This window comes from Xenopus tropicalis, chromosome 8 (assembly GCF_000004195.4).
Source record: "Xenopus tropicalis strain Nigerian chromosome 8, UCB_Xtro_10.0, whole genome shotgun sequence".
Classification (NCBI taxonomy): domain Eukaryota; kingdom Metazoa; phylum Chordata; class Amphibia; order Anura; family Pipidae; genus Xenopus; species Xenopus tropicalis.
In genome coordinates, this window is record NC_030684.2 from 117,763,756 (window position 1) to 117,886,887 (window position 123,132).

Consider the following 123,132-nt stretch of genomic DNA (forward strand, 5'->3'; position numbering starts at 1 on the left):
ATGGATTGCTCTCCATGATTTAGCAATGACTTGTGTACCCCCATACGAAACAACAGTCATTAGTTCTGCTGTATCAGCTGCAGAGGGAAGCACTTTAGATGGAATAAAATGAGCCGTTCTGAAGTCACACAATAACATAAACTCACACACATTTGTCCCCCCAAGAACCCATACCAGTTCTACCAGCAAAACTGGGTTCAGGTTTAATTTGATATTGCCTGCCAAAAAAGTCCAAACATGGCTGGCATTATGTACTCTGGGACGGGACAGGTCACAAAGTAGTGATGTTTCATCTGTATGGGACCGGTGGGATAATTTAAAATTGATGAATTTAATATCATCTTTTTATTATGTTCCCATTAGGAGTTATGGGCTTTGTATTATTGGTCCAGTCCATACACTCAGGAGGTCATCAACTCACACTGTGTCCTGCTAATAGTGACACCCTTGCATTCCTGAGGGAGAGTGGAGTGACCAGGTACTGATGCCCCTGCAGACTGTAATAAATAGTCATCTCTTCTGACTAAACATTGGATTTACTATGGAGGACCAATTTCGATTGGAGGTTCATCCCTTTGGCTTCCCCTTGCCTCCAGGACTAATTGCGTAAATTCATTCTTAGAAAGTTTCTGATCAATGGGGCAGTAACAAAAAAGGACGTGGAGGCAGCTTATCAAAACATCCTTAAAAGTCAAGATAGGGAGCTGGAAGCATATTAAGTATTAAAAACAGAAGCAGGAGAGAGCAAGTTATTACCTGTGTCAATAGAAACCTTAACCCAGTAATCCCCAACCAGTGGCTCGGGGATAACATGTAGCTCACCAACCCCTTGGATGTTGCTCTCAGTGCCCCCAAACCAGGGAGTTATTTTTGAATTCCTGACTTGGGGGCAAGTTTTGGTTGAATGAAAACAAGATTTACTACCAAATAAAGCCCCTGTAAGCTGATAGGGTGCATAGAGGCTGCCTAATAGCCAATCTCAGCCCTTATTTGGCTCCTCCATGAACTTTTATGGTGCTTGTGTTGCTCTCCAAGTCTTTTTACATTTGACTGTGGCTCACGTGTAAGAAAGGTTGGGGATCCCTGCCTTAAACCTAATAGAATTATTTTTCAATAAAAAAAAAAAAATGATAATATCATATAAGGCTAAAGAAGCAACAACTTTTTTTTTTTCCATTTTTTATTAAGGGCACATAAAAGTAAAAAATATTTATTGCTTCAGCACAAACGGCCACATTGGAAAGGGAAGCCATCAGTAAACTCAAGTGACAGAAAAAGGTTTAGTAGCAACAGAGAGTTTCAACCACTGCACCATATCAGGGCTGTTACCTCAACCTCATGATTTCCCTGCAATAAGGAGATAGCTGCAGTTAGATGAAAATAAGGTAAAGGAGAGGTTATAACTCTAAAACTGCAGAGACTGACCAGAGGAATTTTTTCCTTGGGAAACTCTGTATGTGATGCAGTTTTTGTGCTGCAAAGATAGGGCCCCTGGTAAATCCAAGCTGCATTGGTTAGTCTGCAGATGGAACCTGGGTAGTAAGGATATCACTTGTAAAGGCAGGTACATTTCTGCCACCCCCCACTTTCAGCTTTTTGGCTATGAAGGTGGTCAAAAAGACAAATTTATATTTAAAAAATGCAAATTCAGCTCTTAAAAGTTACCAGAAAAGGCTTTTTGCTTCCCCTGATACCTGGCTGCTCACTGCCAACTGAGGCAGGAAAGGCCAACTGCCTGGGATTACCTCCATGCTTCTGTCTTTACAATAAATGTAAATCAGTTTTGGTGCAGAGCTTGACAAACTCTTTCAAATTATCTGGGGGGGGATCAGATCTAACAAGTCCATTTTTTTATATTATCCACTAACCTCTTTCTGAAAATAGATTTTTGAACTGACCCTCAGCAGGGCAGCTTCAGCCGTGACACCCCTACTGGAATCATTAAACGAAGTGGACACATCACTTCAGTTTTCTGAGTTGCCTGCAGGAGTAAACTTTGTGCAACTTCGGAAAGCCAAAGGGACGCATAAGCCTTTCCCACCAGTGACTGCCTTCATTGCCAGTGGAAATGCTTTTGGGGGAGATTAGCACATTGGCATTACCCTTTAATTAACCCCACTCTCATTTTATCATCTGAATAGCAAGTGGGCTGTAATTTAAAAATGAAATTACACTGAAATGTAAACCCCAAGAGCATAGCTCTGTAACAATTGAAGTTATCTGGAAGGGTCATTTTAGGATTGCTTGCAGACTCTTGTGGGGGATCCATTGCTTTCAAGGCCTGAGCAAAATGTCAGAATATTAATTTCAGAGTTTGGAATTGAGATGTCAACAGATTACTAAAACTGCACTGGAAATAATACTAGTAATTCTAGATCCACCTCCAACAATGTGTCAAGCAGAAGGGACACAAGGTGAGACCGCCCCTTAGCTGAGAGATACAGTTCAGCAGCGGTAAATGGGTACAGAAACAGAGCGGCTGGGCTGATATGTGCCACAACCACTGACCGGGAACAAGAGAGCAGAAGTCAGACAGGTTGGCTTAAACACAATTCACAATGTGGTACTAGGAATTAAAAAAGAAGTGGGCCAGGTCATACACAAATAGTCAAACAAGGTACCAGGGATTAACAAGGACGTAGTTAGCAACAGGACAGGTCATCCATGATAATCAATGCAGGACCAAAGTAAATACAAGAGCAAGTTCAGACAAACCAAAATTCAAAAGGAGTAATTAAATTGCTGGAACACCCCGACTCCCTCAATTAAAGATTTTCCATGAACACCTAGCTCTACGTAGTAAACCTGTTTGCTTAGGCAATGAGCCTGAGTGGGCAGGATCTATAAAAAGCCTCCTCTGAATACGGATTGGAAGCAGCTCAGATGCTGTTTAACCCATACCTTTGCTGGACTGAATTTCCTGACAATAGCAAATAAGTTATTTTAAAACAGGCTGACTGGATCACTTGAAAATTCAGAGACAGATCTAGAAAATACAGCTTGGAGGGCTGACATGATTGCAGATTCATTTACTTGCAAACAGTGCAGCCCTGCAACAAACGATCAAATTAGCCTACACGCTCCCCGATATCGGCCACCCATAGGTGGGGATATCGGGTGAAGATTCGATCGCTTGGCGATCTCGCCAAGCGAGCGAGTCTTAACGTGTATGGGCACCTTTAGAGTGAGTGCTGGTGATGAGGCATATGGGGCCTCCTCAAAATTCTCCCCAGAAATCATGTAGCATCACCGAAGAACTGCCTAGTGAGCTATAAGTTAGCTGAAGTTTGTCAACTTGTCTGGAGTAGAACTGGAGTCATTAAATGCTGGGACCACTGTGTCATATACATTACATTGATTTTCGACATAAATGTATAAAATATAAAATGTAAACTATACTCTCTTACACACTGGGGTGTATTAGTAAATGAGTCCTACAGACTTCATGAAAAACATAGATTTCTAGTAGTGTGTGACATACTAGATAATTTTGCCATTTTATGTACCAAACTCTGCTCTGTGGGACATTGTACTTACATACAAACAAGGGCACACATACACATACATATTAGTTGTATTTCATTTTCTAATTGCATTTGTTGTAGGCTGCACTTTTCCATTTGCACCACAAGGTGGTGATATATATTTATTTGACATTTTTTCTGGATCGGTTTAAGTCTAATTTACTCACTTTTATATGGTGACTTATGAATGGTGACTTATGTTCTACCCCAGGGTGGTATATTGGATAGTATATATATATATTTAATAATGAATATATGTTTGTTTTATATTTTTGGAGAGAAGAGGGATTGAGCACTGTTTATGAATACATTTCATGTTTGTTTGTATTTTGTCTCATCAAAACCTGCTTGGTGCTTTAAAAATACATAATAGTAATATTAATAACAGTAATGTGTTTGTTAAAGAGAAAAAGAAACTGACTCCTGCAGATTCTTGCACAAGAAAAACAAAACAAAACAAACCATAATGTGGTTGATATATTTGGAACTTATTCTGTACTGCCATCTTGTGGACATTTCTCACATTTCTATTCATGACTTCAAATAGATAATACATACGATACATACAATACATATTATACATACAGATTGATTTTTATGCCATCACATGTAATTCTCAGCATATAAACATTTTTACACATTTGTTGTGTACCCTTTTTACTTCCATAGTACATTAACAAAGAACAAATTTGTTTTAATATCTGCATAAATGGTGCTGATGTCAGTGTCATTAATGTCTGGCAATTTTAAATTTGTCCCTGCTAATTGCATGAAGATAGGAGATGAAAGCAGTGATGGATAAAAGGAAAACACACTTTGTGTAAAATAAACACAGATAAAGATAAGCAACCAGTGTAAGTTTTGTATAAAAGGTAACTATCACCACAACAAACAATTGCTATATTTTGGAAAGCTAGGGATAAATGAACAAAACTACCTTTTTTATCTTGTAATCATGTTTTAGAAAGTTACACAGTTCCCTTACTTTCTCTTCCATCTTTTTGCTCTCCTGGCTTTGGGGGGTGTATTGGGAAATTGACTTGGCAATGTAGTATTGAATGCAAGGTACTGTAGATCTAGTATACTATAGCAACTAATTTATGTATGTATATCTTTATTTATAAAGTGCTACTTATGTACGCAGCGCTGTACAGTAGAATACATTAATACAAACAGGGGGTTTTTAAGATAATAATAGATAAATACAAAGTATAACGATAAATACAGATAGATACAAGATACAGTTGAGAGTCACAGAAACAAGAGGATGGAGGTCCCTGCCCCGTAGAGCTTACAATCTATATGGGAGGGTAACTAACAGACACAAATAGGCAAATATAAGTGCTGTAGGTCACAGTGGGTGACACTACAATATAAGTGCTATTTCCCAGATCAGGTGCTGGGTGAGTGCTCCAAAAGGGAGTCTTTAAGTTTAGTTTTAAAAAGACTGGGGGAGGATTCTCTCCGGAGGAAATCAGGGAGGGCATTCCCAATGTAAGGGGCAGCAAGGCAGAAAGGTTTAAGGTGGGAAACCGCAGTAGTAGTGGGGGGCGCAACTAAGCGATTGCTCTGCGAGGAACGAAGGAGTCGGCCAGGAACGAAGGAGACACAAGGGAAGAGATGTAGTGAGGAGCAGAGGAATGGAGGGCTTTGCAACTTTATTCCTGTGTTGCAGCATATTGCCCAGGCAAGCTTTTGTGGCATAAGGTTAAGCTGCCCTTTAGCCCAGCAGAAATTGTAATAAGGTGGAGTTTATAAAAAATAGAAGTTATCTTAAAGGCTGGACAGTGAGGTGAAATAGAACATGTTTTATTTTAGACTATTTTTTCTTGTAAAAGTTATCATCCAGTAGAAGTTGCTAGGGGTAATTTACCATAACCCTGGGCAGAAGTAAAAAAACATGACACCAGAAATAAAACCCTTTTCACATCATAACATTGACTTTGCATGCTATTTATCATTTTGCCATAAAAGTATTTGGCCTATGCTTTTACATTCCCTGTCTGATCCCCCATGTTACTCTATAAGGGGGCTGCCATATTTGTGCAGTAGGAGTCCGTTAGCATTAGAAGCTATAACTGACAGGCTGAGAAGGGACAGTCAGGTTGGCAAAACAGGTTTAGGAACTTCAAGTAACAATTACTTACAAAATCAGCCCTATCAGCAAAGAATGGTCAACATGACCTATAGGGAACTTTTCATGTAGATTCATAATTTCAAAAGTAGTTTTATTGTGTTAGTATCACTTTAAGTATAATATAATATGACCTTTGATCAGGAATCTCCATCTTTACCATATTCAGCCCTGTATCAAGTGCTGGATGTACATAAACAACAATCAATATCTTCTCAACATATTGATATTGTATTTTTGGTGGTATGTAAGTACTCATGGTGGGGAGGCTTATTTATCAATTGTAAGAGTGAATTTTAGATTTTTCTTTTCAATTCAAATAAACTTGATTTTTTTCCAAACTGATATGTCTCCTTATTTGTTTAAAAATTCTAATGTAAAAAAACTTGATTGAATTAAACCATGAAAAAAAAAGAAATGCTTACATGTTGCCTAGGAAAACTCCCATTGACTTCTACACTTGCAGGTTTTTAACTATCAAACAATTCTGTAAGCCCACATTCCTAAATTTATTTAGCTCAAAAAAAATCAAGTTGTGACAAAAATTCTAATTTACCATAACCCTGGGCAGAAGTAAAAAAACATTCCTTCACCTTAGTGTACTTCTGCCTGGAGTTTAGCTGTGCCCTGGAAGCTTGCAGGCCAGCCCTGTCCTCACTACCTGCCAAAGGGCCTGTTGCAGCTTGTGTCCACCTAGACATCCTTGTGTGTGTTGTGGGTATGGGGTCACTTATGAATACATTGCTGTCAGTATTCATGGGGGCAGCTAGAGGGCTCTGGTTTGATTCGATCTGCGACAATTTAAAAAAAGTAGAAGGCAATGTGCAAAGTGCAAAAAATAAAATCCTTTATTTCACTTTGCACACAGCTTTCACTTGAAAATTAGCCCTGCTTTCTTACTGAGCTACTATAAATCAATATTGATAGTATAACAATCCTATTCATTGGTTTTTATTTTTGAATTGCAGCCTTAAGGAACACCACAGTATGAAGTGATTGCTTATCCAGAAAACCTCAGGAGCCAGAAACTCCCAATCATAGAACCCACGCTGTATAAGTAAAAGGAGAGGAACATCTATACTGGGCCTCCTGCTAGTTTAAAAAGCTTGTTTCTGTACCTGCCACCTGCCCTGCTCTCTGGCTTGCCTCAGTGTAAGTAGCAGTAAGAGAAATGTCCTATTAAAACCGACCCATCATAACACCATGTTACCCATCATATGATCTCAAGCCTGACTGCTCAAAACCTGCACCTACTGACGTAGTCATATCCAATGAAAAATAGTTTGATTATAGGTGTAATTAACAAATTTAACTTCAAAAATCAATGGTTTAAACCAGGGATCCCCAATCTTTTAGCCACCTGTGAGCCACATTCAAATGTTAAGAGGTGGAAAAAAACACAAACACGAAAAATGGTGTGCCAAATAAGGGCCATGATTGGCTATTTGGTAGCTTCTATTTGGACTGGTAGCCGACAGAAGGTTTAGTTTGTCAGTACACCTGCAACCAAAACTTATCTCCAAGCCAACAATCTAAAAATAAGCACCTGCTTTGAGGCCACTGAGAGCAACATCCAAGGGGTTGGGGAGCAACATGTTGCACAAGAGCCACTGGTTGGGGATCACTGCTTTACACATTATGACTAAATAAAGACAACCCCTTGTTTTCTTCAAAATATGGCCTGATCAAAATTTTACGAAAAACATATACAGTCAATATGCAGTGGTTCAAGGAATGTTTTACGATCTTAACATAATTGTATTTTAGTTTAACAAATCCTTCCAGCACTGTTTTTAGCACCAACAGAATTCCTTAATTTAGGACTTTGTGATCTGTGGCTTTTTTTGTATTACTGCGCCCTACGGTCCCACCAAAGGATCATCATTTTCTGGAAACAATTCCAGAATTAGGCCTTTGTTATGCTTTGTCTCTTCTGTTCCAGGGCATACATTTTTCTGTACAGTTGGGGTAACAGCAAGAGAATCTTAAGGTCCCCATACACGAGCCGATTATAGCTGCCGATATCGGTCCCTTGGACAGATTCGGCATCTTATTGGCCCATGTAGGGGCAGAACCGAGGGGCCTGGCCGACCGATATCTGGCCTGAAATTGGGCAGATATCGATCGGCCAGGTTAGTAAATCTAGTCGGATCGGGGACCGCATCGGCTCGTTGATGCGGTCCCCGAACCGACTGCCCCATTGTCGCGTGTAGAATTTGATCGTTTGGCCCCATGGCCCCAGGGCCTCCATGCCTCCCCGATATCGCCCACCTGTAGGTGGGGATATCAGGTGAAGATCCGCTCGCTTGGCGACATCGCCAAGCGAGCGGATCTGCCCGTGTATGGTCAGCTTTACTCATTTAATACGATTTGCATTGTGGAAAACAAAAATGCAAAGTAAAACATATTTAGTAGAAAGTGATAACTACATACAACATGAGGACATTGAAATACTTTATTTTATGACATATTATAAGCTAAAAAAAATATATATAACAGTCAAAGGAAAATGAAAGCACATAAATAATCTCATTTGTACAGCCATAATACTTTTTCATACATTCTTGGTGAAATTTTCTTGCGCAAACCTTTTTGTATCATGTTTTATAGTTTTATGCTGAGAATTTTTATGGTAGCCAGCTAACCCCTCTCTCTTATTGAACTCAGTAGGATTTATACTGAAGTCCAAGATTTAAAAAAAATACTTTGTTACAATAAAGTCCAGAATTTCCCATTTTGTATTACCCTCTTCTTGAGTTCTGTTGGTATGTCTCCAACTATAACAGCAAACAGAGAAAGCTACAAGATTAATTGCAAGGCTCGCATACACTGTAGATTGGTTCAGCAGAGACAAATTCAATATTTAGAAAATTTAAAAAATGTTGTTAAATTGCATGTAGAAAAAGTTAGGTTTCAAGTGTCGGGATATAGGAAACGTGAAGCTGAGCTGCCATGCACCCTCAGCTACTACCTACACCACCAGTTAGTTTTTATCAATATATACCCATGGCCTGAACGTAAAATTGTCACACATAGAGCTGTTTATATTTCTAATACCAACAGTCATGCCATGAAGATGAGGAATTCAATGTAATACACTGGACAAAACTCGGACACGTCATTCATTCTTTACAATTTTATTCAACCGGTGGACTTCATTCATACACCTGCCTATCAATCATATACTGGCACGGAACCTGTCATCTACTTTATATTAAAATGATCAGATTATCGTTCAAAACCTAAAAAAAACATTATATATATGAAATAAATAGACTTTGACCAAAGATTCAGCCAAATACTGAACCACATCTGAAGTTCAATTTGCAAATTAAGGAACAGTTAAAGAAACTGCCTTATATCTCAATACCCAAACAATTGTCAGTTCAGTTGTCCAGCAATTTAAATCAAGTTACATGACATTAAAGTTCCAGATTTATTTTGGCAATTTTCCAATCCTATAGTCTCATTCTTCTCTTTATTCACTTGTCTGACCATCACATTTAATGATATTGTAGTCACTTCAAATAGTTTCTATGTTTACTACATACCTGTAGTAATATGTTAAAACTAGCTTGTTGGAAGCCCGTTATCCAGAAAGTGCCAGATTAGGGGAAGGCCATCTTCTATAGGGCCTAGTTTTAGCAGATAATTCTAAATATAAAAAATCATTTCCTTTTTCTCTGTAGTAATAAAACAGCACTGTGTACTTGAGCCCAACTAAACACCATGAATCCAATTGGATTCTATTGGGTTGATTAACAGTTAAATTATTTTTACCAGACTAAAATGAAAGATCCCTTTATATGGAAACCCCCAGGTCCCGAGCATTTTGGATAATAAAGCTTATGGCTTAATGCATTCCACCCCAACAATGTGGAGATTTACACAGGCTGTAGCTGATGGTTTACTCGATGGACTGGAATTTTATTCAGCTTAATGGCTAGTTGACGTTACCTTGCATGTTGTTACAATACATTGCCATATTCACAGATGAAATTTATGAAATAATTCTTCAGATTCCCATGCTAACAGCCTCTAAACCATTAATCCCTTGAGACACAATGGGCAACTTTACACCTGAGTAGTAACAAATAGCATACAAATCAGTATTTTGTTCTTCAGCCAGCTGCAGGTAGAAAAATGAAACTAAGGGGCAGATTTATCAAAACAGGAGTTTTAATACATGAAAATTCACCCGCATTCTATTCATTTCTATAGGATTTTTTAAAGCATATTTATCAATGGGTAAAAGTTAAAAAAAATTTGAATTGAGAAAAAAAATCAAATTCGACTGTTGATAAATCACCCCCTACGTGTTTTTTTTCCTTTAATGTAAAGGGTTATTTTCCTACAAAAAAGCAGTTTTGACTTGTATCATGGAGCTGCGCCGTCAAATCATAAATGTTAGCAATATTTGTCAACCAATAAAAAAGCTGTTACAGGTATCAGGACCCCTTATCCGGAAACCCGCTATCCAGAAAGCCCTGAATTATGGAAAGCCTATCTCCCACAGACTCCATTTTAATCAAATAATTCAGAATTTTAAAACTGATTTCCTTTTTCTCTGTAATAATAAAACAGTACTTTGTAATTGATCCCAAATTAAGATATAATTAATCCTTATTGGGGGCAGAACAATCTTATTGGGGTAAATTAATATTTTATAGATTTTTTAGAAGACTTAAGGTATGGAGATCCAAATTATGGAAAGACCCCTTTTCCGGAATACCCTTGGTCCCGAGCATTCTGGATAACGGGTCCTATACCTGTATTTAGAAAATGTAAAGAAAAGTTGCTTTAAAGAGATACTCACACCAGAAATGAAACCTTTTGCACATCATAACATTGTCTTTGCATGCCATTTATCATTTTCCCATAAAAGTATTTGGTCTATGCTCTAACTGTACCTATCTGATCCCCCATGTTCCTCTATGAGGGGGCGGCCATATTTGTGCAGCAGGAGGCCGTTAGCATTAGAAGCTATAACTGACAGGCTGAGAAGGGACAGTAAGGGTGGCAGAACAGTCAAGTTTAAGAATTCCTAGTAACAATTACTTACAACTTACAAAAGCAGCCCTATTTATTGTATCAGTATCATTTTAAGTATAGTATAATATATTCAGCCCTGTATCAAGTGGTGGATGTATATGAACAACAATCAATATCTCCTCAACATCTTGATATTGTATATTTGGTGGTATGTAAGTACTCATGGCGGGGAGGCTTATTTATCAATTGTAAGAGTGAATTTTAGATTCTTTTCAATAGAAATAAACTTGAATTTTTTCCAAACTGGAATTTCTCCTTATTTATTGAAAAATTCTAATGTAAAAAAAACTTGATTGAATGAAACCAAAAAGAATGATGATGAATGAATTAACTCATCATCTTCAATGGCTCTAAAAACTTTCGCAAAAAAAGAAAAAGGTTGCTTACATTTTGCCTAGGAAAACTCCTATTGACTTCTAAACTTGCAAGGTTTTAGATGGTGAAGTTGTGTGAGTTTTTCAGATTGTTTGTGCTTAGTAAACATCAAACAATTCTGAAAGCCCTGATTCCTAAATTTATTTAGTTCAAAAAAAGTTGTGACAAAAATTCTAATTTAAACTTTGATAAAAATCAGCCCCTTAGAGTGTGAATACAGAAATGCTTTTATGATTTTAGTTAATTAATATCCATCCCATTAACACTTTTCCAACCAAAGTATTAGGGTCATCATTATGGTCACTGCTGTTATATACTGTCATTCTTTTGCAAAAGACAGAGAAAACTTTATCTAGACATTTGGCTAAGATGCCTAACCATGTCCAACCATTTAAATAGATCAATCATTACACCTTTTTTGCATTGGCAGGTATGCTGAGACATGCTGGGGAGCATGGTGAACAATCTCAAACCAAAGTTAGCTCCATCTGCATGTCAGCAAATATACTTCTCCTGTTTGGAACATGAAGGATCCAGATCAAAGGATATATGTGTGTGGCATTAAGATGTTGAAGATTAACATTTTCAGAGCTATGTCCATTGCACACACTTTCACCCATGTGTTCCCACTGTACATTGAGGTTTAGTGCCGGATTCATGGGGGCATATTCACTGAAGTACAAATATTCACCACCAAAGCCAATATGTCAGGCATATTTTCACAGGAACATTACATATTTACTAGATGATAAGAATCACAGCTAAGCCTTTATGTGCCAAACTTTAGCTGATGTAATTGTGCCAGTGTATTTCCCCAATACAAAAGCAATTACATTTGTGGGATATTAGCATGGAGGAGATGGTGTATACAATAAGATGGGATGCTGTGTTTCTGCAGGAGTAGTTCAACAGCCTGGAATATATGCCGTATTTGACAGTAAAAATGCCCCACAGTATGAATCAGGGTTCTGAGCAGTTGTTATACAGGTGTCGGACCCCTTATCCGGAAACCCATTATCCAGAAAGTTCAGAATCACGATAAGACCATTGACTCGATTTTAATCAAATAATTCACATTTCTAAAAATTATTTCCTTTTTCTCTATAATAGTAAAACTGTACCTTGTACTTGATCCCAACTAAGATATAATTACCCCTTATTGGGGGCAGAACAGTCCTATTGGGTTTATTTAATGGTTAAATGATTCCCTTTTCTCTGTAATAATAAAACAGTACCTGTACTTGATCCCAACTAAGATATAATTACCCCTTATTGGGGGCAGAACAAGCCTATTGGGTTTATTTAATGGTTAAATGATTCCCTTTTCTCTGTAATAATAAAACAAAACCTGTACTTGATCCCAACTAAGATATAATTACCCCTTATTGGAGGCAGAACAGCCCTATTGGGTTTATTTAATGTTTATATTACTTTTTGGCAGACTTAAGGTATATAGATCCAAATTATGAAAATACCGCTTCTCCGGAAAACCCCAGGTCCTTAGCAAACTGGATAACAGGTTCCATACCTGTACTTCTCCCTAAAAAATAACACATTGAGACAAAAAAATATGTATTTTTAAATGTTGGGAAACTGGTCTTTAATTGATCCACTGACACATGCACATCTTTTATCAAAATAATTTCATTTCCCCCACTATTGCCTGGTTTGAGATAACGCTGATGCATTATCTACAATTCTTACTAGAAGTAATAAAACCCTGAGTGGCTGGCTGATGGGCCTTTGCTTTTATTTATGTTAGTATTCATATAGAATAAAAGAAAAATACATTCAAACATTTAATGGGCAATCACCATGCAAGTATTCTGAGTGGGAAATTCAGTTAGCAATATCAAGACAGGAAGACGTACAATAGTAGCAGCAACATGCACTGTTTGCATGCCTTTTTCCAGGTGATGTACGTATAAGGGAGTTTTTGGATATTATGCATGGTCTGCAAGTAACAGGACTATAATGACATTCCTCTGGGTGCCCCTAATTCAGAGGAAAAAACTCTTAACCCTGGCGCTGTATTTGTCTCTGTAACACTGGATGGCTAGATGTTTGATACAATGATTCCCGTTAACCTTCTTTGTCTTAAATTTATAGTGCCTGAGATGTTGGGATATCCATCTGTCCTTTTGGTGGGTGGGATCTCTGATCCAGGTCACATCTCCGGTGGATGCTGCACATTGTTTGGTAAGGATTTGGTTTTAGGCGTGTATATATACCCTGCTTTTAATGGAAGACGGTGTCCTAGATTTGGACCAAAACATTGGCTTGTTTTATTTGTAATAATGGATAATAAAAGTCAAAGGAGAACTAAAGCTTAACTAAAAGAAGTAGGCTAGAAATGTTGTTCATTATGTTTTAAGGTTCTATACCAGCCCAAGGCAACCACATTCCTTTAGCAGGGAAAATCTGTGCCTCCAAAGATGCCCCAGTAGGGTCACAATATAAGGATGATTAGTCATTAATACAGATATTTACTACATGGCATTAGATTTTAATAATCATTCCTATACCCTGATTATTGTAGCATCAAACTTTTTTCTGTTTCATAATCTGCGACGACCCCTAAGCTTAGCACCTCAGAGCCCACTGAGCATGTCAGTGCCGCAAACACTTCTGATAACATCCAAGGTGAGGAACTCTGGTGGCAACTGTAAAGGCCAGGATCATTACAACTATGGAAATGCTGAAATTTAGGCTGGTGCAGTACGTTCAAATATATACAATATGGTATTTCTAGCCATGTTCATGTTTAAGTTTTAGTTCTTCCTTAAGTTTTTTTTTTTTATTATGAGTGGCTCCCGGAGCAGATCCTTTTAATTATTTATAAATGGTCATCATATTCTACAGCACTGAAGGTTCGTATGTATTACAAGCAGTGTACATAGAACACCCATAACAGAAAACGATAATGTATTCCTTTTATATAAGCATCTATAGGTATAAAGGTATCTATTTGCTCCTTCAGCAAGAAGCTCACCAAAATTAACATCAAGCTTAAGCAGTAAGGCAAGAAATACCTAGTACATCTATTTCTTGTTAGGTTGCTTTTGCTATACATATATCATAGCACCTCATCTGGATTCCCTATAAAGACACTTTTGTGTAAGATTAAGAGATTTTATAAATATATTGCAAAGTTTTACGACACATTATTTGTGCACCGTTAATTGCTAGGGTAATATTTCTGCAGCTATTAATTCTAAACAGAAAAAATTCAACCTACCTCAAGGGTTAAAAAAGCACGACTGTAAACTGAGACACTTGCTCCGAAACTTCTCTAAACAATAGTTACCAGAAGGTTCTTCCAACCAAGATCTGACTTGCAAACAATGATATCACTGTTGGATATAACCGCTAGTTTAACCTGTTCATGTGCCATGATTTAATGGATTTTGTCCACCCCCACAGCCCCTTCCCCATAATCCCTCTGCTAAAATGTGCAGTGAATACAAAGAGCATAAATACCTTTCCTGATCAGAGTAGCATTTGTATTAAATATAACATAATGGAGATGAATTTACCCCATGTAACGACAGCCATAAAGTACTTTCTCACTTTGGAAAGTATTACTCTTTATTGCAAATGGGGCAATTCAGAAGGTTTGGTATGTAGATATTGACTTACCAAACAATAAAATGTATATATTTAACAAGACTTAATTGATAGCATTATGTTTTTTTTTTGCACCATAGGCTATATTTTGGTAATTAAAGAGAAGGCAGAAAATGTACTTATAAATCTTTCAGGTCCAAGCTGAAAAAATAAGCTACTGACACATTTCCACTTGCAGCCAAAACAAATTGATGGTAATAAAATAGACTTCCATGCGAGTTACAGTATATTTGTTGTGCGTAACGAGACCTTGAGACTTGGAAACAATGGTGACATTACTGTTGCATTTCTGATTCACAGTATTGATTATTAATTACATTTAACATGACCATTAGCCATAGAAACAGTGGACATAACTGGGGAACCGGGCTCTGCGTGTTCATCAAAACGTAAACGAAGGGTGTTCCGGATAACAAGTTGTTCCATGATGAAAGATGCACAGAACCACGGAATGGCATATTCCAGGGTAATCAAACCCATGAAGTCAAAATCAAACTGTGAGTAGTCCCAGGGGCAGGCATTGAACTGTCGTAAAATGAGACCTGTACTGAACTCCCAGATGTATGTCCACAGAGTATAAATAAGACATCTTATTAAAATGTTGCACTTGTCTTTTAAATATAAGTACATCTTCTCTACAATGAGGATAGAAGTACCATAAATAAATAGGGCCCACACACTGGTAACTCCAGGAAACTTCCAGTTGTAGTTGACCACAAAATCCCACGCAGCTGTAAACATTACCTCACAGAAATAACCATGAATTGCATAGAGGTACCAACGGGACAGAGCTGTAAGGGGCTCTGGAGGTGCCATGCTTCTAGTTCTTGCCATGCCTTGAAAGAATCTGCAAGAGAATGATAATAATTACTAGCTCATTCTTTATTCTTTGAAGAAACCTTTATTTAGCCATTAAACCCTCGCTTAGCTTTCGGTATTCTGTACAAATACAATGGGGCTGATTTACTAATCCACGAATCAGAATGAGAAAAATTCGGATGGAAAACGAACATTTTGCGACTTTTTCGTATTTTTTGCGATATTTTTCGTCGCCATTACGACTTTTTCGTAAATTGTCGTGACTTTTTCGTAACCGGTACGACGTGCGCGAATTGTCGCGTCCTTTTCATAGCCATTACAAATTTCGTGAATTGTCGCTACTTTTTCTTAGCCATTACGACTTTCGTGCATTGTCGCGACTTTTTTGTATTGCGCTCAAAAAATTCGCGACAATTCACGAAAAAGTCGCAAAATACCAATCGTTACGAAAAAAATGCATTCGGACGCTTTTCGGACGTTCGTGGATTAGTAAATCAGCCCCATAGTATATGTGCAAGACGTCTGATGCAGATAAACAAATAATGCTAATGCCATGCCAAAAACCTTATCTTAAATACTTTTAAGACTTTTTTGGAACATTTGCATTTACTTTTGACGGTGTTGACAGCAGTTTCTTTAAATAAACTAACTTGCATGATAAGTTTAGTGGTTCGAGAGAGCTCCATGAAAGACCTTGTTGGCCTTGACCACTTGTGTCCTATAATAAACTATAACTAAATAATCTCTAAAACTGCCAGCAGAGAAACTAATATCAAACAGACTTTTTTTAAATCATGATTTCAGTTTCCATTACACCAGGTTATTGTTGCTTTTCTAGTGTGGGAAAGTTTCCTGTAGCTATGTCTGTCCAATTTAATTTCAGCTATTTCCAAATAACCTCAACCCCTACAACTTCTTGGCCATTACCCTGTTCTGCCAGTTGGTTACCCGTAAGGAGATAATTGGCCAGAAGCAATTCAATAAGAAACATCTATCTTAAACATTATCACATAAATCTTAATAGAAGTCAGTGAGATAATTGGATCTTAACTAGGAGATAAGTTTTTCTCCTCAAATTGAATCTGACAATATGACATCAAATTTTGGCTATAAAAAGGCAATAAAATAAAGAAGGCTGTGGCTAGAAAGTCAGTAAAGGCTTAAGGTGGCCATACACACTAAGATCCGCTCGCTTGGCCAGGTCGCCAAGCCAGCAGATCTTCTCCCGATATCCCCACCATATCGGGCTAATTCGGTTGTTTGGACTACTAAATCAAACATAAACCTCAGTACACACACCTAAACAAAGTGAAAAATATGCATGTAATGTGCTGACATGGTTACATTAAAAAATGTATTAACGAGCCTATAACCAAAGGCCCAAGATTTACCTAAAGTAAATGCTGACCTGGGTGTATGTATACTATGTATATGTGTATTCCTATAACCGGCACATACACAATGGAAATCACATTGGTAAATAACAACTCACCGATACAAAGTTTGGTTCGGGTGCTTAGAGCCCTGAACCCGTAGCCCAAGCAAATTCAAATCTCAGAAGAAACGGCTCTCGGAACACCACGGACAGCCAGAAAATATGTAAAAAGTTCAGTCTTTATTCACATGCTTTAAAACCCAGAATACCTTACTTTTTACATATTTTCTGGCTGTCCGTGACGTTTCTAGAGATTTTAATTCGGTTGTTTGGCCCTGGGGCCAAATGATCGAATTAGGACGATGGGTATAGGTATTGGTTTGAGCCGATGCAGGCCCTGATCCATCTAAATTTCAAACTTGCCCGATCAAGATCTGCCTGATTTCAGGCCAGATATCGGTTGGGCAGGCCCATCGTTAGTCCCCATACACGGGCTGATAAGCTGCCGAATCGTTCTAAGGGACCGATATCGGCAGCTAGAATTGGCCGTGTATGGCCACCTTTACATAGGTAAAACTGCAAGCTGAGCTACTAGCACTTTTATAGAAGCTATGGAAACCACTACAATAAGTTCACAACCTCCAATAATATTGTTTACCTTTGTTATGCAGAAGATGTGGAGACACAATATTTTTTACTTTAAGTAAATCCTGTTTTAATTGCTTTGGTTAATTCTAATTTAGTATCAAACTTAAAGGCATACTGTTATTTTGTATGAAAAGGAACCAAAAATGTATAAACACTGGAATCAGTTTGTGAAAATGTTACAGTGGATAAGATTAATCTGCCGGCTCAGAAAAAACTATAACCCTGTAATAGTGAACATTCATGAGTGCACAGCTATCCCTGGGGTTCCATATCTTTTTCCCATATGCTTTCTCGGTAATTTATTTCACAGTGCCCAGGGGCTCTGGGCTGCTTAATGGAAATATGGAAAATTATCTTGCTACACACAAAGGGAGGTTATTGCTGTTAACAACAGTAAATAAATCATCAAGCACCATTTTTCAATAACACTTGCTAATCGGCTTTTTATCTAACAGGGCAAACATCTGCCTGATGGGTTTCCCACCTTATAATGAAAATCCTATACATCCAATATGCTGTAATTCTTATACATATTACAGTATGAAACTGTTTACTGTATATGCAGAAACAGTACAGGTATGGGATCCCTTATCAAGAAAGTTCCGAATTACGGAAAGGCCATCTCCCATAGACTCCATTATAAGCAAATAATTCTAATTCTTAAAAATGATTTCCTTTTTCCCTGTAATAATAAAACAGTACCTTGTACTTGATCCCAACTAAGATATAATTACCCCTTATTGGGGGCAGAACAGTCCTATTGGGTTTATTTAATGGTTAAATGATTCCCTTTTCTCTGTAATAATAAAACAGTACCTGTACTTGATCCCAACTAAGATATAATTACCCCTTATTGAGGGCAGAACAGCCCTATTGGGTTTATTTAATGGTTAAATGATTCCCTTTTCTCTGTAATAATAAAACAGTACCTGTACTTGATCCCAACTAAGATATAATTACCCCTTATTGGGGGCAGAACAGTCCTATTGGGTTTATTTAATGGTTAAATGATTCCCTTTTCTCTGTAATAATAAAACAGTACCTGTACTTGATCAAATAAGATATAATAACCCATTATTGGGGGCAGAACAGCCCTATTGGGTTTATTTAATGGTTAAATGATTCCCTTTTCTCTGTAATAATAAAACAGTACCTGTACTTGATCAAATAAGATATAATAACCCATTATTGGGGGCAGAACAGCCCTATTGGGTTTATTTAATGGTTAAATGATTCCCTTTTCTCTGTAATAATAAAACAGTACCTGTACTTGATCCCAACTAAGATATAATTACCCCTTATTGGGGCAGAACAGTCCTATTGGGTTTATTTAATGGTTAAATGATTCCCTTTTCTCTGTAATAATAAAACAGTACCTGTACTTGATCCCAACTAAGATATAATTACCCCTTATTGGGGGCAGAACAGTCCTATTGGGTTTATTTAATGGTTAAATGATTCCCTTTTCTCTGTAATAATAAAACAGTACCTGTACTTGATCCCAACTAAGATATAATTACCCCTTATTGGGGGCAGAACAGTCCTATTGGGTTTATTTAATGGTTAAATGATTCCCTTTTCTCTGTAATAATAAAACAGTACCTGTACTTGATCCCAACTAAGATATAATTAATCCTTATTGGAGGCAAAACAATTCTATTTGGTTTATTCAATATTTAAATGATTTTTAGTAGACTTAAGTTATGGAGATCCAAATTACGGAAAGATCTCTTTTCCAGAAAACCCCAGGTCCCGAGCATTCTGGATAACAGGTCCTATACCTGTACCAGCTAATTCACTGCTTTAAAACAAGACTCATATGCTTTATTCTACTGCATACCACAGTTGTTCATGGAAGACAACAGGCAATCGAGCATTTGATCACGTTTGTTTTGATCACATAAACAAACATAGGTCTAAGTTGGGTTGCTGAGACTTTCTATAGCCATCTACTTAGACATCTACAATACCTCTTTTATGCAGCCCTCTATAAGTGCCTTTAAAAAGTATTGCCATGATGTATTCATGTCATTGGAGCCCTGGAGGCTCTATTTTCAAGAATCCCCACATCTAGGAATGATCTAGTTATCTTATTGTTTAGAGCTCTCTGGTACAGTTAAACCTTTCTGATGTTACTTAGTGCTGCCAGAAGGCACACTGGCCTAAAAAAATAAATATATATTGCTGTAGGCATGCATTCAAATCGCTGGTGAACAAAATAATGCAGTTTTTATGTTTTGCTGGTTAAAAGGTTTGATATGGTCATCTCAAAATAAATATCTTTTAGATTTCCTAGGTACAAAGCAGTACAATTGGAAGAATTATGGACTACATATGATGCATACATACATTATAAAAGATTAATGGATGGATGTTTCGGTAGCTTTAAATCTATGAGAAAAGTAAAATGAAGCCCACTTTCTGTAGATTGATAATTATTTCAGATGCACAGTGCTGGGTCCTTCATTTTTATAGATTTTCTTTTACCATATTTATGTGTACTCTTGAACGTTCCTCTTCTTGAGCAATACCAGACCTATCTTTAATAGTATTTCCTCTTAGTTTAATTTCTCCATTCCCTTTACCAGTTTAATTACATCTCCGCATTCTTGCAGTCTGTTATATAGAACCAAATAAATACATGTCATCATCTTCGAACACATATGGGTGAAGACACACAGAGCTACTAGTAGCAGCTACTTTTTCATGGCTACTAAACACCAGAAAAAACCCTACCATAGACAATACTGAGAATTGCCTCTGCTAAAACACGCTTAGGGCTCTGGCACACGGGGGAGATTAGTCGCCCGCGATTAACTCCCTGTTCGCGGGCGACTAATCTCCCCGAGTTGCCTACCCCTGCCATCCCACCGGCGAACATGTAAGTCGCTGGCGGGATGGCAGACGCGGCGGGGCAATTTCAGGGAATCGCCGAAAAAAATCACGCCGCCGCGTCTGCCATCCCGCCGGCGACTTACATGTTCGCCGGTGGGATGGCAGGGGTAGGCAACTCGGGGAGATTAGTCGCCCACGAACAGGGAGTTAATCGCGGGCGACTAATCTCCCCCGTGTGCCAGAGCCCTTAGAGACAATTATCAGTAAATGATCAGCATTGTCTGTTTTAGTAGCCACAAGTAGCTGCTACTAGTAGCTCTGTGTGTCTTCACCCTAATTGTTGCATTCAATTGTCACAAGTATTCAGCAAAACTGAAACCAAACTCTAAAGGTTCAGCAACATAATTCTGGGATTTGGCAAATCCTGAACCATAACCTGGATCCAGTGCCACACTAAAATAAACAGAAAAGCAATGTACCAAGGGCATGAAAACCTATCCAATAAGACATTACATATTCTTTTACTCTAAATATTTTAGGACATAAAGGAGGGAACTCGATAAAAAAAATACTTAGAAGGGAGATGTTTTGGCTTTTTACATTCATTCTTTACATCTTATACTAGATTTTCTCTGGGTGTAAATTTAGACTTTTATGTCTCCTGTTGTTATTATTAATGTTTGTTTTGTGAATACAGATTTTTATGGTAACTGTTCCTATAAGGCCTTGTATGTGACTGGTAGGCTGTTCTTTAAGTAGCTGCCATATTTGTTAAGTAAATCAGCCTATGACAGCACAAAACATGTCACGTTTTTTAGGTTTATTTATTTTATCCATTGGCCTAAGTAGTTCCTCCGTTGTACCTACCCCCATTTTGATATAAGGGAAAAGGCACAACGGGAGATTTATCGCCTGCGGTTAAATCTAGACTACAGGGGAGATCTCTCCAGAGTGCTTTCCCACTGGCAATAAATTGCTGGAGGAAAGACATGGGCAGCGATTCATTTTTCAAAGTTGTCTGAAGTTTCCTTGGGAGGGAAAGCATTCTGGAGTAGCCCAGACTTAACCGCCGGTGACAAATTTCCCCAAGTGCCATCACCCAAACAGGAGATGCGTCTAAAACACATACATTGAGTCATTATATTGCTAGATAAAATATTAAATGTCAACAAAAAATGCCTTACCTTTTCTGGTCTAGATTTTTTCCCCTTCCCTACAGTGATTCTGAATTTTTGTCTTTTTAAAAAAGATATTAGATGTCCCTTATGGTCATCACTGAAAAGAAGAGTTTAAAGATTAACAAGTGTAATAAGTAATAAAAATAAACTAACATTAATGATCAACTCTTAATAAGTGCCTTGTGGATGAAAACAAGAGAGCTTACACCAAAACTTCTTGTCTGCATTTTTTCACTATCTTTTTGTATCATGGGGCCTTTTTTTTATCTTGTGTTCAACAAACCACAGGACAGAATCAGCAACAAAATTGCACTGAGCAACATACCGCAGTTAGTTACATACAGTGTGAGGGCTTGAGATACTTTGCTGATACTGACATTCCTCCTCTTTCCATAGTAGAATATGTAGTGCATATAGAGTCCTAAAGTAACACAACATGGGAATTCACTAGCAGAGTTTTCTGAATGTCTCATCAGCAAGTAAATAATACTTTGACATTTTATTAAATGAAGAAGTGGCAATACACCCCCAGATCCCAGATGTTTGCTGAACATAAAGTTCAGCAGAAAGAGGAAACAAAGAAGTTCTGCAAAAACTAATAGAACATTAACTGGCATAAATAAGGCCCCCGCAATGCAGAGGGGGGTGCGAGTCCGGAAAGGCCCCCACAATCGTCAGCTCTAAGCAGAGTGGGCGGAGGGACTGGAAGGGAGTGAACGAGCGGGCGGGACTAGGAGGGAGGAAGCAAACGGACAGAGGTAGGGAGGGAGCGAGCAAATGCGCGGCCGGGACTAGGACTCCCTGCTATTCCGGGACAGGACTAGGAGGAAGGGAACAAGTGGGCGGAGGGACTGAAAGGGAGGGAGTGTATGAACTAGCGGGTCTGGGAGGGAGGGAACCCACCAAGGGGTATTCCCGCTTCTTGTTCTGGCGCAGTTAGTAGCAGCAGCAATAGTGAGAGACAGTCCTCGGTTCTGGCTGTCTGACCTGTGCAACTTGAATTTTTTTTTTTGGTTAATGGTTTGTGTCAGGGGTACTGTGTGGTTACATTTATTAGGATTGCCAGGTTTAGGCCAATGCTCCAGTAGCACAATTAGCACAAGACTGGACATAGGTAGGGCTAGTTTTTGTGGTGGACCACGGTGCCTTCTTGATAACTTGTCCTGTTGCCTGTTTCTGCGGAGATTAGGACCATTGTTCTACCAGAAGTTTAGTCAGTCCATATATGTTATTCTTACTTCAAAAAGAAAAAAATGTATATTTAATATTGTTATTGCCATTGACTAATATAAATGGCGGGGGCACTGAAAGTTCCTCTTCCTGGGGGGCCCCACAAAACCTAGTTAACAGAGAAAATTTCCCCCTCTGGTGTATGTAGCAATTCAGCAGGTGGTTTGTTATTTCTTAAAGCACTATCAAAGCTTATGACTTTAGTGAATATATGTATATATTGCCCCTTGTTCCTTTTGTATTAATACAAATCTTATAAAAAGCAGACTTTTTCTTCATGGCCCTAATACTATAAACTTTTTTTCCCTAGAGAAGCCACAACTTAAATTATGGTTTTAGCCAAGATTAATAAATTCTTAAAATGTGTGCCAGCCACATTTATCAAAGTCCGAATGAGTACGATTGAGAAAAATTTGTATTTTTTCTAACTTTTAGAACTTTGCGTGATCTCTACAATATTTTCGTTAAATTACGCAATTTTTTTGTGCTTTATGTCAATTTGTGCAAAAAAATCATATTTATCGCAACGACTATGAAAGTTTCATAATTCATTTAAGCTTCGGTATTGTGACTTTCTTTTGGCCAGGTTGGAGCTGCAGAGTGCTATTGAATCCTATGGGAGACTTTCCTTGGGCCGGGTTGGAGCTGCAGAGTGCCATTGAGCCCTATGGGAGGACTTCCCTTGGGCCGGGCTGGAGCTGCAGAGTGCCATTGAGCCCTATGGGAGACTTTCCTTGGGCCGGGTTGGAGCTGCAGAGTGCCATTGAGCCCTATGGGAGACTTTCCTTGGGCCAGGTTGGAGCTGCAGAGTGCCATTGAGCCCTATGGGAGACTTTCCTTGGGCCAGGTTGGAGCTGCAGAGTGCCATTGAGCCCTATGGGAGACTTTCCTTGGGCCAGGTTGGAGCTGCAGAGTGCCATTGAGCCCTATGGGAGACTTTCCTTGGGCCAGGTTGGAGCTGCAGAGTGCCATTGAGCCCTATGGGAGACTTTCCTTGGGCCAGGTTGGAGCTGCAGAGTGCCATTGAGCCCTATGGGAGACTTTCCTTGGACCAGGTTGGAGCTGCAGAGTGCCATTGAGCCCTATGCAGCTCCAACCCGGCCCAAGGAAAGTCTCCCATAGGGCTCAATGGCACTCTGCAGCTCCAACCCGGCCCAAGGAAAGTCTCCCAGAGTGCCATTGAGCCCTATGGGAGACTTTCCTTGGGCCAGGTTGGAGCTGCAGAGTGCCATTGAGCCCTATGGGAGACTTTCCTTGGGCCAGGTTGGAGCTGCAGAGTGCCATTGAGCCCTATGGGAGACTTTCCTTGGGCCAGGTTGTAGCTGCAGAGTGCCATTGAGCCCTATGGGAGACTTTCCTTGGGCCAGGTTGGAGCTGCAGAGTGCCATTGAGTCCTATGGGAGACTTTCCTTTGGCCGGGTTAGAGCTGCAGAGTGCCATTGAGCCCTATGGGAGACTTTCCTTGGGCCGGGTTGGAGCTGCAGAGTGCCATTGAGCCCTATGGGAGACTTTCCTTGGGCCAGGTTGGAGCTGCAGAGTGCCATTGAGCCCTATGGGAGACTTTCCTTTGGCCGGGTTAGAGCTGCAGAGTGCCATTGAGCCCTATGGGAGACTTTCCTTGGGCCGGGTTAGAGCTGCAGAGTGCCATTGAGCCCTATGGGAGACTTTCCTTGGGCCGGGTTAGAGCTGCAGAGTGCCATTGAGCCCTATGGGAGGCTTTCCTTGGGCGAGGTTGGAGCTGTAGAGTGCCATTGAGCCCTATGGGAGACTTTCCTTGGGCCAGGTTGGAGCTGCAGAGTGCCATTGAGCCCTATGGGAGACTTTCCTTGGGCTGGGTTGGAGCTGCAGAGTGCCATTGAGCCCTATGGGAGACTTTCCTTGGGCCAGGTTGGAGCTGCAGAGTGCCATTGAGCCCTATGGGAGACTTTCCTTGGGTCGGGTTGGAGCTGCAGAGTGCCATTGAGCCCTATGGGAGACTTTCCTTGGGCCGGGTTGGAGCTGCAGAGTGCCATTGAGCCCTATGGGAGACTTTCCTTGGGCCAGGTTGGAGCTACAGAGTGCCATTGAGCCCTATGGAAGGCTTTCCTTGGGCCGGGTTGGAGCTGCAGAGTGCCATTGAGTCCTATGGGAGGCTTCCAAAATCATGCATTGACATTTCAAAGTCAGAAACGTGCTGCTTACATTCGTTCGGATACAAAAATTTTGTAACTTTCGGATTGCAACCACAAAATTTTCGTACAACCGCGATCTGAATTTCCGCGCAATTAACACACATCATAAATTATCGTAGTTGATCCTAATTTTTTCCCAATTATACTTTTAAAAATCCCAAAATCATACTTTGATAAATCTGCCCCTAAGTGTCACTTCAGGTCTAAAATATGCTTTCCATGTACTAGCAACAATTCAAGCAGCTTACCTGGTGACCCACACAATTTCTAAGGTTTCTTTCAACCAATCTGGCAAAAATAAAATGTAGGGCTATCAGGGTGCAGTGTTGATGATGGACCTCAATGGGCCCCCAGCATCCAAGATGATGTTCCTTTAAAGTAAAAACAGATTTTGTTGATAGCTGCAAAAATGTCTGTAAAGATTTGCAGAAAAAGAGGACTGTAAAAATAAAAAATGATCTTGTACTTGGTCTTAAATAACCTGAATCCATAGTATTGACAAAACAATCCTGTCGGGTTTATTCAATGTTTAAATGATTTAGCAGACTTAAGGTATGGAGATCCAAATTATGGAAAGATCACTTTTCTGGAAAACTCCAGGTCACAAGCATTCTGGATAATAGATCCTAACGCTTTATATAACATCGCTAAATGCAACCACATCGACTGAACAACAAGGCCTTAATGCACTAACTCAAACCTAATCTTTATTAGACACATCTAACACAATGGCTTAGATTTGGATAGTCCATAAGGTATGAGATTGTGTTTTCCACATTTAAATTACTCTGAAAGTACATATCTATTTATAAAAAAAAAAACAAAAAAACACATATACAGGTATGGGCCCTGTTATCCGGAATGCACAGGACCTGGGGTTTTCTGGATAAGGGATCTTTACGTAATTTGGATCTCTATAACTTAAGTCTGCTAAAAATAATTTAAATATTGAATAAACCCAGTAGCATTGCTTTGCCTCCAATAAGGATTCATTATATCTTAGTTGGGATCAAGTATGTATGTATGTATGTATGTATGTATATCTTTATTTATAAAGCACTACTTATGTACGCAGCGCTGTACAGTAGAATACATTAATACAAACAGGGGGCTATTAAGATAATAATAGATAAATACAAAGTATAACAATAAATACAAGATACAGTTGCAATAAGATAAGAGTCAAAGACACAAGAGGATGGAGGTCCCTGCCCCGTAGAGCTTACAATCTATATGGGAGGGGTAACTAACAGACACAAATAGGCAAATATAAGTGCTGTAGGTCACAGTGGGTGGTACAATTTGAATTCGGTTTCCGGATAAGGGATCCCATACCTGCCCCAATAAAGGTCTTTCTTTACAATCATGCCATTTCTAAACTATTCCTACACAGGTTAGCAAAATGCAGTATATAATTTATGTGGGACCTCATCAGTCTCCATTTCTACCTTCCCACTCATGCATATGGCCAAATTGTACTGATCCAATAATTGGCCCAGGGCATACAGAGATCTTGGTGCTTATGTGTTCAGTGCCCAATTGAATTTCAAACCTGCCAAATATTTTTCTGGCTAATTATTGACCAGGCATCAGTCAAATTACTTGCACTGTGCTTTTAGTAACAAGTCCTCCTTAACTATATCACATCCGGCTTCAAGCAATAGAAGAGATGAGTTTAGTTAAGTTGTAATTTTTGCCTACTGCCATAAACAACGGGGGCTTACAGAAGGTCACAAACATCCCTTAATATGCTCATAGAAGTTGAGATAACCATAAATAAGAGATGCAAAGGACAGAGCACTACTTAGACTGCATATAGGGTGCACCACTTACCGGTATATTAGGGTGCACCACATATATTAAAGTTAAAAAAGGCAAAGTAAAGGAATAGCAGACCTAACTTACAGTAAAAAGACTTGGCTAAATGAGGCTGTTCTCTCTAAAAGAAAGATGTTGTACATGGAATATGATCAACAGAAGCAAAAACATACAGATATACTAAATATATTTTTTACTGTAGGATATGCAAAAACAACTCAATGTGGAATTCAGATATCCTTTATTTTATATCATAAACACATATAATTCATTAGTGACTGGCCAGTTTACTTAAGAATCAATAAATTACAAATACAGGTATAGGACCCATTATCCAGAATGCTCGGGACCAAGGGTATTCCGGATAAGGGGTCTTTCCGTAATTTGGATCTCAATACCTTAAGTCTACTAAAAAATCAAAAAAACATTGATTAAACCCAATAGGATTGTTTTGCATCCAATAAGGATTAATTATATCTTAGTTGGAATCAATTACAAGGTTCTGTTTTATTTCTACATAGAAAAAGGAAATCAGTTTTAAAATTCTGAATTATTTGATTAAAATGGAGTCTATGGGAGACGGGCATTCCGTAATTCGGAGCTTTCTGGATAACAGGTTTCCGGATAAGGGGTCCGATACCTGTACAATAAACATACATGGACCATTTAATTCAAAGACAAATTCATAAAAAATACATCATAAAAAATTGAAAAAGCGCACTGTGACAAAAACCTGATATTATAGAGATCTCTCCATAAACAGTTGTAGTTCAACAACCTCCTTGTTATGCAATGCGATAATATGAAAGTACCATATGTTGGAGTGTATTACTCTCTCTCTCTTAGTGACAAAAATGCTGCAAAATAAAAAAAAATGATAGTTTGCCAGCTGTAGTTTTTGCAGCGTTTTTGTCAGAGAGAGACACTCCAACATATGGCACTTTCATATTATCACACTGCATAAGGAGGAGGCTGTTGAACTACAACTGTGTACTGAGAGATCTCTATAATATCAGTTTTTTTGTCACAGTGCACTTTATTCAATTTTTTTCTGATGAATGTGTCTTTAAATTAAGTAGTCCATTTGTTTTAATAGTTTTTTTTATGTACAGGTATGGGATCCCTTATCCGGAAACCTGTTATCCAGAAAGTTCCGAATTATGGAAAGGCCATCTCCCATAGACTCCATTATAATTCCAATTTTTAAAAATGATTTCCTTTTTCTCTGTAATTAGAAACCAGTACCTTGTACTTGATCCCAACTAAGATATATTTAATCCTTATTGGAAGCAAAACCATCCTATTGGGTTTATTCAACATTTAAATGATTTTTAGCAGACTTAAGTTACAGAGATCCAAATTACAAGATGATCCCTTTTCCGGAAAACCCCAGGTCCTGAGAATTCTGGATAATAGGTCCTATACCTGTATATTTTTTATTGTATTTGTAATTTATTGATTTTTAAGTAGACTGGCCAGTCACTAATGAATTATATGTGTGTATGATATGAGATGTTTTTGCATATACTGTTCCCTAGCAGAAACTTTTATTCTGGCTGGTTTGATCTATCTGTAAATAAGAAAGTTCACCAGTATGTGTGAAGAGTTTTTATTTTGTTTGGCTGCTCTGTAGCTGGGAATAAAGATATCTGAAACTGACTGGAGAAAATATTTATTAAATGTGTATGGTGTGTTTGGATAATCGATAAATAAAACCTGACATTAAAGGGCTATGGCAAACAGGACATTTTGTCATCTGTGCTTAATCCTGTCCAGCAACCAAACATTCCAACCAAACCATCAAGGATTAATGTAAATCATCAGTGGCAAAATATATGTATCATGTAGTAGTCTGAAGTTTCCTTGAAAGGCATATTCAGGCTACTGCATTATACATGTGTTTTACCACCAAAGATTTACAATAATTCCAGTAGTAAGGTAACTTCAGACGTTTTGTTGGACATTTTATATTACCTTCCCTCCTTGGACTATCAAGGGGGACAAGCTGAATCAGGAAATGGAAGATAAGATCTTGTGAAATGCATCTCGAACACCTGTCTGGTCTTCACTTTCCAACAGAGTAAAGTATTAACAAATGCCTTAAGCTATCATATTACGAGAAAGTGTAAACATCGTAAAGTATAGGATCACAGTCAAGTATATCAATTCTGCATCAGGTATAAGTGCAATAAGGTGTTCCAACAGCAAAAAAAAGTAAAGGATAAATAAAATACATTAAAATGCCCTATTCACATATACATAAGGCAAAGAGGATCAGCTTGACCAAGGTGTGCCTTTGTCCTTACATAACTGGTCATTCCTCTTTACCATTCTGACTCAAGTTTAAGTGATGGAATTGAAGACGGAAACCTACAGTATAACTCAGAATCCACATGCAGAAACACATTTTTTTCACTTAAACCATTATATATCAACATTTAGCACAACGTGGTTCCCTTAAGTACAGTTTGTGGAAAGGTAAGAACAGATCACCATCTTTGTTCGGGGGAAGCTTCCACAGTGACATACTCATGACTTTGCTCACTACATGTTTTATACATGAGATCACAGTGCAGGAGCTGTATGCCAATCTACAGAACACACAACAGCTCACAGGGGACAATGTGCCAACAAGGTCTGACCTCAAGCTGTGTCCTGGTTGTCTGATCCCCAAAAACGTGCATGTAGGTAGCACATGAAGAATTGTGCATGGATACCATACAGAAAGCTGCAACTTAGTACATTTATACATTTCCCAACAACTGAACAACTATGTATATGTATTCATTTTGCTAAAATTAAATATTAAGCTATTATATTGGTTAAAAAAAAACACTACAAAAGAAGGTCTGGATAATATAGCCCTATATACATACTATGGTGTAAAACACAGCACAACAGCAGGTGGAATGTGAAGCTTAAAGCTAGATTATTTTTCATTAAATATTGATGACAGATTCATAAATTCTCTAGCAAGCAAACATACATATAGAAGTTTCTTTACTAATGGTCCCCGTTTACGGATATATTACAAAAGACAAGCCACAGGAAGACTGTGCCTCAGATCATGCAGTAATCACAGATTTACTTTTGCTCACTAAAGCTGATGAGTACTTGCCTTGATCGTTGTATAAATGGCAAGGTTAAAGGGAAATATATTTCACACATTGAACATTTCCTGGTAACAAATTAAGAAAACTATACCAAAAATTATTTTTACCTACAATAATTCCACAAACAAGGTGCATTTTCATGCACTTTTAAACCATTGCATTTGGGTTCTACCCAATCACACTGACTGTAAATGTAATGTGTCCCTATGTACCCTAGAAAAATAGTTATATGCCTTGCTAAACTCACGTTAGAAAATAAAGGATATCAGTCAAATGAAGATACCACAGTTACTGTCAACATATGGCTCGCTATACGACAACAAACCTTATTGTAACCCCTATGTATAAATGTCATACAGAAAGCATGCCTCTGCAATGCAGGGAGGCCCATTTATCGACATTCGGATTTTGGTGGTTTTAGAGTTTTTTAAACCACAAATAAACTAATTTCCACTAAAACTACCAATGTCTAGTCATATATTAAAACAGGGATTCCCAACCTTTCTTACTTGTGAGCCAATCAAATGTAAAAAGTCTTGGAAAACAACACAAGCATCATAAAAGTTCATGGAGGAGCCAAATAAGGGCTAAGATTGGCTATTAGGGGCCTCTATGCACACTATCAGCTTACAGGGGCTTTATTTGGTAGTAAATCTGGTTTTTATTCAACCTAAACTTGCCCCCAAGTCAGGAATTCAAAAATAACTCCCTGGTTTGGGGGCACTGGGAGCAACATCCAAGGGTTTGGGGAGCAACATGTTTCCCCTCGAGCCACTTGAACATGTAAAGGTAAACAAAGGTCCAGGACCGGATGGGATTCATCCCAGGGTATTAAATGAGCTGAGCGCTGTGATTGCCAAACCTCTTCACTTAATTTGTCAGGATTCATTGAGGTCTGGCATGGTGCCGAGAGACTGGCGGATTGCTAATGTGGTGCCGTTATTTAAAAAGGGATCCCGTTCTCAGCCTGAAAACTATAGGCCTGTTAGTCTGACATCAGTAGTAGGAAAAATTTTGGAAGGGGTAATAAGGGATAGGGTACTTGAATACATTGCAGTTCACAATACTATTAGTTTGTGCCAGCATGGTTTTATGCGTAACAGATCTTGCCAGACTAATTTAGTCGCCTTTTATGAGGAGGTGAGTAGGAACCTCGATGCTGGAATGGCAGTTGATGTCATCTACTTAGATTTTGCTAAAGCGTTTGATACAGTACCGCACAGAAGGTTAATGATCAAATTAAGGAATATTGGCCTAGAACATAATATTTGTAATTGGATAGAGAACTGGCTGAAGGATAGAGTACAAAGAGTGGTGGTAAATGGAACATTTTCTAATTGGGCCAGTGTGGTTAGTGGAGTACCGCAGGGGTCAGTCCTTGGGCCTTTGCTTTTTAACTTGTTTATTAATGACCTGGAGGTGGGCATAGACAGTACTGTTTCTATTTTTGCTGATGACACAAAATTGTGCAAAACTATAAGTTCCATGCAGGATGCTGCCGCTTTGCAGAGCGATTTGACAAAATTGGAAAACTGGGCAGCAAACTGGAAAATGAGGTTCAATGTTGATAAGTGCAAAGTTATGCATTTTGGTAGGAATAATATAAACGCGAACTATCTACTGAATGGTAGTGTGTTGGGGGGATCCTTAATGGAGAAGGATCTAGGGGTTTTTGTTGATAACAAGTTGTCTAATGCCAGGCAGTGTCATTCTGTGGCTACTACAGCAAATAAAGTGCTGTCTTGTATAAAAAAGGGCATTGACTCAAGGGATGAGAACATAATTTTGCCCCTTTATAGGTCCCTGGTAAGGCCTCACCTTGAGTATGCGGTGCAGTTTTGGGCTCCAGTCCTTAAGAGGGATATTAATGAGCTGGAGAAAGTGCAGAGACTGCAACTAAACTGGTAAAGGGGATGGAAGATTTAAACTATGAGGTGAGACTGTCGAGGTTGAGGTTGTTTTCTCTGGAAAAGAGGCGCTTGCGAGGGGACATGATTACTCTGTACAAGTACATTAGAGGGGATTATAGGCAGTTGGGGGATGTTCTTTTTTCCCATAAAAACAATCAACGCACCAGAGGTCACCTCTTTAGATTAGAGGAACAGAGCTTCCATTTGAAGCAGCGTAGGTGGTTTTTCACGGTGAGGGCAGTGAGGTTGGGGAATGCCCTTCCTAGTGATGTGGTAATGGCAGATTCTGTTAATGCCTTTAAGAGGGGCCTGGATGAGTTCTTGATCAATCAGAATATCCAAGGCTATTGTGATACTAATATCTACAGTTAGTATTAGTGGTTGTATATATAGTTTATGTATGTGAGTGTATAGATTGGTAGGTGTGGGTTAGGTGTGCTGGGTTTACTTGGATGGGTTGAACTTGATGGACACTGGTCTTTTTTCAACCCTATGTAACTGGTTGGGGATCACTGTATTAAAAGATCTGAATACAAAAAGCACAAATTAAAATGCAAAAAAAAAACATGAAGTTTTCATTTTTGTAAGAATTTGTGCGCTTAAATGTAAAAAAAAAAACAAAAAAAAAAACCCTGAAAACCTGTCATGAATTAAATAAAGATTGTTACGATTTGCCTAGGACAGCTCCCACAGATTTCTACATGACCTCAACTACTTTTAGATGCCTTATTTTTACATTTGAGTTTTTCGTGGGTTTGAGACATAATGAATGGCTAAATATTAACGTTTTTTTATGCGAAAAAGTGTTCTTAGGATAAAAAAAAAACCACGACCATTAGTAAATCTGCCCCTTAGTACTGATGTTGTGCAAGTAAACCTTAACCAATGTTCCTTTGCTTCAGCCAAATAGCACATTAATAATGTAAGGTGTGTGTAAGAGAATGCCCATGTCGCGCCTATGTGCTGCCCATACTGAAGCGGTTGTATATAGTACGAAATACAAAAGGACGCAAACTTGTCCCCAACAGTAACATATTGCAAACATTTTTGAGGATCGTGATAACAAATTCATGGTGTACTTTGTTGATTTTTATGCTTATCACTTTGCCAACTGGTACAACTGGTGGTAGTATATCATGCCCAATTTCTCGGTTATTATTATTACAAACTGTATTCATAAAGTGTTACTAGATTCCACTGTGCTGTACAATACATGGTTAAATATGAGTTACAGATGGCCCTGTCCAACACATTGTCATGTGTTTCATTAAAGCAAAAGGTATGAGAACCGTGGACAAAAGTGGACAACCTTTATGGTATCTTTATGGTATAGTACTTACAGCTTCAACACAGAGGCTTGAACCCAGCAGATTCCTGCAAATAGAAAGATGACTAGTATTAGAAAAAAAACATTAGCACAATACCACAAAATATTCACTAGCTAGTATTTTAAATCTGTCATAAAATGTTGGCTAAAAATGATTTTTTTATTCTGGTAACACTTATTAAGGCGGAACAGTGGCCAGTTGGTCCGCAGTCAGATATTTCTACAAGTCTGGAAAATCCCATGAAGCAAGGAATGCATTAGACAATAGATGTGTCCTCTCTTGGCTAGTCTGCAAAGTCTTCCATTTGACATCAATGTTGGCACAGGGCCTGAATCAGGCAAAGATGTGCTTGCTTTGCAACTTCACCTTGGATCTTCCTGTGTATGACCAGTTTTAAGTGATATCAATTTCCTGCTGTCCCTTTGCATAGATTATTATTGTTATGTTTTATTTATAAAGCACAGACAAATTCCGCAACCATTTGCAAAGTGTACACATCACATTTTGGCCCTACCCCAATTGGGCTTACAATATAATGTCCAATCATATACACACACTATGGCTAATTATTAGGATCCAGTTAACTTGTAAGTTTTTAGATTTTGGTGAGTACCTAACGCAAACCCAAGCAAGAAAGGGGAAAGCATAGAAACTCAATGCAGACAGTGCTCTGTTTGGAATCAAACTTAATACTCTAGCACTGCAATGCAGCAATGCCAACCACTGTAGATACTGCAATATTTGGATTTGAATAAGCAAAGTTCCAGGTCAACAAATGATTTTTAACCAGAACAGTGTTATCTGAGGTATATATTACCAGACATGATTTAAATATAAAGTATTAATTAGAAGCTCATGGATTGTAAAAGTGAGGTACAATACTGGTGTGACCTACAATTTGAGTGATTGTATGCAATATTACTTAGCTGAATTCCTTCCCCCGTATTCATTATCCCCGATAAGTTATTTCAGCAATAGGTTTAAGTTTAACTATGGTCAGATTATACCTATCCTATCAGTATATGGGTCCCTGTCATGCCATACATTTTTCTTTTGTTCTGAATTCATTCGAAGCAAATGCTTTTTTTGAATCGAATAAGATTGTTTAGATGGAATAACATTTAGTACAGCATCTCAACAACAATTTAGGGAAGACACCCCCCGAGCAGAAGTGTTGTTTAGTCTATTCTGTAAAATGATTACAGTGCTTGTGAGAAGAGGGAGTTAAAAACAGTGCATTACCATGCATTTTTGTGACTGAGCAGGTTGCAGTCTATTTATGGTATCATTCAATACATGAATGTGGTTTTCATAATGCTAAAAATAATCTTTAGTATGTCTCAATGCTTTTTCTGCATAAATCAATTCTATCCTGGTATGATCTTTTTTCTTGCAGCTTGTTTGAAGAGACAACCTCGTGTTCTTGTGATTAGTGGCCTTAAGTAATGCGTGGGGAGGAGATAAAGAAATATCAATAAATAACGCTGGATACATTCTGTATCTGTAAACAACCCCATTTGTTTACAGAGACAGAATGTCATATTTAAAAAAAGTCTGCAGAAGGGATTAACACTGCTAATCTGCTGTTTCCAATATATGCACTGCTATTTCATTTGTCCCATTCCAATACATTACACCCTGACGCATACAAATGAATTACTAAAGAAACCCTGTGTACTCACAAATGAAAGCAGTGCCTCAGTAACATACATACAGAGCTTCCCTTGATCACAACACATAAGGGATCATTTACAAGCGCAAGTGCAGTGTGTGTAGTAACACGTGTTTACCCACAATGCAGTGTGTTTTCCATAATCCTAGCATAATTGCGGCAGCACAATTGAGCTGAATACCTTCATCAGATGTCATAATTTCTGCCATTAAAATGGTTTCTGCATCTGAGCAGACTTAGATGCAAGTACCTTTAAAGAATGTTGCTTATTTGTGCGTTGTCTGCACCTAAAGTTGTGCCACTGAAACTGCACTTGAGGTCATAAAACCCCCAATAGCCTCTCTTTCACGCCTCATATAATCTTGGGAATTCATGGTTTTCAAAGTACATCACAGGGACCACTGTGTCACCAAAATTGCACAGTGTTATATCATTTTTTCCTTTGGTTTTTTTTTTCATCCCCCTGTACACTGCACAACTGTGTAGATAACAATCCTAGAGCAATCTCTGATATTACAAGGTAGGTTCACAAGAGACATGATAATATACAGTACAAATAAAATATGAAACAAAACCCAATAATGTAATTAGGTGTTTAGTGGGGACAGCAAGCCAGAATTCTGATGAATGGTCATAACTACAAGAAATTAATCATGATCAAGACTGTTCTCTCGAACAATAACAGCAAATGAACAGTACAAAGACAGAAAAGGCAGATTCGGTACTAGGCTGCCAATTTATAGATCACTTGCGACACCATAGTATTTATAGTACACTGTCTACAGAGAGATATTCATTGAAGAAAAAATGTTTTACATGAGGACCATAAAGAATATTAAGAATGGCTCCAAGATGGTACAGTGGGCAAGTAAGAACAGAGACTGAAGTTGATCGAAAAGAAACAGCCACATTTATAATTTAATTTAGGAGGGGGGCATTTTGCAGAACCAAATGACAGAGTAGTTCCAGATGCTATTACATGACATTGATAAATTCATGGTACAGCCTTCTGGCCGATGTGGTAGAACTACAAAGTAAAGTTACTATGTACTACATGGATATTTTAAAATCAGAAGTAAGCATATCATGGGTAAGTATGGTATCAGCTAGTTATTTCTTCCATCAATTTCATGTCTCTATCAAGCAACTAAAGAGCTACTACATTTAACAACAAAAGTTAATTTTGTGTAAGTCTTAGGGTGCTGTAGGGTCCTGCCATTTCAACATCTCCATTACACTGCTTCCTAAACAAATTCCCTTTACCTCCATGATAACTGTCTATTTGCTGCAATCTGTGAATGACTGGTCTTTGATTTGAGCACATGCTGACTTGACCTTGGCTTGGTAGTTGGAGGAAGCCAACTACACATTGTGCCAGTGTTGGGGCACTCTGCATATGCTGCAGTGGTTATGAATAGTATTAGATCAGCGTGGCGCCTTGCAGAACTGGGTTTAATTATATTCAAAACACAGTTGCGTAAAATTTGTTCTGCTTTGTTTGCAGGAACTATACCTTGATGTTCTGGGGATCCTAATAAAATATAACAATAGGGAATGTCAGGCTGGAACACAAGCTTATTACAATTACTAATGGTGTAGAGGGCGGTCACTGTGGACATAAAAAAATGGAAAAGTCAATAGCAGAGATAACTTCTTAAGCCTTCAAAAAGCCTGTCCAGAGAAATACAACAGAACATCTTTCAGCCTAAACAATAACCATACCTTTTATAAATGTATTTAAAAATCTGAGCCATCAATAATATATTGCCTGCCCCAGCTTTATGCCTCAGAGGCAGGCAGGCAGTTACTTGCACTTTCCATTCTTGAAACAAGATTTATATAGCTTTAATCAAGTGTACATTTATTTTCAACAACTGACGCGGTAGAAAGGATTTAAAATTATTTCTTAGGGTGACTGGTCAACTTTAACACCTGGATTTGACACCTAAAATGGTAAAGCTCTATGAACTCCCTGTAATCTGACAAATAAAACTAAAATATCACTGAAGGTGTCTGTCATGTGTGTTAGCATGGGTGTCCATTAATGTTAGAGGAACATGAGAATTAGAGGTATAGATTGTGTAACAGTAATGGACTGAAACTAAAAACCATTCTCGGGGGGGGGGGGATAAGTGATGACAAGGCTATGTTGGCACCAGAGATGTGATTGGAAAATAGTGTTTCTGATATTGCTGTAAATGTGTTAAAAGCAATTACATTTTCTGGGAAGATCCAGAAGCAGCTAAGAAAGACATAAGACTATGTTGCAACAAATGCTACTTCAAATATGATTTTATTAAAAAAAAAGGTAAAGCAAATGACAGTGTGTAAATGACAAATACTGAAGTTGTTTCTGTTAGTTCATGACTGGAACTCCCTGCATTCTTGCATCCTTAGCTACATTAGTGAGGGTTCAACCTATGGCACTTTAATTAGAGATTAATTAGAGAAACCAGTGGGCCATTTTCTAGGCCAACAGAACAGGCCTACAAGAAGCAGTGCTACTGGAGACAATTTTGGTAGCTGAGCTAAAAAGGCATCATCAGTCACGTGACACCCAAAGACCACCAAACAATGCTTGTAGCTAAAGCTCAATATCAGCTGGAGGGATGTGGACTGGATATTCTACATAAAGGCAATTTAAAAAACAAGCAGTAAGTCTTACTTTATTTCCTCCTTAAATTGTCACAGTGTCAGGTGGTCTTGCTGGCAAGCATTTGTTTTGCACAACTGCTTCTGGCTCACCTCTGTATCCATCACTGTAAGAAAGACATTCATATTAAGAAATGGACATCCAGAGAAATCAGCCTACAACTGCTCACATGAAATGAATTTTGGTCTGTAATGTGCCCGGTGAGCTGTGACACGTGGTCGTAATTCATTTCACTGCTTACAGACATGAGGGGTGGTGCATTTTTTCCCCCCACCAGCAGGGTAAAAACAGCATATGTGATATAGTCCTAAAGTATTAACAGTAGCTGAAGGAAAGGGACTACTTCCCTTTAAATCAGCACAACTTTCACCCTTTTACTTGCAATCAAGACCCAGCTGCAATTTGACATGCACCCAATGTTCTGTCTTAATACTTCAAGAAAGGAGGAGTATCAGGTCTATGAAGTATCACTAACAGGAGTCATGATGGGGCTTAAAAAGCTCTGCTAAGCAGGTTCTTCCATCCAGATGTCATGGAAGCATACAGCAACAGGGAGAGTGCTATCTTACTAAACATTTTCATTTCAATCCTAAGTCTCATGGAAAGCTTCTAAGTTGTAAGCCTCAGTTAGAAGAACGATAATACTAATATCTCCAAAACACCTGAATGACAAAGAAAAGTAGAAAACTATATAGCTAACATTCTCAGAAGTCTGGGAAAAACACTGCTAGTAAAGCCATTGCTTCTATTGTCCGCAGAGATGACAACTCAGCTATAAAGATGTTATTCTCAGATGATACCTAGACATATTTTCTATCTCCCAAGCATAATGTTCCTGATTTAAAGGCTGAGGGCTGTTTTTAATTCTTTTTTTTTTATGTTAAGAATGGTTATTGGACAGCATTTACTAGCCCAGAAGGTAAAATCAAAAGCAGCCTGTGGGAACATTGACTAAATTGAAGTATTCACTTAAGGCAGACCACAGTATTAGCCTTCGGTGTACTTCAAGGTACTTTAGATACAGCTTTTCACAAAAACTATATTTTTTTTTGTTAAAGTTGCATCAGTTTTATGATTCCCAAAATCAATGATAAGGATGACACAAACTTACAAAAGCACCTTATTTTAACTGTGGCAGTCACCAAAATGTCCATTCCCCTCTAATAAATCAGTGACATAAGTATGTTTTCTGCTTGCTGTTCCCCTATGTAAGTTGCAGCAACCTGACTTTATAGGACTCCATCCCTATTGCTATTAACAACCGTATTTGTGCAAATTAACACCTGGATTCATAAGTGGCCCTTGAATCTTCTAACTTCTATACGGATACAGAAGTCTGTGTAGTATGAAGTCTGTGAAGTATGATCCAATAGTTTATTTTAATTTACAAAACATTACAACTTTGTTGTTATATTGAGATAAACAATCAAATCCAATTAAAGTTAACCTTTTACAGGTCCATAAAAGCTAACCAATGCGTATATTGAAAGGCCTGCACCACGTATATCTGGAAGAAACTAAGCCAGATATCTACTTGACAGGTTTAAAAAAAAAAAGAAAATAACATTGCGTCTCCTTATACAGGTATGGAACCTGATATCCAGAAAGTTGGGACCTGGGGTTTTCTGGATAAGGGATCATTCCATAATTTGGATCTCCATACCTTAAGCCTTCTAAAAAATCATTTAAACCTTAATTAAACCCAATAGGATTGTTTTGCCTTCAATAAGCATTCATTATATGCTAGTTGGGATCAAGTACACGGTACTTTTCTAGTATTACAGAGAAAAAAAATAATATATTTAAAAATGGGCAATTAATTTTCTGTAGTTCAGAACTTTCTGGATAACGGGCTTCCGGATAATGGATCCCACACAAGTATGCATTGTATGATCCAACTTTGGCCCAGTGCATGGGTGCTCAAAAAGGGTAAAGTTTCACTTGTTTAAAAGGGCCACCAAATCAGTGGATCTCTGCTTGATCTCAGACTCTGGACTTTCACATCACTTCAGTAGAAGTTGGTGGAGCAAGAGGACTTTAACGATGTCTGATTAACACTTCACTTTCTTTGCAGATATTATGGGGCTGATTTATGAACACAGGTACTGAAGTGCACAAATGCTGTAGTCACTGTAAATGGTCAGCTGTACAGTATAGGAAACTGGTTCCATCGCAAATGGAACCATGACTACTGTGTTAGATCTTTGAGTTAATACACATTATTTTTAAAAGCTCCCCCCATAAAACTTGGAAATTCCAAAAACGAATTAGCGTATGGCTCATATTTATGATATACTCCTTCATGACATCAAAGACTGCATGACTCGAACTGGATGCCCTAAGACAGAAAGAAAATGGAATAGGTGCTCCCACCCAGTGTTAACAAAGATTACATAAACGTGGACAGAAGGAAATATAATTTAATTCAATCACAGACAAAACTGTAAATGTCACACAAAATCCTTTACATTTTTATTAAGTCCATAAAGAAAAATGTCTCTAAATCCCTAACAAGCTTGCTATCCACTGCATCAAGAAGTCATTTCTGCACACAACCTACTTTTATTTCAAGTAATACTGACAGATTCCTATAACCCAAGACCAGTGCTGCAGTTTGTTTAAAAAGACAAATGCAATGACACATCTGTAGTAGGAATGTCAGTATCACTTTAACTAAGCATTCCAGTACTTCTGTCCGGAATATTGTTCTATAAACAAAATCTTTAGATCCAAAAAGTGCCCTTTGATTTAGTAATTTTTTTAGCCCGTGATATGTTTTGGACATAATTATTATGTCCACAATCAAATGCACCTGGAAGTCCACAGCTGCTGAATTCAGGCTTACAAGGAATCTAACAGCAGATGGTTCATTGACATGAGCAAGGGATGATCTGCTTACAAAAGCTTTGGCCAGACATATTCTAAGAGGGGGATGTTGTCACTGTTGATTATGGCAGGGAAAAAAACTGTGTAAATGGATCATCTATTACCTGTAAATGGGCAAAGTATCCCTTTTGTCTTATTTAAAGCCAAGGTTCGTGTGAAAATTAGCTTTTAATACCTTGTAAACAAAAGCTCATAACCAGATTCAATGGACATTCACAGAATTTCATTCTCATTTCTTTTTGGTATGCCTTCAGAAGTGCAAGGAGCCCCCTTTGACACAAGTACCTTTAAAAATAGGAATTTTTTGCGCAACTGACTGCAGGTAAATTGGCAGCCCGCAAAGTAAATGACGCCTTATGTGTGCAGAAAGGCAGGCCCAAATAAGTACAGCCAGCTGGACTTGCTACAAGATGCTGTGTGCCACAGCTTAGAGTGAACATTGGATGTATTGCTACTTTGGTGGATGAGAGAAACCCAGAACAGCCTCAGGGTAATCTCTTCACCAATATTTGCAACTTTATGAGGTTTGTAACCTATAATCCCTTCGCTTCTTACTAGCCTACTGGCATGCAAAGAACATAAGAACTTTTAATATCCATTACTGGAACTTTACTTACTGCCCGTTGCATTTGGCCAGCAAGTTCCCTTCAGCCTTTATGCTGGGAAGTGGTAGCACATTAGTTTGTTTCTTACCACTGTGTAAAGGGCAATGGGGCCTGTCATAACATTTCTCTGATTCTCTTTCTTCCAATCCTTAAGGCTTTGTTATGAGGGATGTAATAAAATACTTATGTGTGCAATGGATCCATCAATTAACGGCATACAGGGCTTGACATCCAGATACTGCAAAATGGTGAAAGGAGTCAGGTATGACCTTTTTGCTATTTGGATAAGATGCTAAAGACTGACATAGTTAAAAGGTAAAAACCCCAAATTTACATTTATTGGGGCTATAAGTAAATCCATATATATACTATATTTTATTTAATTTGGAAGTTCCCATAGTAGTGCTTCCATATTATTAGGGACTGTAATTGGTTGGATACAAAATAGAAAATTAGCCACTACTTATTTAGCCCAAACAGTGTTTTCTGAGAAAGTCTGGAATCTCCACAGCTGACAGCAGATAATTGCGAAATCACAATTTTATATTACTACGTCTCTTTTTTTAAATGGTCTCAGTTTAGGCCAAGGTGTCTAGTTATCATGTTTCCAACTTTATACAGACAATAGAGGCAAGATCAGCTGTGATATACCAGTGGGCTTCCTTCCTTCACCTAAATTTTTCATTCTTGTGGGTCTTTGTATCCTACTTTGATGAGGAATACCATGAGGCTCAAAAGTGGACCCAATGCTCAAGAATTGCATCATCGTCAGGTAATGATAAAATTAAATATAGACAGGTGGGCTCATTTACGTTCCTAAGTGTTGTTGCAATTCCCCACAACTTCCTCAGCTATTGTGCATGAAACCACTTCAAGTGCTTGTGTCAAAATGTGCTCCTTGCTTTCTGTATACAGGTATGTGATCTATTATCCAGACTTGATTTTTTTTTTAATGTGGACCTTATGTCCACTAAAAATAATTTAAACATGAATCAAACCCAATAGGATTGTTTTGCCTCCAATAAGGATTCATTATATCTTAGTTGGGATCAAGTACAAGGTACTGTTTTATTATTACAGAGAAAAAGGAAATCATGTTTTAAAATTTGAATGATTTGCTTGTAATGGAGTCTATGGGAGATGGCCTTTCCATAATTCAGATCAGGTCCCATACCTGTAGTTGCACTCTGTGCCATTATGTACTTACTGCCTTCCATTCCGAAGTGAGCGCTGCTGCACCTATTAAAGCAGGGACACCCTAAAGCTACCACCCCCTTTTAATCAGGTGGCAGTTACAGGATTCCTTTTGTGTCCAACATCAACAGGAGCAGCACACTTGCGGACGCAGACATCACACACACGCCAAACACCAGAAATGACGCCATACGTACTTCTGTGAAATTGCAGCTGAATTGAAATGAAATACATGCACAGTCGCATTCATTTATGTGAATTGTGTGCAACTGCTGTGGCCGCAGTACAACTGTGCCAAGAATATCGACCCCCCATGACCCAAATGGCCATGACCAGCGATTGTGCACAAATTGCACTTTGCTCACCGTGGTGGCAGATATACACGTGCCCTAGGGTGTTAGAGCACATCTGACCACTTGGAACAAGCTACATGATTGTTTAAAATGCTCACAATTTTCCTGAAACACTTCTGCTTGGTTTCAGCAACATTTGGGTATAAGAAAATATAGTCTGTCAGAATGTGGTTTGCCTATAACCTATATGTATCTTGGCTGGGAAATGGGCTGTGAGAGGAACCATTTATACCCATGGATGGTTTCTATCCCTTTAGGTGGATACACACAGCATAAAAACCAGTGTATTCTGCAGCTCACATCTAAGGTAATTTCTAAGTAACCGTGCAACATAAAGCCCTTAAATGTAACTGGTTTTAAAGGAATAATTGATAAAACATAAATTGTGCAAACATGGTAGCATTCCCCTTCATGTAAAATACATTTTAAATTGCAACCAGGAAAGAAGCATAAGATAAAGGCAAAACATTAAAAAAACAAAAACAAGGAATGAAGACCAGCTGACAAGTTGTTGAAAATAGGGCATTCTATAACATGTTAAACCTTAACGTATAGGTGAACTATCACTCACAAGATCCACTCTTTACTTTGCAGTTTAGTCCTATTTCCTGTTTAAGGCTCATTACAACATATTTGCAAGCAGTAACTTTTAACCTTTGCACTTGAAACTTTCCCATTACTCATTGACAGTTGTTGCACCTTACAAATGTGTTTATGTTATCTGTACTTAAACAGGTTTACTATGCGACTGTTACACTATGGTATTTCATTAATATATGGATCGGCTGAGCATTCTGGGTACTGCAGTTTGTTAAGCAGTAATGATTACAATATAATCATTGTAAAGGAATCAGTAAAAGTTTCTGTTGCCATTGCTCTCTCTTCACTAAAAATCAGCAAAAACCTGTTTTAAAAAGATGGAAATTTGTCTCTCACTGTGCTTCATGGCAGGAGTGGCCCTCATTATATTCTGATTCTATGGTTCCGGGTCCTTTTTTTTTTTTTTTTTAATAAAAAGGCAGCTTGTGTGACATAGATAATAAAAACACTTGGAACCACAGAATCTATCGTGATTTGATACTATGCTAACATGAGGAACTGTTTGATATTTCTTTTTTTGGTTGGCAGTTATGACTACTGAATGATTCTCTATTTTTTGGCTATGAATATACATGGGTGTTTTTTAATAAGACACAGGTTTGAGTGCGCCTAGGGGCTAATACTCGCAAGAGTCTGTTCCTGCATGCCCCTGCGGGGGATCCTTCCAGTGTTCCACCGCAGGGGAATGCAGGAACAGACGCAGCCCATTCTTCACTATTGTACTGTACTCACACAGGCGCATATAAGCGCAGAACGCAGGTGAGAGTCAACATGCTGCTTTCTACCTGTGTTTGGCGCTTCCATACACCTGTGTAAGTACAGATAGGGAGGAAAGGGCTGCGGTGGAATTCAGGGGAATGCAGGGCAAAACACCCGTCTGTACGAGCCCTAAACGCATTAGCTAACCATTCCATTATGTTATGCCTAATTCATACTCATGAGTGTTCAGATTTGGGTTTCATTGTGACCAGCTGCATTTTCTTGCACTTTATGCATGTTCAAAAGTCAATAGAAAAAAATAAAGTTGCCTTTGGAACTCCCAAAAACACGTTACAAAGTGCCAAATATAGGCTTTGCAATGAGTGTGTTTTTAAACACACACAAAAAAATCTGTCAGCAACAGTCCTTACTGAACATTATTTTGTAGGTATAGTTTCATTAGTAAGGTTCTCCTAATTATATTTTTTAGGTTAACAAAACATTTGCTATGCTTAACATAAAACTATTCACAAAACATATAACCCAAATAAAAGGTTTGATTAAAAAAAATAAAGGTTACAAAATATATCTAGTCCAACAGTTATGTCCAGTGACCAGGCCATCATTTCTTTCTCTGTCTGAAAGCCCTATGTAGGAGCAAATCCCAATACATTTCCCCTATTCTCCGGCATTTAACATAAAACCCACTGCAGAGTGATGGTGGGGAGGGCTACATCACCTATTGAATTTTTTCTCCGCTACTCTGCAGCGTCGTACCCCTCTCTGTTCTGTAAGCCCTTTAAAGGGTTTGATTTCACCATGAATAGCCTCAGTGCAGCATCCTTTATCTGTGTAACAATGGGCTCTGTATTACAAGGAAATAAAGAAGAGTTCCTCGGTTCAGTGTTTCCTGTATTGCTACGGCAGAACCCTGCACCAGAGTGTGTGCGGCTGCTAAAGCTTCCCTAGGCATCCGGCAGCAGCACATCCTCACTAGCACTGCAGTCCTCTGCACACAGCCGCAGTGCCTGCCAGCCTTTCACTGAGGCTCCCTCACATTTCTTGCAGTAAGTATAAACAGCTCAGTTGTTTACCCTTTTCATTTCCTAGGGCCACATTGATGCTTTGATATTCTTTACACTTTGTGTGTCAATAGAATTGGCCCTGTTCCCTGATACAATACATTCCCATGCAAGGCAGCACAGACATCATCCCCCTCCCCTTCCCTTGTACTTCTCCCTGCCTCTTCCTCTTTATATGTGTTTAAAAGCAAGAGCCGTAACACAAGCTGCTTACCGACGGCTTTAGAAAACGCACCGCTACACATCCGGCATCATCACATAACCGTGCACCTTGCAGCATAAGAGTGCACCTACCTCAGTGCAGGGACATGGTGGGGGCTGTCGGTGGATGTGGCTCCGCTTTGTATTCTCTCCCTCTCTGGTATGGCAGGTACTGTACTGTAGATTAAATCAGCCTGCCACCCATTTTATACATGCAGTCCATCTGCACATGCTCTCTAGTGATAAGTCGCTTCCCTTTATTAACTCCTCTGCTGCTGTAGCTGTCTCATGTCTGTAGTGGAGGTGCCCTTTTCTCGTCAGCAGTGCATCCTTGCCTCAGATGCTTTCTCTGCTTTTTAACAAAAAAGAAATGCAGAAAGTGACAGCGAATTATTTGTTGCGGAAGGAGGATCCCTCTAAGTTACGGTGGCCACCTGAGCCGCTAGTTCATCAGCCTAATACTTTAGCCAGCACTGTATAAAAAAAAAATAAATCACTAGCAATATAAGTGCCGGTAAAATTGTACCTGCAATATTCACAGCAATGCTATGCCTGTTTGGGAAAATAAGGAGCAATCAGATGGGGCACAGTGTAAATCATATATACAAAGCATCCTAAGCTTTAAAAAAACACATATTGGCTATCCTATAGGTGGGTATTCTGACTTACTTAGAGCTAGTTGCAGTGTGTCTGTGTGAAAGTGCCACAGTGAGTAAGAAGACAACAGATGATCAGAGCGAATTGGCGGATTATCAGTGTGGGCTAGTCTATGGCTTGTATCTGCAGGACATACTATTAATGCTAATGAGTCTAGCAGGGGGTGGGGGATGGGGCTTCCTCTCCCCCCTAATTTTAATGAAATCAATTGCTGCTTGGAAATCTGCCCCTGCTCTTGAAGAAGAAAAAGCATCAGGACAGTTAACTGTTTGTGTCACTCTTTGCTGTGTACAATAAACCGTTCCCATTCCACATCCATGACTGTAACCAGTAGAGTAGCTAGATGCTACTGTGTCCCACATCAAAATCATTTTGGGGCCCCAGGAAACTTTTGAAATAAGACATTTCTCATATATACATATACTAACACTGGTTATCAGTATGTACCCCCCTGATCTTTCTTTTGCCTGGTGGAACTGTTACAATTAGGCATACAAGAAAAAAAAAATATAATAAAGCACAACACTTTGTTTTTGGCCAAAAAAGCAAATTAGTACATTGCTAGTTTTAATAACATTAGGCAATTTTATCAGTGCCATACAAAAAGTTACTGTCTACAAAGGCTTCGGCCTGTAACCTGCTGGACTGTTGGAACGTTGGCAAGCAAACGCTGGCTATCAGTGCAGCTGAAACAGCATCTGTTTGGACTATTCTTTGCCAGCGTGTTTCTGATTTTGCATGTGTAAAGTAGTAAGTAAATAATACATAAGTAAATAATCCCTTATGTGCTGTTCTTTATAATTAACACATTGAAAAAGTGTTGGCTCAAAATTAGTGATGTCTAATTTGATTGCATGGTCTATAATAACCCAGAAAATGCCACACAGATCTCCTTCATCAGTGTAAGCTGGTCTCGTCCTCATCTACCACTATTAGTGTTACCACTAACCTATGGCTCATCAAAGGATGAGTCACTTACTGACCCAGATAGTAGGTACTCTGAATAATACCATAAAACGTTCTACAGCCTCAACAGAAAAAATAAATGAGAAATATTTGCAGAACATTAAGAATGCATTTCGAGGAATGTAATATAGGTCACTAACTGGAAAAATGTTTGCAATGCAAAAGCATATTCACATTGTGAACAATTCTGCCTTTGCGTCAATGTACTATACCTTTTGCGAAGTAGGAAAGAACACTGTGCACTGGTGCAAGCAATCATGTAATAAAATGTCTTAACGAGAAAGTTGTTATTTTCGTGCTAACAATTGCACCCTCTTCTAGCACGTCTTAAATACTTGCAATGCACAATTAAAATTCACAATTCAATAATAGTCGACAGACGACGTTTATTATATTGCCCCCTTTGACTCAAATCCTTCAGATTACTCATGCCAAACTGGCATGGGTATATATCATACTTCTGTTTGGTGAAAAGCTGTAATAAAGTGGCTGAGGGTTAGCTAAAGCTATGACTACTGTGAAGACTGCTATTTTGCGTTATCTACAGACCAAATGTTTAACAAAAGGGAAATCCCCAGAAGAGCCCCAATTAAGTATAGTGTACTATACTTAATTGGCACAAATAATGGAAACAACATGCTACAATGAGGATATAAAGTAGAACTAGAAAGGGAAGTTTGAGAACAAACTTCATGTTAGTTAGAAAAACGTGAAGTCACTGAATTACACTATACTTACTTGGCACAAATAATGCTAAAACATGCTAAAAAGAGGATATGAAGTAGAACTAGAAAGGGAAGTTTGAAAACAAACTTCATGTTGGTTAGAAAAACATGAAGTCACTGAATGAAATCTGATTGGCTGTGTTGGCTCCACCCAGTTTTTCTAATCTTGGACCACAGTTATATAGTAAAAAACACTGTGCAAAGTTTAGGGATCCTGGTTTTACTAGTGTCTGAATGGCAGCAATTTAAATTTCCCCACTGAAAGTCAACGATTGGCAGTTGGTGCCTCCACCCCCTTTTTCTAACCTGGAACTGCAGTTACCCAGTGACTAACTCTGCAAAGTTTAGGGACCCTAGGATTAATAGTTAAAGAATGACAGCAGTTTAAATTTAAACCAATAAAAGTCAATAGGTGAATTATGGTTGGAGGGTGTGCCCACTTTTTCTAACCTTGAGTCAACGTCACGCAGTGACAAACTGTGCAAAGTTTGGGCACCCTGGTGTAAATAGTGTGAGAATGACAGCATTTTATATTTTTGAACTGCAGTCTCTCAGTGACCAACTCTGCAAATTTTGGGGACTCAGGCATAAAAATTGTGGGACTGACAGCATTTAACATTTCACCATTGAAAGTAAATAGATGAGATGTAATTGGCTGTTGGTGGCTCCGCCAATTTATATAACTTTGAAAAGTTTAACAACACTCAAATTAGTACTTAAATAATACCATCAGTTTAAATATAAACCAATTAAATTTAATGGGTGGAAATGGATTGGCTGTTGGTGGCTCCACCCACTTTCTCTAACCTTTAACCTTAGTCCCCCAGTGACTAACTGTGGAAAGTTTGGGAAAACTGGCATTAAACATTTGGCAGCAGTTAAAATTTCCCCACTGAAAACAATTAAAGAAATGTGATTGGCTGTTGGCTCCACCCACTTTTTTAACCTTGAATACGTAGTCACCCAGTGGCTGACTGCAAAATTTTGGAATCCTGGCATAAATAGTGTGAGAAAGGCAGCAGTTTAAATATAAACCAATGAAATTCAATTGGCGAAATCTGATTCGCTGGTGGTGGCTCTGCTTACTTTTTCTAACCTTTAACCTTAGTCCCCCAGTGGCCAACTGTAAAAAGTTTGGGGACACTGGCATTAAGAGTGTGAGAATGGCAGCACTTTAAATTTCCCCATTAAAATCAATTAAATAAATTTGACTGGCTGTATGTGGCTCCACCCACTTTTTTCAAACCTTGAATTATTGTTGCACAGTGACTAAGTTTGGGGACCCTGGTGAAAATAGTATAAGAATGGCAGCATTTTAAACGGAAACAAAAAAAGAAATTGATTGGTGAAATCTGATTGGCTGTTGGTGGCTCCACCCACTTTTTCAACTGTAAAAATGCAGTCCCCTAGTGACCAACTGTGAAGAATTTGGGGAGCGTGGCGTCAATACTGTGAGAATGGTAGCAGGTTGAATTTCCCATTGAAAGTCAAAATCTTATTGGCTGTTCATAGCTCCACCCACTTTTGTGCATCCAACAAATATATTTTCATTCAGGCTGACCCCCATGACTATGTAATTCAAGTTTGGTGAGTGTGGCCTCAAAGCTGTAAGATTGGCAGCAGTTGTTGGCTCCTCCCACTTTGGGTCATCCAACAAATGGCGGTGTTTCATTCATGGGTGACCCCATGATTATGTTATTCAAGTTTAGGGGGTGTAGCTTCAAAGAGTGGCAGCAGTTTGAAAATCTTCCCTGGAAAAATTGGGGTGTTTAGAGGGGCACCACAAAAAGACAGGGGGTGGGGCCGATTAGAAATGCATCAAACTGCTCCACTATAGGATGACAAAGTGTGGAGAGTTTGGGTGTTGTGCTCCTAAAACTGTAGGAGGAGTAGCAAAATGGGGGGGGGGGTGCTAAGAAGAAGAAGAAGCGGAAGAATAAGCTGAAGTGTAAGAACAGTATGTTGGGTTTTTTCAAACCAACATAACTAATATGGCTTCTGTTGCTGATGTTTAAAGAACAGCGAGAAGATCAACTTTATGTTTTCTTATTGCCTTTTGTACCCAACCATTGTCCTAGCTTCTTCCGTTCCTCCCTGTGTGTACTATCTACATTAAGCGTTGAGTATCCTTGTCCCACTTTATAAATAAAGTTATACTTACTAACAAAATAAAATATGTATTTACATGGGTGGAGCACACACGTCCTCTGGTTGTTACATGGCATTGTCACAACACATGGGCTGGCCGAGGCCCTCGTTTTTAATTCCAACCTGGATGCTATTTCCAAGGAGCTTTTATAATTTCTTCCCCTGATTGTGTGGGTTTTCTTCCACTCTCCAAAAAACTACATCTCAATAAAGTAAATGTGTGTGTGTGTAAATATAACGGACACGTTAGAATGCAAGCTAATGTTGATACTATTGAAATATCATATATACTGACATTAATGCACCAGCCTAAAGTTTCAGAATCTCTATAACAGTAATGATCTGCCACTTATTTGGACTTAGATATTCTATATATATATATGAAGTATATTGTGAGTGGGTCCATAAGTTCAGGTAACAGATGGCAGCACAGAGTATGTGCAGGGAATCAGCAGAAAAGAAGATGGGGAGCTACTGGGGCATCTTTGGGGGCACAGATCTTCCCTGCTAAAGAGCAGCGGTCCCCTTGGACTGGTACAGAATCTCAAAGCATAAATGTCCAGTACTTCTAGCCTACCTCTTTGTAAGCTTTAGTTCTCCTCTAACTAAGGACGATTGATCTTAATTATTTCTATTTTATTTATACTTGCTATTTAGCAAGAAAAGCAAAGAGTAAAACTGCACAGTAAACAACAGTCACAGGAGTTTTAGTTCACTGTCATAACAATTTTACACATACCTCAGACAGCCAAGGCTGTAAAGTGCCATCTGATGATAAGGACCACAAAAATATAACTTATTTAAATATCATATAACCACAACTGATATTTGTGAGAGGTTGAGTAGGAGGAAAAATGCAAACAAAAATCCTATCAATCTGTCTTCAGTTAGAAAGTAGGTAGGGTTATTTCCCATGTTTCCTATCTCTGATAACTTTTTTCCTATTCATAACGTTGGAAAAATCAATTTTACCAACAAGTACAGTAAAATACCAGCCAGGTGGCCAAGTTAGTAGCAGGTCAAACTACATATTAATTAAGCAGGTGTACGAATATGATATAGATGAAACCCCTTATGATGAAAGGATAGCTATCATATCTCTAGCTAATAACAATAAGATCATTGTCTGAGAGGTTGAATGGAAGGATATAGCAGTCTTATACTATGAATATTACAGTAACAAGATACTGAAACATTTGTTTGATATCCCCACCTGTCATAAACATTTGATCCTATTCAACATTTCAGCAAATAGTTATGGATCTCTTATAGAACACCGATCATGAATGAATGACTGCATGTAGTCATACATAGTAAGTGTACTAGGATCTACAAATATGAATATCAGTTTTGTCTGGAGCAAAAAGGGGACATGATTACATGATGTGCAATGGGGTTCACCTTGATGGACTTTGGATGGCTTTCAACCCAACCTTACTGTGCAAACACGTAAACAAAATATAACAAATCATTTTATTTCTAATTTTGATGCCAGAAATGAAGTGAAACCAACTATGGCAGAATATGTTGACTTTATTTCAATATGCAGGCATGTCCTATATTCAGGTGCTTCTAAACAACATGTACCTCCATATCACTTCCCCTCATATGTCTGGTTTAAGAACATATATCTAATGATGAGCAAATCTATTCCATTTTGCTTTGTCGAAAAATTTGTGAAATGCGACTATTTTTGGCACACGCAACTTTTTTTATTCACCCATGCCCATTTTGACGCAACTGCACTCAATTTGCCGTGACCATGCCTATTTTGACACAACCATACCTATCTTGACACAACCGTGCCCAGTTTGATGCAACCACAATTTTTTTGATACACCTGCAAATTTTCCATGGCGAATTTTGCAGCTGTTTCGTCAAAGAATTCACCAATGCTGAAATGTGGAATTTGACTGTGAATCCATGCCTCACAAAAAAATGTCCTCATTACTACATATATCTGTTGCTTTTTCCATCAAAATTGCATTATAAAATGAAAAGTCATTAACAGGAAATACATATTTTCTATTTCCATAGTGGCATAACATTACAGACATGCACAAGGTATTTCTACCTGCCATAGAATGCCCTTCACTGAGCTGCCCTCTGATCCTATCAAGTAAAGATTGCCATCTGGTGGCTGGAGCTTTTATGTTTTATCTCTTGATTTCTGGCCTTTTTTGAGTTCAAGAAACAATTATTTCTACGCTGTTGCTGAGCTAGAACTCCCCTTGGATCAAAAGGTTCAGCTTTTGAAGAGCCTAAGACTTGCCAGGATTTAGGCAACCCATGACACCAACATAGCAGCAATTACTATAAAACAGACATTAAGTAGCTTCAGCACTAACATACTGTAGAAACTGGTCGTCTAGCTATGTTCCCCTCAGAAACCCAAATGAAAATCCTCAACGTTCATACGTCACAGCAACAATTAAAACTGCTGGTTCCTGCTGACTTATCTACAGCAAATGAAGTTGCTCTGTTATTTATCTATTTGTGACTGTTTTCATATAGTGGCCCGATTATTCACTGTACTACATGTCTGGGGTTCAGATTATAATAAAAAAAGAGGTCAATAGAACTCAAATAATCTAAGGGCCACAAAAATTTCTTGGAGGGTGCAGTCCAGCAGACTCAAGGTAGACTGGTTGATTCTGTTTGGCACCACCTAAAGTACAAATGAGGCTGACTATACATCAGGCCACTTATCTCCAAGCAGTGGCTAACGAGCAACATAGGGACCAGAAAAAATGGTCCAAAATCCAAGAAAATGTAAAAATGAAGGAAATTTATTTAACATTATATTTTGGTGGGACCACAGTAAGTGTAAAATGCCAGAAAACTGGAGGAAATAGAATTTGAATAAAGTTTTCACACTAGTGCATCTTCCAATCACTATTTTTTGGGGAAGGGTTGTCTCCCAGCCATGGTAACCACAACGCCAATTGATTTTTTTAGGCAACAACTCCAGTCTTATGTGTTTTGGGTGCATCTGCCCTTACTAATAGGCATAGAGTATTAATTACTCAGGCCTTTAGGAATATAAGATAAATTACAACATATTTAGGCAATTTTCAGAAATGCTGTCAAAACTTTTGGAAAGCTTTGCCATTTGGTAGTTTGGGGTAGAAAGAAATATTCAGCCATTTTGGATTTGGCTGAACGAGTACTTTTCAAAAATATATGATTTTCAGGGGCCACCCTACATTTCTGCAGATTTTACCCCACATAAAACTGCCGTGAGTATGAAATAGGTAAAGGTAAGCAATGAAATTAGTATGCCACAAGGTATATTTTGGGGTCTCTAAGTGCCATGTGCTTTGATAAACCTATGTACAGTGGGCATCAAACTGTTCAGTAGACCTCTGGGGTTCATATTTAGGGTGTTTTATATGGTTAACTAATGACCTGTAGAAAATAAGATGCTGCATAGTGGAAGTATTGAGGTGATTTTTGGAAATGTCATCAAAACTGCCAAATTTAGGAAAGCTTTGCGGCATGGTACGGAGTGGCATGGAGTAGAAAGACATATATGCCCATTTTGAATTCAGGGGAATGTGTACTTTTGGAGCATAAGTTTTTGTAGCTTTATCACACATAAAATGATGTAAATGTGTTGATTTTGTAGGAGCTGAAATGACAAAAATGACCTTGGGACCCCTAAATGCCACATACTTAGGTAAACCTATACATATTGGGTATCAACTGTTCAGTGGACCCCTGGTGTTCAAACTAAGGGGCTGATTTACTAATCCATGAATCCGAATCCCGAATGGTAAAAAATCGGATTGGAAACGAACATTTTGCGATTTTTTCGTCACCGTCGCAACTTTTTTGTAGCCGTTACGACTTGCGCGAATTGTCGCGACTTTTGCATAGCCATTATGACTTTCGTGAACTGTCGCGACTTTTACATAGCCATTATGACTTTTGCGAATTGAACGACACTTCGCGAAAAAGTCGCAAAATACCGATCATTACGAAAAAAACGCATTCGGACACTTTTTGGACGTTCGTGGATTAGTAAATGTGCCCCTTAGGGTGTTATATCTTGATACCTAATGACATGTGGGAAATAAGATGCTGCAAAGTGGAGGCTGATTTTTGTGAGTCATTACAGTTGCCTACTTTAGGAAAGCTTTGCGTCTTGGTACTTTAGAGTAGAAAGACATGTATACCCCATTTTGAATTCAGGGTTTCTGGGGTAAGCGTACTTTTTTGTAGCTTTATCCCACATAAAATTATGTAAATGTGTTCATTTTGCAGGAGCTGAAATGAGCATATAGGGATATTTTCATTTTAGGGTCCCTACATTCCACATATTTAGATGAACCTATACATACTGGGTATCAAACTGTTCAGTGGACCCCTGACATTCAAATTTAGGGTTTTTATCTTGATACCTAATGATATGTGGGAGATAAGATGCTATAGACTGTAAGCTTTGAAGCAATTTTTTTAAAAAATTCACAAAGTTTGATAAAAAAAAAAAAACAATTTTAGGAAAGCATTGCAATTTGGTAGTTTGGAGTAGACAGACCGTTTTACCTATTTTGGATTCCCCAGAATCTGTTCTTTCAATTTTCTGGGATAAACCTTCTGTTAGTGGAATTTTAGGCCATGAAATGTAAAGTATGCAGCTTTCTGGAGCAGTGCTTTGGAAATTTGGAAGTGTACTTCTGGGAGTTTTTGATCTGTACAAGTGAGAAATCTCCATAAAACTATATATATTTGGTACTGGCGCATTCAGGAGACATGGGACTTTCCAAATCAGTTGTATTTATATTTAAAATAATTGATTTTTTTAGACATTTAGAAGCCTATATCTTGTTACAGAATTGGAATTACACAAAACTTCTACCATATTTTGAAAAACACAATATATTGTTTTCCTGGGTAAACTAAAAGTTCCCCCAAGGAAAGGCCCCTAAAGTAAAAGCCCACAAAATGTTCAATAACAGTCTGGCAGTGAAAGGGTTAAACCTCATGTTGTATCAGTCTGAATGTGTTTTTCTTTAGAGAACAAGCCTATGTAACTGATACGCAAAAGCTACTAAATGAAAATACTCATTTCATCAGCAAAATATGCTTAGACAAACATCGCCATCTTTTACCCTATCCAATTCTTAGTGCCTCAGTATTGGATACTTTTCAATAAATAGTAAAGGCAAATCTACAAAGATTAGTTAAGACTTAGTTAAGAATCATAGTCATTGCAATAATCTGATTAGGAATGAGTTTATTGCAATTAAGAATTTGAGAACAAAACCCCAGATAACCATACGTGCAGTGGGCAAGGAAGGGAGTGCAATGTTTCTCAATACCACAGATTATGTAGTGGAAGTGTCAATTTTTTTTTATGCAGATAATTTTTTTTTGGTATACTTTTTGTTTCTAAATTACACTGCTTACATAGCAAATAATTCCCTATACCACTTATTTTATTATATTTATTTTTATATTTATTTATTCATTTTTAAAAACTACATTACAATACAAGCAATGAAAAAGCAGGAAAAAAAAGGGGAGAAAAATGTATACATCACCATATATAAATATGCATATAGAGTGTATGGGACACATTAAATATCTAAAACATACAGCATATATGAGATAGCCGACATTTATTGTCTACAATATTTTTTTTTACCACTCTACCATTTAAAATGTTATCCTTGAACCAACAAATGTATTTTTTTGTTGTTGTAATATTGGTGTGTAGGCGCCATCTCAGTGCATTGTGCCTGAGCTTTCAGAAGGAGCCAGCACTACACATTAGAACTGCTTTCAGATAACCTATTGTTTCAACTACTCCCATGTACTGTAACTGGAGGAGTCCCAAGCCAGACTTAGATTTCTTACTATTGAGAGCTATTCTGATATCTACTGGGAGCTGCTATCTTGCCACCTTCCCATTGTTCTGCTGATCAGGGGGTGATAACACTCCAACTTGCAGCTCAGCAGTAAAGTGTAAATGAAGTTTATCAGAGCACAGGTCACATGGCTGTGGCACCCAGGGAAATGAGGAATATGGCTAGCCCCATGTGAAATAGGCGCAAAACTCTGCAGCGCAACAAAAAATGGTCGCGTACATCAAAGAAAATTGTTGCATGCATCAAAAATATGACGCACATCAAAAAATTTACACTATTTTTTTGCCTCATTTTGCCTGTTTCGTGAATCTTATATTATTTATAGTATTTCCAGGTTTGGGAGCGGAAGCGCTCCTTCACTCCCTGCTCCTTTCTCAGCACTTAGGCAACGAGCAGAGGAGGGGAACGAGTGGCCCCTGGGGCGCGATCCCCCAGGGGCCCCATAGGAAATGACAGGCTTGTGGTTACTACGTGCCTGTCGTTTCCTGGTCTCCTGCCTCCCCCACAGCTTCTTTTATGTTGTTACAAAATGTAGGGTAAATAATGGAGTAAAATTCAAGCTTTGTGACAATTTTCAGAAATTTCGTAAAAATTGCTAGGTTTAGCATAGCTTTATAGTTTGGTAGTTTGCAGTAGAAAGATGTGTTTACCCATTTTTGTTTCAACAGAATGTATACTTTCGGAAAATATATGGTTTTCTAGGGTCTCCATACTGTCTTATGGCACATAATACACATACCAGCATATATTGCAGCATTCAGAGCATCAGACATGAAAATTCATATGAACTATTTTCATTTTGGTGCCTCTATACCTCACATAGTTTGGTAAATCCATGCACATTGGGCATCAAACAGTTCAGTAGGCCTGTGGCGTTCATCAAAACTGCAACATTTAGCTTAGCTTTGCTGTTTGGTGCTTTGCCATACAAAGACATATTTACCAATTTTACATTTGGCAGAATATGTATTTTCTGAAAATATGTCTGAGGTTTTCTGGGGTCAACTTACTTATATCCCACTTTTACCACGTTTATTCCTACTACCAAAATATAGATTTACATGCCCTGAAATATGTATGCACTAACTTCCTTTTGGGGTCTCTAGATACTTTGGTAATCCTATGCACAATGGGCATCAAACTGTTCAGCGGACCCTTGGCTTTCATATTTAGGATATGTTTTCTTGATACCTAATGTTATGTGGCAGATAAGGTGCTTGAAAATGGAAGATTAGAGGCGATTTTTAGGTATTTCATCAAAACTGCCAATACTGGGAAAGCACCATAGTTTGGAGTAGAAAGACATGGGTGCCCATTTTTGATTCGCCCTAATGTATATTTTCCAAAAGTATATAGTTTGAGTGGGGCCAAGGTATTTTTTTTTGTTTTTCCCCACAAAAAAATGCAGTAAAAGTGTTGAATTTTCAGTAGCTGAAGTGATCTCCAGGGCAATATGTATGTACTAACTTCCTTTTGGGGTCTCTAGATGCCAAATAATTTGATGATCCCATGCACAATGGGCATCAAACTGTTCAGTAGACCATTGACTTTCATTTTTAGGATGTTTTCTCTTGGTACCTAATGTTGGGAGACATGATGCTTGAAAGTCGAAGCTTTGAGGCAATTTTTTAGAATTTTCATAATTTTTTATGGAAACTGCTAAATTAAGAAAAGCATCGCTGTTTGGTACTTAGAAGTTGAAAGACATGGTAACCCATTTCGGATTTGGCAAAATGTGTACTTTTCAAAAATCTTTGGTTTCCTGGGGTAATCCTAATGTTCCAGTCCCCCAGTAAATGTCCCCAAAATGATAGAGCACATAAGAATGTATACAAAATGTCTGGAACTGAGGGGAACCGACATGTGAAATATTCTGAATAATATATTCTACAATTATATTACTACCTGAAAACTGATCACACACCTAGGGGCTGATTTACTTACCCACGAACGGGTCGAATGGAGTCCGATTGCGTTTTTTTCGTAATGATCGGTACTTTGCGATTTTTTCGTATGTTTTGCGATTTTTTCGGATTCTTTACAAATTTTTCGGATCCAATATGATTTTTGCGTAAAAACGCGAGTTTTCCTATCCATTACGAAAGTTGCGTAAAAAGTTGCGCATTTTGCGTAGCGTTAAAACTTACGCGAAAAGTTGCGCATTTTTCGTAGCGTTAAGTTTTAACGCTACGAAAAATGCGCAACTTTTCGCGTAAGTTTTAACGCTACGCAAAATGCGCAACTTTTTACGCAACTTTCGTAATGGATAGGAAAACTCGCGTTTTTACGCAAAAATCGTATTGGATCCGAAAAATTCGTAAAGAATCCGAAAAAATCGCAAAACATACGAAAAAATCGCAAAATATTAGTTTTCAAGTCGGAACTTTTCCAATTCGGGTCGGATTCGTGGGTTAGTAAATCAGCCCCCTAAGGTCTTTTTTCAAAATGGGGTAAAAAGCAAAAATACAGTCCCAAGGATCATGTTTCTTGGCTACAATTGTTTTTTTCTTGTGATGCCCCATAATTGTACCTGCAGCTGCCTCTTCTACCCAATTTTGGAGGTGCAAAGGCTTGCTCCTCACAGTAAACAGTGCAAAAGTGAATTAATTAAAGGGGAAAGAAAGGTAAAAACCACTGGTGGGGGTGCTTGCAATTCCTTACCATTTAACCCAGGCTGGAGCTCCTGTTAAAAGAAAAATGCACAAGCTCGGGGCACCTGCAGCGAGTGTTTCCTCTTCCTTCTGTATCCAGAGGCCAACACATCCGCAGTAGAGTAAAGAAGTCGACTTTTTTGTTAAAGGAGAACTAAACCCTAAAAATAAATATGACTATGACTTAAAGTTTCAGCATCTCTATAGTAGTAATGATATAGGTCATTACAGTTGTCACAGGAGCTCCCCATCTTGGATTCTGCCCCCCCGGAACTGTCCGGGATAGTGCACATGCTGAGAAGCTGAGTTTAGGGGTTGTTGCAAATTATCAAGCAGAAAATGAGGGTTTTATGTCATATAAGCTGATGCTACAGGGCTAATTATTCAATTCTGATGCAAATGCCCTGGTTATAGATCTGTCATGTAATGTGAATCTGAAAGAATTACTAATCAGCTTTTTACTGTTACATTTATACTCCATTTATTCAGTATATTTTGAATCGGTCCCTAAGCTCAGTAAGTGACAAAAGCACAGAGAATGTGTAGGGAATAAACAGAAAATAAGATGGGGAGCTACTGGGGACACAGATCTTCCCTGCTAAATGGCTGTGGTCACCTTGGGTTGGTACAGAAACCCAAAACAATGTACAACATTTCTGCCCTACTTCTTTAGTTAGGCTTTAGTTCTCCCTTAAAGATCAGTGTTTCACGCTACTGCAGTCACTTCTAGCTCTCAGCTCATCCACTGTGGATTTCTTGTGTGCTGGAGAACCAGGGAATTTGTTATCCACCTCAGCTTCTTTCTCACAACTTGGATATCCAGAGCTGTACATGGCAACCCATCCTTCTTTGAAAACTGTTTTAGCCATCTCTCTTAGAGAGCTGATTGCTTGGATCTAACCTCAAGTCTGGATCTCTTCACCATTTGAGAAAAGAAACATTCAATATTTAGTCAGACTACAGCCTTGAAAGTTTAACTTGTTATGGATAGATGTGTGAGTCCAGGTGGTGCCCCGGGGAGTGAAAAGCTGGAGATGCTTAAAGAACAATGTAAAGAAATTAGTGAAATGTATGAAGATCTGCTGAGAGGCAATACTAAACTTAGGAGAGAGATTCAGTCTCTAACAGACTTAAAGGATAATGCCAAGAGTGAAATGCTTGAGTTGGAAGAGGTTTGCAGACTTAAAGTAAATGAGGCACACGCATTGGATAAAGATCTGAAAATGCTACAAAAAGAGGAATGCAGTCTGTCCCAACACCTGGAGGGTCTGACTGGCACATTGCTGCACTTATTCCATTACAAAGAACACATGATACAATGGCAGTCAGAGATCAGTCAAGAAGCCTCTTCTCTATTACACGCCACCAAAGCAACAAGCAACGAAAAGATGCTGCAACAGACCACTAAGGAGCCACAAGGAGAGGATAGTAGAGAAGAAATGGAACTAAAGGTGAAAAAGATGATACCTTTAGAAGAAGAAATAAATTGAGTACAGCCAGCCAGGAAGAGCGCTGTTACAATGGAAGAAGAGAAAACAAAGAAGTTAAAAGACGTATTATGTGGGGATAATTGCAATTTTAAAATTAGTGATTTCCAAGAAAAGGGCCGTGGTGTGGTGACTTTAAAATTGTTTAAAAAGGAAGATCTTATCTTACAGTACAAGGGGAATCTTCTAAAATACAGAGAAGGCAAAGAGACAGAAGAGACATACTTCAGTGATGAAAGCATAGGTTGTTACATGCTGTTCTTTAAACATAAAGGTGCCACTTGGTGCCTTGATGCAACTGTGGATGATGGAAGCCTGGGAAGACTGTTGAATCACAGCTTAAAGGGCAATTGTACGCCAAAGCTTTTTATTCATGAGGGAGAATCTTGTGTGATTTTTGTAGCAGTTTGAGACATTGCGATAGGGGAAGAATTGTTATATGACTATGGTGAGAGGAGAAAGCATGTCGTTGAATTAAATCCATGGCTTTAAATGTAGAGTATTGTTTGCCTTTACCCTACTGGCACACAGCGTATTTTCCCCACTGGGGTATTTACATGACAGGGGGAAACACAATCTGCTGCCTAAAGCACCATGTCTGTAAATGCACAGACAGGCATTGTATCAGCACACACAGGGGGGATTTGGGCCTTTACATATCCATCCTGTATCTCCAATATCACCAATAGCCTTACTGTAATGTGAGGGGAGGGGTGATGGTTTCGCTTAGGGGTCCCATATGTATGCTGCTGCTTGTATCACCTTTAAAGTACCTTACAATGCACATATTTCACATTTTACACGGGCAATACATTGTATTCACCTGAGAGGGTGAGTCCTTCTATATCAATGCAGGGCTGTCAGATTTTAGTAAACTTGTCGGCACAGCCACTGGCTAAGTAAATGACTTCACCAGCTTTTGCCACATCCTTTGTGTAGGTGTTTCAGAGCCCATCCAACTCAAAATAATAGATTTGTAAGCATAATAATGCCAAAAATAGGCATATTTTAACAGGCACTCTTTCAGGGTAACAGTGCAAGGAAATCATATCATTCATTTCTCTGAGTCCCCTCTGAATATATATGTGTATATATTGTCAGTGATAGTGAAATGATTTGCCAGCTATGAATTTGCAGCTGTTTTTGGCATTTTGCCATCTGCAAATATATTTCCAAAACTGTTGCTATGTTTCTGTATGAAGTAAGCTCTTTTGGGCAGGGCTCTCTTCACCTCTTGTATCGGTTATTGATTGCTTTATATGTTACTCTGTATGTCCAATATATGAAACCCACTTATTGTACAGCGCTGCGGAATATGTTGGCGCTTTATAAATAAATGATAATAAGAAGAAAGAGGAAATGCTCGCTCGCAGCCCAGGCTGGTGCGGTTTTCTCCTAAGAGGAGCACCAGCCAGGGGTAAAGAGATTAAAGTCACTGGGGGGTCCCTACCATTTTGGCACCCCCCCCCCCAGTGACTTAGCCTTTCCTTCTCCTTCAAGACGTGTTCATACACAGCTCGCTATTGCATCAGGCCGCTGCTTTTCTGTGCCAACCATTAACACCCTCCTTCACTAAACAGAGAGGGAACTAGGCACAACAGATAAACCTATTGCAAACTAGTAGTTGCAATTTAATAATTTAAACTCAATAATAAATAAGTAACAAGATAACCCTATTTTATCTTGGCCATAAAGTCAAACAACCACATCTCCTGTTGCAGTTCTCTGTGTAGGGTAGGGGTAATATATATGCGTGCAGACTTACAGCTCACGCCTTTTTGGGAGAATATTTAGCCCAGTCAGAGGGAAAAAAATGAAACAGTTATTAGCACAGAGTGCAACATGGCAAAGACACTGCTCTGAGGACAACTGCTATAGTCAACGTAAACTTCACGATTGCACTGCCACAGCCCGCAGCACCGGTAAGTTATCTATCAATTCGCTTCCTCCTGAACGCCCAAGTCTCATCTCGCAAGACGGTGACATCACGCATGCTGACGTTACGCCCGCTGACGCTTCAAATAGCCGCGTTAGGGAGGAGTGAAGGGGAAAGCGCATTATTGTTCTGGAGGAGTATGTGGCAAATAAAGTGTGCACTGTGCTGTGGACTGCGAGTTACGGGCCGCTTACAATACTTTATTAATTGCTATTTATTTTTTCATCTTGCAGCGCCTAGGATTGTAAAGGATAAAAAATATAAAACAACACTTTGATTTTATAACTGCTGTTGCCAATGTGTGACCGAGCCGAAGTTATTTATTGCCTCCTTTCCCACTTCACAAAATAGAAAAGCATACTTGTAAAATAAGGGGCTAGATTTTTTCAATTTTGAGACAAAAGGTCTAAATTAGGGGAAGACTTAACATAAGTGGCATCTTTTATTCTGTATTTATTGTGGGTTTAACTAGGCAGTGTACAGGTTCTCTATCTGTTCTGTTTCACAGAGGAGTTATACAAAACCAACCGTAATGTCCCGTTATTTCTGCAGCAAAAAGTTCTGGAGCTCCAAAATGGGGTCAAGTGAAGACCAGTGCTGACGGGGTCAGCCTGTTAACACTGAGGGGCCCATTTAATAAACAATTTTGAGATATATTCATATTTTTTCTAAATTATAGAACATTTTGGAATGTATGTGAAATTCCACTAGTTTTTTGTGGTTTTCTGTAAATTTCCACGAAAAAAATCGTATTTTGCGCAAAGAATATGAACATTTCGGAATTTGTTAACGTTTTGGTTACACTTTCATTAGGACTATATTTTTGCCAGGTTTGATCTGTCGAGTGCCATTGAGTCATATGGAAGGCTCCAAAGCCAGAAAAGGTTTTTGTGGCATTTACAAAACTTTCAGGACGAAAATTTTGTAACTTTCAGAACGCAATTGCGTTATTTTTGTACGAACGATAAACGCATTGTTGAGACATTTTAGAACTACAGAAATTAGCATGGTTACTTCAAATTTACACAATATCACGTTTCAAGGCCAGAAAAAAATGCTTTTTAGTAAATGTGCCCCTGAGAGAATTAGGCTGCACCAGCTGTTTTTCCATAAACTCGGGCACATTTACTAAGCAATTATGAGATAAAGTCTGATTTTTTTTACTTCTAGATAATTTCGAGATTTACAAGTGGGTTTTCAGCAAAACTTGATTTTTCCGTTATTATTCCCAGGAAGAGTTTTTTGAAAATAACTCCCATAATTCGGAATTTATTAATGTTTAGTTAGCTCTTTTTGTAAAATAAAAATTCGACAGGTTTGATCTGTCGAGAACCATTCCTATGGAGGCTTAGAATAATAGAGGAATAGAATAGTCAGTGACAGCCTGTCCTTCACACATTTTCAAGGACAAATTAATCCCCTCATTGTTTTCAGTTTCACCCACTTTAAAGTGAAATTTAAACACATTTTTTTCCAAGAATGAGTGCCAATGCTTCTAAAATGGCTGCTGGAGCAATTCCTGTTTGGGAAATGTTTTCAACTTGAAAAATTTGGGATTTTCGAATGTAAACTCAAAATTTTTGTTCGAATGATTCAAGCATTATTGTGACATTTTATAAATACAGCAATGATCGAGTTTAATTCAAATTTATACCATGTCGAGTTTATACGACTTTCAAGGCCAGAAAAAACAATAATCAAAAAATTTACATTTTTAAAAAAGGTTTAGTTTTTCTCTGTAACAATAAAACAGTACCTGTACTTGATCCCAACTAAGATATAATGATTCCTTATTTAAGGCAAAACAATCCTATTGGTTTTAATTACTGTTTAAATATTTTTTTAGTAGACTTAAGGTAGGAGATCCAAATTACGGAAAGACCCTTTATCCGGAAAACCCCAGGTCCCAAGCATTCTGGATAATGGGTCCCATAACTTTAAGTTAAGTTGAGTCTGGGTCCAGTGATTTATGTGAAGAGCAGGGTAATATTTTTCACAATTTGGTGACAAATTAAGGGCTAATTTAGGATAATATAATGAACTATACAAACAGTATAGTAACAGTATAGACCTGCATAGTAACAAAACCCAGGTGTGTAGCTTTAACCTTCCCATGCCTGGAACAGTATTAGGGGTCCACTTGGTCTATTTTTGTTAACCACTATTTGATCTTTAGATTCCCCTAAGTGGGAACGACCAAAGATCCTTTGCATATGGCCACTTGGCTTATCACCTTGCTATCATTGCTCCAACATTGAATATCAAATCCAAAGCCTTTCTGTCAACCAAGTCGTTCCCACTGGTGTGGGCCACTGGAATGTCCCCCACATAGTTATTGTTAAGTATTTATAAAGCACCAACATATTCTGCAGCTCACTAATGCCCTTAACTACTACCACTGCAGCTGCACCAAACCTGAGTAAATGTGTATCAGATACTGGCACATCAAAAGCAACTTTTTACCTACCTTTCTAAATAGTACATTAAGTTGATATCTTGGTATTGCAACCCCGTTGTGCATTAGGTCTGGCCCTTAATTGCCATAACTTTGGATGTTGCCTTGTGTGGGTATATTAGGGGATCATGTTCCCCAATTGTAACCCAGTGCCTCATACCCATCCAGTCAGTTTTCATATTACTATTTGGAGCTCTGAGCTAAGTGCATTTTTGGATGCTGAGACATGGCTCTCCTCTCCAAAGTTACCAATAAAGGAAAATGATTTTTGTGCATGCTAGTGTTAGGTGAAATATAGTAATCTTTAGGGTGTTTTTTTTTTTTTTATCTTTGCAAACAAGGGGTAGATTTTTCACAATTTAGAGACAAAAAGGTTTAATTTAGGAGTAAACGACTGAAATTAACAAAAAGTTGTTTCGAGTTTTTAGGCTAATTTAGGAGAATATAATGGGCAAAATATACCAACAGAAGTTCTTTTTCAGGGCCCTGTGCCCTCAGCAGCCTCTGGTGGATAATTAGAAGGGGCACAGTTTTATTGAATTGTCTGTGGCCCTTAATGGGGTATCACATTCCCCTCTTGCCTCAGTCCTTGCAAACGCCAGTGAATCCTTCACCTGCTTCCCGTATCGTAAGAGATAATGGGGTCAATTCACTAAAGTGCGTTAACACGTGCGCTATTTACAGCATGCGGTAAAATTTTTAGCGTGTCTAATTTTTTGCGACTTAACACACGATTCACTAAAAGCATACTTACGTTAATTTACGTGTGATACTGCATGCGTTATTTTAGTCCCGAAGACTATTTTCGTGCTGTATTTGACTGTACATGCGCTAATCACCGCCCGCATATAAATAGTAGCCGCATATAAATAGTCGTGCGAATAAACGCACGCCATGTTAGCCATACATGCCAATACTTGCGGAAAATTACTGTATTAAAAATGCCCATTTCCCTGCAAACTGGCGGCTGCATCACTCTAGGGCCAAACACAGACTTGAATAAATCCCACTGCAAAGTCCATATTGTGTTGCCAAAAGCTCATTAATTGTACTTTTCTATAATTACCGCCTGCCCCAAGTAGGTGTTAATTTTCGCATAGACTAATGTGATATTTAGCGCGTCTAAGTGTTTGTGAATCATACGTTAGTGTTATTTCGGCGCGTAAATTAACGCATGCGTTAAAATTAACGCATGCGATGTGCGACTTAACGGTAATACTGTAGTGAATTGCACATTAATTTTCGCGTCTATTTTAACACAAAAAAAATGCAATAAATATTAACGCACTTTAGTGAATCAGCCCTAATGCTTCTTAGTATTGTTTGTTCAAAATCTGCAGGCTGTTGTTTTTCAGTTTTTTGCGGCTTTTGCATTAATTAGCTTTTCAGTGGCTCACTGAATGCTGGGGTCCGATTTACCCTAGCAACAAGGCAGTGCTTTGAGAGATTTAAAAGAATATTAGGAAATGGCCTATGATAATAAAAAACTATAGCAAAATAAAACCCAATTGAAAAGTTGCAAAGAATCGGACATTTTGTAACATTTTACTTTGTCAAAACATTGAGAGCTAATTATTGAATTAAGAAGAATATTAAATCATAAAACAGTACCACAGTAAAAAATAATCTTGTAAGCAACAACTCACCAAACTTGCAACGTGGTTCAGGAGCACCTATCCCAAACCTCTCTGCAAAAGGTACGGAAAAACCATATACAGCCACAAAAGCAGGGCAGAATGATTGCTGGAATAAAGGTAGATTTCAGGCATGCTGCCATGATTTAACCCAATCAGGTAAGCTTAGCATTTAGAGGCAGCTAGCAAAATGATTATATCTGGGTAAGCTGCTCAAACTAGAGCGCATATCAGAACAGGGGCCGAGTAATACACATAAGATTACTACAGCAGTACATGAACAAAGTCAGACAGTCCAAGATTGAGAAACTAAACAGATTTCAGGAACACCCTTTTTACCTCACTAAATTGCTGGAACACCCTAGCACTACAAGAGAACCTGTTTGTTCAGGTAATGAGTCAGCTGGGGGGGTGGACTTTAAAAAGCCTTTAATCCTATAGGCAGGATTAGATTGCACTTGTTTATATATATATATATATATATATATATATATATATATATCACAAGACCCTTGTATTCAATTAGACTTTTTGAATTGCAAACCACTTTGCTAGGCACCATTTAGCCAGTAGTTACGTGAAACCTCTTACTCTGCTGGACTCTCCCAATATCTGAGAAAGAAATTGAGGTCTGACTGTATTTACAAATCACATGATTATTACATATTTGATGCGCCCGCACCCGTTTTGACACAACTGCTGGCTTTTTTTTTTTTTTTTTTTTTAACTTTTTTATTGAAAATGATAATTGTATAACAATTTTGTCACCATTGTGTAGTATTACATTTGGTACATCAATAAACTGTTCATTTGTTAACTATACATATTTGTTATGTTTCATTCTTTAAATGGGGAAGGGGGTATGGGGGGTGGGGAGGAAGGGAAAAGGTAGGGGAGGGGGGTGAGGGGTGGGCAAGTCGGGATCTTGCTTTTTCAGGGTCCCGGCTTGCTGGGGAGTGAAAGGTGGAAAACAAAACTTGGAATGGTGGGGAAAAAACTGGTGTTATAACAAAACATTATATCAGATTGATCCTGTTGGGAGGCTTCTGTATTCTTCTCACCGAGATCCGGGTACTACCTATAGGTTTTCTTTACTCATATGTCTCGTGGGACTTTTCAGTAGATTTCCCCCATCATACAAGTTTCCTTCTATCTTATATTGGAAGTGAGGGCATGGTTCAGCTCAGAGAGATAGAATATTGTAGCCATGGAGCCCATATTTTTTGAAACTGTTCTTGCCTATCTGTGAGAATACTAGTTAATTTTTCGTTAACTAGTATCCAGTTAAAGGAAAAAGAAAGGTAAAGTCACTTGGGGTGCCAAAATGTTAGGCACCCCCATGTGACTTTAACCGCCTACCTTTTACCCCGGGCTGGTGCCGCTGTCAGGGGAAAACAGCACCAGCCCGGGGTAGCTGTCGGCACTTCCTCCTTCCGGCTTCGCTGCGCGCGCATGCGCAGTAGAGTGAAAAGCCGAACTTAAACATTTAAGTCGGCTTTTTCGCTCTACTGTGCATGCCCGGCCACCGGCAGTTTAGGAAGCTGAAGGCGGAAGGAGGAAGTGCTGCGCTCCAAGTACCCCGGGCTGGTGCTATTTTCTCCGAACAGGGGCACCAGCCCGGGGTACAAGGTAAGCGGTTAAAGTCACTTGGGGGTGCTTAACATTTTGGCACCCCCAAGTGACTTTGCCTTTCCTTCTCCTTTAATCTTATTTTTTAATTGTGGTATGGGCAGAAGTGGGGATTTCCACGCTTTGGCTATAGTTAATTTAGCTGCTGTGAAAATTTGATTTATTAACGTTCTTGCGTTTTTATTTATGTTGGGGAGTTTCTTTCCCAATAGTGCATGCTTTGGTGATTTGGGTAAATTTATACCTGTAACAGAATATATCATTTGGTATATTCTGGTCCAGAATCTCTGCACTCTAGAACATTGCCACCATATATGGTAAACCGTGCCTTCACTTCCGCATTTTCTAAAACATTGTGGGTCACATTGGTTGTTAATTTTATGGAGTCTGGATGGGACCAAATACCAGCGTAGCAGAACCTTGTAACCTGCCTCGAGCAGGGAGGTATTAATTGAGTTATGTGCAGTTTGATCCCATATTACAAACCAGTCTTTTTCCTCTAGTGTTTGACCCAGGTCTCTTTAACTGCTGGCTTTTTTACGTGACTGCAAGTCATTTTGCTGAGTGACAATTTTTCTCGCGGAAGTTTCGCAAAAAAATTAGCCAATGGGGAAATGTGGAAATTCACTGCAAACCCATGCCTGACGAAAAAATTTGCTCATCACTAATTACATTAGTTTCAAGGCAATGACACATTGGGCAATTTGGGAATTCTGTTTGCCATCTTTTTTAGTAGCCTGAAAAATAGGCCATAGCACCCCAAAATAATTTTTCATTGCTCTTAAAGGTAGTTACCTTAAAGGCAAATGTTTTGAGTGGTGCACAGGTACATTTATATATATATATATAGATATATAGATATATATATAAAAATATTAATCAACTGTTTTAAGGTAGTATGTGTCTTATAAGGGGTGCTGGAAATTTTATACACATTTTTCTTTGATTTAACCCTCTACTACTCAGTGTAAAATTAAAAGAGGAAAAAAATTAAATCAAACAATTCAGACGTGATTAAAGTACATTTCAGTTTCAGCATGTAGAAATTACAATTAGTGATGAGTGAATCTGTCCTGCTTTGCTTCGCCAGAAGATTTGCTAATCTTTCAAAAGATGCGTGAAATGACAAAAATGTTGCGCGCGTAAAAAAAATTTGTCGACAATGTGGCGCACGTCATTTTTCTGCCACAGGCGACATTTTTTTTTTTTTGTCACGTGACAAATTTTGTTGACCGTTTCATGAAGAAACCCACCAATGGTGAAACATGGAAATTCCCCACAAATCTATTCTATCACTAATTACAACAATTTATATACATAGTCCCCCTCATTTAAGGACTTTATAATATAACATTTATAATATTTGGGACAAAGTAATGGCAAGTATATTAAAGCAGTCAAAGTAGTACTTTGTTGCATATCCCTTGCATGCAATGACTGCTTGAAGTCTGATATTCATAGACATCACTAGGTGCCGAGTATCTTCTCTGGTCCACCATTCAACTCCTGCTTCTTCCGTTGGCTTGTCCTCGTCAGCATAAGGAAGGCATGCTCAATTAAATTTAAATAAAGTGACTGGCTTGGCCAAGCTCAAGCTTTGAGAAACTTCCTTGTTGCCTTAGCAGTTTGGGATCATTATCTTGTCCCAGTTCAGTGAGTTTGGAGGCATTTACTGAAACTTGAGCAGATAAGATGTTTCTATACACCTCAGAATTCATTGTGCAGCTGCCATCAGTCATTACATTATCAATGAAGATGTGCCAGAACCTGTGGCAACCATACATGCCCACGCTATAACACCCCCACATGAGCTGGTATGCTTTGGATCTTGGGCAGTTCAAATTTGGCTCCTCTTAATTTTGGTTTTGTCTGTCCATGTCCAGAATTCGGCAGGCTCTTTTAAGTACTTTACACAAACTGCAATCTGCCCATTTCTGTGGCTAATGAGTGGTTTGCATATTGCAGTGTAGCCTCTGTATTTGTGTTCATGAAGTCTTCTGTGGATAGTAGTCTCTGATACACCTGCCTCCTAAAGAGTGCTTCTGATCCTTTGACAGGTGTTTGGGGATTTCTCTTTACCATAGTGAGGATTCATTTGTCCTCAGCAGTGGAGGTCTTCCTTGGTCTACCAGTCCCATTGCGATTACAGAGCTCACCAGCACATTCTTTCTTCTTTATGATATTCCAGACAGTTGATTTTGGCAATCTTAAGGTTTGACTGATGTCACTAATGGTTTTATTCTTGTTTTTCATCCTCATAACAGCTTCCCTGACTTTCATTGGCACAGCTTTTCTCCTCATGTTGAACAATGGCAACTACAGACTCCAAATAGTGGAAGCAACCTAAGTATCTAATCCCTGCACTAATGAAGCAATGCAACACACCTGAGTACAAACACCTGTGAAGCCTATTGTCCCAAACATTATGGTGCCCTGAAATGAGGGGGGGGGGGCTATATATAAAGAATGTTTTGATTTCTAAATGGTGAAACGGAAATGTATGCAAATAACTTTTTTTTTTAATATATACTTTATTTCTGATTTTCAGAATAAACAGGGGGGGTATACAAAAACTAAGAAGGGGGGAATTAACAAGAATAACATGCATCACTGGAATAATATACAAGTCATGACAACAAGTTTTTATCAAGCATTACACAACAATCTTCCATAAACTAGATCTGATATCTACACTTACTAGTTTGTTTAATGGGGATGAGCCTCAATTCCATATTGTAGCTGAACTAACTGTTAACTGTTTCTTTGTCCTTTAAATAGCTAATTCAGGATTCCCATTTCCTCCAATATTCTTTACTTCTGTATGTATTATTTGTGTTATCCATTATCTTTATTGGTATTTGGGTGCTTGTAATTATGTCTGTAATAACTTCATTACAAAATGCTGTGAGATTGTGGCATGAAAGGTGATTTTCTTCCTCCGCTCCACATCTCCAGCATAGTGTTGAACTACTTGGATGTATTACAGTATCTAATAGACATGATCTGGATGAATAAGAATCTTCATAGACATACTTGGATGTATTCTATGTAATTTAGCAGAAGTATAATGCCATCTAGTGGATACTTTGTAGTTCATTTCTAATGTTTGCATAGCTCTAGAAGATTTATAAATGGAAATAAAGATTTTCTCCCACAGTTGTGGAGATATTATAATACCCAGCTCCACTTCCTATCTATCAATAAAGGGATGTGACATAGATTCTAAATTACATACTGTATTATCATTTTATAAATCTTAGAGAGAGACCTCTTAATTTCTAGCTTCTGCTCTATAACATCCTCCCCTTTGGTAAAAGGTTTGTGCCAATTTTCTTTCATAGAATGTTGAATGAAGTGATGTAATTGGTTATACCCCCAATTGTCTCTGGGGTGTTGCCCCCATCTTTTTTTAATGTCTGCTAAGGGGATAACCTTGTTAATTTTTATAAAATCACTGATTAGTTGCCTTATTATTTAACACATGCCACCTCTGGAATGCTTTCAGGTCTAAACTTGGGACTCGCCAGTAGGGTTGCAGTATACATGGAAATATTGTTAGTTTTGGTTCCTCTTTTGTCTTAAACCAAGTTGGAAGCATAGCATTAATCAGTGGGTGGGACCAGAGCTCTTTCAGCATAAGTTCCTCAGTGGTCCATATCAAGTTTATTAAGGGTATTGGGGTATATCCTTGATCCAATTCATTTTTGTTTTCCAGGGGCCCTCAACAAGATGTGAGTCAATTGGGCTGATACATATTAAAGGTAAGTATCTGGAAGGGCCAATCAAACTTTTTCCTTAGGTAGCATTAACTGATTATATATTTGTCTTGATCTCTTTCCTGACCTTATAAATTTTGTTATTACTGTTTTCAAATTAAAAGGAGACATATCCTATAAAATATTATGAATGTACCAGTGAATTATACTCCTCTAGATATAGAAGGAATGTGCTTAAAAAAGTTGTGTTTTAGACTGATTTATTGAGAAATTCTACCAAAACCCCACTAGCCCCGCCCATCAGTTCCACTTCCTGCTGGCTGAATTCTCGGGATGAGCTGGGGAGCCGACGGCCCTCCATACACTGCACTGTAGGATAGGAACCAATCAGCAGCTAGGCTGACCTGATAGGGAACTGAAGCCTGTCTGTGCTTGTGTGAGTGCAGGGCTGTGATTGGTCATTTTTACAGAGAGGATTAATTTTTAGCACAAAGGGAAACCAGCACAGTATATTATTCATAATTGCCTACAAAATTAGCATTTTTCCCATTTATCCAATATGTCTCCTTTAAAAAAAAAAAATGACTTGGTATCAGGAGGGTTTGCACAAGATAAGGTTTGCATAATGTATTAATGAAATAATTTTGTATGTATTATCTTTCCCTCGTTTTGGAACAAAACCTGATGAGTTACTAGTAGGGGGAGATATTATTTTAATCTATTCGCTATTATTTTCACATAGATCTTCATATCTATATTTATCAATGAAATAGGGCGATAGCTAGCAGAAGACTGGGGATCCTTTTCGGGCTGAAGTATAATCGTAATGCGTGCCTTTATGGCTTGAGGGCAAGGGGGGGGGGGCTAGCTGTTGTTTAAAAGTGTTGTTTTAGCGCTCTATAATATAGAGCACAATATCCATCTGGACCTGGACTTTTGCGAGGCAGGAGGGATTCTACGGTTTCCGTTATTTCTTGCATAGTAAAAGGAAGGTCTATTGTAGAGCTTTGTTCTGGTGTGAAAGGGTTCAGATTTGTTTCTATAAGAAATTGGCTTACTTCTTCAGTCTAACCTTATCATGGGGGCCTTGTAATTTGTATAATCTTTGATAATATTCTTGGCCCGACTTTGCTATGCCTCGTGTGTCATAGTGCAGCGTTTTTCAACCACTGTTCCGCGGCACACTAGTGTGCCGCGAGATGTTGCCTGGTGTGCCGTAGGCAGGGCACCAATGTACTAGGGGGGCACTGCTCTTGGCACCAATGTACTAGGGGGGCACTGCTGCTGGGCACCAATGTACTAGGGGGGCACTGATGCTGGGCACCAATGTACTAGGGGGCACTGCTGCTGGGCACCAATGTACTAGAGGGGCACTGCTCTTGGCACCAATGTACTAGGGGGCACTGCTGCTGGGCACCAATGTACTAGGGGGGCACTGCTGCTGGGCACAGAGTTAAATTTTTTAACATTTTCTAATGGTGGTGTGCCTCGTGATTTTTTTCATGAAACAAGTGTGCCTTTGCCCAAAAAAGGTTGAAAAACACTGTCATAGTGGACCTGTTTTGAGTCTATTATGGATATGGCATGTGACTGTGGTTGAAGTATAGAGGCAAACTGGGTCTCCTAGCTCATAAGATTTCTGTTTGCTTTTGAGATATGCTTTGTATGTGAATTGGTCAAGTAATGTTTTTAGTTGAATACGTAATTTTAAAGTATTTAGAACCAAGCTCTCTTTATGACTTTCTAATCTAATTCTAATTTATAGATTTCAGATATCAAATTACTAACTTGTTTCTCTTTTTTTTTTTCTTTCAGTTTACTACTTAGAGCAGTGGTTCTCAACCTTCCTAATGCCGCGACCCTTTAATACAGTTCATCATGTTGTGGTGACCCCCAACCATAAAATTATTTTCGTTGCTATTTCATAACTGTAATTTTGCTACTGTTATGAATCGTAATGTAAATATCTGATATGCAGGATGTATTTTCATTGTTACAAACTGAACATAATTAAAGCATAGTGATTAATCACAAAAACAATATGTAATTATACAACCCGGATTCCAAAAAAGTTGGGACACTAAACAAATTGTGAATAAAAACTGAACGCAATGATGTGGAGGTGCCAACTTCTAATATTTTATTCAGAATAGAACATAAATCACGGAACAAAAGTTTAAACTGAGAAAATGTACCATTTTAAGGGAAAAATATGTTGATTCAGAATTTCATGGTGTCAACAAATCCCAAAAAAGTTGGGACAAGTAGGAATAAGAGGCTGGAAAAAGTAAATTTGAGCATAACGAAGAGCTGGAAGACCAAATAACACTAATTAGGTCAATTGGCAACATGATTGGGTATAAAAAGAGCTTCTCAGAGTGGCAGTGTCTCTCAGAAGCCAAGATGGGTAGAGGATCACCAATTCCCACAATGTTGCGCAGAAAGATAGTGGAGCAATATCAGAAAGGTGTTACCCAGCGAAAAATTGCAAAGATTTTGCATCTGTCATCATCAACTGTGCATAACATCATCCGAAGATTCAGAGAATCTGGAACAATCTCTGTGCGTAAGGGTCAAGGCCGTAAAACCATACTGGATGCCCGTGATCTCCGGGCCCTTAAACGACACTGCACCACAAACAGGAATGCTACTGTAAAGGAAATCACAGAATGGGCTCAGGAATACTTCCAGAAACCATTGTCAGTGAACACAATCCACCGTGCCATCCGCCGTTGCCAGCTGAAACTCTACAGTGCAAAGAAGAAGCCATTTCTAAGCAAGATCCACAAGCTCAGGCGTTTTCACTGGGCCAGGGATCATTTAAAATGGAGTGTGGCAAAATGGAAGACTGTTCTGTGGTCAGACGAGTCACGATTCAAAGTTCTTTTTGGAAATCTGGGACGCCATGTCATCCGGACCAAAAAGGACAAGGATAACCCAAGTTGTTATCAACGCTCAGTTCAGAAGCCTGCATCTCTGATGGTATGGGGTTGCATGAGTGCGTGTGGCATGGGCTGCTTGCATGTCTGGAAAGGCAGCATCAATGCAGAAAAATATATTCAGGTTCTAGAACAACATATGCTCCCATCCAGACGTCATCTCTTTCAGGGAAGACCCTGCATTTTTCAACAAGATAATGCCAGACCACATTCTGCATCAATCACAACATCATGGCTGCGTAGGAGAAGGATCCGGGTACTGAAATGGCCAGTCTGCAGTCCAGATCTTTCACCTATAGGGAACATTTGGCGCATCATAAAGAGGAAGGTGCGACAAAGAAGGCCCAAGACGATTAAACAGTTAGAGGCCTGTATTAGACAAGAATGGGAGAGCATTCCTATTCCTAAACTTGAGAAACTGGTCTCCTCGGTCCCCAGACGTCTGTTGAGTGTTGTAAGAAGAAGGGGAGATGCCACACAGTGGTGAAAATGGCCTTGTCCCAACTTTTTTGGTATTTGTTGACACCATGAAATTCTGAATCAACATATTTTTCCCTTAAAATGGTACATTTTCTCAGTTTAAACTTTTGTTCCGTGATTTATGTTCTATTCTGAATAAAATATTAGAAGTTGGCACCTCCACATCATTGCATTCAGTTTTTAATCACAATTTGTTTAGTGTCCCAACTTTTTTGGAATCCGGGTTGTACATTGTGAAATATTATTTCTAATTACAAATAAATTAAATTTTGTCTTGAAGCATGGTGTAGCATGGGTAACAGTCTTAATATAACAACAGTAAACTACATTGCTTCATTTTGCAACAGTATGCGTAAAAAGCCAACATCAGTGGGAAGTTTGAAATTGCTTCTTTCTCACCAGATCAGAAATTCTTAGGACAGTCTTTGCAAGAGCACAAGGAAGAATATCTTCCACAACAAGTCTACTTTTGTATTTAGACTTGATAACCAACAAGCTGGAACCCTGTTTCACAAAGATATGTTGTTGGAAATGGAAGAAGAAGGCGCAACACGGTCTCAGACAGAACAGGATATGACTACAAACACTTGATCCAGAACTTTGTAACTGGCATTGTAGAGAAATCAGTTCTCGCTGCATCGCTGTTAAGTGCAATGAACTCCTCTTGTGCTGTCTCAGGAACATCTTCAACTTTGACTGTGAATGGGCTTCTGGCAAGTGCAAATGGGGTGTCAGGTAGATTTGGAAAGTACGATGAAATTTTGTCTGCAAGCATGTGCAAGTGTTCTTTCACAGAAATTATCATCCTAATCCCTTTGTCTGGTTCAATGTCATGTTCCTCAAAGAAAGCAGATAAAGTAGGCAACATGTAAATTTTATTTTCATCCAATATTTTTTGCCAAAGCTGAAGTTTCATTTGGAATGATGAGATCTTTTCAGAAAAATCGAGGCATGTTGCATTTGGTCCTGGAGGTGATAAATTTAACTCATTCAAGATGGCAAAGATGTCAACCAAGTAAGCTATTTTCTGCAGTTCACTTTTATCGCTGAAAAGTGCCTCAAACTGCAGTCTTGTTTTCTAATTAAAAAACGTTTTGAGTTCATCACGAAGCTCAAAAACACCTTTTAAAACTTTTCCTCTCAACAACCATCTCACTTCAGTGTGAAATGGCAGAACATTGTTCGGCGCATCCAACTCATTGCACAGTTGTGAAATCAGTCAACTGTTTAAAGTGCTCATCTTTACAAAATTGACAGAACTTATGACGCTTTTAATTAATTTTCTTATAACTCTTATGGCTGCGTCTTCGTTGCTAATATTTGTCGATGAATTATAGTGAGTTCCGATGAATTTTGGTGACTCATTCAGTAACAAATGTTGAAATCTAGATCAACATCCTAGCATAGCTGGAGCACCATCTGTGCAAACACCACAAACCTTTTCCCAAGAGATCTTTTGCTCTTTCAGATATGAACTGTGTCAAATACATCACGTGCAGTAGTTGTCATTTTAAGAGGTTTGCAGAAAAGAAACTCATCTTTAAAGTTGCCATCATTAATGTATACCTCACGTAAACCAGTAACTGTGAACAGTTTGCAACGTCTGTAGATTCATCAAGCTGGATGCTAAATATTGGAAGTGGAGCAGATTTAATTTCCTGGATTACCTGATGAAGAATATCAGCAGGCATGTCATCTATTCTTCTGCGGACAGTGTCGTTAGATAAGGAAATTGCACTCAATTTCATAACTAATTTGTCTCTGATCATAACTCGAACAATGTCTTTGGCCACTGGCAGCCGTAAATCCTCAGCAATGGTGTGAGGTTTCATAGCTTTAACGGCTGTTATGTTTTGTTTGTGGTACTTGCCACCAGTGTCAAGTCTGGCTATCTTGAGTCCATCAGCTTTGCTTCTAAAATAGTTGTTATCCTTGCCGGCAAAGCTCGGATGCTTGCTATCAAAATGGCGTTTTAGTTTGTTCGGCTTCATAGATTCGGCTGTGAACTTAACAACAAATAACACATTGCAGTTTCTCTATTCCTGCTGTAATTATTGAGGTAAAACCATACTGTAAAAAATCCCCACTATATTTTATTTTCTTAATGTTCTTCTCTACACGATCCATTGTCATGGGATGGTTTGCTAATGAAAATAATATATAACAATAGCTTTAATAATACAAAAAATGATACATGGCATAGTTCAGTCAATACAGTTCATTAAAATTTCCATTCTCTGTGTTGTTTTTTTTACATACCTGGGGGGCAGTATTCACATCAACCACAGCTGAATATAAAAAGACCAATCAGCATCCAGATTCAGTTCCCATGGTACAGATATATATATTTTTTTTTTGCTGTAGTTGATGATTTTACAGTACATGATTTTACTTTTACCCAGTAATTATAATTCATGAAGTGTTGTTTTACCTCCAATACTGCTGCTTTCAACACAGTAGCGGATTTTAACTAGATTTTAAGTAGCTGCTATCTACACAGTAGCTGCTCTCTACACATGTGTGCCTGGTCCACATAAGTACATTATGGCGCCAACCCTGTCACATATACCTGTATTTGTACGGGGTGTATGTGATGGGGTTGGCGCAATTATGTCATCACGCCGGATACTCCTATGTGGGAGTATCTGTATGTGGGTGCACCCGCCTGGAGATGGATAGAGGAGCGGTGTCTCGGTTCCTAAGACCATTGGAAATATGTGTTTTCCGGTGGTCTTAGGCGACCCCCGTGAAAGGGTCGTTCGACCCCCAAAGGGGTAGCGACCCACAGGTTGAAAACCACTGACTTTGAACAATAAGTTGACCTCACAGAACACATTTGTGAGTTTCCCAGTGTCGCGGGTTAAATTTCTGGAGCTGCAGTATCCTGAACTACCTGAAGAATCATATCTCCAATTTGCTTTCTAGTTGTAGATTGATGTAATAGAATATAATTTAGTTTCCATGTATTTCCTTGCACATAACTAGAGGAATTTACTATTTACTGATATAGGTGCATGATCAGAAATGCTACTACAACCAATCTGCGCCTTTGTGAATAAATGAAGCCAATATTGTGAAATATAAATTTAAATTCTCAAATAAACTGTATGAACCTTCGAGAAGTGGGTGTAATTTTTCTCGTTGGGATGCAAAGATCGCCATACATTACCACCACTTCTTTACTTATTTAAGACCTTTATATGATACATTGGTTTTCATAGTAGAAGAGTCAAGTAAAGGGTTCAATGTCAAATTAAAATCACCTCCTAGAATTATTAGGCCCTCTGCAAATGACTTCAGGGAGCTCAGAACTTTACAAAAAAATGATATTTAGGCTTGATTAGGTGCATATATATTTGCTATTGTCACTAGTTGGTTTGCTATCTTCCCCTTTAGAAAGATATAATACCCTTTGTTGTTTTTGAGTGTGTCTATCGTTCTACAGGGTAGATCTCTATGACACGTCAGTACTCCTGTTGCCTTCTTCAAGAGACTGGTACTAAAAAAAAACACATGGGAATAATATTTAGGATTCGGTTGTAGTGTATAAGCCAAATGTATCTTGATGAAAAATGTACACTCTCTTGGACAGATCATTCAACCCATTTAAATTATAGCTTAGTATCTTGCAATCTAATATGGCCATTATGGCTTGAGTGGAAATTATTTCTACTTGTCAGCTTGAGGAGTGAAATGAAATGGTATAAAAACAGGATAAAAAAAAACCACATTTTAACTATAAAAAAATGGGGGGAGGGGCCAGATAACCTTTTTATGTGTAGTTGTAGATTCTGCAACTTAGAATTTCTAAACAACTCAAAATAATCAGTAGTTAGTTACAAAAAAAATCAGAAGCCAAAGAGGGAAAAACCACAATTTTTTCACTATATTATCTTGATCCCAGAAAGTAAGAACCAGGCCACCCACATTAATGAGATTTCTCTGTTTTTCTTCTGTTTTTTGCATCTTTAATCAGACATCCCAAATTTCTTTGAAGACCTGATAATATATGCCAAGTATTCTATGATGAAAGCAAGGATACTCCTGAGAGGATACTTCTACTGTATTACTTTCATAAAAAATTACTGACATTTCATGGGTACCTAAGGGATATTAAGTTCCAGTATTTAGCCTGTGTGTCTGTAGCATGGAATCTGATGTCATATTCGATTAGATCACTTTGTCTATTTGCTAAAACCCTTTTATATTTATTCATTATTTATTACTGCACATTGACAACATATCAAATGCATATGTCAATTTTGCCCTCTCCCTAACAAAATACATCCATTTCAGACTTTTCCATGCCTGGGCTAAGATTTGAAATAGGTCTTGACATTTTAAGCATAATAAGGCCCAAATAGCCTTAGACAAGCTCAATATAAAGCAGTCTATGGCATCTTACAGCAAACCCAAACTGTTAAATAAATAGAAGTCCTACATCTTGCAAGAGGACAAGTACAGTGACCCTACATTACAAAGCTGCCAGTAACTAGGAGAATTTAAACGTCAATAACATCCAGTGCATGGAACCAAAACCTTTTAATTTTATATACAGACAGGTGTTATATGTAGTGATGAGCGAATCTGTCCCATTTAGCTTCACCGAAAAATTAGCGAATCTGTCAAAAGATTCGTGAAACGGCGAAAATGTCGTGCGTCAAATAAATTTGTCACCCGCAGCTATTATTTTGTCGCCCGCGGCTATTATTTTGTCACGCAGCTATTATCTTGTCGCCCGCGACAATTTTTGGACGCGCTGCGAATTTTTCCGCTGCAAATTTTTTCAGCCATTTCACGAAACAATCCACCAATAGCGAAATGCGGAAATACGCAGAGAATCCATGCCTGGCGAAACATTTTGCCCATCACTAGTTATATGTTATTCTGGCAGGGGGGCTCTGCCTGAAGGCCAGCTTAGGTGCACTTTGGCGGAAAGGTCTATTCACTCTCCCAGATACACCTGGAAGCCACTCTTAAAGGTTAGTTCTAAATTACCCTCATAATTGATTTTGCACTTGTCAGTTTCTGATAGGTTGGAAATTAACACACAAACACAAAAAGAAAACCACTGTAGAATACCAGATTAAATTAATTATCTTCAGTGTATTTAAATTGCAGCAATTTATATGATAGAAAATAACAAGTTAGTTTTTATGAATTCAGCAGCACCTACAAGACATTGTGATTGACAATGTTTATTTGCCAGAGTGTCCCCCTCCTAGCCACTCCATCCACTCTTTCCATTTTATGCAAACATGCCCACAATGGAAGCAGTTCTATGAGCAGTCATTATATTAGGTCAGGGAGTGTGTCCAAAACACTAAAAGAAGCAGGCAGATATTAAACAATACTGTTCTTCACTGTAAACAATTTATTGAAAAAACCAAAACAGTTTGCAAATTACAACACTTAAGCACTTGTTACACCATTAAATATGTATGTGTTACAGGACACCATTACAGGGCTCAGAATCTAAAAATTTCCAATTACTGTCTGAAATATAAACTTAGGTCAGTTTTCAAGGAACTTAAACATACAGTTTATATGGTAGGGGTAAATTGTGGACACTGATTATCTGAAAACAGGAACTTAAGCTGTATTGATAACGGCACTTCCAGACCCATGTGACTTGGTGTATGCTAAATGACAACTTTTTATTTCAGGCAGTTCAAGAGCCCACTAGGAATGACGCTATTTTGGACCTGGTGATTTCTAATAATAATGAACTTATCTCTAACATTTATGTGGGTGAGCATTTGGGGAACAGTGATCACAACATGGTCTCCTTTGAGATAATGCTGCAGAGACAGCGCTATAAGGGAGTAACTAAAACACTCAATTTTAGACGTGCAGACTTTGCCAGTATAAGGGCATCTCTGCAATGTGTCAACTGGGAAAGGCTTTTCATGGGGTTAGACACAGAAGGAAAATGGAACATCTTTAAAACATTGCTTTGTAGGTATACACAACAGTATATCCCCCTAGTAAGCAAGGAGAGGCATCGCAAAGCAAAACCTTTATGGCTGAATAAAAGTGTTATTGTCGAGGTTGGTAAGAAAAAACGTGCTTTTAGGGCATTCAAGTTAGCTGGGACAGCGGAAACTTTCATCAGGTACAAGGAAGCAAATAAAGCATGCAAAAAAGCTATCAAGCAAGCTAAACTAGAGATGGAAAGGGATATTGCAGCTAGGAGTAAAAAGAATCCAAAATTATTTTTTAATTATGTGAATAGTAAAAAAATGAAGCAAGAAGGGGTGGGAACTTTATTATCACGGGGGGGTACGTTGGTTGATGAAAACGGGGAAAAAGCTGAAATTTTGAACTCTTATTTTTCATCTGTCTATACATCTGAGGAGCCAGATAATGAAGGCTTCCCTTGTAATATGCCCAGTTCTAGTAATTTAGCTACTGGCGCGTGGGTCACTCGGGAGGAAATTCAAAAGAGACTCGAACATGTAAAGGTAAACAAAGGTCCAGGGCCGGATGGGATTCATCCCAGGGTATTAAATGAGCTGAGCGCTGTGATTGCCAAACCTCTTCACTTAATTTTTCAGGATTCATTGAGGTCTGGCATGGTGCCAAGAGACTGGCGGATTGCTAATGTGGTGCCGTTATTTAAAAAGGGATCCCGTTCTCAGCCTGAAAACTATAGGCCTGTTAGTCTGACATCAGTAGTAGGAAAACTTTTGGAAGGGGTAATAAGGGATAGGGTACTTGAATACATTGCAGTTCACAATACTATTAGTTTGTGCCAGCATGGTTTTATGCGTAACAGATCTTGCCAGACTAATTTAGTTGCCTTTTATGAGGAGGTGAGTAGGAACCTTGATGCTGGAATGGCAGTTGATGTCATCTACTTGGACTTTGCTAAAGCGTTTGATACAGTACCTCACAGAAGGTTAATGATCAAATTAAGGAATATTGGCCTAGAACATAATATTTGTAATTGGATAGAGAACTGGCTGAAGGATAGAGTACAAAGAGTGGTTGTAAATGGAACATTTTCTAATTGGACCAGTGTGGTTAGTGGAGTACCGCAGGGGTCAGTCCTTGGGCCTTTGCTGTTTAACTTGTTTATTAATGACCTGGAGGTGGGCATAGACAGTATTGTTTCTATTTTTGCTGATGACACTAAATTGTGCAAAACTATAAGTTCCATGCAGGATGCTGCCGCTTTGCAGAGCGATTTGACAAAATTAGATAACTGGGCAGCAAACTGGAAAATGAGGTTCAATGTTGATAAGTGCAAAGTTATGCACTTTGGTAGAAATAATATAAACGCAAACTATCTACTGAATGGTAGTGTGTTGGGGGTATCCTTAATGGAGAAGGATCTAGGGGTTTTTGTTGATAACAAGTTGTCTAATTCCAGGCAGTGTCATTCTGTGGCTACTAAAGCAAATAAAGTGCTGTCTTGTATAAAAAAGGGCATTGACTCAAGGGATGAGAACATAATTTTGCCCCTTTATAGGTCCCTGGTAAGGCCTCACCTTGAGTATGCAGTGCAGTTTTGGGCTCCAGTCCTTAAGAAGGATATTAATGAGCTGGAGAGAGTGCAGAGACGTGCAACTAAACTGGTTAAGGGGTTGGAAGATTTAAACTATGAGGTTAGACTGTCGAGGTTGGGGTTGTTTTCTCTGGAAAAGAGGCGCTTGCGAGGGGACATGATTACTCTGTACAAGTACATTAGAGGGGATTATAGGCAGTTGGGGGATGTTCTTTTTTCCCATAAAAACAATCAACGCACCAGAGGTCACCCCTTTAGATTAGAGGAAAGGAGTTTCCATTTGAAGCAGCGTAGGTGGTTTTTCACGGTGAGGGCAGTGAGGTTATGGAATGCCCTTCCTAGTGATGTGGTAATGGCAGATTCTGTTAATGCCTTTAAGAGGGGCCTGGATGAGTTCTTGATCAATCAGAATATCCAAGGCTATTGTGATACTAATATCTACAGTTAGTACTAGTGGTTGTATTTATAGTTTATGTATGTGAGTGTATAGATTGGTAGGTGTGGGTTAGGTGTGCTGGGTTTACTTGGATGGGTTGAACTTGATGGACACAGGTCTTTTTTCAACCCTATGTAACTATGTAACTATATGTAACTATGTAACTATCCCCAACCAGCGGCTCGGGGGCAACATGTTGCTCACCAACCCCTTGGGTGTTGCTCTCAGGGTCCCCAAACCAGGTAGTTATTTTTGAATTCCTAAAGAATGAAAATAACCTCGCACTAAGGCTTGCTGTATGGGTGCACTTGAAAGTATTCAGAGAATAAATTTATTATAGACAAAAAGCACACACTTGATCAAGGCACACCATCTAGAAATATTTAAAATAGCTTTTATTAATCTCACTTTAAAACCAAGTTAAAAAAAACACACAAAGGAAAACTCAGAAGGGAAGGTTAAAATCAAGAATAACCCTGTGTTTGTTAGAATCGGTATAATTTCAAATCCAATAGCTACAAACAAAGTTATTCTAGAGAGCTTATTAGAAGAGAATGAGGTTGGCACTGGAGGGTCTAATGCTAATGTATGAAAATTAAAGAAAAAATCGGACTTTACACCCGGATATGGTATTAGTTATCACGTTTCTGTATTCAAAGATATGGTCTCAGATGCTTTGTTAAAACTTAACCATAAGAGAAAATTTGACAACTTAACTAGAGCTGAAAGACAAGCCCTAAGAGATTTGAAGTCCTGGGAGGACGTTCAGATAAAGCCATCTGATAAAGGTGGCAATGTGGTTGTTTGGGATAATGAGATGTATATATCAGAAGCAAGACGACAACTCCATACTGAAACGTATAAAAGATTATACACTGATCCAACGGAATCTTTTCTGGCAATTTATAATAAATTGGTAAATGATGCATTCAAAGATCTTCTGATCTCGGAGCAAGAAAAAACGTTTTTATCTATAGACAACCCCAGGATAGCTACTTTCTATTTATTGCCGAAGATTCACAAAAATAGAGTCAAACCCCCAGGACGACCAATAGTGTCAGGCAATGGTAATCTGACTGAAAATGCTAGTAAATATGTGGACTGCTTTCTTAGGAAATTTGTAACATCCTTACCATCATTTGTAAGAGATACTATGGGGGTTTTAGCTAGACTAAATGGCATTCATGAAGTGAAAGACACTTGGCTTGTGACACTAGATGTGGAGGCTCTATATACCTCAATAAACATAAAGATGGCATTGAGGCTGTGAAACACTTTCTAAGTAGAGATTACACAATGAACCCAGATCTCGGACACTTTATAGTAAAAATCTCGAGTTTCATATTGCACCATAATTACTTTGTCTTCAATAATGTATTTTATCTTCAGATGCAGGGAACGGCCATGGGAACTGCCTGCGCCCCAACGTATGCCAACATATTTTTGGGAAGATGGGAACAGGATGTCGTGTTTGGGGATGATCTTAGTTTCTATACTAACTACATCCCTTTATGGATCAGGTATATAGACGATTTCCTGTTCCTATGGGAGGGGCCACAGAATTTACTAGATCATTTTTGTACAATCTTGAACACTAACAACCTAAACATTCGACTTACACAAAATATTTCTCAAAAAACTGTCTCTTTTCTTGATTTAACTATAAGTATTGATGAGAACTTGAATATTGTCACCGATCTATACAGAAAGGAATCTGCTTTAGTAGCAATATTGCATTATGATAGCTACCACAAAAATACAGTTAAAAATTCTCCCGTTGGCAGGGATCTTTTAAGACTCAGACGTAATTGCACATCTCTTGAAACCTTCCGGCTAAGATCTGAACAATTGAAAATCAGATTGAGGGATAGAGGATATCCTAATAAGATCCTCAAACAAGCCTATCATAGAGCGTTAACCACCAATAGAGATAAGCTCCTGAAAACTAAATCATTGAAGGCTCAAGAAGACCAACAGATAAGATTCGTAACAACGTATGGTCCGCAGACACACAAAGTACAACAAATAATCCAAGAATTTTGGCCGATAATACGTCAGGACCCTGACCTACGATCTGTACTACCTGAAACGGTATCTTTTTGTTATAAAAGATGCCAGAACTTAAAAGATTACGAAAAGTCATTTTGTAAGAAGGAAAGGGACCTTTGGTTGCGGGAACTGTGTTTCCTGTAGTATGGTCAAAAATCAGGATAGCTTTACTGACCGTTTTGGCAATTTACACTATGTGAACGACTACATTAACTGTAAGACCTCAAATGTAATATATTGTATCGAATGTTCTTGTAACAAGAAGTATGTAGGTATGACAACACAAATGTTAAATAAGAGAATACAAAAACATGTTAGTACCATAAATATGGCGAGAGAAGATCGAAAAAACAAAATTCTCAGCACAGTAGCTAGTCATTTTTTAGTGCACCATAATGCTAATCCTGAAAAACTGAAATTTTGGGGGATAGAACATGCTCCCCTAGGTATAAGAGGTGGTAACATAACAGAACACCTCCTAAAAAGAGAAAGTAAGTGGATCTTTATGATGAATACCTTAGCTCCATCTGGATTAAATGAGAAAATTGATTTTTCTACTTTCCTAAAATAGGATCATAGATTTAATTATATTCACTATCACGTTCTTCACTCATCATCTAATTTTGAGACCACCATCTTTTTGATTGTATCGGTACATTGGTGGAAATTATTATAATCATTTATCCTATCATGGCATTATTATTACATGCCATATCATGGCATTTTTTTCACTAGTGGCTGTTGAGACCACTTCTTTCACTGGGATATATACACATTTTTCTATTTTTCCCTTTATTGCACCAGCTATTTATAAATAGAGTGATCGTTTTTGAAGTAATGTGGAGAATCACTATACATATAAAAACATTTTAGTTATTTTGTCAACCCTATTGTCACTTCACTGTTTGGATTATGTTTGGATTATTCATCTTATTTTCCATTATTATTAAAAATACATTAATTAACAATTAGTTTCTCTTATAATTTCATTCCTTAATTCACCAAATATGTTACCTTCGATAAACAAATCAAAGTATACTAAAATAAAAATAAAAGGATAAAATGCTAGTAAATGAAAAAACATGTGACCCTGTTTGTTAGATCTCGTGCCGAGGTAAACCGAATGAGGTGGTAGGCACGAGATAGGATAGGAATAAGCTAATATTGAAAGCATCCACTTTTGGCTGCTAGGGACCGAAAGGGCTACATTGACGGTGAACCCTCATGCATGAGAAGTAATATGTAGGAAAGAATTTTGCCGATTTCATGAGACGCCGTTATGGTGGGTTAATTGCAGAGGAGGGGCTATTATATTCCATATTGCTAAGCCTTGGTTAAGCTTTGCGCCGATCCTAAGAAGTGGGAGGCTGTGGGGAGACGGGCGCTAAGATGAAAATCTAGGCATAAGGAAGGGCCGCTCTCGTATTTGTTGTTGCATAATTAAGAACTCCCCTGTGTGATCGGCGTTATTCCTGAAGGCACTGTGTACCGGGAGAGGAGTGCGTATTATCTTATGTAGGCAGTAGTACTGAGCGTTGCAAAGTTAGGCAACCTCCCGTGAACAATCTTGTATGGGAAGGGCTGATATATGGACGTATCACCCTTGTTATTATAGGTGTACAACTAAGCGTGGGGGCACTGAGTGCCGATGTACATGTAGGCAGCCTCCCGTGAGCAACGTAGTTTCCTCCATACGGGAAGGGCTGGTGGATTGCAGGAGGTGGGTACCAGACGAAAGCTCGTGTACTTGGCCTTGCCAGTAGGACCGACTGCCGTTCCATTTAGTTCGCTTCAAATAGGATTAATTAATGATCTAGCAGACTATCATGATTTCAATAATGTCGCGCTCTCCCACATAGCTCCCTGTGAAATAAGGGAACTCATTTCAATATATGTATACACCAATTTAAGTCTGTGCTGACCTTTGTAATAATTGTGCCACTCTGCATCACGGGAGTATAGTGGGGCAATAAGGGATAAACTGTTGCTATTTATTCATCTACTTACCATGCACTTACCTTTGATATCCATCGAGCCACTGACATAGTCAGGATCAGGTCTAGCGCTAGGTAGAATTAGTAGTTCAAAACTATAACTCTCGTGACCCCATACTCGGGTTGTTCAATGCTTGATGTGGGGTGTGGAAGGCAAAATATCTTATTATTGATATATTATTCTGTTAAACCCCCACTGACCTTAGGGAGATCCTATTGTTGATACTTACCAGCTATCGTTGAAAATAGAGGATATAGTGCGATCATCCTCTTTTCCAGAGGGGAGAAATATAAAGGCTTAGGTCGCCAGTAGCAATCATAGTATTGTAGCTCAGTTCCAAAGCTGTTACTTTGTTTCAGTAACTGTAACACATAACTTTGTTTGTAGCTATTGGATTTGAAATTATACCGATTCTACCAAACACAGGGTTATTCTTGATTTTAATCTTCCCTTCTGAGTTTTCCTTTGTGTGTTTTTTTAACTTGGTTTTAAAGTGAGATTAATGAAAGCAATTTTAAATATTTCTAGATGGTGTGCCTTGATCAAGTGTGTGCTTTTTGTCTATAATAAGTTTTTGAATTCCTGACTTGGGGGCAAGTTTTAGTTGAATAAAAACAAGATTTCCTACCAAATAAAGCCCCTGTAAGCTGATCGTGTGCATAGAGGCTGCCTAATAGCCAATCACAGCCCTTATTTGGCACCTTCATGAACTTTTATGGTGCTTGTGTTGCTCCCCAAGTCTTTTTACATTTGACTGTGGCTCACAAATAAGAAAGGTTGGGGATCCCTGCTATAAGGGGTTACTGTTCTTCTCACTCACCAACACCCACAAAATTCTGCACAACTTGTCATTGCCACCACTCTCAAACTGTAGGGATTACAAACGTCTCAAATTTATATGAAGCACTTATACAGTTAAAGGGTTATTGTAATTGAAACACTCACTCTTCAAATGGTTTATCAGCATGCAGAGGCTAAGGCACACATGTACACACTTTCAAGCGGACCTGTCACCCTAAGAAATAAGTCCAAATTATTTTCTATATTGTTAGTTGAGCAAAATAAACTTTACTTACTCTATATAAATAATATAAACCTTGTTTCCTTCCGTCTTGGCATTACTCAATCAAAGCAAGCAGGCAGGCGCCATTTTGTGGACACTGTTATTGAGGCAAACTTTGTATCATGCCAAAATCTTGTTTATGTGCCAGAATGGGGGGCCTGATGCCCACGTCGGTGCACTGGCTACACAATTAGAGGGTGAGGAGGGAGGGGGAAAGTGAGAATTGCAGTGACATCTAGGAAGTGCTGACTGGAAAGCTAAAGTTATTGTCTGCCCCGCCTCTATGCCTAAGGCATAGAGGCGGGGCAAGCAACATATGATTGACAGCTGTGATTTTTAAATGCCTTTATAATGGGTTTGGATGTGTTAATATAAAAATGAATTTGGTTTTCATGTTTAATTTGAACAGGAATTTTTATATACAGATTTTCATGTCTGGGTGACAGGTCCACTTTCAGGCTAGGGTTCCTTTAGAAGAACAAAATGTATTCAATGTTATATTTAGTTTTATAAAAGGAATAACAGTGCATAGATACAAAGAGATGTTACAAAAAGCACACACAGTAAAATAATCCCAAACTGATTTTAAACTAAAAGAGAGAAACAAGAAATGCCTATACTTTTTCCAATATAGAATTTTTCTAGTGCTTAAGGCAAGGGGAAAACTAGAGTGATGAACTCCTAAACCAAATTCGTCCTTTAAAGTAATCCAAACCTTGGGCAGAAGACCAATTTTATTTTATCTGTTTCGTAATTTTTCTTTTCCCTCTCCTTACCCTTCCTCCTCCATTCAGTTTTATTGATGAAAGAAAAAGAGCTAGTTTGTGAGTAATACATGACGAATGTAACAATACTGGGAAGTGTTAAAGCTTTTCATTATGTACATAATTATGTTAAATATACATTGTACAGCGCTGCGTACCCTTTTGGTGCTTTATAAATAAAGTTCTACATGCATACATACATGAAGACAAAAAGGCAGAGGCTCCTGGTGTGTTTATACAAAGACACTGTTGTTTTTTTTGCGCCTATTCTACATTGCCTGATGAAGCAGGAAATGCCTGCGAAACGAGTTGCAATATTGTTGTGAATAAACTATTACTGAAAATTACCACTTTTGTTGGTGTCTGCCTGGAGGAGGTAAGTTCACTACTACCTCCTCTGAATTACCCATTGGGTTTTTAAGTGTTTTTAGCTAATTTTATCCTTTTGGCGCCTCTGTTTTGTCTTATCATTATACATACATACATGTCACCACTTAAGCTACCAAGTTCCGGTGAATGATCTGCTAGCTTGGATTGATCTACTTGTGGAAAATCAAAAGTTATGCTAAACCAATAATGGAAAATGCTCTTTGTAGCAACCTCCAATAATACCAAATTAAAATAAAATTTTGGGAATTTGGAGGAATGAATCTGACAATAAATGGAAGGAAGGGGGTAGATGTTATAAAGAGAGCAAAGGCCTATTTCCCAAATTTAGAAAACCCACTGGTGGAAAAATGAAGAAAGATGAATCTAGGGAAGAAGCTATATTAATAAATAAAACACTTCACTGCTCAGTACTTAAAATCTATAAAGTTTAAAAAAAGGATGATACCTTATAGTAGATTTAGAAATTAAGGGCAATACATAGATGATTATAAAAATGTATGCATCCAGACTATGGCAAGCATACCTGGATGTATGGAAAACAAATTTACCTAATGCTGTTACGAGGGTTGACTCTGCCGGACCGCGTCCGTAAAACAATCCTAAGGGCTAAGGAACTATTTAATGTTGGAACAAATGTTAGATAGGTTTTGAATATAGTATAAATTGTGTTTCTTGATGTTCTTCTTTCTTTCTCCTACCAGACATTCTTCCGTCTATAACCCCCTCTTCCCATCATCCCCTGACATAATAACCCAATCCAACAATTATAAGCAGCCCTGACAACGGACAGCTTTCCTATGTTTTCTCTTTTGCTTTTTCTTTCCTTCCTGCATTTTTATGTAAAAGGCTGTAGAAGCTACAAAAAATTCTTAAATCTACCTCACTATGCCTATTACGCCTGTTATTTTCTTTGAAAAGTTACTTATTGTCATATTCAGTGCAATGTTGGATTGAATATAAAACCTAATAAAATTTTAGAAATTAGAAAAAAAAAAAAAAATATGCATCCAATACTGAAAACAAATCTTTGTTTTATAATTCTTTTCCACAGAGCTGCTGCAACAGGTAAACTCATTGGGGCAACAAAAATAATATTGGGAAGAGACACAAATGTTGACTGGGACAAAGTTATGGATAAATCATGTAAATATACTTTACAAAAAGGCAACAGAGCAAAAACAAATACACAACAACGATATGCAGAATTCACCTACTTATCAACAACTTTACATTTTACTGCGAATCACATGGCACATGCTGTAGACTAGATTATATCTTTATATCACAAACACTCCTACCCAAATAACATCAGCAAATATAGGTGATATAAACATCTCAGATGGTGCTTTGGTATCATTAAAATGCAAGTTGACAAAACCGCATCCATACTCACTAAATGTATATGTAACAGTGAAGAATTTTAATCATAACATGACAAATTACTTAGATGATAACATAGATTAGAATATTGGGGCAACCAACACTTATTTGAGCAGCTGCAAAACCTGTATGTATTACATATACTGTCTGGTTTAGATATTAGAGATATTGTGTGAGAAAAGAAGAAGTTAATAGCCTGCAGCTCAGTAAACAGGAGATTAAGAAATTGCTGCAGTTAAAGAAATATATGTTTAAGAAATGTTATACTGCTTACAGAAACTTTGCCTAGAGATTGTGCTAAATAACCACTTAATTGTAAAGATGTTTGGCTAGCCAATCACAATAAACTGATATTTGATATACTTGATATTTTATTGACAAAAGTCATATAACAAATAAATACTGTAGATGGTGCAACAAATCAGGCAGATCTGTAGCAAATATTGTAAAAACATTTATCATAAAAAACTATCTTAATACAGTGTCTTAAATTATCAGAAAAGATATTTTAACAACAATTAAAAATGGCAACATGCCAGCCCAAGATGGACTGTAAATTTATTAACACCAGAAATAGTTCCAACAATGACAATATTATATAATCAGACTTTGCAAGGCCTTCTTTTAATGGAATGAAGGCAAAATGAAACAGACCATGCTTCCTAAAGCCTCTTATCTTTTTGTTGAACCAAGACATCAAAATATTACCCCCCAAATTATTTCCAGAATACTCAACACAAACCAAGAAGAAAAAGGAATGGTGCGTAACTGGATTGTAACCTATTCAAAAAACTAATGGCTGCTAAATCCTTTTTAACAGATAAAAAAGAAGAACCTTGTCCAAAACATTCAAAGATGAATAAAATCAATCAATCCAGTACAGCCCTGAGACCTTGGTGATTTGCTTGGAAAGCCTGCCATGAAGCCCAGCTATTGATGTAATATGACCAAGTCTTATGTGCCACCGATTTGGAAACTATAGAAATTACACTTAAATTAGATCCCACAATTGCACTGGGAAAGGCTGAGGAGTTGATTCCACCTGAGGAGCCAATTGTCTGAAGCGAGAAATCTGCAAACGTGAAAGAGCATCCACTATATTATTCATATGCCCGGGTAGATGCTTAGCTTTTAACCATATGTTATATTGTAAACCCTTAAGGACAATTTGACGAAGTATACAGATTACAGGATCAGATTTTGCTGACTAAGTAGTTATTACTTGAACTATTCCTAGGTTGTCACATAACAATAAAATTATTTTACCAGACAACTGGCTGCCCCATATTTCCAAGGCTACAAGTACAGGAAAAATCTCCAACAGGACCATGTTTTTTGTATAGCCAGCCTCATACCATCTATCAGGCCATACACCAACACACCATTGGCCACTGTAAAAAAATCACAAAACACACTAATAAAGCCGCATCAGTTAAGAGCTGCAGAGCTTCACTATCCAAAAATTGATCCTGAATACAGTTTCTACCATTGAATCCTTCAAAAAATTGATCCCAAATCAATAAATCTTCTTTCACTTCCCGAGTTATCCTGATTTCCATTTTGGGTTTTTAATGCCCGTTGTCAAATTTATTATTATTATTATTTATTTATAAAGCGCCAACATATTCTGCAGCGCTGTACAATAAGTGGGTTTCATACATTGGACATACAGAGTAACATAAAAAGCAATCAATAACCAATACAAGAGGTGAAGAGGGCCCTGCCCAAAAGAGCTTACAATCTACAAATCTATATTAACCTTCTAATGAATACTCTGACCATAGGGATAATTCTCATGGCAAAATTTAAATGCCCTATTAATGACTGTTTCTGTTTTAAGGTACATTTTTTAGCCATCCTGGCTATTTTAACTAAGTGCCATCTATCTGGACCGATGAATAAGAAATCAAGTAGTAGTGGATTAACAAATTTGAACTAGTAATGAATGAAACTACCCATTCAATAAAGGAAGCAAAGGCTTCAAAATAATGACACGATAAGGAGCAACTCATTGGCAGACATTTGTCAAAAAAGAATTGCCCCATAAAATGAAAGCCTAACAAGCAATGACAATCAGGATGAATTAGCAGTAAACAGAATGCCGATTCAGATTAGGCAAGCCAAGAACCTGGGCCACACTGTCCTAATAAATCAATAGCTTTTTTAAATGATGTGTAAGAAACTGAACACAATTCCAGATCTATACCATCATTAACCGAATACCCTTTATGGTAGGACAAGTTATGAATAAGCCTAAATGTCTTATACCTTTTTATACCTCTTTAGGTATTAAACCCAGCGGGGAATTTCTCATATTAATAAATAGTGGTATGGACCTGCAATTCTGTCAAGTTTGATTTCTTTCTTAGGTTTTTCTTGAACTAAATTTGGGTTCTCATAAACAGATAGAATTATTACAAACATAGGGTATTTCTACTTGATTAAGGAATGACAAATCCATCCCTAAAACCACATTTTCGCCTTTTGTACCATTATCTTTTGAGGCAACTTTACTTGCTGTGGGCAGGAAATGCTTGATACATTTAAATGCAGGATGTTGGCTTGCGCAAATGCTGCATTCATGCTTGTATCTGCATTTCTCACGAAATCTACACAAATTTTCAATATACTGTAAGCCCAACAGCAGTTCTGCTAGCCAGGTGTTTGAGCCTAAGCAGGCCTGGTTTGAACTGGCAGTAATTGGAGGATCTTTTCACTGCAACAAAGACTACAATTCTGGGAGACTGAATACAGAGCCCAAAGGCCTCAGACTTTTTAATATCTATGTGTAAGGTGGATACACAAAAACAGTGTCCAAACAGACGTACTTATAGCCTTGAAGTTGTATATAGTGTCTTACAATTTTTTGTCTCTAAAGTAATAATATAATTTTGAAACCATGTACAGTCTGCTGATAACAAGTGAATGAAGACTCATAAGCACATCAATGGAATGACAAATGGCTTTGTTCTCAGAGGATAACCTTCTGTAAGCTACTTACATCCCTTTTAAACTGTTCTAAATGACCAACAGGAGTTCCTGCCATTTTATTACTTCTACTTTTCCTGTGTAGACACTCAATGAACCATTTTCCTAAGCAAGTTACCTCTTCTGTAATTTTTTTTTTCAAGACAAATTGAAAAAAAAGTGAAGCATTGAAGCACATATAATTATAAAGTACCATATATTCTTTAGTACTGTACAATAGAAAGGTGGTTTAAGTGAATTTCTTCTTGTTCTTCTTCTTCACACATATTTATAAAACATATTGACCGATACAGAAGGTTAAGACAGCCCTGAAAATTAGAACTACATTTTTTTGCATTTCTAAGAAGAATATATCACTTTCCTATGTATATAGAAAGATTCCAGATGAGTGTTTCATCTACCTTTGTTTAGCTGGACAATTGACATTAAAGTCTAATGCTTTCTCAGTATTCTCTGGAGCTCTCTTTTAAGTTGTTTGAGAGGTGTTTCTAGAAAACTTCAACCATGGTTACACTCTATTAAAACCTTTTCGGGGGTATGAATTTCCTATATTAAGTTGCTGACTTTGTCTGTTGATATTTACTTCAGCCTTGTAATCATCCGGTGGCAATACTTGTATACCATCTTTTACATTCCAGGATGTACAACTTAATTTTTTTTTTCAGTCTGTGAAGTGTTTTTTTTTTTCGAACTCCGCTATATGAGAGAAATTAATACCATTAGTAATGTCCCTCTGTTTTTGAGATAATTACACAACTCCCCTTATTACTTTTATAAAAAATGGTATTATGTTTTATTTAAATACACGCTTTTAGGTTCAGACAATTTTTGGTTTTGTGGTCCAAAACTATTTCACAGAAATTGTGTTTATTTGCTTGATGAAACTATCACACCCAGAGTCTTAGAGGTGAGACCCTTACCAAGATTAAAAAGTTTACTGAACATGCATATTGTTTAATTAACAAACCTTCACCACACATTATATGGATGAAATTATAAGAGTTACACATTTTCTGCACAATGTGAAAAATCACAAAAATATCGTATCATAAACAATGAAATTTTGATTAAAATTCTCTTGCCTTTTTCACATCACATTGTCTACTTCGCTCATTTAATAATTGTGTTTCTCTAAAACCTAAAGCTTTGGCAGAGATACAGAAGATATGGATCACCAGAGGGATTGCTACTAACTTAAAAAACACACAAAAAAACTTTTAATTCTTACATTGCAAACATAGTTTATGAGCTTTATGTGTTTCGTGGCGTCCAGCCATTTTTTTTTTTTTTAAAGGTGAATGACTTTTAAGTTGGCTTTAAGAGGTGTTTCTAGAAAATGTGACTTCAACCATGGCTATCACTGCATTAAAACCTTTTAGGAGGTGGGGTTATTAATTTATTAGCCAGTGTAAAAGCATTTCCCACAGAGGTGAAATGAGACATGACCACCAAATAAATAGCATATTATGTGATTGTACAGCATTCCCTTTAATACAGATTTCAAACAAATTAGGTACATCATAGGCAGGTTAACTTGTGTTAGAAATACAAAGTCTTTTTTTTATCCATGTATTTGTAGTATTTTTCTACTGAACTAAATAAGTGAGACCTTTTAGCCCTTGAAAAATGCATATTCAGATTGTAATACCATTTAAGCATCAGATTTATGTTGGGATGCTGGTTTACACTTTTTAACCATTCTATAACACTTGGATCAAGTGTTTATGGGTCCTGGTTGTTTTTAATGTGTAGGGAGTTGAATATTGTATTGTATTGTTCTTTAATTACAGCAAATGTATTGGTGAAAAGAACGTACCTTAGCAGATAGTATTTATAGAAGACTTTCCACAAAGCATAATGAATATTGAATTTCTGTTGTAAGTTTATAAATCATTTAAGAGCTAATTTTGTGTATCATTTTCTGTTAACTGATCAGAGATTTGAATAAATCACTGGGTAAGAAAAGAATAAACATAGGAGGAAATTGCACCAATTTAATATAGCTTTTGCAAACCCCAAAACTGTACAGTGACCGCATTCATCAAAAAGATTGCACATTTTATTGTTTGCACAAGTTGTGCAGTGTATGTAATAAAAGTTATTTTTGCTCCTAAATTTTGCTAATCGTGTCATTTTATGTAACTTTAATTCAGATGTGTCCGAACCTACTGTACAGCAAATACAAGTCAATAATACCAAATTCAAATTTTAGCTATATGCCATTAATATATTGAAATTTGTAATGCAATAGCTGTAAATAAAGAATATCACATTGCAAAATGCAATTTTTTTCCTCCAGTTTGTGACTTTTATTACATGTTCCCCACTGACGTTTTTAATCTCTGCCTGCTTCAGTTAGTGTTAGTTACTGTTAAGAGATTTTCCAGATAGTTAATATTAGAAAAGCTTAAGTTTTTTGGGGGGTGTCTCAGGATTGCTTTGTTTGTGCTACACCTAGGGGCCCATTTACAAAACCTTGATTTAGTATTTATGAGATAAAATCGTATTTTTTCTAACTTAACGAACATTTCGGAATGTCCACCATCATTTCGTTAAAATTCCACTACTTTTTCGTGGTTTTTCATTCAAGCTTTGGTATTGTGACTATCTTTTTGCCAGGTTGGATCCGTCGAGTGCCATTGAGTCCTATGGAAAGCTTCCAAAATCAAACATTGAAGGTTTTAAAACCAGAAAGGCTTTCGTGCCGTTTATGAACGTTCGGATCCGAAAATTTTGTGACTTTCGGAAGGCAATTACAATATTTTCGTACGACTGATAAAAGCATTTTCGGGACATTTTAGAACATCAGAAATTATCGTGGTTACTCCGAATTTTTCCCATATTGTGATTTTAAGCCCAAAAAATTCAGACTTTAGTGAATGGGCCCCCTAGAGTTGGGTGATGGGGGATAAAGTTTGATGTGGAAGAGAAAAGGGGGGAAGAGTCATGGAGTCTTGGAGGGAATATGTCTATAACTTTCTTCTAAAAAGGTATCTTATTCTGCCTATGTATACTTGATACCTTGATGACCAGTCCAAGTTTTGTCTTTCTCAGGTAAGTACCTCTTTTTTGTTTGTAAAGCATTTTATATATTTCATTTGTATATTTGCTAAGACAATATAACAGATCTACAGACACACTTCGAAATTTAAATTGTACCTGTTTACACCGATTTTATGATTTTTTAATTGTTCACAGGAGGCGTCAATTTTTTTTTAATAAAAATTTGCAATTGATCTCAAGTATGTTTGTACTGTTTAATCATATCTTGTTTAAAGCTGTTATATGTTCCATTTATTTTAATTCTCCAACCATTTCTAACCATTCATCAGTGGAGTGGGCTATCTGTTGATTCCAATAGTTTGGTATTTGCAGGTGTGTAAATGTATTTGTGTATATTCAGGGTTTAGTGAGTTCTCATTGTGATCATAATTTAGTATTTCTAGATTTAGAGAGATAAACAATCATTTAAAGTTTATTAGTTGTATTTGAAAAGGTAAATAATACAAATTTTTTATTAATTTTGCTTATTTCCCTTTTTTATTTCTTCTTTTTGCAGAATGTTTAAAGGAGACATATTGGATAAATGGAAAAAAAACCCTAATTTTGTAGGCAATTTTGAATAATATCCGGTGTTGGTTTCACTTTGGGCTAAAAATTAATACTATCTGTAAAAGTGGCCCCTTTGTTGTAGCTCCCTATAGATCCTATCAGTTCTCTGTCGATGTTTCAAATGAAGGGTGGGCGTGTCCTAATGGTCCCAGCCAGAAGCACAGTAGGAGGGTGAGAGCCAATCACAGCCCTGCAGTCACACAAGCAAAGACAGGTTTCAGTTCCCTATTAGGTCAGCCTAGCTGCTGATTGGTTCCTATGCTACAGTGCCTGTACTAAGAGCCGCTGGCTCCAATGCACATCCAGAGAGTTCAGCCAGTAGGAAGTGGAACAGATGGGAGGGACTAGAAGAGTTTTGGTGGAATTTTTCAAAAAAACTGTCCAAAACACAACTTTTTTAAGCACAATCCTTCTATATCTAGAGGAGTATAATTGCCTTCTAGATTCTTAATTTGTATATGATATGTCTGCTTTAATGATAATGTGTGTGGTTTCTAATGAATTCGCTAATTAAGGACTGATGTCCTGTTGTAGAGTTTCTAGTTAAGCTTATGTAAAGTGTCCAAAAGCAATACCAAGTTTGGACCAAGTTTTTTCACACTGTTGAAGGAGACCAAGTACACTAGACGTCATTTATTACATTTCCCTAACATCTTTACCCTGAATTAGAAATAATTTGTGAGCTTCTTGTCAGCAGTACTATGTTAAAAAAAAGTTATCTTCATGCAACATGATCCTAGATAATTAATCTTTTATTCTTTCCAGAATGGGACAATGCCACATTATACTGTATGTTTCAGGGCCCCCTTATATCCACAGTTCCTCTAACAGAGCAGGGAAGCATAGGAATTTTGCAGGGGTTTCATACCAAAAATACATTGTTTTCTCATTCCAGGGGATTCCTTTTGATTCATTTTAGCAGAGAGAAAAACAGTCTGATATAGTATTTACTGTATATATGTGCTTGTTAGTTACATTTATAGGTGTTCTTGATCACGTTAGGTGGCATTATATCTAAGTAATTTAGTTTTTTTTTTTCTTATTTGCTTTGTATTGTATTTGGTAAGACTTGAGTTCGGTAGTATTGATTTTGTATAGTTAAAGCTTTCCTATATAAGGTCAATTCAGCCCTTTAGCAATTTTGTTAGTGTTTTTTTATGTTAATATTGCTTTGGTGTTGTCTTGAAATGTATCTAACACACAATAAGTTATAAATTGGAAGTGGTTATTGGCTTTATGCCTAAAAAGGATTACAATGTTATAATTATAAAACTGAATAACAAAAAAATCCAGAGCCATTTAATCATTGCCCATAAAAACATTGTCCTTGAAAAGAATCCAGTCCGGATGTTCAGTCCTTGACTGTTGAGACTATTGAAGTAGTGTAATAAATGGAATAGTTGTTATAGACTGCTAGATGTGGGTGACTGTAGGACAAACATTGTTCCTTGGGTAGGCATTGAGAATATCAAATACTTAGGGGACTCCAAGTTTGTTATGTAGAGCAGCCTGCCGCCAGGAATGTAATAGATCAAGATATATTCTGTCAGTCTATTCTGTCATTGTATTTAGCTTCTTGGATATGTGATGGTAGCATTTATTTTACCCATCAGGTGAAAACATTTGAAATTACTGCCCTATACAAGGAAATATTAACCCGACTTACTATGCACGTAAGGTGGTCAGATTTTCAGACCTGTGGGGTGGGAATGGAGTTTGCTCAAAATTGTTAAAGTGGAAAAAAAGTGTTTGATTATGTAAAATAATCATCTCAACTAAATTTATAAATACCTTAATTACAATGCTACATTTTATACACCACTGTAATAAGCCAAAATGATTTTTTTTTTTATCTCAAAACGTTGAAGTACCTCCATGGTAACACTGTTGGAGTTTTATGTTATGAATGACAGCAAAATGTTACCAATAACACACCATCCTTGGTCATAGGTCAGTGGGGCCATAATTGCATGCAAATCATATGCAAGTCAGACTAAATTTAAGTTTTCTAAAACAAAGTAACACTTGATTAGTCAAGATTGGAGTTCAGATTGCCCCCTAAGAGAGAAACATGCTTTTATAACGGTGTATGCAATTGGATTGGACCCAAAGTTTAGTAGGCACAAAATCCAATTGCAGTTGGATTGCAGGATGTGCATGACCATCTGCATGTGTCATGAGACTAAACAGGAGTTTGGTCGGACTAGTTGGACAGTTGACTAAATGCAGTCATACGTTAGGTCAACTTTTTATAAAACTTTCAGATGCATATCAGACCTCTAAAAGGATTTTCAGTTTCAAATTAATAATATCTTGTGTACATATTCTAAGACCATACAGTTTTAGCTTTTATTTTTAAGTTTATTTAATGTTTTAATCAATACAATTCTCCATTTTGGAATTTGAACGGTTATCTCATTGCTAGGGTCCCAGTTACCCTAGCAGCAAGTGGTTTGAATGTGTGACAGAGAGAGAAAGAGGAAGGTCAAGAAATGAGAGAGGAATTTTTTTTTTTTTTTAAATCTAGCCGCTACTTCTGGAAAAGTTTGGGACTGCATATGTGCCAGACCTCACATGGTACAAGGTATGTCTGGGAAGACAAGAAAAGATGGCTGCAGACTGCTCTAAATAAAACTACCCCCTAACTGGTGCATTTTATAAAGAAGAGTATGACTGGCTTGGGGTACTGGGTAAACTATTATAGTCGCTGCGGTGTCTTACATATTGGCACCCCCAGTGATTTAAGCTTTCTTTGTTCTTTAAATGACCCAATTCCTCTCTATGTTGAGGGACTATCATAGTGAAGGTTCAATTAAAACTCTCTTACAGCCCATTCATTACCAAGTTAGTAGTGCAGTGAAGTATGGAATACTATATGATCTAGTATGACTGCCAATTATTTTAAATTGAAGTGGGTTGTGTGGGAATCAGTAAAGCTGAAGTAAGACTTCTGTGAAACAGTGATAGTGAAAGTTTAGAAAAAGCTTGAAAATTACACTTCCACACATATGTTACAGGGCTACACTTCATTTATTTATTTGTCTAACTCAAAACTACAAAGAAACCAGTCTCTGTGCTACAGATTTTAACAGTCTCCTTTGTAATCTGCAGGCCAGATTCTAAAATTAAATAAACCCCAATTAAGTTGTTTTTTTAACTTGTTACAAAAACAGAACATTTCACTTCATTTCAACAGAAAAGTTAATACTAATTCACATAGGGGGATGACAAATATTTATTGTTCCCTGTGTTTATTTACAAGGGCTTTTTAAATTTGTAATTAAAAATGTGTTCTTGCTGCATTCAGTTTTCAGAATTTCTGCAAAATAACCACAACAGTTTGTTTGTTTAAAAAAACAAAACAAAAAAAATCCTTCACTGCAAAAACAAATCACTTTGGAATAACCCACATGACTTATTCCCCCAAACATGGCCCTGCTGGAGGAAATGGACAAATCTAAATGCAGTTGGACTTAACCACTTGCACTGTTACAAGTAATTCCTATTGTAATGAGAGGATTTATTTATGAAAACTAGTTCTTTACACCCCAATCCAACAGTTAGGCAGCCCTATTAAAACGTTTTACAGCTGCCTTCTCTCTCTCTCTCCACACAAAACCAGAGACTGTACTCAGAGAAGTAATAGGCTTCAAGCTTTACTATTACAGCAGTAGCAAGTCTCAGTTTGTGCTCTCTAACAAGAAAAGCTGGTTTCTATCTCTCACTAAACTATCAGCTCTCAGACTGTCTGGCTTCACACTAACAAAGGGGCTTCCATTTTATCTATTCTATCTACAGGTAGCGTATTTCAATTTTGTCTATCATGTGACGTTACCCTCGCCCCGCCCTACGCGTTTCGTCACCAACGTGACTTCGTCATGGGCAGTCAAGGGACCAATGGCTGTCCTTGACGAAGTCACGTTAGTGATGAAAGCGTAGGGCGGGGCGAGGGTGACGTCACATACAGTTAGTTAGACAGCCGAGCGAGTGCGAATGCACAGAGATTAGGCGGCTCTTGATAGCCGCACATAGGAGCGGGGGCGGCTTTCACTGGGGGAAAGCGTTAGGCGGCTCCTGATAGCCGCACATAGGAGCGGGGGTGTCTATTACGGACCCGGGGATAGCATTAGGCGGCTCCTGATAGCCGCACATAGGAGCGGGGCTGTCTATTACGGACCCGGGGATAGCATTAGGCGGCTCCTGATAGCCGCACATAGGAGCGGGGGGTGTCTATTACGGACCCGGGGATAGCATTGGGCGGCTCCTGATAGCCGCACATAGGAGCGGGGCTGTCTATTACGGACCCGGGGATAGCATTAGGCGGCTCCTGATAGCCGCACATAGGAGCGGGGGGTGTCTATTACGGACCCGGGGATAGCATTGGGCGGCTCCTGATAGCCGCACATAGGAGCGGGGCTGTCTATTACGGACCCGGGGATAGCATTAGGCGGCTCCTGATAGCCGCACATAGGAGCGGGGGGTGTCTATTACGGACCCGGGGATAGCATTGGGCGGCTCCTGATAGCCGCGGACACTATTGGGGTGGCGCGTTTTAATACAACATGCTGCATTTTCATTCATTCAATGGATATTAAAATGCAATATAATAGAGAAATACACGATGATCTCACGAATCTCATTTAGTTTTGTGTTGGTGGATTCGCTCAGCGTGCTTTTTTGCACTCGGTTAAACATGCCCGTGGTGTGAAAGTATTGCCTGTGTTATTTTTTTTCCCTGCTCAAAATATCAGTAGGAATAATAGCCAGTTACACATACTGGTGTTTTTTTGAACTGGGGCAACATTCCACCATTTCCACATGTACCCCACAGCCCTTATAGTGTGAATTTTATCAGTGTAATTTTACAGCATGTTCTTATGTGATTATTTATTTTAAGTAAATAAATGTTAGTAATGGGGTCTTAGAACTTAACTTTTTGAAGTAAAATAGACAATGACGCTTACCTGAGAGCAGGTAAGCGCTAATTATTAGACAGCAAAGAGTTAAATACCATGTGATGTCAGAGGGTGGGGCTTAGCCAAGCACATGCAGCTGCAGTCAGTTTCCAAATTAGGTGCAGATAAAAGGCAGTCTTGGGAAAGTGTTCAGGTTTGCTGGGTTGTTTGTGGGGGGAGAGAATTGGTGCTGGGAAATGGGAAAAGTAGTTTTTTTTTTTTTAATAAGGCAGAAAAGAGAAGGAACTGCTCAAAATGCAACTTAATACTAGGCAGTAAGCACAAAATGGAAATCTGCCCCAACCTTTTTTTTACCTGTGCGCAACATTTCAATGAAAAAAGGGTGGGGAGCAACACAAGCACAAAATCTTTCCAAGTAGGTGACCAATAAGGACTTAGATTGGTCAATTAGTAGCCCAATGTGGACTGGCAGACTACTAGAGGTACTGTTTAGCAGTACAGATGGCCTTTATGCCTCCGAAACATGCCTCCAAATAAGAAATTAAAAAATTGGGCACCAACTTTGAGGCCACTGGGAGCAACATCAAAGGGGTTGGGGAGCAACATGTTGCTCAGGAGCCACTGGTTGGGGATCACTGCTGTAGACAATGGATAAAATGGAAGCCACTTTGTTAGTGTGAAGCCAGACGGTCTGAGAGCTGATAGTTTAGTGAGAGAGCACAGATGGAAACCAGCTTTTCTTGTTAAAGAGCACCAACTGAAACTTACTACTACTGTAATAGTAAAGCTTGAAGCCTATTACTTCTCTGAGTACAGTCTCTGGTTTTTTGTGGAGAGAGAGAGAAGGCAGCTGTAAAATGTTTTAATAGGGCTGTCTAACTTGGTAATGAATGGGCTTTAAGTCTTTGGATTGGGGTGTAAAGAACTAGTTTTCATGAATAAATCCTCTCATTACAATAGGAATTACTTGTAACAGTGCAAGTGGAAAAGTCCAACTGCATTTAGATTTGTCCATTTCCTCCTGCAGGGCCATGTTTGGGGGAATAAGTCATGTGGGTTATTCCAAAGTTATTTGTTTTTGGAGTAAAGGTTTTTTTTTGGTTTTTTTTTTAAACAAAACTTAGACTGTTGTGGTTATTTTGCAGTAATTCTGAAAACTGAATGCAGCAAAGCAATGTTGCAAAAACACTTTTAATTACAAATTTAAAAAGCCCATTAAAAATATACACAGGGAACAATAAATATTTGTCATCCCCCTATGTGAATTAGTATTAACTTTTCTGTTGAAATGAAGTGAAATGTTCTGTTTTTGTAACAAGTTAAAAAAACAACTTAATTGGGGATTACAAAGGAGACTGTTAAAATCTGTAGCACAGAGACTGGTTTCTTTGTAGTTTTGAGTTAGACAAATGAAGTGTAATTTTCAAGCAGAAGTCTTACTCCAACTTTACGGATTCCCACACAACCCACTTCAATTTAAAATAATTGGCAGTCATACTAGATCATATAGTATTCCATACTACACTGCAGTTCTAGCAAGAGTTGAACCTTCACTATGATAGTCCCTCTTCCAGAAGACCAGGAATTAAAAAAAAAAAAAAAAAAAAAATTCCCTGGTTGGGTGTATAATGTTAATAAATGTTGAGTGCCTTGAAGCGGTAAAAGTATTGCAGTTGTTAGGGGAAGATATAAATATTAAGTGCTACCAAGCCCCTGCAAGCAAATGGTTTACTGCAGAAGCCCTGGAAGTTGATTTGTGACATTGATGCAATGCAGTAATCAGTGTAATTGTTCCTTTGCATAATAAAGAAATAAAAAGCACTTTTGCTCTGAAAATCTATTTTTTATTTGTGGGATTGCATGTGCATACAGAGCTTTTTTTTTTTTAATTCAGTATTGATATACATTTGTTTCAAAGACCAAAATTAATCCTTTTAATATTTGCATTGATGTGTGGTGCAGTGCAACCAAAGCAGAAAGCTTATGCCAATTGTAATTTGTTGCCTACTTTAAAGGATATCCTGCGTCAAAGCAGAGCAGCCTCATTATTAGTCACCTTACTATAAAGGAAAGCCCTGAAGCTATAAATGCAGGGGCTGCATGACAAGGGATCCAAATGTACTGAAGCCAGATTACACTGGTTTATGTTTAAAGATTGGCAGAATCGGATGCAGCTGTGGTTGTGTGAAAAGCAATGCGTCAAGGTGGGGGAAAGCTGGGCTGGGGGTGGAGAATGATAGGGATGTGATGCCATGAGAAAAGCAGCTCACTTCCTTATCTCTGAGCAGGTAGAAACATGAGGCAGAGCTCTCTCTGTAATGTTATTTAGCTGCTGTATATACACACACACTAACTCCTCACTATACTGCTGGATTTGAGGGTAGAACTATTTGGGCAGGCTGCTTGTTAGTCCCTTGCTATTTATATGCAGTTTTACAGCGGCCTCTGTTTCTGATTTTCTCAGACTCGTCCATCTGGTATGGTACCTAATGGATTGGAGGAAAGCTAATATAATTCTTATAGTTAAAAGGGACTATGATTTTAGTTTGACATCTGTGGTGGGTAAGTTATTTGAAGGCTTGTTAAGGGATCGCATCCAAAATTACGTTCTGCAGAATGGCATGAGCAGTAATCAGCATGGCTTTATGAAGAACAGGTCATATCAGACATTTTTATGATGAGGTTAGTAAGAAGCTGGACGGTGGAGGTGCAGTAGATGTGATATATTTGGATTTTGCCAAAGCAATTAAAACTGTGCCCCACATGACTGTTTTCTATTCTAAACTAAGGTCTGGTCTTAGTGAAGACGATTGTTTCCTAGTGATTGATGAAAAATGCCACTCAAAAAAAAAATGCCATTCAACATCATTAAAAGCTTAAATCCTCTGAAATGTCTTGCTTGAAAATAAACTTTCCCTTTTTGAGGTAAACTACACAGGCAATTTTGTGTCATGGCAATCGTATTTCTGATAACTTGACCCATCTGGAATACCACATTCTTGTGAATTAAAAAAAAAAATGTAAACAAGCCATTTTACCATCCGGACAGTCTGCTGGAGCTGATTTTTGGGAAACATGTTATTGAGGCTCAGACCAATAGACCCAACAGTGTCCTGGATGCTTTTGGTTACCATCTCTTTAAGCATATTGGCACAGTTGCTGGAGTTGTGCCCATTTTCCACTCCCTCTGTGGGGCAGTTGAAATCCCCACCCAACACTTCTACCCAGGTGGAATGCTATCTGTGCCTGTAAGGTCTGGAATAGTTTCAGAATCTTACCCTTCTGATGCGAAGTGTACATGTTAAGCCCAAGAGGCTTACCCGTCCAGGAGCCATCCACGGCCACTAACGCTTTTCTTTTCTTTTTTGATCTGGCCTATCAGCAATCTGGAGGGGTGGGTTTCCGCTGCACTATAGCTTCAAATGTTCTCCCTCTCTGTGTGAGCAGTCTTTGTAGATGTGCACAACAGGTCTGCAGAGGTTGTTTGACTTGGTTTGGATGCAGTGTGGCCTGCTGCGTACAATTCCTGCAGACACCTTGCAGGCCTTTTTCTTGTGCCACAGTTCTCCGCATTTCCTTCAGGTCTACGGTTGGTTGGGGTAGAAGAGGATTCCTGGGAAGCTGGTCTGGTTTTCTAAGCACAGCCCACCTGCCACACCAAAACTTGTTTCTGCTTATGATTTGGGTTGAATCCCTTAATCACCACACAGAAAAGACCCAAAAAAGTTTCAATATGTTTGGCCAGGGTATGGGGGTTGCACAGTGAGACCATCACTCACCTTTCCTCCTTTTGAATAAATTTGTGTAATTAACTATGAATATCAAAGTGCATAGAACTATTCGGGGTGGTTATTCATGTAAAATTTGTATATATGGTTAATTTTTGGCTAACCGCTATCATGGTTATTTATGATGTGAGGGATACATACCACATGTGTGGGTTTTGGAGTCTTTAACCTTTCTGTATTGATGGGGTTAACACACATGGTGGGTGTTGATCATTACGTATATTTAAATGTGTGGTTGTTTGGAGACACTATAGCAGCTTCTGATGAAGTGGTGTGAGGCCGTGAAACACGTTAAGCTTTTGGTGTAATACTCTGATGTTTTTAATGGAGATCACATTTCTTTTTAATGAAGAGATGATTCCAGTGCTCCATCTACATTTGATTTTTATTGCTATTGGAAAGTTGCGCCTGGACTTGGGGGTGTTTGGAGCAATGGCAGCACAGTAAATCTCAATGCAGCAAGACTAACCAGTGAGTGCTCCCCTGTTCTCACTAACTCTCTTTGAATAGGGCAGTTACCCATGAAGCAAGAGAAGGGGGGGATTTGCGATTCACTACTTTTACCCTCCCCCAGCACTTCTTGTAGATGGCTGGAAATGAAGGTGGCACAGGGGCGTTGGCATCAAGGCCAATGGCAGAGCTGATAAATGAGATGCTGTCCTAGGGGACACCCTAATTCTCCGTGAAGACATCCTTGTTTTTCGTGTTTTGGTTTTCAGCTTTTGATGGAGTCATCCTGATAAAGCTGTGATCTGTAAGTAAAAGCAGGAGAGACAGAGGAAGAGAGTTGAGAGCAAATTAGCCCAAAGGCCTTAATTCTAGAGAAATTTAGTAACAACTTTTCCAGAGGTCAGAATCCCAATAAGGACATGACATGTTAGGAGGGACTAAAGTCCAAGCCAGCATAAAACCACCTGGTGTTAGAGAGCCACAGCAGTTTCCTCAGGGGACTGCTGCTTTACCACTGCCTTACAGATTTTCTGAGTCTATTATCTAAAGCATATATCCAGCTGGTCTTTAAGTTGTGGGGAACTTTTGATTAGATTTTTTTTTTTTTAGTCACTCCTAAAATTTAAAAATTCAAAATATTACAGTAAAACCACAATAAGCATTATTTGTTGGAAAGGGAACTTTATTTTTTCTTTTGCCGTATATTATGTGACAAAACTGACCATATCTAAAAGCAATACACCATCTAGAAGCTGTTAAGAAAATGTTCAGTAGTTGTCCTGGAAGATTTCTTTTGTAGAGGTTTTCAATAAATTCACATTTTCTCCACTCCTCTCTCTTTGTTCAATTTAGATCTTGGTGCTTTTTGTCTGGGAGGTAATATAAATAATTTTCACTAAAAGCAAAACTTGAAACATGATTCATGGATTAAACATTACACAGAAAAATATTCCTTCCATCTTCCATCTGTTTTTGGTGCTTTGTAGGACATACATAATTTTAAAATAAAGTTAACGTCCATAATTTTGAATAAAAGAGGTCACAGTCACAAATTCATAATAAATATTTCATCACTGCAACCTTAACATGGACACATTTAATAAGCTCACCATCCTCTCCTATTCTGAAATGCCCTGCATGGATGACAAGATCTTTTTGTGAATGAAAATACTCCTATCAAATTAACCATTTTATATATTTCTTTGCATTTTGAGATTATTTACTTGCAAATCTTTATCCTCTTTCCCCTTAAAATCATATAAATAAAAAGCATTAAAAGCATAGGGGCAACTTTATAAACCAACTATTCCACAGAAGTGTTTAAAAGTACAAAAGACCAAGTATTTTTGAAATGAGCATTATGACACACAACCTTCATCACAAAATCCTATTTAAGTTTTTCACTCTTGGAACGTAAGAAAAATTCATGTAATCTTAAGATGTCCAGGAGGAGAAAAAAGCACAAATACACTAAAATAGGTAAAATTTCCTTCCGTTGTCTAATTTTTTGTTAAAGCTTTTATTTTTGCATTAGAAAAATTTTGACATGAGTAACTGAAAGTGGTTTAGTTAATTTTAGTATTGCAGTTAATCAGATAAATAGACATGTAAGAGGCACAATGCAGGGGGGATCCTTCCCCTTTTTGGGATAAATTAATTTAGGTTTCAGAGATCAACCCAGGCATGGTACCAATTTCAGGAACAACTTAGTCAAATGGTCGACTATTAAACCCCAATGGTTTTCGGTAGATCTTATGGGCCCGGGAGCCTTGCCCAGAGGGAGGTCAGCAATTGCCTTTTAAACGTCCTCGCTATTCATAGGCATATCCAACACCAGCTGTGGGGGCACATTCATTAAAGTATGACAAGTTTAATTACAAAAAATTAGTGACTTTTGCAATCAGAAATGATCGAATTTCATGATTCAGATTCGTACTTTAATGAATGTGCCCTGTGGTGTCGCTGGTTAGACAGGGCAATGGGATGATGGCTCCTAAGCGTTCACCTATTTCACCCTGAGTTCTGTATAATAATTCTTGAACACCTGCAATTTGAAAAAGGGTGGTAACAAAGGGTACAAGTGGAACACGTTTTCTGATTTGCTTTATTTGCCACTGTTGATATTTTCTATACCATTGTTTTATTTATTAAAATTGTTTACTTAAATTTTTATACTTTTAGATAAACGTCCCTTTAAATTAGTATTCCTGGCACAGGTATGGGAATGCTCAGGATCTTTTCGTTATTTGGATCTTCATACTTTCAGCCTACTAAATCTTTTAAACCTTAAATAAACAGAAGTGTTTTTCCTCGTATAAGGATTAAATATATCTTAGCTGGGGCCAAGTACAAGGTACTGTTTTTATTACAGAAAAAAGGGAAATTTTGAAAAATGTAAATTATTTTATTAAAAGAGTCTGGAAGGGAAGATCTGGGACGCCACCTTGTAATTTAGAGCTTTCTGGATAACCGTCTTTCTTATAATCTTGTACCTGTATTTAAAATTAAGTTCATTTCTGGAAGTTCAAAACTGGAAGGAAAACCATAAAATGGAATTTGTTTTAAAATGTTACATGAAGAAAAAATGTCCTTACAGAAGAGGAAAATCATCATAGCCCATAACTTTAACCTTAACAAAAAAATACCAAAAGAGGATCTCTGCATGTTATAGCAGTATTGCTGGAGTGGCTATTTCTCTCATGCTTGCTTCTGACTACACAGTCGGGAGAGAGCATATGTGTATTTACTAGAAGTATAACGTTTGGGAACACTGACATAAATAGTGTGAGAAAGGCACCATTTTAAATTTAAACAAATAAAAAAAAAAATCAATAGGTGAAGTCTGATTGGCTGTTAGTGGCTCCATCCACTCTTTAAAACATAAAAAGCAGTCCCCTGGTGTTAATACTGGGAGAATGGCAGCAGGTTGAATTTCCATACAACAAAGAAAGTTCACCCAGCACACCCTTACCTCCTCCAACAATTCTTACTCTGAGCACAGCCCAGAGAGAAGGCACTCCCAGCGCAGTCCAGCAAAAAATAGCTGACCGGTACAACGAGTGTAATGCAAGCGAGGCTTAGTCCCTGCGTGTTTGTTCAGAAAATAGCGGCAACGTTTCGGGGTCGTCAGTTCGTCATGCATACAAACCAGTGCAGTGAACATGATTAAATAGTCTCACACCTCATTTGCATGCAAAATTGTGCAATTGGCATATTTAACCTTTAAACAATCTGTAAAAGCCATTTCAAAGTGTACAAATATATAATTCATAACTCTTCAATAAATCAGAGCAGAGCAATGCCCATAAGTGAAACCTTCCTGAAAAAAGACATCATTCCAAAAATTATCTGTAAAAAAAAAAAAAATCAGGTTGAATTTCCCCATTAAAAATCAATAGGTAAAATCTGATTGGCTGTTGGTGGCTTCGCCTGCTTTAAAAAAAAAAAAAAACAAATCTTGAATACATAGTCACCCAGTGACTGACTGTACAAAGTTTGGGAACCCTGAAATATGATTGGCTATTGGTGGCGCCGCCCATTTTTTAAAAACTAAAACTGCAGTCCCCTATGGCTTTGAAGATTTTTATTCATCCAGGTCATGGTACATCTAGTATTAATAAATCTAAAGTAACTGGACTTGTAAAGTAATCATTGAAGATGTTTCACTACTCATCTGAGCAGCTTCTTCAGTTCAACTGACTGGTATGGGAAGTCCTCAGCATATGTACTCTTCCACTAATCCAATCACAATGGCACTTTGTAACTCTTCAGAGAGGTGACACCTGAAACTCAGAGGTGTGAATGCTGTGGAGTTACTTTGAAAGGATTACCAAAGTATCATGCAACTCTTCAAACAGGTGTTACTTGTTAGAGTTGCATGAATGGATGTGTGAAGAGTTCTGAAACTGCCGGGGTACAGATGTTAGAACAGCACTGTATGTAGCAGACAGATGGTGTTGAAGTCCCCTGCCTCTGTTTAAGGATGGTTTCTCCACTTTAACATGAATGGCCTCTTTTACATCTTTCAAACCAGCGGTCGTCTTTGTCCAAAAATTTAGATGTTGCTATTTTCGAAGGAGTGTCCCTTGTCTTTTAGGAGTAGAAATACAGGAGAGTCCTGGCCTGTAGAGTTTCCCTCCTATGTTGAGCCATTTGCTTGTAGAGTAGTTGCTTTGTCTCGCCAATGTAAAGGTCTCCTTTTGGTGTTCTTGTTGGGCTTAGTTGCTGTTGTTTTGACAAAGGCCCAGTCTGGGTAGCCACAAGTTTTTAGTGCTCCTCTGAGATGTTTGCGGTCCTTGTCCTTGGACTCTATCGTTTGTCACACTTTCCGCCCTGTGGTGTAGAGTTCTAATGACACCCAGTTTGTGTTCCTGCAGATCCAACTACAGATATTGATCCGTACGAGTGGGTTTCCTGTATACTTCAGTTTTCAAGTTACCCCACCTCTTGGATGGATATCAAACAGTCCAAAAAAGCAAGTTTGTTCTCATGGACATCCTCCCTTGTGAACTTGATGTTATTGTCCACTGAGTTAATGTGTTCTGAAAAGGCTGCCACTTCATTGCATCTGATTTTGACCCAAGTGTCATGTACATACCTGAACCAGTGACTTGGCGTAGTTCTATTGAATGTAAATAAGGCCAGGCCTTCCTTTCCATTTCCTCCATATACAAGTTTGCTACAATGGGAGAAACTGGTGAACCCATTGCGCAGCCATGTTTTTGCCTGTAAAATTGGTCTTTGTATTTGAAGTATGTGGTGTTAAGGCACAAATCTAGCAATAAACATACTTGGTTAGGACTGAGCTTCGTTCTGCTGCTGAGGGCGTTATCTTGCTGTAGTCAATTTCTTAGTCTCAGTAGCCTCTGTGGTAGGTATACATGTGAACAAACATATGATACCATAGCTTTTTCTGTCTATTTTAACTCCTTGAATCTTGGTGACAAACTCTTTGGCATTTTGGATATGATGTTTTACCTACCAGCGGGGCTAAGATGTTGGGCAAGTATTTTGCAATGCTGTAAGTCACTGAATTGATGTTGCTGACATAATATAAATAGGTTAGTAATTACAGACAGTGTATTACTAACCTATCTAGACTCTGAATGTGCCGTCACCTGCCCATGCCAGACCCAAGCAGCAGAAAAAACTATGCCCACAAGCCTCTTGTCACTCACATCTTTCTGTGACAGAACCAAGTAAATGTTACAGCAACTCACAGGGGTGGTAAAGGTGGCAATATATATTCCCTTCTCTCCTGATTTTGCAGACACGGTATCTCATCCCTTTTAAGGTGAAAGACTCCAAGGAGGACCTCCTGGATGATGAATCGCAGGTTCTTCCTATGGCGATGATCCTCCTCCACCTCAATCCGGATGGTGTTCTTGATCCGTGTTTTTCCCACTGGAAACTCTTAGAAATCCGGCATTGTGGATGTTTCCGGACAACAAAAAAGACCTCAACCCATTCAAGACTCTCTAATCCAATTTCCACTGCAATAACAATTTGCTTTGTCTTGCCAATGTAAAGGTCTCCTTTCGGTGTTCCTGTTGGAACAGGATGTTGTTGTTTTAACAAAGGCCCAGTCTGGGTAGCCACAAGTTTTTAGTGCTCCTCTGTGATGTTTGCGGTCCTTGTCCTTGGACTCCTGTATCGTTTGTCACACTTTCTGCCCTGTGGTGTAGAGTTCTAATGACACCCAAGAACAATTTCCTAGTTATCCAGCCCCTTACCTAATTGCAGCACAAAATGTCCCGAGACCAAGCAAGGGGGGTACCCAGATACCAAGATCAGGCTTTCACCTGAATCGAGGCCAAGAAAACCGAACCGACAACTTCAAAAGGACTAGATAGCACAAGATAAGGTTTTAATCCTCTTAGGCCATACACAAACATCCGCCTAGCGATCGCAACCCGTTATCCTTAAGGCAATCCTCTTCCCCAATAGCAGCAGGTGGACGATCCCACAAGGCAGAGGAAGAGGGGCTCTGAATACTCTTCAGCTAAGGCATCCTGTACAAGTACCGGTTTTAAAGAGCTTTATTGAAACCAAATTCATAGTAAAATCATAACACGCTTTTTATAAAAAGGTGCACATCACAAAAAAATTTGAAGATAACCTACATAGAAGTAAAAGTAAATTACATTAAAACTTGTGTCCATTCACTTTGGCACCCTAAAAGTTCACATTTTGTCCCCTTTTTTGTCAATTAAATATAAATGCATTACGCTAAAAGCCGTGGCCATGCAATCACTCATTAAAATCTCTTCTGAATTATAATGTATCAAGTTCTGAATTCTCCAAAGAGCTCCCTTAAAACAATTTATCAACTTACATAAAATGAGCCTGTGATGCACATTGCATGTGTACATAAAGAATGACATTATAGTCCATTTTCTGAAGTCCCCCTACCAATAAAGGGCTTACTTTTCTCCGTAGTTCTTGTGCATAAAAACAATTCCAAAAGAGGTGTAATAGTCTCTTCCTGAAAAACAAGTCATTCTGGGGCATTTAGGCTGTGCCAACACACCTCTATTATATTGGAAAGCCCTGGTAGGGATATATTCATGCACAGAGGCCCAAGCCAAGTCTTTCTGGCTATTAAAAAGCTTTGTGACACTCCCTGGCCCATACACATTGTGTCTTTATCATTTAAGTTTAAAATTGGGATCTCGCACTCCGAGACATAAAAGAATTGCTTCATTTTTAACTTAAAAGTTTCCCCATACTTTTTGTTTTGCAGATTAAAATCACGTATGGTGGTTCGTAAAATTTCATAAAACCAAGAAGGGCGATAACAGGGTTTTTAATTGATAAAACACACCTGCAGTGTATTGGATAAAAAAAGACCAGTATTTGTCAGAATGATAATTCCCTCCATAGTAAGGTGCCTTGTCCATGATATAACTAGTCCATTTACCTTTTTCAGTACTATATGCCATGATTCTTTCCATAACAGACTCCCTTTGCTGTATTGGGCAGTCTGACATGGAGTCCCAGTCCCCAACTGTCAACATGCAGCTTTTCTTAAAATTTAATCTCAAGCCAGAGGTGGTACAGAAATGTTCTGTCATCTGGAGCCCTCTTTTTATAGATATGCATCCTTGCGTAATATCAACCTTGTACCCAGGCACTTTTGTCGGCAACCCTCCACCACCCAGTACATGGAATCCACAAGTCATTTTGTCACGTCTTATGGAATATAGGAGCGGTTCAATGGCACAGATAAAAAGCAGTGGGGACAAAGGACAACATTGTTTTACATCGAATTTCAAGTTAAAACATTCAGTCATAAAACCATTTACTAAAACCTGGCTACTGCAGTTATCATAAAAGGCTCTTAAGGATGATAAAAAAAACCTTCAGGGATACCCATTTTCTTAAAAACGCTATAAAGATACACATGGGATATGCAATCAAAAGCCTTTTCGAAATAAAGTGATAAAATTGGCAGTTTCTGTCCATGGTCTTTCTCTTAATAAATTAGTTACTTGGTGGATCGTGCGCCCAAGGATCCCACGCACTTGATTAGTATGAATGACCTGGCCTAAAACCTACTTTAATCTATTTGCAAACACTTAAACACTGATTATAAAATTCTTGCCTAACAAGGTAATAGGCCTCCAGTTTCGGTCTTGTCGCCTTCCTTAGGGAGAAGAGAAATTACCCCTTTTTGCAAGGAGGCTGGCAGCTTTTTATCATAAAAACACTTGTTATAAAAGATCATCCTTTAAAATATCCCAAAACTCAATGGGTATCCCATCTAGACCAGGAACATTTTTTTTTTTTTTTTTAAACTCTGTATAATGTCAAAGAGCTCTTTCTCTGAGATAAAATCATTAAGGCTATCTGCCACATCATGATAAAACAAGAGTAATATCATCTTTCATAAAATCACAATTGCTATCAATGTTCTTGGTATCATTAATTTTGGGAAAAATGTAAAAAAAAATTAAGCATACCGCCTCTGGACTTCTCGCCCTCTCTCAGTAATTAATTCTCTGGATCTCAGCATCTTTATACTTAAAATCACTTATAATATTCTTTAAAAGAGTGGCTGCTGACCTATCGGCACACCTAGTTCCCAGACCATATCTGTCAAGATCATTTAAAATCACCAGCTAAAACTGTTGGCTTAAAACTTGCCATCAAAAACCATAAAGCTTCAAATAGTTCAATACAGGGTTATGGGAGATAGCTCTCAGTACAAGTGAGGGAATACAGGGGTAGGGGAGATAGCTCTCAGTACAAGTGAGGGAATACAGGGGTATGGGAGATAGCTCTCGGTACAAGTGAGGGAATACAGGGGTATGGGAGATAGCTCTCAGTACAAGTGAGGGAATACAGGGGTATGGGAGATAGCTCTCGGTACAAGTGAGGGAATACAGGGGTATGGGAGATAGCTCTCGGTACAAGTGAGGGAATACAGGGGTATGGGAGATAGCTCTCGGTACAAGTGAGGGAATACAGGGGTATGGGAGATAGCTCTCGGTACAAGTGAGGGAATACAGGGGTAGGGGGGGATAATTTTTCTTTGACCATGATATCAAAATATTTTTTAATAACTTAGAATGGCAAACATAATAAATTAACTAAATATAATAAATATAGGGGATCTACTCATAGATCATATGCTCAGCTGCATAGTCACAGACCCGTAAAAAGCCAATATATTTTCCTTTTGGGTCCGGAAAGGCTGATCTTATGAGCACACGATGGAATTGGTTTACGAACACCACTTCCCAAATATCCATATGCCCATGCAGTGAAGCATCTGTAGCTTGCCTTGCGTAGTCCTCTGTAAAACAAAACCAAATAAAAAAATTAAATAGAATATTCATTCCAAAAAGAAAAAAAAAATAAGGAAGAATTACCTTAGATATTCAGAACTTTTCGGTTGCTTGGTCATTTTAGGGTATAGCATCTTGAGATTCAAGTCCGCCTGCTCTTTGTTTCTAAAATGTGTTTCAAAATGTGTACACTCTGATACATTTACTTCCTTCGGGGATTTTCGCCTCAGTTGCTGGCTCCTCAATGCAACATATGCACTCTAGAGTTGTTGGCATTGTGGCACACAATTTCCACACTTACACCAGTCAGTGTTTCCTATTCGTTGTTGAGGGTCTATTGTTGCTTTACTTTCTATGATGCTTCCATCTGCCCCTGACAAAGCTTGACTGCTTTTCTCCAAATCTGTTGCAGCTTGCATTTCCACCTGTTTCTTTTTTTCCATGGATGGGTCGTGAGGGAAAGTGTCACCTTTATTAACTACATATGGTCTTGATCTCATTCTTGTGAGAAGATTTTGATACTAAAAAAATATTGTAATGATTATTATTTATTAATATAATATTGTAATGATTATGATTTATAAATATAACAGTGAATTGTTGGGTAAAAAAAAATTACCTTCTCTTCAGCGGCTCTCGATGTACTAGGAACAGACTCTTCTTCATGTGACATTATAATAAATTTGTGTCCAGTTATTCTATAATTAATAAATAATGAGAAAATGTGGTTTAATTAATTATTAAGGTATATTAAATATTTGACCCAAGAAATTATAATTAATATCAATTCCACCAACCGCAAGTCGATCACCCAAAACCACAATTTACATGGAAAGTCTTTGGGAGAAGGTTGTTAGAGATGTTATATTTAAAAAATTATTTTCTTATTAATGTATAAGGTACTTATAATGTATGAGTTCCACACTACCTTACTTGGCCTTTAAACTGTGCAAAAAGTTGAATTTACTCCCCTTTAAACAGTGTGAAAAATCGAATTTACTTGCCCTTTAAACAGTGAAAAAAAACCATTTACTTGCCCTTTAAAATAGTGTTAAAAATTGAGAAGCTGGTATGAACATGTACATTAAAAAAAAAAAAATTATAGTATTAACTTGCCCTTTCAACTTTTTAAAATTTTAATTGACCAATTAAAATTTCCCGTGTAAATTATTAATTAGTAATAATGGTGTACAACAGTAGTGCTAACATATATATAAGAGAGAGAGAGAGAGATCACAAATAAAAACTTAGAAGTAAGTTTTAAAACGTTTTGGATGGTGTAATTGAGCCAAAGGGGTGGCATTTTTCTTTAGCAATTGTAGCTCTATCCATTGGTAATATTTATAAATTTTGGCTTGCCATTTCCTTTAAGTACCTAATCTTGTATGGGAATATGACGCTTCAGGGTGACAAATCGTTTCTGCTCAACAGTGTATGCTGCAAGTGGATAGGAATCTGTTAATTCCTGCTGCAAGAGCACTGTCACTCGTCTAGTGTATACCAGTTCAAAAGCCCTAAGGTGCTCACTGTACCATGAATGTAGACACTTGACAGCAAATGCAGGTTGGCCATGCACAACAAGGATTAGACATATTTCAACAAATTCTGGAAGCCCTCCAGTGGATCCATAGGGCAAGATCATACCCACTGAGTAACTGGTGCCATAGCAGGTAACTATATTTGCCACCTGAATACATGTCTCTCCAGAAAACCTTCTTTTCAGTGCTTCCTGTATGTTTTCCTTAAGGACATCCACAGGCACTGTGGACAGATTTGAGACACTGAGGGCAGGTGTATGTCTGTGCCATGCAGATGGTAGGCCAACATTAACTGATGCTTTACAGCAAGAGACATTTAAAATGTTGAGAAAACAGCCGGCATGTCTAAAAACTCGCTTAAAAAAGCTATGCTTTGCTTCAAAGCGCATTGTCCACAGAGCTACAAGTGGTCCAAAAGCCTTTATTAGCTCCGGATAATGCTCAAGGAAATGGTGCTTCGGCAGAAGTTTTGCCTCTGGAAAAACCTGCCTGTATCTATCCCTGTGTTCCGAGATCTTGATGTCAAGATATTTAATTGTCATCTGTGTGACATGGGGAAACCTCCAATTCAACAATGTCTTAAAGATCCATTAGAAGATACCATGCTGGTTCATTCTCTGGCACTTTGAATCCAATTATAAAAGGAAGCAGGCGCAATAAGCACCAATTTTCATGAGCGTTTCCACCTATGCTTTTCCTGGTTGCAAAGTTCAAGGGGACAGGCTGTGGGCTATCAACTTTGTCAGCCCACTTGTAGGGGAATTGTCTGATTAGGTCATTGAGTAAGTTTTTTTTTTTTTATCAAAACACTAAGGCACAAAGCCATCTCCAGCAGGACTATTCCCTCGAAAAGGTCATGGAGCAAGTCTGGTGGATACCCTGACAAAACATGAAAATATTTTAGTTTACTTGTTAAGGCACACTGTCTTTTCACACCAAAGCAGGGAGAGACAGTGGGACTTTCTAAAGCTGCCTGTACATGAAGAGAATGTACGTGTTTTGTTCTTGCTCTGAAGGATCCAGTTCTTACTACTTACTGAAAATCAGAAAGCTCTCACAAACAAAACCTGCAGACGTGAGATCAAGAAAAGTTTTCAAAAAAGCCACCAATTGAGTGTGCACCTAAATTGTCTGCTACTACACCAACTATTGTGCCTTTTATCTTCTTTCCAAACACAGGAATAAAAAGTCTTTCCTCTTCCAACTGGACAAGGTCTTTCAATAGTGGTTCAAGAACTGCCTCATAACCATATGTTTTTACATCCTTAGTCTTTGCACAGCACGGCTAACTAAATTGACTTCAATGTAGCACGAAACTGTGGTGGCACATTTGCCAATACCCAATACACTGCAGTAATCTTGTGTGTTTTTCTAGATGTTCCCAGGGGATTGCACACCTCAAAATCATCAATGTACAGAAGGAGAGAAAGTGTTATGACTTCAGTGGTTAAAAGTGCATTTTCTCTAAAATGTTTTCCATCATGAAAAGACTCATAAACACCCTCGCGAGTTGTGTAAGTACAGTCGAAAGCTTTCTCCTGTACATCTTTCAGACTTAATATCTGTGACAGTGACTGAAGAATAGGGACATACTAAAAGGTTCAACCGTCCTTGTCCAGAATATATTCAACAGGCTCAATCACATTTAACTTTTCCTTATAAAACATCCGTCTTTTGTATGATGTGGCAAGAGAACCATCAGCTCTTAAAGCTGAGCTAATAGGGGTTGACTCACTCTCACACAACTAGGTCATCAAGCACACAGTCATGTTTTCTTAAACATGAGTTTACGGTCTTTCTTATGCCAGGAACTGATACTGAAGAGGATATAAACTGGAGCTCGGCAGCTACTTCAGTAATGCACTTGCTTGACACATTGTAAACACTCTCTAATTTTAATAAAAGATGGCCTAATTTCAGATCAATTTCTTCTTCACTCAGTTCTTCAGTTTTACATTCTTCTGAACAGTCATTTGTTCCTGAGCACTCATATATTCCTGTAAACAATGTGCTTCAGGAATATCACCTGCAACATTTGGCTGATCTGTGTACTTGTGTATAATTTGTTCCCGGAAGTCACTTGAAGAATGTGGTGTATGCTTTCGGGATCTGTGTGATGCAAAGGTTCCATATACATTTGTGCAAAAATCACACTCTCGAAAGACACAGTGTACAGTTTAGTTTTTCTTAAGATGAACTCCAAGATGCTGGAAGTAATCCTTCTCAGTGGAGAAACAAGAACTGCAAAGTTCACAACTGAAAAATTACTTCTGGTGTTAGCTTGTTAACTGAATGATTCCTTGATAAATGTGATTTGAGAGCATTCAATGTTTTGCAGGAGCAGGGGCAATCAGCGTGTAGACAGGGAAGACCTTGGCTGTGATTGTAATAATAAGACAAAACAGAGGCGCCAAAAAGATAAAATTAGCTAAAAACACTTAAAAACCCAATGGGTAATTCAGAGGAGGTAGTAGTAAACTTACCTCCTCCAGACAGACACCAACAAAAGTGGTAATTTTCAGTAATTTATTCACAACAATATTGCTACATGTTTCGCAGGCATATTTCCTGCTTCATCAGGCAATGTAGAATAGGCGCAAAAAAAGTGTCTTTGTATAAACACACCAGGAGCCTCTGGCTGTGATTGTGCCTTAACCTGTAGTGCCTCAAAAGGTCATTAGTTTTAGGGGCAACAAAATCACAAATCTTGCAAATCCATCCCATACCAAAGAAAAGATAGACTCTAGATCCTAGTACATCCAAACACTGATCGGGGAGCAAAGAGGGTGGTCTGTTCGGGGGAGTTTACAATAAACTCTGCTTGGGTTTAACTCAGTCAGCGGAGAGTAGAGCAGAGTCTTAGAGCTTGGGTTCTCTTTAGAAGCATTTATTCCTCCATCTGCTTATTCGTCCGTCCATCCCAAAGAAAAAATAAATAAATAAAAAATACATAAATAGTTAGATGCTCCCTGAAATATGGAATGCTTTCAAACCATACATTCAAGAAAAATTAAACAAAGTTAACACCAGAAATCTAACCTCTTCACCTTCATCTTAAAATGACACTAATGTGATTTTACTATTGTGTTTGGAACATTCGCAGATGCCTGCAACACACATCACTTACTTGCAGTGACTTTGAGGCACACATTGTACACATGGAGTTGACATGATTGGTCAAATATTACAGATGCTATTCCTAAAGCACATTACTCTCAGGCATATGAGTGTTCAAGAGTATACAAGTGTCAAGGAAAAGATGAAACTAAAAAGAAAGAAAACTGAACTTAAATTAACTAAATTTTGATATGGCTATTAGAAAATACAGCTTAAATTCTGAAATGATGATGATCATGTAAACATACAGTCCATTCTTCCCACAGGTTGCTGGATTATAGTTTAGTGTTTATTCTGAAAGTAAGCACATTTTGTCTTAAGCTCCTTAGCTTTTGCATCTACCAGGCTAAACAGCAAGGATGCCCTCTGACTCACTCATCCCTCACTATTCAGCCTACTATATGTACAGTAACAGCACACTAGTGCAAACAGGTCTCCACCCAAAACAATTTTGAATCTTAAACAGGAAGACATGTGTGACTTTTAAAAGGCAAAAGTCAGCCTACTAAGGCAAAGAATGGCAGGGCTATTTTGCATTAATTTAATGGCAGATTCTGCCCACCCAGCAGCATAATACATTTTACAAGTGGGTGAATTACACTTAAAATATTGTTGCTACATTGTTGACAGGACTATGGTAAGAGTTCATTAAATTAAATGCAAAAACAATACAAAAAAAAAGTCAACTTGATACCATCTTTTGCCTGAGATAAGTGAATGCAAATAGAATTTTGCCCCACTTTCCCCACTACAAACTAGTATTACAAAGTATACATACCTTCATCCAGTCTGAACGTCAAAATCAAAGTATCTGGGAAGAATAAAATGTCACAGATAGCAACTAACCAATAAAAAAAAAAATCCATAGAAAATTGATTAATGACATAATATCCCTGGAACAAACAAAAACCACTGCAGATAATTAGACCATATTTACATATATCTAGACTTAGCTACAATACAGACATAGCACGCAATGTTAATTATGTTTATATATTAATTGATATATTATTCCTTTTAACTTTCACATCTTTTTCTTCAATAGATCACAGGTTGGTTCAGGATTATTCAGGAACTGATACGTGCCAGGTTAAGGTGGAGTTACTGTATGCATGCATGTGGGGTGTTATGTGCTAAAAAGCATAATCATCCCTCCCCCAAAATCACTATACAAATATAAATATTACATCTATACTATCATCATATATGGCTCCTAGTCATGTGACCGCCTTTGTAAACATTAATGAAATATTAGCACATTTATTTTCATCTGATCTCTCCGAAGTAAAATAACTAAATATGTATGCTTTTTAGTAGCAGGTGTTTATGCAATCAATTTGATATAAATCCTATAAAATTATTCATATTGTATAATAAAGTTGTTTAACTTAATTACAAAGTTGTGTAATGGAAAATTGCCATATTGCATAAATAAAGATGCCAAATAACATTTATTTTCAATATTTTAGTTAAAAAATGTATTATATTACAAACACCTGCAAACTTTATGTGCCACAAAGTATTTTTCATAATATTCCATAATAGTCTCGATGGCTGTTTAATAAATATATAAATTCATGTTGTAATATAATATTTAATAGAGATAGTGTGGGGGCATTTTAGTGCATAACACCGGCGTTCACTTCGGCTCGGTTCAGTCGGTCCTATGCCAAAATGCTTCGCATGCCGAGTTCTGGAGCCTTGCTGACCGTTTGTCATATATTATATACATAACACCGGCGTTCAGTTCGGTTCAGTCGCTCCTATACCTTCGCGTGCCGAGTTTTTTCTCCACGTCGTGAAATGAATGCCGTCTGCTCAGAGACGGCAGCCCACTTACTCCGCCCACTCTGTAAAATTTGCGCTTCTTTTCAAATCTGATAACCTGACCTCCCCCCCCCCCCGCCGCCATCTTTCAAAATTAATCAGTAGTGGAGTTAGGCTCTGAAGGCATCTGAAGTTGCGTTTTAATTACTTAACTGATTTCCAACAAATTTAAACCGCTATGCTATTATATTGTAAAGTAATAACTATTATATTATACAGAAAAGCTCGAATATTACAGGCTGATTTAATAAAACGTGCTTCTACTTGGATGTCACCTCCTAGGCCAACAATATTTGTCTAACCATTTAATCAAGTATTTCACAAAATTTATTCTTACCTTAAGTAATACAAGTGAATCCACAGGCCGTCTTCTGCTTCTTAAAACTTTTTGCGCACGAGGTGAACAGAATGTTCCAAAGAGTTGTTTCCTACCGCAATGACGCTTGGGTACACTTTTAATTTGATACAGGGTTTCCCATGCTTTTTCCATGGGGAGGCAGTTTTATTTAAACAGAGTAAAATGAACAAGATTATTGCTTGTTGTGTGTGTGCACTTAAAAAGATTGTCAGGGATTACGTAAAAAAAAAAATTTAAGGAAAAAATGCACATTGTCTTGTGTTCTGAACAAATGCAGATTCATTTCTAATTTAGATATATTTATGTAAACGTACAAACTTTATTATTTATTGATTACACAGATTTAATAATGCTACATTTACAACATCTGATTTATTTTTTTGTGTACTCAGGAAGGTTATGATGTCTTTCACTGGGGTATGTGGGGGTTTCGCATTGAAACAGTCACCTGCCTTTACTCCCTTTTGAATAGAGCTGTTGCCCACAAAGCGAGAGGGGATTCGGGCCCCGCAGCGTTAACCATTTCCCAGTACCTCCTGCAAATGGCCATGGAGGCGAAGATTATGTAGAACAGGCCTCAGATGAAGCTCTGGGTGCTCAGCGTTTCCACCTTGGAGAAGCCCTGCTCCATCACCATCTTTTTCCCGAACACATCTGTGGACATGTCCGGGACCTTTCCTTCCACCTCTTTTAGCTTGAGCACTACTGTCTGTCTCATCCATGGCTCCAGATTGTGAGACTGGCTAGCCTTGGGAGGCAGGGCAGAAAACTTTTGCCACAGGCACCTTTTGGGTGGCTCCCACTCACTCCCTTTATGGACAGAGTCTTCCCAGGAATAATGATCCCAGTGTTTATCATCTCTGGACGCACCAGAGAAAAATTAGATCCTGAGTCTTAGTCCCTGAGTTACTTTGTGACCAACAGTTACAGGCTGCATATGGTGAGAAGTTCTCCATCTTACCCGACACAAGCATTACCACTGGCTGCACGGGTGGTGTTGGTTCCATCTTTAGTGGGCAGTCAGCCCTCACATGGCCCATCTGGTTGCAGGCAAAATATTTGCGGGTATCCTTCTGCCCCACAGATGCAACAGACCCCCAAAAAGATTAAGTCTCACCACACTTTGGATTGCTGTGTGCTGTGTCTCCTGTTGGTCTCTCCCGGCAGCTTGGTGAAGATGCTTTGCGCTTGTCAGACATCCTATTTGCAGCATAGGTGTCTGCTATCTCTGCTGCCTGATCCGCTGTTTTGAAGTCACGGTCCTTAATGAATTGGCTCACTTCCGCAGGGCACGTGTGCAAAAACTGGTCTTTTATCATCCGATCTTCCAGGCAATCAAATGTAACAGAGTCCCCTCAGCCAAGATTTAAATGTGGTTCTGAGACTACTCACAACATCAGAGTAGCTGTCTGTAGGCCCACGCTGTACAGTCCTGAACTTTTTACGATATACCTCTGGTGTGAGATGGTATTTTTTTGATTAGAGCATTTTTTATAGCATCATAATCCCCATCAAACTCTGGTGGCAAGTCCACAAAAGTATCCAGGGCTTTACCTTTTAATCCTGGTGTGAGGTATTTTGCCCATTGCTCACGGGGTAAGTGATACTCTCTGCAAGCTCTTTCAAAGCACCGCAAAAAGATATCCAGGTCACCATCTTTATCCATGACTGGAAATTTATCCGCAGAGGTTATCAAAGGGCGCAATTCCGAGCACTCACTGGAACGTGGGGGTAACCTCTGTTGCTGGAGCTTTGCTAACTCCAGTTGATGCTGGCGTTCCGTC

The 123,132-nt window shown here is 38.2% G+C and overlaps 1 protein-coding gene and 1 pseudogene across 11 annotated transcripts; both read right to left on the minus strand.

The window, feature by feature from the left end:
* Positions 1–13,872: 13,872 nt before the first annotated feature.
* tmem229b (transmembrane protein 229B) lies at positions 13,873–65,962 on the minus strand. 11 transcript variants are annotated; one of them, XM_031890539.1, is made up of 7 exons: positions 65,627–65,962; positions 45,176–45,431; positions 37,475–37,568; positions 33,150–33,183; positions 25,217–25,339; positions 21,574–21,664; positions 14,652–15,559 (listed from the first exon to the last, which is right to left on the minus strand). In XM_031890539.1, exon 7 carries the CDS (start codon positions 15,544–15,546, stop codon positions 15,022–15,024), a length of 525 nt encoding a protein of 174 aa, XP_031746399.1. In that variant the 5' UTR covers positions 15,547–15,559; positions 21,574–21,664; positions 25,217–25,339; positions 33,150–33,183; positions 37,475–37,568; positions 45,176–45,431; positions 65,627–65,962; the 3' UTR covers positions 14,652–15,021. The 11 variants fall into 11 exon arrangements, with proteins under 11 accessions (NP_001231876.1, NP_001072319.2, XP_031746399.1 ...); XM_018096303.2 differs by lacking the exon at positions 65,627–65,962 and adding an exon at positions 45,752–45,850; XM_012968608.3 differs by lacking the exon at positions 65,627–65,962 and adding an exon at positions 45,752–45,850 and having other exon boundaries at positions 45,176–45,434.
* An 8,782-nt stretch (positions 65,963–74,744) lies between these two features.
* Positions 74,745–86,404, minus strand: LOC100485777 (annotated as a pseudogene).
* Positions 86,405–123,132: the final 36,728 nt, after the last annotated feature.

Bases quoted from the DNA above. Each gene is read 5' to 3' on its own strand.
- tmem229b (NM_001244947.1), bottom strand. From the start codon at position 15,546: ATGGCAAGAACTAGAAGCATGGCACCTCCAGAGCCCCTTACAGCTCTG.